This window comes from Staurois parvus, unplaced genomic scaffold (genome assembly GCF_062004578.1).
Source record: "Staurois parvus isolate SC_StPar_1 unplaced genomic scaffold, SC_StPar_1.0 ptg000347l, whole genome shotgun sequence".
NCBI lineage: Eukaryota > Metazoa > Chordata > Amphibia > Anura > Ranidae > Staurois > Staurois parvus.
Window position 1 is genome coordinate 14250097 of NW_028318143.1, and position 144179 is coordinate 14394275.

Here is a 144179-nt window from a genome sequence, read left to right on the forward strand (position 1 = left end):
CCCGTGTCCTTGCCCAAACTCAAAAAAGCCTATAAAAAAGGTACCGGGGCATCTCATGGGGTCCCATACTAAGCCCGGGCCCTCAGGCAGTGCCCGAGTTTCCAAATGGTCAGTCCACCCCTGGCCATGCATCATGCTCGAATTTACAGATCAACTGTTAGTAATAAATCCGAACCCAAAACTGTACAATATTGCAGCTTGCTAGTTATTAGATGTGGTGGCTGCATTAGTTTTATTTTCTTAGGCTTTTTCCCCCTCTATTTTTACCTTGTGCTCTGGCCAGCAACACACCTTCTGCAATAAGGTGCCTCCACTCTGGCTGAAGGAGCACAGGGACAGCATTGTCAGTTTGGGGGAAGGTGAATGTCGGATGTACTAGCAGATCTGGATACACTAACAAACTGAAGCCAAACTCCAGCTCACACTTTGTAAGTAGTTAAAGCAGTTTTTTTTTTCCTTTTGGGATAAAGGTTTTATATAAAAAGCTGTAAGAACCCCTGTCAGTGGTAAATTGTTTATCTCATCCATGTAACTGTTGCATCTGCAGGAGAGCTTGTTCTTTTGAAAAAAAAAAACGGACTTACTTGTTGGATCACCAGGTGAAAATAGAAGAAAGAAAACCTAAAAAGGAAATGAATGCAGTCACCACATCTATGAATTGGTAGGCTGCAATATAATAAATGTCTGCTTTTGGGTTTAATGCCACTTTAATTTCACTTGTCAATATCTCTCAGATCTCTTTTTCTCAGTTCAATTGTATTATGTGGTCCTACTTTTCCCCTCTTATTCTGAAGATTACTTAATAGATCTGTATTTTCTACCACCAAATGCCTTGTTCTCTTCTCTCCTCTGCTCCAGTCCAGTTTGTTTCTCCCCCATCCTTTTTCTTCCCTCGGCCACATATCACTTTCCAGCTGTCATTTCTTTTTCAGGAACATTTTTTTTTTTTTGCATTACGAGAGTCCTATAAAAAGCAGCTTAGTAACCATAACTGTGTTCTATGAAGAGTGACACACAAATAATAGACAAAATTATGTTTATTGTGAACAAACAATAGAAAAATACAGACATTTTCCTCATTAAGAAACATCAGATTTTGATATAAACTATTTCAAATCTTCTACAATGTTCTGAACTATTTTTTTGGCAATATTTCCTCAGATAAAAGCTATTCAGACATTCTCTGAGCCTGCACAGTGGTTCTTACTGCTTGTGATACATTGTATAAGCTGCATTCAGTTTCTAGATAAAGGGAGCTGAAACAGGGACACAACATCTACTGCCATTCATTTCTACCTGTTGTCTCTATGAATGCCATTCTCTTCACTTGGCGCAATGGGAGATCCTCCTATAAAGTCATCAAAAAGGTGAGAAAAATAAAGTTGATAGGTGGCCGTCGACATCTTGTCCCTGTACAGGTTTATTGGCTGCTACTATTCACATGCTGCTGTCAATCCCAGTGGCAGGAATCCGTAGATTCCTGCCACTGGGATTTGCAGCGTGCCAAAATGCCTGTGTGAAAGGGGCTTTATAGCATCCCTCAGCTATTGTTTGGAAATGTTAAACATGGATCTAATGGGGAGTGCTGCCTGCACCGCCTTGTAAACTGCTCCTAATTAACAAAGGAGATGCAAGCTGCTGTGTGATTTTTCTATGCTGTGTCTGTGCCAAACATGGCATAGAGAGCAGGAGGGCTGCTTGAAACAGATTAATCTGCTCTGGTAATCTGGTGCATGCCACTTGCGGCAATTTCCTGCACCATTATCCTGCATGAAATAGATAGATATATATATACACACTGTAAATAATATATGTATATACACACACACAGTGCTCAGCATAAATGAGTACACCCCAACAGATTCATCAGCAAACATTTACTTTACTTTCCTTTCAGAATCAATATTTTCTATGGGACACTATACTACAAAAGGCCATTGATTGCAAACTAGATTTGTTAATTTGCACACACAAAAACGTTTTTTTCCTTACAAATTCATTCAAGACCATATTGCAAAAATGAGTCCACCCCAATGGAAGTCTTAGAAGCAAAGCTAAATTTTAGACAACAAAATCCTAATTAACAAGAATTCAACTACAGGTGAGTCTAATTATTCATTAAACAGGTGTCCAGCAGACAGTTGATTATACAGTTGTGTCCAAAATTATTCAACCCCCACTGAAATTGAGTGTTTTGGCCAGTTTGACATTGCTTTTGATCATTCAGTCATCTTGCTTACATTTACATTAAAGAGGCACTTGTAGGTCAGACAAATATAACATAACAGTTATAATGAAATAACCACAAATGTCTTTTCTGTGCTCACAGCATTATCAGTTTTATTCAACCCCCAAGTGACATTCAATCTTAGTACTTAGTACAGCATCCTTTTACAGTTATAACAGCTTTTAAACGTGAAGCATAGCTTGACACAAGTGTCTTGCAGCGATCTACGGGTATCTTCGCCCATTCTTCATGGGCAAAGGCCTCCAGTTCAGTCACATTCTTAGGCTTGCGCACTGCAACTGCTTTCTTTAAGTCCCACCAGAGGTTCTCAATCGGATTTAAGTCTGGTGACTGCGATGGCCACTCCAAAATGTTCCAGCCTTTCCTCTGCAACCATGCTCTAGTGGACTTGGAGGTATGCTTGGGATCATTGTCCTGTTGAAAGGTCCAACGTCTCCCAAGCCTCAGGTGTGTGACGGACTGCATCACGTTTCCATCCAATATCTCCTGGTACTGAAGAGAATTCATGGTACCTTGCACACGCTGAAGCTTCCCTGTACCTGCAGAAGCAAAACAGCCCCAAAGCATGATTGACCCTCCACCATGCTTCACAGTAGGCAAGGTGTTCTTTTCATCATAGGCCTTGTTCTTCCTCCTCCAAACATAGCGTTGATCCATGGGCCCAAACAGTTCTAATTTTGTTTCATCAGTCCACAGAACACTATCCCACAACTTTTGTGGTTTGTCCACATGGCTTTTGGCATACTGCAGTCGACTCTTCTTATTCTTTGGAGACAGCAAGGGGGTACGCCTGGGAGTTCTGGCACGGAGGCCTTCATTACGCAGTGTGCGTCTTATTGTCTGGGCTGAAACTTCTGTACCCACATCTGACAAATCTTTTCTCAGTTCCTCAGCAGTCACACGGGGACTTCTCTCCACTCTACGCTTCAGGTAGCGCACAGCAGTCGAAGTCAGCATCTTCTTTCTGCCACGACCAGGTAGCGTTTCAACAGTGCCCTTTGCCTTGAATTTGCGAATGATGCTTCCTAAGGTGTCTCTTGGTATGTTTAACATCTTTGCAATCTTCTTATAGCCATTGCCCTTCCTGTGAAGAGAAATCACCTCTTCTCTTGTCTTCCTGGACCATTCTCTTGCCTTCACCATGTTTGTAACCACACCAGTAAATGTCTAGAAGGAGCTGAGTATCACAGTCATTTTAAAGCTGCCTAATTGGTGCTTATTATGCTTGATTGCTGCTCGGTGACATCCACAGGTGTTTTCAATACCTGATGGAAAGCACCTGTATGAACCTCTGTTCTTCAGAGTGGTAGTCTTTAAGGGGTTGAATAATTGTGGCAATGAAGAAACCACATAAGAACCATTTACTACTGTATTACATAAACAATTGATGTCATTTTAGTTGCATTTGGGTAGTTACAACGTCCTTGTAGGATTTGATTCTGAATACAATTCCAAATGTACACTATAGTCCCTAAACCCCTTTACAGCATTGGGGGTTGAATAATTTTGGACACAACTGTAAAAGGGTGTTACTTAACAAAGAAAACCCCTCCCCATTTCATGCAGTCAGCAATGTCACCACATGGAAGAGAAATGTCACAAGGCCTGAGAAAGAAAATAATTTCTTTGCACAAGAAAGGTGAAGGCTACAAGATCGGCAAAGGTTTATTAACTGTCAGAATACTGTAGCAAAAGTGCTGAAAAAATTTAACAAAGATGGAACTGCAACCAATTCACAGAGACGTCCAGGCCATCCACGGATGTTAACACCTCAAAAGGAGCATCCTCTGATGAGAAGGGTTGAAGAAAATCGCCATGCAAGTTCACTGCAGTTAGCTAAAGAAGTAAACTGGAGTGATTGTTTCCTTTGACACAATACGGCATACACTGCAGAGGAATGGCATTCATGGGTGTCGTCCATGAAGGAAGCCTCTCCTAAAGCCCATGCACAAAAAAGCCCCCTTAGAATTTGACAGGGCCCATGCTAAAAAAAGAAGACTACTGGGACTCTGGAGTGATGACACCAAGATAAATGTTTTCGAAACTGATGGCTTCAAAACTGTATGGTGTCGCAAAGGTGAGGAGTACCCAAAAAAAATGCTTGGTGACTACTGTGAAACATGATGGTGTTAGTGTCCTATTGTGGGGCTGCATGAGTGCTGCTGGTGTTAGGGAGCTGCACTTCATTGATGGTATCATGAATTCACAGATGTACTGCTCTATATTGAAAGAGAGGAAGCTATCATCACTCCATGATTCAGTGGCCAAGTATGTCTCCTGATCTGAACCCAATCGAACACCTATAGGGAATTCTGAAGAGACAAGTTGAGCATCACTCTCCATCCAGCATCCAGGCTCTAAAAAAGAGGTCGTTCTTGAAGAATGGAAAAAGATTGATGTTGCAATATGTCGCCAACTTGTTCATTTCATGCCTAGAAGACTTGGTGCTGTCCTTACAAATCATGGAGGTCATACAAAATACTAGATGGAGTTGTTTTTGTTGTGGGGTGTATTCATTTTTGCATCAACTAATTTTAGTAAAACTGAAGATGTTGTAATCGAAGGTATAATCCGATCCATTATGCTCAATCCGCAGATCCAATCTATTTTGCGGGGATCGTTGGCTTGCTTTAAAAAACTTTACTTTTCGTGGAGCTCGTGGAGAGGGTCCAGTGTCACCCAGTGCAATAGGTGTCACCCGGTGTGGCGCACATCCTCCACACCTGCCTAGGTACGCCACTGCCTGTGAGCCTGTGATTAGACCTGAGACACAAGAACCGGTGATGACCAGGGCACCACTAATGCAGAAAGAAGGAAAGGTGTAAAGCTTAGTTTTATTGGACTCAAACCCCTTATGGTCAGCTTCACTTCCTCTCCAACCTCATTGTATCACGTCTGATATAATGATCATACAATGAACACCATTAAGCTGAGCTGTACTTAACCATCACCTGCCACATCAGGACTATAGTCATTAATGAGATCGAAGGCTATAAATCAATTTGCAACGATAAATTGTTAGACTAATGAGCACTTTCTGCGTCATGTCCGGCGTAATTAGAAGCACAGCATTTATTTGTTACAGTGCAATCCATCAGATGCTGACAGATAAATGGGCTGTCTACTACATGCTGAGACAGATACTACATTCACCATCACATCAGAGCAGGTATTGTTCCTGAAATCAATCGATCCCAAACTCTCTGGTCTGGTCATACGGGCTTGTGGTAGCACTAGGAAGCTTCCACCAGTGTGTGGTTTCAGTTCTATGACATGATTCTATAGGTGTCCATCTGCCATCAGGACCTTCATATGTACAATGCTCCCATGTTAACAAATAAAAATCTACTAAGCTCAGACTTTATAGCAATGTCCCGTCAAAGGAAACCATCCCATAGAGGCTCCAGCTGGCCATACACAGATATTTTTTTTTTCATTTCTTATACAGCGCTACTGGACAATTCTCCTACTGAAGCTATTCAGAACTCCCAAACAGCAGCTGCACCTGATTGGATGTAGCCGCTGTTTGGTCGTCAATCTTCTGGCTCCTTCTATTTTTCAAACAAAGTATGTTGGATAGGAGAGCCACCCATGTAGCAAATTTGATTCAGCTCATCAAGTACTGGATAAAATTCACAGTACTTGTGGCCAGCTTTCTTGTTGTCGATCTCCTCCTAAGAATATACACAGCCTGGCTGTCTCTGATTTCAATATTTTGAGTCACTGACCTGGAACAAGCATGCAGATTAGAGTTCTAACTTCCGACCTGCAAATGTGTTCCATGGATGGTCTGAAAAATTATGAGAGCCAGTGGATCAATAGGGCACCCAGGTAATAGACATCTTCAAACAGCAGCATCCATTATATTCTCTCAATATAGGTTCCTTTTAAGTTTTTTTTTTTTTTATAGCCAGGAAACTACTAGTTTTTAAAAAGGGAGCAACAGCAGATTCCAAAGTTCCTCAATACCCCTTACCCTAAAGTGAATCCACAACCAGAATTACAAGGAATTACCAGGATAAAATTGCAGAAGAGGCCATTCCAAGAAAGAAAGTGCAGACTACAGGGCTGTCCTTCTAGGTGAGGCACTGCCCCAGAACAAGCATGTGCATAACACAGGTGAGGGCAGTCATTACAGATGCTGGATTAGGAACATTAGGAGTATAATGGGGTGCAGATAAGGATAACATCCCTTTAAGTTATTTTCTTTGTAAATCTATTGTAAACAGATGGGACGGATCACTGTCTGTTGTCCAAATCCCAGCACTGTGGCAGTGGGAAGATTCTGCTGCCTGCTCCAGCCTGTGTCTTTATTGTAGATCTGGGGTGTCAAACTGGTGGCCCTCCAGCTGTTGCAAAACTACAAGTCCCATCATGCCTCTACCTTTGGGAGTCGTCCTTGTAACTGTCAATCTTGCAATGCCTCATGGGACTGGTAGTTTGCCAACAGCTGGAGGGCCGCCAGTTTGACATCCGTGTTGTAGATGAATAAAGAGGACCTCTGGGGGTGATCTGATGTGACAGCAGCTCTAGGCATGCCACAGCAGAAACACTTGGAGTGCCACAAATCCAACCCTGACTACCTCACTTAGAAATAGGCTCTCTTATTAAAAACACGTACAGAGAGAATTGTGTAGACTGCCATTACTCACCTCCTCCTGAAAATGCTAGTCGCCTGGTTGCTTTTGGCTTCAGTACTTTTTGGGTTAGTAACCCAGACTAAGTATGCAGAAAGTGAAGTCAAATCTCCTGTTCTGCACATTTGTCATAGGCCAGTGACTCAAATTATTGAAGCCGTTGGATCAGCATGGCAGTAAGTATTTAAGCAGGAAAGGTCAGCAACGGTATACAGTATATTCCACCCATATTCTTGTCAGACTAGGTTTCCTGCAATGCAATATATACAGTTGTGCTCAAAAGTTTACATGTCTTTTTCCAAAGCAGCCTGTATTTTTCTTGTGGTTACCTATGGGTTTCCCTTTGTATCCCGAACAATTCTTCTGTCAGTTGTGGCTGCAATCTTTCTTGGTCTACCTGACCTTGGCTTGTTTTCAAGAGATCCCCAAACTTTCCACTTCTTAATAGGTGATTTCACAGTACTGATTGGTATATTCAAGGCTTTGAACATCTTTTTATGTCATTTTCCATCTTTATAAAGTTCCATTACCTTGTTACGCAGGACTTTTGACAGTTCTTTTCTGATCCCCACGGCTCAGTATCTAGTCTAGTCAGTGCTTCCACCTAAGAGCTAACAAACTCATTGACTATTTATACACTGACACTAACTGCAATTTAAAAAGCCACAGATGTGGGACATTAACCTCTAATTGGCATTTTAACCCGTGTGTGTCACCTTGTGTGTCTGTACCAAGGCCAAACATTCCAGGGGAGGGAAACTTTTCATCATGGCCATTTGGGTGATTTCTGTTATCATTATGATTTAAAAAGGAGCCAAACAACTATTTGGTAATAAATATCTTCATATGATCATCATCCTTCAATAAAAGAGCATTTTTTGGCATGATCAGTCATATTTTCAATATCAATGCCAAAATTTCACAATTTCTGCAAGGGTATGTAAACTTTTGAGCACAACTGTAAATATGCAGCTCATATATACCACAAATATATATTATGCGTATTTGTACATATATATTCACCTAAGTTCTTCTTACAGCACAGTAAAACAAAAAATGAAACATGGACACTCTTACGAAGAAGAAGATATTCCAGCCCTGAGTTAAATCTTTGTTCTGTTAAGGAGCTATGGGCACTGGTGCCATCAGATGTGTTCAGGTGTGTGCGGTGTGTATTAGATGTGCTGGGCCCTGGGAATCCTCCTTCTACCTGCAGTGTTCTGTAGTGATGTAGTGGCCAGTGGGAGGAAACACAGTGGCCAGCGGGGGACACATTATCAGACACACTGAAAGCAGTAGTCCCCATAGCGCCATAGGAGAAGAAAGGTTTAACTCATTGTCCACCCTAAACATAAGCCCTTGTTTTTACAGGGTGCTCTTGTTTTTGCTTTAAACACACTGACAGTCATAAATGTCACAGAAGTATTTAAAGCCCAAGCCCAGGCAAAACAAAAATATCTTCTCATGCGGTGGGGCTGTGCCTGCACTGCACGGGTCAACTGCTCATTTTGTCTAGGGGTGAGCAAAAAGCTTATACTCCCCCAGTCCTTCGATCCTCTGGAACACAACACTCCCCCATGGTCTAGTGGTGGACTGTTCCTGGTCTATGGAGCCTGCCCTGGGAGTGATGATGTCAGGACTAGTCCACAACTCAAGACCACTGGAGCACGGGGGTGCCAGACCAGTTATGTGCTGGTAGGATCGGAGGATTGTGTAAGTATATCTCGCCTCTCCAATCCCCTAGAAAAAAAATGAGCAGTCAACCTTGCAGTGCAAGCACAGCCCCAATGCATGGGGAATAAAATGTTGCCTGGAGCTGAGCTTTTAACCATCTTCTACCACAGGGGTGTCAAACTCCATTTCATCACGGGCCGTATCAGCATTATGGTTGCCCTCAAAGGGATGGTTGTATCAGTAAGACTAGCTGTCCAAAGCACCCCCCCATCCTTACATCAGATGTCAAGAATCCCACTCCCTCCCTAACATAATTGTGTACCCCCTTTGGGGGCAGAGATGGAAAGCAGAAAGTGCAGGGTCTGGAGGAGGACCAGAGGAGGAGTGGAGTCAGTTACCAGAGTCTGCTGAATGCTGAGACCAGGGGAGGCAGAGATGAGGGGGTGTTGCAGCTGCACTGGGAGGTGCAGGACTTGACAGAGGAGTTCTATTCTCCTCTCTGCTGCCGATTGCCGAGACAAGGTGGGGGTGGAGACAAGGGTGTACCTGCAGGAGAGGTGCAAGGGCCACGTGAAATGGCCTGGAGGGCCGGATTCAGCCCGTGGGCCTTGTGTTTGACACCTGTGATCTACCAATCCTCCCCCAACTTAGGAAGGACAGTCTCACCCCCTCTAGTGGCTGATCTCCTAACTGACACATGGGTCTGTAATCATTGAGACTTGAGCAGTTGCATTTCTATTGTTTATCAATGAACATCTCTCTCTCCAATTAATTTAATCACTTTTTTTGTGCAATACAATATGCAGCTTTGACCACAGTGCATTCATTATTCTGTTTTTCTCATAACATTGATTATCACCCTCAAATTCATATACAAAATTGTCTGAAGGAAGACCCATTCTTATGTCTCAGAATAACCAATGACTCTCCACTACATACTTCCAGGCTTAGGGTTGTATGGGAGAATGAATGGCAGAATCGAATATTTTCTATAGGGAACACAAACTGTTCTTTCTTCAGGTATCTTTATATGCAATGGTCATGGTTATGGCTAAGGCCTGCATAGGCTCAAACACGTCAACGCGTTTCGTCCTGGAATTTTACCCCTACATCATATTTTTAATACAGAAGATTGGATTGTACCTTTCCGAGTTGCCGGGTCTTGTGCTTACTTATTCATTTTTACATGCAAGGCCTCTATGGCAGCTCCTATAGTTATCTTTACACCTACAGTGCTGATCTTGTTATTTGGACAGTAGACATTTAATGTGCTGAACTAATATGGAATGAATTCATTTGGAAGGTTGAAATGATGTTGCTGAGGTATGAGGCGCTCTATTAATTACTGGTCCAGCTTACAAAATGGCTGCTGAGCCATCATAGACTGAAGCAGCCACCGTACAAGCTTGGCTGCCATGCACTTTACCAGAATCACCTTTCATAAAATAATTTACGTGATCTTGTCTGGGACCCTCAGATTAGCCTTTCTTGGTGTCCCCGACCTGTGCCCACTCCTCAGTTTATGATAAATAAATACTACGAGGGATATTCCCGGGGATGTTTGTCAGCATCCATTGTGAGGAGTAGTTTTGGCTTGCAGCAGAGCGTCCTGAATCCTGAAATGTGTGCGAGACTCCATAGAATAATTCTTGTAGTTGTGTCTGAAAGAGAAATTTTATAATTGTCAGGAGTTTAGCACAAATAAGCCTGACAAGAGAATTGATTTCTGGATAAATGCCATTTTACATAGCAGGCCTGTAATTACACTGAATGTCCCACCAACCAGCTGTTTAAAGCATTACACAGCCTTCGATGACACAGAACACACAGCAATACTGTTTCAGCACAAAGAGAACAGTTCTGATGTGTAAAGTGCCATAAAAGTCATATCACTAGAATACTAAGTCCAGGCAATGTGCTCTATACAATGCATACCATTGCTGTCACCTGCTACTGCCAGTAGTGGGTACCACCATGTACAGTTCAGGGATCGATCATTGAAATTGCAGCTTCTGATCTGAGTAAAGCGAATCCTTAACCACTTAAGCTCTGGAAGGTTTTACCCCCTTAACCAGGCTATTTTCTTTGCTGTACTTCAATACACTACTTGGTAATTGCATGGTCATGCCACGCTGTACCCAAACTAAATTTATGCAATTGTTTCACACAAATTGAGCTTTTTTTTGGTGGTATTTGATCACCACTGGGTTAAAAATAAAAACAGTATTTTTTACTTTCTGCTATAAATCATGTACAACAAAAAAAAACAAAAACACATTTTTTCATTCATTTTGGCCAAAATGTATTGTAGTACATGTCTATAATAAAAAAAATTCCCAATAAGTGTATATTGATTAGTTTTCACAAAAGTTATAGTGCCTACAAACTATGGTATATATACTGGAATTTTTTGTTATACTACTAATGGTGGCAAACAGCAACTTATAATGGGACTGCAGCAGGCAATCTGACACTAACTGTCACTGACATCACCAGTGAAATGAATACAGTGATCAGTGATATTCTTATTATTATTATTATTATACAGGATTTATATAGCGCAGTTTGCTCAGCGCTTTACAATATAACGGGAGACAATACAGTTCAATACAAGAGGGTTAGGAGGGCCCTGCTCCTTGGAGCTTACAATCTAAGAGTAACACTGTACACTGTCACTGTACTAATGACACTGGCTGGGAAGGGGTTAACATCTAGGGTGATCAAGGGGTTAAATATGTGCCTGACTATGTGTAATGTGTAAAGTGTGCTACTTTTACTAAACGATTTCTAAGTTTTCCATCACCTTTGCAGGGATGAGAAACTGACAGATTGCTCCCTCTGTACAGAGCTCTGTGTTGTTTACCAACACAGAGCTCTGGGCTGTGATTGTAGCCGATCAGCAGGATACAGTGGGTGCCGCAGGGAAGAGGGTCACTTTGCATACAGCAGCCGCCTGTCCACATACATTGCTGGCAGGCAGACATAAAGTGGTCAAAGAGACTCATTTAGGACACGTTTCCTTTGAAAGCCCACCCCGTGGCCTGCTGATTCTCACGTTTCCTTCACTCCTCTGTTGCTCTGCCCCTCCATACATAAAGTCCTATAAGCCAGGAGCTGTTCGAGCTTAGACAGGGTTGATGACATCCTTCTCTCTACATGACAGTCATCGGGCCTGGCTATTGACTGATCACTGCAAGCACTGCATCCTGATGTTGGTGGAAATGACTTCCACATTGCCAGGACTGGATTGAAATCCCACCAAGCTAAAAGTGATTTCTCTGTAAGGGAGAAGAAGTCCATCACATTAAGACACTAGAAAAACCCCGAGGGCTTGCAGAGTTACAGTCATAGGAGGATGCCCAGGGGGCATGTCCTTAAAAAGCTTTGTCAGCGTCCAACCATCTGAAATACCAACCTATAACTCAGGGTCTAGGAGTATAAAGCTGTGCTATACAATTAGGAGATTTCTTTTACTTCCTTTGAGCCAGCCAAATCCTTCTTCATTTGTGTTTCACACATTCCTCCTCCTAGACACTGCAGCTCATATCGGGAGGGTTTCACCAGCATAGTCAGCTCTGCCATTCCAGAATACAGTGGGCAGGGCTAGGAGTGGCCAACTGCTGCCTGACAAAGCTACGGGCTTATGAAACCGCAGTGGAAATGCTGACAGCCACTTGCATTAGAGTGTGATGACTCCCCATGCAACATCACATCTCACTCCATTGCAAGTGGCCACAGCCTACACTGCTTCAAATTCCAGAGCAGTGCAGCATTGTTGCCCCTTCACCACTGGAAGCTGCAGCTTTGCAAAGGGACTACGAGAAAACTGCAAGTGCACATGCACTTACAATAAAAGTGGAGGTCCAACCGTTTTTGTATTTTTTAAAAGTTAGCAGCTACAAAAACTGTAGCTTCTGACTTTTCATAAACACATACTTACTTGTCCCGGGGTCCAGTGATGTACTCACCCGTGCCATCCCTTCTCTCCCTCTTCTCTCCCCGGCGCCGGCATCTCAACTGTGGGCACCAGGCTGTGACAGCTTGCGGCTTCACAGCCAGGTGCGCATGCACGAGTCGTGCTGCACATTCTGATTGGTCCAGCAGTCTTCTGGGACTTGTGAAGGTTCTCAGGAGACTGCGGGAGGAAGGAGGGGGCCAAACTTCTGGCTCACTTCGCCACAGTGAACTGAGCCAGAAGTGAGAGAGGGTACCTGTCAAAACCAGGTATCCACTCCCCCCCCCCCCAAAAGGTGCCAAATATGGCAGTGGAGTGGGGGAGGAGGCAAACAAGCGGAGCCTCCACTTTTGGGCGGAATGCCACTTAAAGTGCTGCAGCATGTATTTTTTAATAGGAGGCCATAGTTTTACATTAACAGTAACCTTCACTGAAAACCCCAGAACTCAATAATTTGGAGAGGTGTCTACACACCTGAGGTCATATAGTGTACAGAGAGGCTTCATGAATTTATTAATAGCAGTAACCTGATTGTAAAAAATGGGTACTGCTAGAATGGCAATATTTAAGCAATCAACACCAAAAAACCCTTTCTGAAGATACCGCAGCTGAAAAAAGTAATAATTGGGTACAACCTCCTACAAAGGCCCTATAGTGTAGGAAATCTGCACCTCAACACCTTCCGTACATATATACAAAATTATGCAAGAAATGTATTGAATAACCCAAAACACAATGTTCATCCTACAATGCAGATCACGGTATAGCATCACGGCACAGCCCTCATGGTCCCTTCACCTATAATACAGTAGATAACAAACACATGGATCCCTTGAACTAGAGGATGGCAAAGGGGGGGCATCTGTTAGCATACTGTAACACACAAATCTGCCCGGTATTCCTGATCTCTCCAATGCAATTAATCAGTGAGACAAGATGTTCCAGCAGGAAAACAATGTGCACAATGATACAGCTGCATCAAAAATGTAATAAACGTCCACCCACAGAATTGCCTTCCCATCAGATTTGTAGTATATAATGCATTCCTTTATACAGATCCATTTAATGTTTGAAGTCTATTGTACTAATAAGAGTACTATAAAGGAAAGATGTGTTTGCATACATGAGGGAGCTTCCCCCCTAAAAGCAATACCACATCATGACTTCACAATGTATGCATTATATTACAGACAATGCTTTTAATGCCAAGTGTCCATACAAGATATTCTCCAGTGAGGAGAAAAATTTGTCACAGTTGATATATGTATTGGCAGAGCTTTTTTTTTGCAGTGGGAACATCGGAGAACACAGTTCTGGCACCTGCAGCACTGAATATATGTAATGGCAAGGAGTGCTGGGGTGTGCTGGAGACTCTATTGATGCTTTCTGCTGAGGGATCTATTGTCGCTGGAGGGAATATCTTTTTGGTGGGGGTCCATTATTTCTGGGGAGATCTGTTGTTGCTGGTGGGGGATCTTTTTCTGCTGGGGGGGTAAAATATTGCTGGAGAGGGTCAATTGTTGCTGGTTGGAGATCTATTGTTGCTGGAGGGTTTCAAATGTTGATAGAGAGGGTCATTTGTTGCTAGAAGCGATCTACTGTTGAGCGAGAAATCTATTGATGCTGACTACTGGAGGGTCTATTGATGCTGGCTGCATCTGTTGTTGCTGCTTGGGGTCTATTGTTGCTGGGGTGGCATTTTGTTGCAGGAGGTCCATTGATGCTGTGGGGGGTCTATTGTTGTGGGGGGATCTATTGTTGCTGGGGGTCTATTGTTGCAGGCTGCAGAGGATCTATTTTACTGCTTTTCTTGTTATCATCATATTGCACACAGATTACTTAGCACCACAAAATCATACTTGATATTGTATTCTATAAAATGGGCGGCACTGGGAGGTGGGTAGAGAGTGGAACCAAGGGATGGTGCTCGGAGGTGGGTGGGGAGTGGAACCAAGGGATGGTGCTTAGAGGTGGGTAGTGAGTGAAACCAAGGGATGGTGCTCAGAGGTGGGTGGGGAGTGGAACCAAGGGATGGTGCTCAGAGGTGGGTGAGGAGTGGAATCAAGGGATGGTGCTCGGTGGTGGTTGGGGAGTGGAACCGAGGGATGGTGCTCGGAGGTGGGTGGGGAGTGGGGAATGGAACCAAGGGATGGTGCTCGGAGGTGGGTGGGGAGTGGAACCGAGGGATGGTGCTTGGAGGTGGGTGGGGAGTGGAACCAAGGGATGGTGCTCGGAGGTGGGTGGGGAGTGGAACCGAAAGATGTGCTCAGAGGTGGGTAGGGAGTAGAACCATGGGATGGTGCCCAGAGGTCGGTAGGGAGTGGAACCAAGGGATGGTGAACAGAGGTGGGTGGAGAGTGGAACAAGGGATGGTGCTCAGAGGTGGGTGGGGAGTGGAACCAAGGGATGGTGCTTGGAGGTGGGTACAGAGTGGAATCAAGGAATGGTGCTTGGAGGTGAGTATGGAGAGGAATCAAGGGATGGTGCTTGGAGGTGGGTGGGGAATGGAACCAAGGGATGGTGCTCAGAGAGGTGGGTAGGAGGAAGAGATAAAGGTGACTCAGAAGGGGGAAATTCCTACACCTATTCTGTGAGAAAAAAAGCTCTGTGTATTGGGTTGTACAGAGATGTCAGTACATTAGCTCCAGGTTGTCTGGAGTTAAAACTCCATTACACTGTATCCTGCCCAATCAATCTTTGTTAATAAAAATGTATTTTATAACATTTTCCCAATGGCAGCTGATATAAAATATCATCCTCATTCCTGAGAAAACATTAGCAAAACATTGCGCCTGTGTTTTACAATCCTGTTATCTTCACCCACCATAGCAAGTTAATAATGTTAAAAAGGATAATAAAAGAGTTCATGACGTACCGCATTTGCTATAGAATTCATCATGCTACACCACGCCCCTCTGGATTGTAACTGCATTCAATAGATGATGTGTATTTCCCAGAAGTGTAAAAATGCAGCAATGCGGGCTGGCGGGTGCAAACACTTGACCACTTTCACTGGTATATCCAGCTGCATCAGCAGCAAAACTGGTCAGGTGTGTGCCGTCAGTCCCCGTTGCACATGTTTTTTTTTTTCTTGGAAAATTTTCCATGGGTACAATGCAATAATGTAATATAGTCCTTCCCACTCAAGAATAAGTAAGTATATGGTCAGGTAGTTGATGCTTTTCTTGGACATTATTAACTTGCTATGGTGAGCAAAGATACCAGGATTATAAAGTACATGTGCAAGGATTGCTAATGTTATCTCACGAATGAGGATGGATACAAAGGGGGCTATTAAGTAATTAATTTTAATAAATATCCCCCCCACCCCCGGTGTTTGTGTGTATTACACAATTTTATGTACCTTAGGGGAGAATGATGTAAAATGCATTTTTACTAACAAAGATAGCTCAGGCAGGACACAGTGTAATGGAATTATAATGAAGGACACCCTGAAGCTAATGTACTGATGTCTCTGTACAGCTCAATACATTTATCAGCTGCAACATGTTTTTCCCTTCACTGGCAAAAATGCGTATGGACACCTGGAACTAAAAGCATTGATTATAAAATAATGCATCCATTGTGAAGTCATGGTGTGATGACGCTTTAAGGGGGAAGGCTCCTTCATGTATGCAAACACCTCCAATACAGTGCTATTGTTAGTACAATAGACTTCAAATATTGAATGGATTTGTGTAAAGAAAGGTATTCTATACTACAAACCTAATGGGAGTGTAAGTCAGCGGGTAGACGTTTGGTATATTTTTGATGCAGCTGTATCAGTGCACCATATTTTGCACTCCATTTTCCAGCTGGAACATCTTTTCTCACTAATTACCCAGTATTCCTGATCTTTCCTATACATGTAGAGTCATATTTTAAGGTACACTTGTAGATGCTCCCTACTTGGCTTTTTTGTGCTTTTCATTGTTCAGTTCATTCATAAATTTGTATATACACTCACCGGACACTTTATTAGGTACACCTGTTCAATTGCTTGATAACACAAATTGCTAATCAGCCAATCACATGGTAGAAGCTCAATGCATTTAAGTATCTAGACGTGGTTAAGATAACTTGCTGACATTCAAACCAAACATCAGAATGGGGATTTAAGCGACTTTGAATGTGTCATGGTTGTTGGTGCCAGACAGGCTGGTCTGAGTATTTCAAAAACTGCTGATCTACTGGGATTTTCATGCACAACCATCCCTAGGGTTTACAGAGAATGGTCCAAAAAAGAGAAAATATCCAGTGAACAGCAGTTGTGTGGATGAAAATGCCATGTTGATGTCAGAGGTCAAAGGAGAATAGGCACACTAGTTTGAGATAGAGAGGCAACAGTAACTCCACTCGTTACCACCAAAGTATGCAGAATACCATTTCTAAACACACAACACATCGAACCTTGAATCAGATGGGCTACAGCAACAGAAGACCAGATCAGGTGCCACTCCTATCAGCTAAGGAAAGGAAAGAGGCTACAATTTGCATAGGTTCACCAAAATTGGACAATAGAAGATTGGAAAAACGTTGCCTGGTCTGATGAGTCTTGATTTCAGCTGCGACATTCTGATGGTGGGGTTAGAATTTGGCGGAAACAACATGAAAGCATGGCTCCATCCTGCCTTGTATCAACGGTTCAGACTGGTGGTGTAATGGTGTGGGGGAGATTTTCTTGGCACACTTTGGGTCATAATAATAATATCAACTAAACTTTGTTTAAATGCCACGGCCTACCTGAGTATTGTTGCTGACCATGTCCATCCCTTTATGACTACAGTGTACCCATCTTCTGATGGCTCCTTCCAGCAGGATAATGCACCATGTCACAAAGCTCAAATCATCTCAAACTTTCTTGAACATGACAAGGAGTTCACTATACTCCAATGGCTTCCACAGTCACCAGATCTCAATTCAATAGAGCACCTTTTGGGATGTGGTGGAACGGGAGATTTGCATCATAGATGTACAGCCCACAAATCTGCAGCAACTGCGTGATGCTATCATGTCAATATGGACCAAAATCTCTGAGGAATGTTTCCAACATCTCGTTGAATCTATGCCACGAAGAATTAAGGCAGTTCTGAAGGCAAAAGGGGTCCAACCCGATACTAGCAAGGTGCACCTAATAAAGTGGCCGGTGAGTGTGTGTGTATTTATATATATATATATATATATATATATATATATATATTTGTGTTCAGTTGCAAGTCTGGGTGTAATCTCTGAATTTTGAAGGGGGTACAAAATATAAACCAAAAATTGTAACAAGAGACTTTTAAAAGGCCAAATAATCACTACTGGAGCTCACAGCCTAATCTATGGAGCTTACAAATCTCTATACTTCTCAAGTATGACATGCTGAAGACAAGGAATAACCTTGTGAATGACAAAGGCCACAACATTCTTATAATGGGCAGTAGATTCTAAAATGATGGTTTTGTTATGTTATATGGCCAAATTTCACATATCACTATGCTGTCAGTCTCACTTACTTGGCACTTTCCAGCAGTTTGACAGCTTCCTCCCTTCTGTCCAGCTGCAGATAGAGTAGAGCCAGCTCCAGCAAAGCATTGGGTACCAGGTACTCATCATATTTAATCTTCTTTTCACTGCCAAGCAGAAAAAATGTTTCACAGGTGGTAAGACAGTTAAAAAGTTGTAAAAAAAAGATAAAATATTCCCTGGAGCTTTGTTAAAGAGACACTAAACTTGCTATCAGGTATAGTTTTTGGTACAAGAGACATCAAGGGTATCTTTTGCCATATGCTCCCTTACTTTCCTGCTAGAAAATGCATACAGTCTGCAGCACATGAACAGTGTAGTGTACATTCCCAGCCCACCAATGGAGCTATGTGCTGGGAAGATGTAACCCCCAGTACAAATGCAGAGAAGTTACATCATCAGTGGCATCAAATAAGGAAGATGCAACAGTAGAAAGAGCAACAAATAAGAGAAGGGCACACTAGGGAGAAAAGCTGGCCATACACATAAAGGGCCTGTGGGCTGACTGAAAAAATCCTATGACAAATATCCCATTGCTATTGTTATTTATTTATTTCAGGTACTTATATAGCGCCATCAATTTATGCAGCGCTTTACATATATATTGTACATTCACATCAGTCCCTAACCCTCAAGAGGTGAACAGTCTAAGGTCCCTAACTCACATTCATACATACACATATTAGGGCCAATTTAGACAGGAGCCAATTCACCTACCAGCATATCTTTGGAGTGTGGGAGGAAACCGGGGTACCTGGAGGAAACCCACGCAGGCACAGGGAGAGCATGCAAGCTCTAGGTAGGTGGTGCCGTGGTTGGGATTTGAGCCGGTGATGCTGGTACTGCCAGGCAGACATGCTAACCACTTAGCCACTGTGCCGCCCCACAGCTGGCCCTGCTACCGGTCACAAAACCCAACAGCTCATTGGAAGCAGCTGCTGTTCAGCTGGCAATTTTCCACCCAGTAGATTTGATATTTCAATCAAAGGTTGTCAGGCAGAGGGGGGCCAACATGGGCACCCGCATAGCAAATTCTGGGCTGGTATAGCCAGCTTCAGTCTACTTTAAATAGTTAATGACCCATCAAGACCAAACCAAATACATGCTTTGCAGGTGCAAACGCTTGATCGTACCTTTTTCCCCTTTTCCCTTTTTTTCAGGACGTGTGTTTTTTTTTTCTGGTTTGGTATACTAATTCAAATTGAATTTTTTCAGTTATGCAAAAACATGCTGAGGGTGAAAAGTGAGAAAAAGTATATTTTTTGGGAATGAACATGTTAAAAAAGAAATGCAAATTTAAATCACCATAACATGTTTAATATAGTTAGGTAAAGCAAGCAAATTGCAGATATAATTTTTGAGCCTTTTCCTTAGGCCAGTAGCTGAACAAAAAAAAAACTAATAGATTCCTCCATCCACAGAGGGCAGAGAAATCCTCCCCGCTGAGACATTGTATTCTGAGAGCAGGGACTCTCTGCCATCAGAATACTCTGATGAGTATCTGCAGTCGATGATCGAGAAACATTTTCCAACAAGCCCGTTTAATCGTTAGATCCAGCAGGAATACATACAGTATATCAACATTCAGCTGGCTCTGCTGTACTTGGATCCATCTACAGCAGCGGTTCTCAACCTGGGGGTCGCGACCCCTTTGGGGGTCGAACGACCATTTCCCAGGGGTCGCCTAAGACCATCGGAAAACACATATTTCCGATGGTCTTAGGAACCGAGACACCGCTGCTGTCTCCAGCGATGTGTGGGCGGGATGATATGCTGCCCCTGTCACCGCCTCCTCGCCGCTGATTGGCCACCGGAACTGTAGCTCAGGAGAGGCACACAGGCGGCCAATCACCGGCGAGAAGGTGGAGCTTGGAGAGGAGGAGCCGAGCGGCAGCGCGCGGAGATCGAAGAAGATCGAGGGAGCTGCAGGAGCGAGTGAAGAGAGCGGCCAGAGAAGGAAGACAGCTGACAGGTAAGTGCAAATTTTGCTGCTGCAGCCAGGTATGCAGGCTGTAGATGGGAGAGGGAGAGAGCGAGCCCAGGCTGGAGCAGGAGTCAGCAAGGTAAGTATCATTGGTGTCAGTGGGAGGGATAGTGCCCCATCATTTGTGTCACTAATACCAACGATGGGGCACTATTCCTCCCCCCACTGACACCAACGATGGGGCACTATTCCTCCCCCCACTGACACCAACGATGGGGCACTATTCCTCCCCCCACTGACACCTCCCCCCACTGACACCAACGATGGGGCACTATTCCTCCCCCCACTGACACCAACGATGGGGCACTATTCCTCCCCCCACTGACACCAACGATGGGGCACTATTCCTCCCCCCACTGACACCTCCCCCCACTGACACCAACGATGGGGCACTATTCCTCCCCCCACTGACACCAACGATGGGGCACTATTCCTCCCCCCACTGACACCAACGATGGGGCACTATTCCTCCCCCCACTGACACCAACGATGGGGCACTATTCCTCCCCCCACTGACACCTCCCCCCACTGACACCAACGATGGGGCACTATTCCTCCCCCCACTGACACCAACGATGGGGCACTATTCCTCCCCCCACTGACACCTCCCCCCACTGACACCAACGATGGGGCACTATTCCTCCCCCCACTGACACCAACGATGGGGCACTATTCCTCCCCCCACTGACACCAACGATGGGGCACTATTCCTCCCACCCACTGACACCAACGATGGGGCACTATTCCTCCCCCTAACGCCAACGATGGGGCACTATTCCTCCCACTGATACCAATGATGGGGCACTATTCCTCCCACTGATACCAATGATGGGGCACTATTCCTCCCACTGACACCAATGATGGGGCACTATTCCTCCCACTGACACCAATGATGGGGCACTATTCCTCCCACTGACACCAATGATGGGGCACTATTCCTCCCACTCATACCAATGATGGGGCACTATTCCTCCCACTCATACCAATGATGGGGCACTATTCCCCCCACTGATACCAATGATGGGGCACTATTCCCCCCACTGACACCAATGATGGGACACTATTCCCCCCACTGACACCAATGATGGGACACTATTCCCCCCACTGACACCAATGATGGGACACTATTCCCCCCACTGACACCAATGATGGGCACTATTCCTCCCACTGACACCAATGATGGGGCACTATTCCTCCCACTCATACCAATGATGGGGCACTATTCCTCCCACTCATACCAATGATGGGGCACTATTCCTTCCACTGACACCAATGATGGGGCACTATTCCTCCCACTGATACTAATGATGGGGCACTATTCCTCCTACTCATACCAATGATGGGGCACTATTCCTCCCACTCATACCAATGATGGGGCACTATTCCTTCCACTGACACCAATGATGGGGCACTATTCCTCCAACTGATACTAATGATGGGGCACTATTCCTCCCACTGACACCAATGATGGGGTACTATTCCTCCCACTCATACCAATGATGGGGCACTATTCCTCCCACTCATACCAATGATGGGGCACTATTCCTCCCACTCATACCAATGATGGGGCACTATTCCTCCCACTGATACCAATGATGGGGCAGTATTCCTCCCACTGATGCCAATGATGGGGCACTATTCCCCCCACTGACGCCAATGATGGGACACTATTCCTCCCACTGACGCCAATGATGGGACACTATTCCTCCCACTGACGCCAATGATGGGACACTATTCCTCCCACTGACGCCAATGATGGGACACTATTCCTCCCACTGACGCCAATGATGGGACACTATTCTTCCCACTGACGCCAATGATGAGGCACTATTCCTCCCACTGACGCCAATGATGAGGCACTATTCCTCCCACTGACACCAATGATGGGACACTATTCCTCACACACTGACACTAATGATGGGGCACTATTCCTCACACACTGACGCCAATGATTGGGCACTATTCCTCCCACTGACACCAATGATGGAGCACTATTCCTCCCACTGACACCAATGATGGGGCACTATTCCTCCCACTGACACCAATGATGGGGCACTATTCCTCCCACTGACACCAATGATGGGACACTCTTCCTCCCACTGACACCAATGATGGGGCACTATTCCTCCCATTGATACCAACGATGGGACACTATTCATCCCACTGACATCAGTGATGGGGCGCTAGTCCTCCCACTGCAAAATTACAGTTATGAAGTAGCAACGAAAATAATTTTATGGTTGGGGGTCACCACAACATGAGGAACTGTATTAAGGGGTCGCGGCATTAGAAAGGTTGAGAACCACTGATCTACAGCCAGCTGTATGTAAGTGGATTATAGTTATGTGTATGAACATAACATAACGAGAGCTGCAGCAGTTCAATAATAAAAGCAGCAGTGTCCAACCATTTGACATTCCTGGGCAGAAAAAGTCAGGCAGATCACAAGTTAACGATCACTTATATAGATAATCTGAGTAATAAAACTGCATTTTTGTAATATTTTTTATTATAAAAGTAAAAGAGGGCAACATAAAACTAGTGCAATATCTGACACTGATTTTGACAATCTAACGCATCAATATCTGGTTCAGTGGATGTTATAGAACTTCTTATTGAATTCACAAGGTGCTCATCAGATATTTTGGTTCTAATTGTGCCCTTTGTGTGCTTCATCCTTGAAAATGAGTTGCTCACAAATATAGGTGCTGGGGAAAACTGATGACATGAATAAGGTGTGATTGTGAAGAGTGGGAGATTTTTCTTTGGGAAAATAAAACTTATAAATGTCCAGTAAAGAGACACTGTCAATTTTTTATTTGGTGCAAGTGTTCGCTAAGTGTAAACACATTTTTACAAAAAAATAAAAATAATCAATATTTTTAAGTAAGCTTACAATTTTGTGTTGGGCCGCAAGTTAGACACCCCTGAATTAAAGTATTGCACTATCATTGAATCTGTTAGTGCCGGATGGATGGCGAGTGCAAACATTTAGGAAAGCTGTCTGCAGTAGTGATGACCTTGAACACTGGCTGTGTGTGTGTGTGTGGTGAACAAACAAACGGTAAGGGCATTCAGCAGGATGTTTGCCTGCACGCCCCACAATGCACTGCGCTCTGAGAGTGCATTCTGATTGGCCAAAGCAATGCACCTGAGCATAGGTCAGGTGCAATGCTTTGGCAAATCACAGCACAATTGGGTGGAGCTAGCAGTGACATCACCGCTAGCTCCGCCCAATTGTTTACATCTGACCGGCAAATGTCAGATTGTGGCGAGTGCTTGGCGGGCGTTGGGTCACTTCGGCGAGTCGGTGTCGTTGTGATAATACTGGACACCATGATTGACGATGGATTACAATGATGGAACCATTTTTTTAGCTTTTTTTTTTTTAATAAAGGACTTAAAGTCAAAAACTGTTGTGTTTTATTCACATTTTACACATTTTTTGGTGAATGAGTAGGGGTACTCTGTACTCATTCACAAGGGGGGCAGGATCTAGGGGCCCCCCCGCAGACCCCCACAACCACAACCCAGGGGGCACCATCCCAATGCCGAGGGCATGTGGCCTAGTAAGCTGCAGGGAGGGCAGCTTGGGCCCTCAAGCTGCCAGGCCTGTGCTCAGATCAAGGGTCTGGTAGGAATTTGGGGGGGGGGCATTTTTTGTGGGTGGGGTTCCCCTTAAAAGTTCTACCAGGCCTAAAGAGCCTGGTATGGTTTTTAGGACGAACTACACTCACTTTTTCCACCATTTTTGAGAGGTGGGGTTCCCCTTAATAGTCCTACCAGATCTAAAGGGTCTGGTATGGCATTTAGGGGGAACCCCACACACTTAAAAAAATAAATAAATAAATAAATGTTTTTACTGTGGGGTCCCTTCTAACCTTCCTACCAGACCTAAAGGTCTGTTTTTTTTTTTCTAATAAAAATATCATTTTTTAAACAAAATGCAGCAGGTTGTGTACATTGTTAAGATGTGCAACTTTACAGGTAGTTTAAGGGGACCTCCCAGGTATGATAAAAACTATACTTTTGAAAGTCATGTCCCTTAGGGCAGTACCTGAATCCCCATCCCCCTTTTATGGCCATCAACCTTCAAAATGTGCACTTTTGAATTTACAAGTTCGAGTCCCATAGGCTTTCATTAAGTTTGGGGGGTGTTCAGCCCATCACTAGTCTGCAGTGTCCAGGCACAGACACTAAGGGGTTTATTTACTAAAGCTGGAGAGTCCAAAATCAGACTCCCTTCTGCATAGAAACCAATCAGCTTCTAACCTCAGCTTGTTCAATGAAGCTTTGGCAATGAAACCTGGAAGCTGATTGGTTTCTATGCAGAAGGGAGTCTGATTTTGGACTCTCCAGCTTTAGTAAATAAACCCCTAAGGGTCAGTTCACACTACATGTGTTTCAGTTGTTTTTTTTCTGCATCCAAAATGCACAGAAAATAGGTTATATGGTTGTCAATGTCATAGTTCACATCAGTGTTTCCAGTTCAAGTACGTTCCTCGTGCAGGAAAAAAGCAGAACATGCTGCATTTTTTCTGCACAGAACTGTACTGGAACGCAGAAAAACACATAAAAAAATGCACTGAAATGCACCAAAACACACTGGAATGCACATGTCCCTATTTAAATTGCAGAAAAAGGGGAAAAAATGAACTGGAATGCATCAAAAAAGTACCAGAAAGCACCAAAAACGTGCATGCAAGAATGCATCCGGAAGGCATCTGGACTGCGTTTCTATAGTGTGAACTGGCCCTCAAAGAGAATGCATAATATCGTAATCAGCTTGATGTATAAAGTCTATCAATGTGTGTTAATGTTTCAAAAACCTTGTTAGGATGTATACTTTGTAAAAATATATCCATATCTGCTCATCAAAATAGAGACTCTGCTTTCTGTTTTGCAGAGATGAGCTCAGGCATCCTCCACGCTTTTGTTTTTTAAACTCCAATGAGCTGCGGGCCGGGTCATTCCCTCCACTCTGCCAGCCTCTTTGTGTATGTGAGCAGTAGGGCAGGAATGACCCGGCCCGCAGCTCATTGGAGTTAAAAAAACAAAAAACACAACTTCAGAGTTCAGAGGACGCATGAATTCATTTGTACTGTTTTGCAGCACTGCACAATGTTGTAATTCCCCACCCCTTCTCAATGCAAGTCTATAGGGAAAGATTTATTAAAAAAGTGAATGTAACATTCACCAGATATTCACTGAAGCTGACTCTTCCGGGTGCATACATTTTAAATTACAGTGACTTACTAGTCACCTGTGAATGTTCGGTGAATGTCACCTTTGCTGCTTTATGAAAATTCTCCATAATCTGAGTCGACAAGCTTTCTAAAAACAATGCACTCCATGAATGGGTATGATCTTAGGTGTTAAGCAGTTGGGCACAGTCGTTGTAAGGCTCCGTGCACACGGGGCGTTTTAATAACACTGGTAACGTTAGCTGTATGAAGTCACGTTAAAAAAGTTAAACCGTTTTTCAGCATTTTTTAGTGTTTTTGTATTAGCATTTAGCAGCGATTTGCTGCGCTTTTTTTTTGTAAAAAAAACTGTCCAAAAACGTTGGCTTGCTGTGTTTTACCACGTTTTTACAGCTAAAAATCTCCTCTAGAAACCCACTAGTCCTGGGGGTTTTTTTCAGCCAAAAAACATTGATTACAGTCTGTGTGTGCATAGGATAACATGCTGGGGGGTTTACTGGCTGTAGAAAAAAACGTCAAAAGCCAAAAACAGCCGCTGTAAAACCGTTTAATGTGCATGAGGACTAATAGCTAATCTACCTTGCCTCTAATCTATAAATCACTGCATTGATTACAGTAACAAATATATGGGAGAGAAGGTGAAAATGTGAGCCACCTCTAAAACTAGTTTAAAACAGACCTTGCAGTAAGTTTCTGACAAGATCCCGGGGAATGCTGAGAACCGAACACTCACTCCCGCAGCACAGTGCAGAGGCGTATTCTGGAGGGACGTGGGATGCATCACCCACACCTAGGTGCCACGGCTGCAAGCCAGGTAAAGGGGTAAGTGAATTTTAACTGTTTTTTTTCACACACACCTTGCATTCTTATTGCAATTACAACTGAATAAATGTGCTAACTACAAAATACACTATACTTTCCTTCTCAATGTAGTTTGTGCTATTGAATCTGAGATTCAAATAAAAGGCTGCAAATCCTTCATACTATCTTCTGTCGAATGTTCAGTAACAGTAGCATGACTTTGAAAAGTGATTTCTACATTGTTCCAAAGTGCTGTACAATTGTTGTTATATCAACAGTTCACCGATCATACCAATAATCCATTAGCTGCAGATGTGAAAATTATTTCAGGGGTTCCCTGAGATGTCAAACTTTTTGCTAAGGCTTCCTCCAAGGTAAAAAGGCTGAGAAACCCTGTCCTGTATGTTGTGGTGAGTTGAAGGGTCAGGTGCAGAGTTTACTGTGCCTAAATAAATTTGTGGTTATTTGAAATAATTACGATACCCCCAAAATGCAACCCATGTTACCACCATGCGTTAACACTCATGACAATGCTCATAGATCTGAATCCAACCATATTAAGAAATATAGATTTCTTTGCAGACACGCAGTTGCAGAATGGAGATAAAATAAATAAATATATATATATATATATATATATATATATATATATATATATATATATATATCACACATACATATGTAAAACATGTACATAAAATACATATGTAAGTGTAAATGTGCAGAATATACATCACAAACCCTCTAGCACATACTCACTTTACAGAAATGTATTTAAAGCACTCTTCTGCCTCGTCTATCCTGTCCAGATACTTCAGGCAAAGACCTTTAAGCAACTTCACCAGGCACTGATCATCGGCCAGGAATTCAGAGGCTGACATGGAGTACAAAATAAGTCAGTTTAATTATTTTCAATGGATGGTTACAGCTACAGACTCCAGCTGAGCTATTTCAGTTATTCTGCATTACCTAGGACAAATGGAATTGTACACAGTAAATCACCCCTAGCCTAGTCATGAGTTCACTTTTTGAACAGACCGTAAATGAGCTCTAAATAAGCCACGAATGATCTTTGTAGCTTCGGGTAGTGTGGACCAATTCATCCTCAAAATTCACAGCAGAAGCACGAACATTGTTCAAGTCATTCTCCTAGCAGCTCAGTTCATCTCCGTCAGTAGTGACATAAAAGCTAAGTTCTCCCTGCTACCCCCTCCAGCATATGGTTGCCATTTGTCCCCATTTCCTGAGGACTGCCCCATTTTGAAGGTCTGTCTCTGGGAAACAAACATCCCTAGCATTGTCCCCAGCCTCCAGTGTCAGTATTGCACTGCATAGGTGTCAACTCTTGTGGTGAGCTAGCTTTTAGAATGCAAAAGAAGGAGAAGGAAAGCTATCCTGTGCTATAGGGTACAGAGTCCAACCGCCCCATACTGGGGTCACCAAAACACCTGTGCAATGCAATGGAGATTGCACCGCCAGGGATGAGGACCATTAAGGACTCAATTAGGAATACATTGAAAAGATCAGTTTGATTAACCTTGACCTTCCAGTTACCTTGTCCAGTACAGAATTGGAAAGGAGAAATGTATCCAAGAATGTTTCGACTAACAAGATGAAGGGGGCCTCAAATGTAGTCCCTGATGCATATAATATTTATTACATGTAATGCTACAGAAGACTGTCATAGACTGAAAACTTTTACTAGAGAAAATGGTCAGAGACTGTTCTACATGACTGGTTGGAAAATGAATCATTCTGTAGGGACAGTCAACGACTAGGGACATGTTACAGAAAACTGCTAGAGATAAGGGTTATTAAAGCTCCCTTTGCAAATCAATGCTCCCATTACTGGATCTGTGGGCCACACTTCAAACACCAAAGGGCTGCAGGTTGGGCACTAGGGCCTAAAAAGGATAAATATTAACTTGCTTTGTATAAACTTGAGGCTTTTTGGATAGCAAAAATACTAGCATGCTAGATTCTACTGTCTTGTACTTTCTTATTCACAGTAAATCGCTAAACATATCTAAAAGGTGTATGCATTCACTTATGGTCTGAATGTAGCCTTAGGTGTTCCACCTATTGGAATTACAATTCTGCATAATAATTGCCTATGTATTTTCCTTCTTAAGGCCCTTCAAAATCTGGCTGTCCCTGTTAAAAACTACTTTCTGTCATACTTACTCCTGGCCCCTGCATGCTGTGCATTTTTTACTCCTGGCCCTTGTGCACTCTGCATTACTTACTCCTGACCCCTGCACACTCTGTGTGTTACTTACCCCTGGCCCCTGCACTCTGTGCTTTATTTACTCTTGACTCCTTCACTCTATGTGTTACTTACCCCTGACCTCTGCGCCCTGTGCATTGCTTACCCCTGATCCCTTGTCCTCTATGCATTATGTACTCCTGACATCTGTAATCTGTATGTTACTTACTTCTTGCCCCTGCGCTTCATGTAGTACTCATTCCTGACCCCCTACACTCTTACTTACCCATGACCCCTGCACTCTGTGCATTACATCATCCTGACCACTGAGCTATATACATTACACACCCGTGACCCATAGCAGAGCATACCCAGCTTGTTTTTAGTATGCTCTTAAAGTTCCTCCAACTGTCACTGCAATTTGGCCACACCCACAGTTCACTGCAGCACACTACACTGCATCATTTCCCCATCCATTGTTTCCAAGGCATCTTGTCCTTAAACCTTGAATGTCTGCCGTTTGTTCCAGTAGTCTACAATGCTAAAAATGTGGTGTGATTTTGTGAACGTGGTTTGTGCTTTTATGTGTGTGGTTAAAAGTGAACATGGTCAGTAGGGGTCCCTGGATTCCGTTTTGAACCTTACTTCAGCACTGACTTGGCAGCTCAACTCACCCTGCTTTCCGCACTTCCAGTGACCCATCAGCCTTGTCTCCTTTTAATATTGTAAACACAGAGCAAGAGCACTGGATGGGAAGCTGAGCTAAGAGAACGACTTGAAAACCTTCAGTGCTTCTCCTTTGAACTTTGAGGATAAATTGCTCCATAGCACTAGCAGCTAAAGATGTTAGTAAGGGGTTGCTTTAAACATCATTTTAAAGAATCAGAAAATACTTGAAAGTCCATAGCCTGGCCACATGTTAATTTTAAAGACACAATGACTAATGTTGGTCATACATACATACAAATTTTACCTACTTTCAAACTGCTTTCAAATGCCCAAACCACCAAGAATATGAATGCAACCTGCTACCTACAGTCTCTACCAACAACATAAAATTATTTAAACTGTTGTGATGGGCTCCTTTAATGTATGTAATTGTTTTTGTGGTTGAAAATGGTTAAAATCACCAGCATGGGACCGCAAATTGGAACATATCTTATCCAGAGTAGCAAATGGGGAAATATTTGCTCATCCTTGGGTAAGAATTTCATCGGGCTCTGAATCTCCAAAGACTTTCTCAACAGTAACAGTTGCACACTTGCTGTACTGTGCTCCTTCCCTCTTCTACACAGTGCATAGGGTCAGGCTCAATCACAGGGAAGTTTTCCAATAAATCGGAAATTCTCCCTGTGTAACACAGGCATTCAACCAATATGTGCATTATCACTCCCTAAGAGGTCAGAAACAGCATAACTAATGATGTTCAAAAATGATTACAATTATTGGGCCACTTGTGGTCACCCTTTTGTGACTGCTTGTAACCATGAAGGCCCAACAATGGTTACTTTTGACCAGTGGCTGGAGTTGGTCATCTGGGGAGCCAAGATTGACTCATGATGCACTGTGGGAGGTCTGAAATCATAGGTCGCAATGTGGACTGGAACGTGTGCATGTTTGAGCTCTGTCACAGTACAGAAGACAAGTTACAGACGGCATACAAGCACTCTTTATACATTTTGGAAACACGACACTTATTTATCAAGCACCAAAAGTTTGCCACTACAACCTTTCTGGCAATATGCATTTGGAGACATTAGATGGCATATACAAACAAGCATAAAATGCAGGAACTCAATACATCCTGACCAGGGGCGGACTGACAACTCATGGGGCCCCCGGGCAATAGGGGCTCATGGGGCCCCTGTGTCCTTGCCTACACTCAAAGCACACCCAAAAAACCTATAAAAAAGGTACCAGGGGCATTTCATGGGGCCCCCTACTGACCCCGGGCCCTCGAACAGTGCCCGAGTGCTCGAATGGTCAGTCCGCCCCTGATCCTGACACTACTATTGTACATTTACTGTATGTTAGTACCTTTGATTGTATTTTTATAGACTTCTGAGATTTGGGATTATACATTTACTGAAATCATTGCCATGTGTGACCTTTGACGGTTTTCCCAAGTATCACGAGGCTGGTGTTATAGTGACACCAAGGTAAACTCTTTACTGACCCTAATATTTACTGTGGAAAACATTACTTTTAGTGTTTACATTATTATTTGCCTTATGAGCTACATCTATTGTGATGGCTGTGTATCACAGAGCACTTAGGGAGTTTTCCTGTCTACATCCATCAATCTTTCTCCATTCCTAGACAAGTTTTGGTATTAGCCATGTTTAGGCATACTCCAACTAGGAAGATGAATATAGACATCAGAGAAAGGTGAAACACACGGGCACAATCCAACTATGTTAAGAGGTCTTTAGATCCAGCTTCAGACATGAACATAGGAGCCAGGGTTATCGAAGTATTCATGTTTATGTTACAGAAATGAGAGGTAGAAGGAGTTTCTTCGAAATAAAAACACCACGGGAAACAAAAGCATGTTTTCTAACAGGCCAAGACCTCTGCAAGCATGTCTATAGACATGAGATCATTATCCAGGTTGGTCAATGGTTGTTTCACGTCTATGACTACCTTGAAAGCAAGACACCAGTATCCATTAAATTAGCCCAAATAGGTAAAGTAATGAAAATGATGACATGGCAGATGAATCCAGCAGACATCTGAATGTATCAGCCACTGGTCCCCACATGCAAAAACACCCGAAAAATGAGTGCTTGCCTTAAATTACATGACTTGCTACCTGCAGCTCCTTCCAGAGCTTCCTCTGACTGGTTCAGGGTCTCCAGCATGTCCTCAGTGAGGTCCCTCTGCTTCCCAATGACAGCATAGCCATTCCAGATATACATCATCTCCTGTGAAGGGAAGCACTTACAATTGTATTCCTGATCTCTGCAAATCTAAATCATACAATGTCTAGGATAATCATTATCACTAAGCAAACAGATGTCATACTACCAGGAAATCACTCATGTTAACAGAAATGAGGAATTGTCTTGGGCCACACAAAATACACTAACAAAAAGGAGAGCTGATGAGCAGAAATAAATTGGGCAGATCAGTGTAAAAGTAAAAGAGAGCAACATAAAAGTAGTGCAATATTTGACACTGTTGCAAATATTCAGATAGGTGAAGTGTTGAGATAAACGATCCATTGAAATTATGCTATGGGAGCCATCATCCATATGTGAAAACTAAGACCAATGGGACTTTAATTATGTCTCCAGTGGTGAAAACGACAGCTGATTAAAGCTACTTTTGCTATTTTAATAATACAAAATAATTCCATAAAAAGTCCATAAGGACTAATACATTTTTTTGTATTAATAAAATAGCAAACGTAGCTTTAATCAGCTGTTGTTTTCACCACTGGAGGCATAATTAAAGTCCCATTGGTCTTTGTTTTCACATATGGATGATGCCTCCCATAGTGTAATTTCAATGGGTTATCTACAACACCCCACCTATCTGAGCATTTGCATGAAAGCTTAGTGGGGGTGCAGTCCACCTCAGCACTCCCATGTGGCACTTACTTGGCTAGCAGGAGTCCCTCCATGTGCTGTCAGTATAATAGCAAACATGGCGCTTGGGCTTGTCTGTGCCAGCCACGGCCATGCCTGCTAAGCTAAACACGGTGTCCCCGGCATCCCTCTAGCCCATTTAGTTTACAATTTCCTGTTGGACAATGGGTACACTCATCAGCACCTAGCCAGCAGCAGTGATTGAGTGAACATTTTCCAACAGGCTGGTTGTACAGAAGTCAATCAACAGATCAGCTTCTGTACAACTAGCCTGCCCATAGATGGACTGATATTTGACTGATCCCTGCTGAACCAGCTGAATTTCGATCCATCTATGGACGGTTTTACACTAGCTGCATTAAAAAAATACATTTAATACATGTAATATTGTATGCAGAGTTGCATTCATGTGTGTATGAGTTCCTCCGAGCTCATTGAATGACCCTTTACCTGACATGTAACCAGTGAGTAAACGTAAGAGTCGTACCAATGGAGGGACAGGCAGAGGAGTGTGGATTTGCGCCTGATACCTACGAGATTTCCGGATGGCAAATTTCTCAGTGGGAAGAGATTTTCCGGCTATTTTCACTTTTAAACTCGGTACCTGTCTGTGGAGGCAAACACAATAATAAGATGGGCTATAGACAGGTCCGAGAGCAGCTGCTGTTCTGTGTATGATGGAAAAAAATGGATTACTTCCATGATACTATTTTTATTTGCACTAACATTCAAATTTTCAGTACAAGCTTTAGGGGTATACCACCTTCTTCAGGGTCCAAGCAATGGTAATCCAAGCATTAGTACCGCTTGGACCTTTAAGTTAGTGCGAATAAAAAAAAGTATCACAGACAGTACTCAATTATTTTTGTGCACTAATACGACCACAATCATCTCACATATTATGGAGAATCAATAGATAATCCATTGATTTGTTTATCATTCAATATAGCATGACATAGGCCATATATTTATTACCATATAGTATTTAACTAATTTTTATGACTTCAAACGATGTTTCATTTTATTAAAAACTTTATTTATAAAGGTATGTTTTTACTTTCAGTTTTACATATGGAAGGGTAAGAACCTCTGTTGGTTTTTTATGCTTGGAATGTTCAACGTTAAGGCCTGATGTGCAATGGGCATTTAGCCATGGAAGTACCGCTGAGTGCGCCATCCAGTCCTGCTGCCAACAGCCTGTCAAGCTCTATGAGAGTCTGACAGCTGCTGTGGCTGGACAGGGATGGGAGGTGCACTCAGTGGCAGGGGCGGACTGGCCATTTGGAAACTCGGGCACTGCCCGAGGGCCCGGGGTCAGTAGGGGGCCCCATGAGATGCCCCTGGTACCTTTTTCATAGGCTTTTTTGAGTTTGGGCAAGGACACAGGGGCCCCATGATCCCCTATTGCCTGGGGGCCCCATGAGTTGTCAGTCCGCCCCTGCTCAGTGGTACTAACATTTAGGGCAGTACTCTCCCAGGTACAAATGCTTGGAATGAATGCATTACAGTCATTCATTCCTAGGCATATACTGCCCTAAAGGTACATACCGGTAGAACCACGGCCCAACCCCTGTGCAGATGCAGCAGCTGTAAAGCTCCCATAGAGTGTGATAGGCTACCAGCTGTGGGGCCGTATGGTGCATCTATGCCTTCCACTTGCCTCTAACCACCAGAGCCTCCTGCATCGGGGTTAACTGCCCAGTGTGCATGGAGCCTTACAGTGGTTACTGCAAGTGCCTACTTTGGAAGATACCCTCTGTGTTGGTGACACCTGCATGATAGTACATTTCCCCTCTGACACAGACAACAAAAATCTCACAGAGGTCCTAAGAAAATTTAGAAGAAAGGTTCAGCATAGAGTTCTAATTTAATGATCTTTGGGGAATTTTGTATGTAAAAGACTTTGCATAGAAATGATCACACATCCCTTAAAATATTGCTGGATCCTGACTTGTCAGATTCCATTGTGTATTAGAAGCTACAGAACGTCAGATAAAGCCCTCCCTCTTTTCCTGCCTGGAGGACCTCCCACATCATCTTAATCTTTCCTCCTTAGCCTGATTGCCCTGGACCACCCCTTTCATTCAGTGGATTTTGGTTCTTTCAATCACTGATGCTCAGAAACCCATTTGAGCATTACCCAGGGCAGTCTTCATGCCAATTCAGCCTGCCTAAGAACCCCCACTCCTCCAGCGTGACATCCAGCTATTAAGCCATTTTATTAACTGTATAACTCCTCCCAAAAGTCAGTCCATGGCAGAGGGTTCTGAAAAGGAGTAATGAGACAGAGTGCTGTGAGGTTTTAGAAAGCTTTGTGCAGCATCCTGCTGGCCCCTCCCACCAGCCATGATCTACCTGCATTGCATAAAGAATCACAGAGATGCAGTGATGACCTTACTGGGTCTAAAATAAGGTAGAAGGTAACAAAGGTGGAAACGTTTTACCAAAGAGATTCAGATTAAACTTAGCTTTACGTGCCGGTTCACATATGTGCGGATTGGATGCTGTTTGAACCAATCGAATAACCATTGTGAAATAACATTGCTTCCTATGGTGCCTGTTCACATATGTCCGGTGCACTGGCGGTGCGGATTCAGTGCAGTTTGAATAAGGCTCCATGCACACTGGGCGTTTTAATAACGCTGGTAATATTAGCTGTGTAAAGTCACGTTAAAAATTAGAGTTTCTCAGCGTTTTTAGGATTTTTGCATTAGCGTTTATCCGTGTTTTTTTGTGTTTGCAGTTCCTTTTTGCTCAAGAAAAGGTCCAAAAACGCCAGTTTGCCGCGATTTACCACATTTTGCTGCATTTTTCAGCGTTAGAATGCTTTTACAGCTAAACAAGTCCTCTAGAAACCCACTAGTCCTGGTTTTTTTTTCCAGCCAAAAAACACCCCTGCCAAAAAACGCTGATTACAGTCTATGTGTGCATGGACATATATGATAACATGCTGGGGAGTTTACTGGCTGCAGGATAAAATGTCAAAAGCCAAAAACAACAACTGTAAAAACGTCCAGTGTGCATGAGGACTTATGTATGATTTCTGAGCAGTGCCTTCAGGTTCAGGTGCGGATTACAGGCCATTGACTTCTATGGGAACCATTGCTAAACCGCACGTGTGAACAGGATAAAATCCTGTATCCTGTCCTGAACCTGATGTAAACCTGACATGAACCGCTGATAAACTAATGTATCAATTAGCTGTGAAACCCGAGATTCAATCCGCACCGCACATGTATGAATCAGCTCCAAGGGGGAGTGGTAATTAATTTTGTGCTGGTTACTCCTTAGGACAATACAAATAATCTGGAAAAAGCAAAAAAGGGCGCATTCTCCTCGTGCATTACGTGATAAAAAATTATTTATTGAAAATGACAAAAGTGTATACTCACAAACGTAGAGTCATAAATAAGAGCAAGGAACCAATGTGACAATCCCAGCAAATGGTGGTCTTGTGACAGGGTGTGCTAACACGTTTTGGGAGACGAGCTCCCTTCCTCAGAACTCTGAGGAAGGGAGCTCTTCTCCCGAAACGCCTGTTAAGAGCAAGGAACCAATGTGACAGTCCCAGCAAATGGTGGTCTTGTGACAGGGTGTGCTAACGCCTTTTGGGAGATGAGCTCCCTACCTCAGAGCTCTGAGGAAGGGCACTCATCTCCCAAAACGCCTGTTAAGAGCAAGGAACCAATGTGACAGTCCCAGCAAATGGTGGTCTTGCGACAGGGTGTGCTAACGCATTTTGGGAGACAAGCTCCCTTCCTCAGAGCTCTGAGGAAGGGAGCTCGACTCCCGAAACGCCTGTTAAGAGCAAGGAACCAATGTGACAGTCCCAGCAAATGGTGGTCTTGCGACAGGGTGTGTTAATACATTTTGGGAGACAAGGAAGGGAGCTTGTCTCCCGAACCGCCTTAGCACACCCTGTCGCAAGACCACCATTTGCTGGGACTAACAAAAAATGAATAAATGGTGTAGCGCTAAATAAATACTAATACATATAAATATAATAAAAATAATATTGAATCAATATATAACACAAATAGGTGAAAAAAATCACAAGCCTATAAAGTGAACCCCCAAAAACATCTATATCCCCAATCGGGGGATCAAGTAGAAAGTGAAACAAGTGATTCCCTGTATGGGAACACAACCTATACATAAACACACAAGTGCAAGTGTACCAACATTTCATAAAACACACAATAAGTGATAAATCATAAATGTCCAATCTGTATAAATGTCCACTTGAATACACTCTTTTGTGCACAAACACAAATCGACATAACGTGAATAAATCAACACAACGTGGGGTGAGTTTAGTGCCAAAAACCTTGTGATTAGTATCCTTAAGTGGCCTGAGTGCCCCCTCACCTCCTCACAGTGACCGCAAGGGCCAGCTCGCTTTGTGGATTAACCACGTTCCGCACAGGAACTACCACGTCACAGTAAAAGACCACTCTGGATACTTCAGCAGACTCAATACTCCTCCTGAGCTCTCTCCAATCACCTGGTACCCTTATGTTGCCGTTCACACCAAAGGATCATAACAAAGACAAAAGAGATCCTCCATAGTGTGAATCAGTATTTATTAATAGGAAAAAACATAGTAAAAATGCCTACTCACATTGTATTAGAACTCATCAAGCCTTATTCCCCCATATTATGGGTGTACTGCATGGTTCCTTGTGTCCCAATATGGCACCCACGCCGGAAATGACGTCACCGCTCACTGGAAGTCCTGTCACAGCGTACCGACACGTTGCGTCACGATAACCACATGACTTCTTCAGGGTATTTGTGTTATATATTGATTTAATATTATTTTTATTATATTTATATGTATTAGTATTTATATAGCGCTACACCATTTATTCATTTTTTGTGTCACTTTTTGGTAAAAAGGGGGGTGTGAGCAGCTTAGGTTAGGGATTATCCATTTAAGCGCAGGGGGTTTTCGTAATACATCTGCTGGGACGGTCACACTGGTTCCTTGCTCTTATTTATGACTCTTGGTTTGTGAGTATACACTTTTGTCATTTTCAATAAATACTTTTTTATCACGGTAATGCACGAGGAGAGTGCGCCCTTTTATGCTTTTTTCCAGTATTATCAAGATTCCCCGATCTTTAGAGGGCTGCATCTCAGCGAGTGACTGGTACCGTGTTCCTAGGATGTGTATGGACCTGAGCGCTGGTTTTGCTTTTCTCTCAAATGGAAATAATCTCCTATATCTGATAATACAAACACATGGTTGTAGAGCTCCAAGGTAGCTAGTACAACATTTCAGCTGAAGACGTAAAGGTAAAGTTTCATAAACAATTCTTGAAAAATCAGCTCAAAATCTTATATGATCTAACCCACCGTACACTTATGTTGTAGACAGGCAGCAAGAAATCATACTTTCTTTCCTTCTTACCTGAAAAGTTGTACTTCATCCTCCCCGAAGGGTTTGGAGTCATTTCGACCAAACATGCTGAGATATGCTGCTTTCATATACACATATGTGGCCTGTGAAAGAAGTAACATAACATATACATTTAAAAGGTGAACAAAGCTTTCAAATACAAAGACTGTAAACAGTATACAATTATAAAAGTATAAAATAAATGAATTGTGGATACAGTAAGGTTGTCCCATTGAGGAGACTCTCCTTTACTTCATGTCAAATAGCCAAAACAGGAAGTGAGAAGAAATCCCTCCAAGTGAAGGAATCCCTAGTTGTTACAAGAGTCACCAGGACTAGTGTCCCCATTGAAAGATTTCCCCTCTATTTTTTGTTCTGGTGGCAACCAAAAATATGGAAGTTTCTTTCACTCTTGGTGATAATGGTAAACAAATAGAGGGGGAATCTCCCTAACAAGGGCACAGACAGCAATAAAGACCTGACAGGTGTCATTTTTCTCCACTCTATACTTTAATATGGAGCTCCCAGCAATCCTTTTTTCTAGTTTTGGATAGAGTGGGAAAGAGTCACACCTTCTATCAAGATTTTATTGCTGTCTGTATCCCCCTTGGAGAATTTCATCTTACTTCCTGTACCAAAAACAAAACAGGAAGTGAGAAAGCATCCCCCTTAAAGTCAAAGGAAAATCACAAGTTTACAAATATTACTAAAACAGCCATGGCCATACAGGGGACAACTATGAAATGTTCTCCTCACTTTCTATCCTGGTGACCACCAACTAAAAGAATCACTCTGACATGGACATAGACAATATTAATAATCCCAACAGAAGTTCTAACCCTTTCACACGCTATCCAGAACTAAACAAAATTTGCTTTGGGTTCTACCTTAACATACACCAATCAGCTATACATTTTATGACCTATGACAGGTAAAGTGAACAACAATGATTATGTTGTTGGCGTCTGAAAGTCAGTGGAATGTACAGGGGTTAGACCAAGAAAAGGAAACTCTACATGATTTGCAGGTGTGAACATGACGACACGTTTCGGGTTGAAAGCGGAAGTGATGTAACACTTTTTTGCTTCCGCTGTGTGATGAGACACCTAGCTAACAGTTGGGAAGCTTCACTTTCGTCATACACTCCTAGTAATACGGAGTCATGTCAGAGCTTACTGAGCTTCAAAGAGGGTGAATTTTTGGTGCTGCTCAGCTGGTGACTCTGCGACTGAAGCTGCCAATTTATTTGCCATGTCGCGAGGTACAGTATCAAAGGTTATGATGGCAAATACAGTTTTCAGGAAAACGTCATATGACAAGCATATGCTTGGTCGACACGGTCAACTGACCGAAAGAGACAAAAGGACATTGCGCAGGATTGTGACCCGGAATAAGAAAACAACTGCTACAAAAGTGACTGCAGAGCTCAATCTCAGTCTTCCTATAACCAAGATAATTCACTGTCCCAGAAATAAGACCCTCAAAAGAAAAGAAAACTCATATAGTGCATTATCATTTTTAAATTAAAATGTCCAATACAGCAACACTACACTGTGCAATTCCAAACAAACCAAAACGTGACCTTATCAGTGACAAGTGAACATAGTGAAGCAACCGTGATTGTGCGTCACTCTGTGAATAATAAATCCAAAAAAAAAACTTCCATGTACACTTCTAGCTGTAAGGCATAAATACCCTTAATAAACACGCCTGGTGTAGTATGTAACACTCTTCACATGCAAATCCTTCCAAGCCTGAATCTCACTCTTTAAGATGTCATCAAACACCTTCTCCTAGATGTCATCATGGCTGATTGGGCTGCACTCCATGTTACTCACAGTACCCATATTCCAATCGATATGCGGATGGTATTTAAGAAAATATATACTATAATACCGCATGGGATTATCAAAATATAAAGGGGTGCCACCCCTTATGACTAAGTCCTGGAAGTGACGAAACGCGTCAATGGAAGTGACATCGGAAGCACAGAGAGGAACCGGAAGAGGTGGATTGGCCATCTTGGACACTGGAAAAATACATACCAAACATCTAGGAAGCTACTTGGTGACCAGTGAGGTCTGAGGGCATGGGAACAAGGCAATTTTTATATGGTTTCAATGTAAGCATATAATTAAAGTATATTTTGATAATCCCATTCGGTATTATACTATATATTTTCTTATATACTATCTGCATATCGATTGGAATATGGGTACTGTGAGTAACATGGAGTGCAGCCTAATCAGCCATGATGACATCTAGGAGAAGGTGTTTGATGACATCTTAAAGAGCGAGATTCAGGCTTGGAAGGATTTGCATGTGAAGAGTGTTACATACTACACCAGGCGTGTTTATTGTTGTTTTGGGGTAAGGGTATTTATGCCTTACACCTAGAAGTGTACACGGAAGTTTTTGTTTTTGGATTTATTATTCACAGAGTGACGCACAATCACGGTTGCTTCACTATGTTCACTTGTCACTGATAAGGTCACGTTTTGGTTTGTTTGGAATTGCACAGTGTAGAGTGTTGCTGTATTGGACATTTTAATTAAAAAATGATATTGCACTATATGAGTTTTCTTTTCTTTTGAGGGTCTTATTTCTGGGGGAGCCAATAGGTAGGCTCGCTATCAAAGAACCGGAGATTTTCACATCGGAATTAAAGATTGGAAGAACTTTATTTGTATTTTTATTTTTATATTGGTTTAATCAATTTTTTTGGACATTAGTGACTTATATGATTATTTATTTTGACATAATTCTTTTGTGTGTGCACATTTTTGGGTAGTTGACTTTTTCACAATTTTTTCACAATTTTGGCACATTTGGGTTTTATTAGTTATTTCCACTTTCAAGGGTGAAAGTTAGACCGTTTATACTAAGAGGGTTTAATATATATATTTATATCATTTTCATATTGTGGATACCATAGTTACATATAATATAAGATAATTCACTGGCTTAAACTCATTTAAATACCTTGGACCAGGAGCTTTCCTTGCTCAGAAGGTCAGCATAGAAGTATGCCATCTTCCATTGCTGCTTGTAGGTAAAGCACCACATCAGCTGCCAGTAACACATATGATGGAACTGTTTCCAGGTCTGCTGGGCTTCACAACACTCCTCGAACCTCTGGATGGCCTGCAGAGAATAGGAGCATATGCAATATGTGAGTACTACAGATGTTTTCTGTATGGTAGGGGATTAAAAAGGAGGAACACATTAAATGGGCGACAAGGCTTTAGAAGAAATGTATATAACTAGCACTGACATAAAAATTGCAAGTACTACACAATACGTATTTTTCATCATTACAGTCCCATTCTCGTGGATAACCTAGAGAAAGGAGGACTACCTCTGGTAGGAAGGACATTTATATAAAGGACTGGCTTTTTTCATACAATATTAGGAACTATAAACTGAGGTTGGTGTGCTGCTTGTATGTGTCTTATCAGTCTGGAATACTGTGTGTTCCAATGCAGGCTATATTTGCATGTAGACTGTCCTAGGCAATGCTCCCATGTAATGCTGAATCTCTATAATTGAATGAATGAATGTGGTAAACTAGGCTGAAGAGGAAAGGTCTACATGATGTGGGACATTCTCCAGCTGGGAAATGAGGTGGACTCTACTTTATCTGACTTGCTGCAGCTTCTGATACACACTGTGAAAAGTTCACAGTGTGCAGTGACATCAGAGTAGGCAAACTCAGTGTAGGAGGGGAGCTTGTACAACTGTGCAAGACTGAAGGTAAGCTGAAGTTTAGCATATAGCCAATTTGGTAAAACATGAATAGTACTATTGGAAGGCAACATGTTTTTTTATTTCAGACATTTATGGATTTTTACTGCCTGGTTGTCAAAGAACTATTTGGCCTATTGAATGTTATCTTGGAGTATAAAGAAAAGCAAGTATTTACAACAGGGCGTGTGTAACAAAAGGCTGCATACCGAAATCCTTGTCCTGGGAGTTCACACATACCCCCTAGCAGTGGGGCATGGAGATAAGAGGTCCTCAGCCCAGACTCTCTGGTGCCACGAGTCAGACTCTCTGGTGCCACGAGTATTAAAAGGACAGATTACATGGCTTCTAGCCACAAGGAAGAAGCCAGATGTGATTGACCTGGGTCCGAGCATTGTTGGCAATATAGCAGTGCCCCCTGGTGGAGACAACATACTTCTGGGAGGATGGCTGGGGTAATTCTACACATCCTAATGAAGAGAGAGGACAGCCCCTTATGAGTTATGGATGTTTGCTCATTGGACAGAGGACTACACCAGGCGTGTCATGGGTGTGTGTGTGGGTGGTGTTTAAGAGTGCTTTTAAACACAGTTTTGGCCAGGCTCTTTCTCTTTGACCATTTTTTCCTACCTGAGAACCAGCTAAATGATACTCAGCTTTGAGGACGAACTTACGTATCGTATCATCTTTACTATTATTCCATTATACTCTGTAATATTGGTTTAGATTTCTCTGTTAGTGTAAATTAATAAGACCTTGCTTCTTTGAGCATTGTGTTTGTTATTATAGCTATTATTTCAGTATATTACGTCCTTCAATATTGTCAAAGCTTATATATTTACAAATTAATTATAGGAACCGACAAATAGTACATAATTGTATAATTAATAGGGGGGTTCCAGAAAACCACCCCCTTAACTTTTATTTCAAGTACTAACAAAGATTTGGAAAATGCTGGGCAGAAATCAAATGACAGTTTACATCTGAGGACAATCAAAGTTGCCATGTCTGGATGCCAAGGAGTACTGCACATTGCTCTGTCCCTGGTAAATATATAGGCTTAGTTTTATTTTCTTACAGCATCAATGTTCCCTTTAATTTCTTCTATTCTTCCAGCAAAGAAAAGGAATATGGAACCCTGGAAAGACATATACGAAAAAAAAAAGTTTTAGCTATGAACACACAGTTCTGGAAAAGCCATTGTAAGACAAAGCCATACTATTTGCTTTCTGTTATCAAGTGGTTAAGAGAATAAAGATATAAACAGATCAAGATATCTTTTTTTTTTAGCCCTGATTATAATACATGTGAATGTATACAAAATAATTATACATTATTTTATTATTATTTCCCCATATATTGATATCTAGTATTCAGAAGAAGTCAGGAAACATTAAGGCTTTGTATATAGGGCTACAGCAGTGACACGGAGGATGGAGCAAGGATCTGAGAAGAAGAATCTCCCCACTATGATCCCTCAAGCAACTGAGCTGATCCTGAACCCTAACCTTTGCATATATGCATTAATGAGTGGGACAGACGTATTAATATTTAATAGCAGCTCAGCTGGACACTCCGTGCATTTCAAATAATATGGTAAATGAAACAAACAATACTTCCTATACTGATACTGTCAATGCAAAATAAAGCACTCATACAAGTAAAGTATCTGTATTCCACAATGCCTTTTGTGATTTTCTGAAAAAGTGAAACATAACATACCTCTTGCAACCACTATCTGCGTTTAGGACATTATGTCTGTGCGCATGCACGATGTTACGCAAATAGCAGTGTACAGTCACTTTCAACCATTCATATCTATAAACAGCTGTGTATGCAGCATCAAGGCATCCTGTCCACAAAAATTCACAGCGTGTTTATGTTCTACAAGTGAATGCTCCCATGTGCATGAAGCCTTAAAGCGGAGCTCTACCCAAAAGGGCAAGTTCCGCTTTAAGGACTGCTCCTCCGCTCCCCATTAAGGATTGGCACCTTTGGGGGGGGGGGGGGTGAGCAGGTACCCGAATTTGACAGGTACCCACTCCCACTTACCTAGGCGATTGGAAGCGGAAGGTGTCCTCCCTTCCTGTAGTCTTTTGGGACACGTGACAGGTCCCAGAAGACTACAGGACCATTCATGAAGCGCAGTGCTACTAGTGCATGCGCAGTGGGTACCCAGCTGTGAAGCTCACACTGAAGATGCTGGCCTCCTGGAATATAGGACGGCCAGTGAAACGGGCTGCGGGGGTCACACCGAGGGACAGGTAAGTGGCTGTTTTTTAAAAGTCAGCAGCTACAGTTTTTGTAGCTGCTGACTTTTATTTTTTGACAGGGTGAGTGGAACTCCGCTTTAAGGTATTTTTCCGGGGATCCCTGTTTCCCAGCTACACTTACCAAATATTTCTGCCATGGAAGAATGTCAAGCAAGGATGCATCTTCAGAAATAACAGTTACCACACATGACTTATATCATCTTATTTAGTATGTCAGTGCAAAATGCATGATGTTATTCAAAGTGCAATAACCTATAGCAGACACATAACAGGTTTCTGTGGCCAGATGATTAACAAAATGAAAGCCAATTGATCAAAAAATAGTTGCACCACTCAATCACTTTAAATTTATTTATTTTCCCAGGTACTTATATAGTGCTGTCAATATATATATGTCAGGGCTTTACATATATATTGTACATTCACATCAGTCCCTAACCCTCAAGGGGCATACAATCTAAGGTCCCTAGCTTACATTCATTCATACACATACTAGGACCAATTTGAAAAGGATCTAATTAACCTACCAGCATGTTTTTGGAGTGGGGGAGGAAACTGGAGTACCTAGAGGAAGCCCACGTGGGCACAGGGAGAGCATGCAAACTCCAGGCAGGTAGTGCCGTTGTTGGGATTTGAACCAACAACCCTAGTGCTGCCAGGCGGAAGTGCTAACCATTTAGCCACTGGGCTGCCCACTTTATGCTCCTTATTCAATAAACTTAGTGCCGTCCTTCATATCACAGTCCCCCTTTCCTTTAAATCATTGTTTCCAATACCAACCTTCACACCACAGTCCCCCCTTTATATCACAGTCTGCCATTTACATAAGTGACTTAGCCACCCTCCATATCACAGCCCCCCTCACATCATTGTCCTAGTCCCCCATTTACATCACAATCCCCCCTTTCCATCACAGCCCCATCTTCACATCACAATCTTCCATTTGCATCAGTGTCCTCAACCCCACACCCCTTAATGTAACAGCACCCCCTTCCTATCCCAAATTCCCCATCCCAGTTATATCAGTGCCCTCAGACCTCCATTCACATTACAGCCAAACCCCCCTCCCCCCCAGCATTGTCCTCAATTTCCCTTTCACATCACAGCTCCTCTTTACATCACAGACCCCCTTCACATCACAGTCTCCCCCTTTACATCAGTAGCCTCGGTCCCCCTTTACATCACTGATCACTTTCACTTCCCAGTCGCCTCCTTTCATCGCAGTCTCTCCTTTATATCAGTGTCCCCATTTCCAACTCCTTTCCTTTTACATTACAGTCCCCTTTAAATCTGAGTCCTCAGTCCCTCCCCCCAATTACATCATGGTCCCCCCTCTACATAAGTGTTCTCACTGCCCCTTCACATAACAGTCCTTCCCACCTTTTAAATCACAGCCCCCTTCGTATCAGAGTCACCCCCTTTCCTTACCATTACAGGCCCTTTTTTACATTAGTGTCCTTAGCAGGTCTGGACAGAGGGCGGAAGCTGACCAACTTTTTATATTAACTAACAGCTGACCGATTGCTAAGAGTGCCCTCTGAGAGTTTAATTTTCCATTAGGTCCTCCTGCCTTGTGATTCAAAATAGATGGCAGTGGCCAAACACCATAGTCGCCCTTCAGTTCCCCTTGATGGGGAACTAGTCTCAGAGTTCCCCCCCAGACATCACCCACCCTACAACAAAATGTCATGGTTGCTCTGCCCGTCTGATGGACACAGTGGCTGGCTGAGGTTTTATCAGGCTCAGTGTCAGTAAACTGCACTGAAGTGGAGTGTTTGGTATGGATGCTCTGGCCTTAGTACCAGCTGCCTGTCCAAAAAGGTACATATATTTGACCCAAGCGCCATCATTTGTAGTGGGATGATATAAGGAGTGTCTATGACAGATAGATAGATAGATAGATAGATAGATAGATAGATAGATAGATAGATAGATAGATAGATAGATAGAACTGAACCTCTAAGTCTAGGTTATTATTCTGGAAAATCTGGTGAACTTCCCTTACCTTGGGATAGCGTTTGAGATATGGGTGTAGCAGATTCTCTGCTTCCTCAACATTTCCTTTTCCAGTACCTGGATGTAGATAACAGAATTATTATTATTATTATTATATTATAATACAGGACTTATATAGCACCGACAGTTTGCTCAGCGCTTTACATTATGGAGGGAGACAGTACAGTAACAATACAGTTCAATATTAGAGGGCCCTGCTCCTTGGAGCTTACAATCTGGGAGGGAGGGGATAGTGGTACAAGAGGTAATTAGCTGTGGGGGATGGAGTGGTTGGGGGAGTAGGGCATTCCAGTAGTTAGCCGGGGTCAGGGTAGGCTTCCCTGAAGAGATGAGTTTTCAGAGTGCGCCTAAAAGTGAGCAGGGTAGGCGATAGCCTCATAGCTTGAGGTAGGCAGTTCCAGAGGATGGGTGAAGCCCATGGGAAATCCTGGAGACGAGCATGGGAGGAGGAGAAAAGGGAGCTAGAGAGTAGGAGGTCTTGCGAGGAGCGGAGAGTACGGTTTGGGAGGTATTTAGAGACAAGGTCGGTGATATAGTTAGGGGCAGTGTTATGAACGGCTTTGTACATCAGTGTTAGTGTTTTGAATTTTATCTGCTGGGCAATAGGAAGCCAGTGGAGGAATTGGCAGAGAGGGGTGGCAGATACAGAGCAGTTAGTAAGGTGAATGAGTCTGGCAGCAGCATTCATGATGGACTGGAGTGGGGATAGCCTTCGATAAGGTAGGCCAGTGAGGAGGGAGTTACAGTAGTCAAGGCGTGATATAATAAGGGAGTGGATGAGTTTCTTAGTGGTTTCCGAGGTTAGGAACGGTCGTATCTTGGAGATGTTGCGGAGGTGAAGTCTACATGAGTTTGTCAGTGATTGGACCTGGGGCTGAAAGGACAGATTGGAGTCTAAGATTACACCTAGTACCCTTGCGTGAGGGGTGGGACTGATGGTTGTGTTGTTGGTCTTGATGGAGAAGTCGGGGGGGGGGGGGGGGCTGGGCTAGAAGCTCAGTTTTGGAAAGGTTGAGTTTGAGGAAGTGGAGTGACATCCAGTCCGATATGTCACTTAGTAGGCTGGTGATCCGATCTGAGAATGAGGGGGTGAGGTGAGGGGTAGAGAGATAGATTTGTGTGTCGTTGTAATAGAGATGAAGCCATGTGAGTTTATCAATTGGCCAAGGAAGGAGGTGTCGATGGAGAAGAGGAGGACAGAGCCTTGAGGGACCCCGACAGAGAGAGGGAGTGAAGGGGAGGTGGCAGCGTTATAGGTAACACTGAAGGAGCGCTGCGATAGATAGGAGGAGAAACAGGAGAGAGCGGAGTCTCTGAGGCCAAGACAGTGCAGTTTTTTGAGGAGGGGGTGGTCAACCGTGTCAAAAGCCGCAGAGAGGTCAAGTAGTAGGAGTATAGTATAGTGGCCATTGGTTTTGGCGGTTAGTAGGTCATTGGTGAGTTTGAGTAGGGCAGTTTCGGTGTAGTGTAGGGCACGGAAGCCGGACTGTAAAGGGTCGAGAAGGTTGTTGTCGGTGAGATGGGAGCTTAGGTGATTGTAGACTAAGCGTTCTAGGAGTTTAGAGGTAAATGGCAGTAGGGAGATCGGTCTTAGGTTGTTCAGGTCGATAGGGTCCAGGGAGGGTTTCTTAAGTATGGGGGTGATGTGCGCGTGCTTTAGAGGGGAGGGGAAGGTACCGGTGGAGAGGGAAAGATTGAAGATGTGAGTGAGGGAGCATAGGATGGAAGAGGAGGGGGACCGAAGGAGTTGTGAGGGGACAGGGTCCAGGGGGCAGGTGGTGAGGTGGGCTTCAGAGAAAATCTTAGTGACCTCTTTGGTGGTAGTGAGGTCAAGGGAGCAAAGTGTTGAGGGGGTTATTGTGTGAGGAGTGCTAAGTGGGATGGGTGTCTGAGCAGTGGCAAAGTCCGTACGAATTGTGTCAATCTTGTTTTTGAAATGTTTGGCAATCTCATGGGTGGTAAGTGAGGTACTGGGCAGAGGTGGAGGCGCAGAAAGGAGGGAGTTAAAAGTGGAGAAGAGCCGGCGAGGATTGGAGGAGAAGGTATTGATGAGGGTAATAAAATAGGCCTGTTTGGCAGCGTGAAGGGAGGAAGTGTACGTTAAGAAGGCAGATTTGTAGCGGGTGAACGCTTGTTGGGATTTGGTTTTACGTCATAGTCGCTCCAGCGCACGACTATGTCGTTTGAGGTTTCTGGTGTGGTCAGTCTGCCAGGGTTGTAGCGGTCGGGGCCTAATGCTTCATGTTGTTGGGGGTGCGAGTGAGTCTAGAGCAGCTGCAAGCGAGTTGTTGTAGGCAGTAGTGGCTAGGTCAGGGCAGGACAGGGGATGGATGGTGTTGTAGAGTTGGTCAGTTGCAGAGTGGAAGGGAGCAGGGTTCCAATTCCGGAGGTTTCTGCTGGTAATTATTTGGCGTTTGGAGGGATAGGTGTTTGAGGATGAGGAGACGGAGAAGGTGATGAGGTTGTGATCGGAGAGAGGAAAGGGGGTGTTTGTGAGGTTGCAGGGAGTGCAAAGGTCAAGAGTGTTCCCGTCAGAGTGAGTGGAGGACTGTATGCACTGAGTTAGTGCAAAAGAAGAGGTTAAGTGGAAGAGTTGGGATGTAGCCGGGTTATTGATGTTGATAGGGATGTTGAAGTCTCCAAGAATGATAGTGGGTAGCTTAGAGGAGAGAAAGAAGGGTAGCCAGGCGGCAAAGTCATCAAGAAAGCGGGACACAGGTCCAGGAGGCCGATAGATCACTGCAATCCTCAGAGAGATTGCAGAGAATAGCCGGATGTAGTGGGTCTCGAAGGAGGAGAAGGATAGAGAGGGAGGGTTAGGGAGGACTTGGAAGGTGCTCAGTGGTGATAGGAGCAAACCAACCCCACCACCTTTCCGACCACTGGGTCTGGGGGAATGGGTCCAGATGAGACCTCCATAGGAGAGTGCTGCGGGGGAGGCAGAGTCTGTTGCTTGGACCCAGGTTTACATAAAATACATTGTAGTATATATTGGAATACACAGAAATACATTGTAGTATAGAGGAAATGCATACATAGGAACCAGTCTCAACTGACAACCAAGCAAACCTAGCATTTGCCAGAGGTGCTGGGTTGCCTGTAAGAACCAATGAGGTGGTATAAGTTGCTATAAAACCAGCACTGACTATCTTACTGATCTACTGATTCCTGAACTTCAGGCTGTGGAGCACCTATGTATCTTACCCTTGCCTTCCACAATGCAATGCCAGTGCCTCAAAGACCCTATGCTCGAGCTCTCTAACCTGGGGACCGTAACTTTCAGAAAGTTGATAGTAGCTTAACAAAGTTTAGGGGCTGTGGTTGAGGATCACTGAGGTGGGCAAGGTGCAAGCACTCTATGGTTTCTGCTGTACACTTTAATAAAGTGAACCTGAACTTTGCCAACATAGAACAAAGAAACATTTTCACTTGAAAGCCAACCCCACAGCATGTTATATTGACCATTTTTAGTTCCTTTGTTGCTCTGTTCCCCGCTGGAGAAAAAGTCCTGTGTAAATTCAAAATCAATCCAAGTCATAGATTACATAGGGCTGAGGACCCTCTACCGCCTCCATGTGTCAAAATGCATCATCACTGTCAAGTAATAGTCACATTAACCCATACCCAGGAATACTGGGAATTCCTCTTCACTCCTAAGGTGAATGGTTTGGTGAGGGTGGGAAGAAAAATTGAGCATATGCAGAAGGAGGCTGGGCATTATTGCTATTGGGCTGCATGAACAAAGCACAGCTTCATGTTTACATCATTTTAGCACTGGGTATATTACTGGATCACTTTACATAGCTTCTGCCTAAACTCGCTTGAGAACAAGTATGCGTACTTCTGCTGGAAGCCTGGGTAAGTGTAGGGTATACGTATATTCTGTAAAGTGCCTTGTAATATACTGGCAATAAACAAAATACGTTATTTATGAAGTGCACTCACCTAATACAAAGCTCAGGAAGGTGTGATAGCATAGAAGCAGAAGGGTGCAGAGCAAGGCCCGGAAACTGTGATCCGCTGCCCCCTCCTGAAGCTGCATCAGCCCGTAATCCTGCGGGAATACAAATATCATTAGGCATTAATAACAATGTTTCAGGCATTGCCTGGGAGCAGGAAATATCAAATCAAATGAACTATTCAATCAAGCTTGAAAGTTAAGCTTTGCAGAGCACACAGGGAACTCAATTTAATTTAAAATCCAATTAAAAGTCTATCGATAAATAAATATGGCACCTGAAAGAATGGGTACACACATGAGTATACAACAGTACCTCTGTTTTAGACAGAAAAATATTTGTATATGCATAAGTCATCAAACATAGTTCTTTGCCTGTTCTGAAGTGTTCTGTGCTGGACTAAGTGCTTGTCTCCACTGGCGACACATGAGATAGATTTAAAGGAGAAGTACGGCCAAAGCTCATTTGGCTGTACTTCTCCTATGGATCAAAGGAGTGCAGTTCGTTCTGCACCCCTGTGACCCATTTTCATCTGACAGCAGGCTAAAGCCCGCTGTCGGTTGACTTCACAGAGCCGGTCCACTCAGCAAGCCGCCTCCACAGCCCAGCGCTATAGTGAGTGCTGGGGGCAGATTAGAGAGCGGTGACTAACAGTCACCGCTCTCTGCTCAGAGCAGCAAGGGTGTTTGACCACTCATTTCTCACCCTTTAAGCCATCAGATCGATGCTGCATCCACATAGGTAAGTATGATTTAAAAAAAATAAAAAGCCATACTTCTCTTTTAATGTGTTTTTCCCCCCAATATGTAGGTATTCTGCATTTCAGACATTTGTTCCTGAACATATAAGGCCCTACACATGAGTACGACAGGGTACAGTGTTCAGTCTCATCCACCATATTGACTTTTACAGGGTGCAAGCAGTGGGGTTGGACTCTGCACCTGTACCTCCCAGGCGCACTGAAATGCTGGGATTGCATGCACAGAACCTATATACCCCATGTGCAACCTACCAGATTTGGTGAATGTTTTACTGGAACATTGTAAAAGTTTGTTTGTTCATCATTCAATTAAAATTCACATACTCAAAAGAAGAAATTAATTAAAAAAGATTCAGTGACTTCTATGTGAAATGTCACTTCTCAGCATATGGGTATGTTACTAAAAGTATTTTACAAATGTCTATTAAGCATAAGGTGAATTGTCTGGTTTTGGCTAGAGTCCCTCTTTAAAGGACATCTAAACCCAAGAACCAAAAAATTTAATATATTGCAGCATCACCAGCTTTAGCTGTGGAGGCTGCATTTGTTTTCATTTTTCAGGCTTCGAACATCTTCAAAAATAAATCCAACAAGAGCACACTGACCTAGTGTAATAAATTACTTTAATCAGATTAAAATCAATGGAGTGCAGAGGTTCAGCTTAAGTAATGCATGAAGCGTAGAAGCCAGGAGTAACTAACACAGGAAGAGCAGGAGTAAGTACATGGAAAGCAGAGATTAGGGGTAAGTAATGCACACACAGCAAAGGTGCAAGGTAAGTAATACATTGAAAGCAGATATCAGGATCAAGTATCTCAGAGACAGCACAGGTCAGGAGAAAGTAATGCAGAGTGCAAGGGGTCAGGAGTAAGTAACGCAGAGAGAGCAGAGGTCAGGTCAGAAGTAAGAAACAGAGAGCAGAGGTCAGGAGTAAGTAACACAAGGAGTGTAGAGATCAGAAGTAAGTAAAACAAGGAGTGTAGAGGTCAGGAGTAAGTAACACAAGGAGTGTAGAGATCAGAAGTAAGTAACACAAGGAGTGTAGAGGTCAGAAGTAAGTAACACAAGGAGTGTAGAGGTCAGGAGTAAGTAACAGAAGGAGTGTAGAGATCAGGAGTAAGTAACACAAGGAGTGTAGAGGTCAGGAGTAAGTAACACAAGGAGTGTAGAGGTCCGGAGTAATGTAGATGTTGAGCTCTAGATACAACGAGAAGGAAGGAGATAATGCTGGAAATATCTTACCTTGTTACCAGAAAAGCCAACAAACTCTAAAAGTCGCAATATTCTGGTAGGCAGCATCGATAGAGTCTATGAGGAGATCAAAGAAACATCAATATATTAGCAACACAGTACTAAAAAGCTTTAACAAATACATTTTGGATAGCGTACGGGAGGTTAAAATTGTTGTCAGGTTCTGTTAGATGTATGTGCCCTTTTGGGCAGATTTCCTTTCACCTCCTGTCCTGGGAACACAACAGGACGTAAACTGAATTTTCACCAAAATCAGGGAAACTTTTTTTTGCCATCTGTGCCTCATTAATAAGATTTTCCTTCACTTTCTGTCCTGTAGACTCAATAGAAAGTGAGGATATATGTGAGTGAAATCCCATCTCAAGCAAGTCTAGTCCGAGCTGCCGAGCAAGTCCGAGCTGCCATTCAGCCCATGTATACAGGGGCTGGTCCAACAGACCGGGGCAGGGGCATGATTCAGAAAGGTCTGGCAATTGGCTCCCAATCAGCTGACCGGAGTGTTCAGGTGGAGGCACCACCTGCACCCCCCCCTCCCCCCTCAAAACACAATAACACAGTAGGGGAGATTGGATAGTAAGCACAGCGGCTCCTCCTGAGCTGTCAGTTTGTTTTTCGTTCAGCCTGCTGGGTTGAACAGAAAAAAAAAAACTAGTCATGTGTACTGAAGTCAATCTCCCCAACGCGTCGTTAGCCCCTGGCTATCATGTACTAGGCTTTAGACAGTTGTCACAAGAGCAAATGTCCCCATTAGATTTCTGCTATATCCCTGTTTCTGGTGGCAACTGAAAATTTTTGGATTTATCCGCACTTTCATTGGTGATGACAATAGTGATCAGGACAATTAGAGAGAGCTAATCTCCCTAATGAGGACAAAAATATACTATATATACTGTATATCTCAGCAGTCAGTAGTGGGAGAATTGATTTGCAAAGGGGTCCTTAGTAACAGAAATCTTTAGCAGTTTCATGTAACATGTCCTTACTCACTGACTTTCTCTACAGCATGGTTTAATTGACTCACAATTCCACCATCCCTGTGTTACCCCTGGTTCACATATATGCGTCCGTGCGGGCCGTGTTTTTCATGCGCACGAGAGCCATTAATTTGAATGGACTCCTGTGCCCCGTGACACGCAGGGAAAAAGTCCCTGCTCTTCTTCTGAAAACGCAGCCCGCATGGGAACCTCGGTTCCCAGTACGGTTGCGTATTCCTGCCCGCGGGTCCGCATTCCTCTGTACGGGTGGTGCGGCTGCACGGATTTTCGTGCGGATCCATTGCGGCACCACCTGCACATATGTGAACCAAGCCTTAGTGAGCAGCTGCTGCAGGGGAGAGGAGGGAGCACCAACAAGGGCTGAGCCATGGGGGCCTATGGGTGATGTCACAGCTCTCCTTTACACAGGGGAGCCAGAGTTCCTGGGATGTATGATGACATTTTGCCCTAAGTCAGAAACCAGGACGCGACCAAAGAAATGTAAAAGGTTTAAAACAAGCAAATATAATGTACTTTCTATCTACAGTATTTATAAATGTTAGTAACATAAAGATTAAAAATTGTTAATGTTGACTGAGAGAGTTTAGTTCCACTTTAGGTCTCAGAGATCAGCACTATAATGTTGGGAGTGACTGTTATAGCTTTAGGCCATCTCAAGTTGTCCAACAGGAAACGATCTGAAGTTCTTAATACAGTGCCAAGATCAAAGGCTGCACACTACAATAACAATTGAATCCTTGATGGGTAATTAATCCCATGTTTCATCACAGCATGGTTTGATTACCAGCACATTCATAACTACACAATATAAACTGGGCTTCATTACTAGTCCGTCAGGTGATCATATGCAAATATTCCTAATGAAATGGAGGGCACCTCTCCCGGTGTCAACTGACAATGAAGAGATTTGCCCTCACTTTGGAGAGATCTCCTCTCCCTCACTTCCTGCTGTTTCTTCCAGATAGGAAGCAAAGGGAAATCTCTCCATAAAGCCACTGACAAAGAACAAAATAGCAAAGGTATTAACCACTTCTTATGCTATCCAACACTGAGAAAAGTTTTGGAAACAGATACATATTAAATTGGACCTAGATATACAGTTTTTGCTCAAGCTAAGATAATGCCTTCTATGGTGCCTGGTCCATTTGGAAGAAGGTTGTGTACTTTCTAGACACTGATCATCTGATGGGCATACAAAGGACCCTTTAGGACAAGTTCTGTCAGTCAGTTCCATCTCTAAAATGTGCAGTGTACAGCTACAGCAGTGTATGGGGCACTCACACTTTATATGATGGTGGTGCATGAGTAACCAAAGTTTTGGAAAAATAAGGTATGTTCATATGTAAAGAAGGCTGAGCATGCACCAGATGAAAACAAAATAGGATGTTGCCTATTTAATATGACATCTTGTTTTTAAATGACACCTGTCACAAGTGAAGCCATTACTGGCCTCCCCCTTTGGATGTCATGTTAGTCCTCTGACTTCAGTACTGTAAAGGAGATCTGAACTAATGTAACACAGAAGTGACTGATCTCCTACAAGTGGCAGTTACCTGTCATGCTGATCCAATGGTTTCACTGTATTCTGAGTGACAACCCAGAACAGATATGCAGACCATAAGTTCTGGCTTTGTTATTATTATTATACAGGATTTATATAGCGCCAACAGTTTGCTCAGCACTTTACAATATAAAGGGAGACAATACAGTTCAATACAAGAGGGTTAAGAGGGCCTGCTCCTTGGAGCTTACAATCTAAAAGGGAGGGGCTGGTGGTACAAAAGGTAATAAATGTGGGGGATGGACTGGTAGGAGGAATAGAAGATTCCGTTATTAGCTGAAGGCAGGATAAGCTTCCCTGAAGAGATAGGTTTTCAGAGATCACCTAAAAGTGGGCAGAGTAGGCAATAGTCAGATAGATTGGGGTAGAGAGTTCCAGAGGATGGGGGAGGCTCTGAATACGTTCTGGAGATGAGCATGGGAGGAGGAGACAAGGCAGCTAGAGAGTAGGAGGTCATGCGAGGAGCGGAGCGGACAGTTTGGGTGATATTTGGAGACAAGATTGGCTTTATATGTTATTGTTAATGTTTTGAATTTTATTTGTTGGGCAATGGGAAACCAGTGGAGGGATTGGCAGGGAGGGATGGCAGATATGGAACGGTTGGTAAGGTGGATGACAAGATTGCTGGTGTAATTGGGGGTACTTCTCCAACATTAGTGACTACAAAGGTACTGAAGCCAAATAATCAGTATAACCTACCTAGAAGGAGCTTCTGTGTTTCTCTCATGACAGGTTTACTAATGTTCCAGAATAAACCAACCATGTGATCTGTGTAAATACTATATGGATGTAACAGCGTCAATACATTTTACACGCTGGTCTAACCATCATTGAACTACCTTGTGTGTAGTTGGGATTGCAAACCATGCTATTTACGAATTATTACCATGCATGCAAAACTTGAGTTATAAGTTATATCCCTTGTCTGCCAGAGGATGCTATCATAGATGAGTTATTGGATGCCATCTTCATCAAAATGAACTACAGTATAACACAGGGGCTTAGATGCAGAACTCACACAGCTATAGCAGAGTAGGGAGTACTCAGACCGCATAGACTGATGGTGGTACAGGAGCAACCAAAGCTTTGGAAACAGAAATTATGTTCATCTGTGGAGAGACAACTATAACAACCAATTTAGCTTCTCTGGATTACTTTTGAAAGCCTCGAGGGTGAGGTAGCTTGGAATTCAGAAAATTACTGGACCCAGGACAGATATGGCTTCCTTACTGAGCAATACCAACATCAATCTATACCATACATCTTCTGGAGAACTGAGAAAACTTTGTTTCTGGGAGGAAGGAAATCCGAAGACTCAGGATAGATTCTAAATATGATCTTGACATTGAAAAATGATTTATCTCCACTGATTATCCCAACCAGAAAGAAGAGCACATTCATCAGATCCAGTTGTTCTGTTGGAGCTTTGGTAGCATCTGCAGGCACCAAAATATTGAACAAATAATGGATAATACAGTGAAGGAAATAAGTATTTGATCCCCTGCTGATTTTGAATGTTTGCCCACTCACAAAGAAATGATCAGTCTAAAAATCAAACGGTAGGTGTATTGTAACACTGAGACAGAATAGCAACAAAAAATGCAAAATAAATGCATTTCTAACAAATTATACACTGATTTGCATGTTCATGAGAGAAATAAGTATCTGATCCCCTTCACAAAACATGACTTAGTACTTGGTGGCAAATCCCTTGTTGGCAATCACAGAGGTCAGACGTTTCCTGTAGTTGGCACCAGGTTTGCACACATCTCAGGAAGGATTTTGGCCCACTCCTCTTGGCAAATCCCCTCCAAGTCATTAATGTTTGGTGGCTGATGTTTGGCAACTCGAACTTTCAGCTCTCTCCACAGATTTTCAATCGGATTAAGGTCTAGAGACTGGCTAGGCCACTCCAGGACCTTAATGTGCTTCTTCTTGAGCCACTCCTTTGTTGCCTTGGCCCTGTGTTTTGGGTCATTGTCATGCTGGAACACCCTTCCACGACCCATTTTCAATGCCCTGGCTGAGGGAAGAAGGTTCTCACCCAAGATTTGACGGTACATTACCTCGTCCATCGTCCCTTTGATGCGGTGCAGTTGTCCTGTCCCCTTAGCAGAAAAACACCCCAAAGGAGAATGTTTCCACCACCATGTTTGACAGTTGGGATGGTGTTCTTGGGGTCATAGGCAGCATTCCTCCACTTCCAAACACGGCGAGTTGAGTTGATGCCAAAGAGCTCGATTCTGGTCTCATCTGACCACAACACTTTCAATCAGTCCTACTCTGCATCATTCAGATGTTCAGTGGCAAACTTCAAATGGACTTGGACATGTGCTTTCTTGAGCAGAGGGACCTTATGGGCACTGCAGGATTTCAATCCTTGTCAGCGTAGTGTGCTACCAATTATTTTCTTGGTGACTGTGGTCCCAGTTGCCTGGAGATCATTGACAAGATCCTCACGTGTAGTTCTGGGATGATTCCTCACTGTGCTCATGATCACTGACACTCCACGAGGTGAGATCTTGCATGGTACTCCAGACCTAGGGAGACTGACAGTTCTTTTGTGTTTCTTTCATTTGCAAATGATTGCACCAACTGTTGTCACCTTCTCACCAAGCTGCTTGGCGATAGTTTGGTAGCCCAGTCCAGCCTTGTGTAGGTCTACAATCTTGCCCCTGACATCCTTGGACAGCTTTTTGGTCTTTGCCATGGTGGAGAGTTTGGAATCTGATTGTTTAATTGCTCCTGTGGACAGGTGTCTTTTATACAGGTAACAAAATGAGATTAGCAGCACTCCATTTAAGAGACTGCTTCTAATCTCAGCTTGTTACCTGTATGAAAGACACCTGGTAGCCAGAAATCCTGCTGAATGATAGGGGATCAAATACTTATTTCCCTCATAAACATGCAAATCAGTCCTAATTTGTTAGACATGCATTTCTTTTGAAATTTCTGTTGCTATTTTGCCTTTCAGTGTTACAATACACCTACCGTTCGATTTTTAGACTGATCATTTCTTGAGTGGGCAAACATTCAAAACCAGCAAGGGATCAAATACTTATTTCCGTCACTGTACATATTTTTCTTCCTTAGGGCTGTTGCACCCTTCAGTATCTATATCTTTGAGGATCTGGCAGAATAGATAGACTCATTATGCTCCTGGCACACATGTAGTCTACCAGATACAATGATGGACTAAGTTCAGAAGATGTGACCTAGCAGTACACCATTAGGAGCTAGATAAGTCACCAGTGAAGAGAACAAGCATCAGTAGCCCCAAGACCCCTGGCATATGTTGCTTTACAAAAGTCTGCCAGAGGTCTTCACACCTAGTACATTAGGAGTCTGGAAACCCAGCACATAGAGGAGCAACCTTTCATGGCACTCACTTAAGACAGCCTTTCCACTGGGCCATACCATGCTGCTAATGTCACTTATCCCATCCCTTAAAAACCGCAGGGACCACAAACACCGGTATGGGTGAGCAGGGATATTAAAACATATCCATGTTCCTCTACTCAAGCATAACCTTGGAATATTATAATGGTGGATAACGGATGAAACCAAGCTTGATATTACAGTTTTTTGTAGGTGCTTGGAAATTAACCCATTGGTGGGATATCTGTGCTTGAGTTCCTGGGTCTGTACATCTTCTGTGCCAAATAAAAGCAAGTCTCAGTTTCGTTATAGCATTGTGTTGGAACACACAAAGTTACATCTAAAACTCACAAATAGACAGAACAGTGTAAGGAATTATGGCAGAATGTTTCCACAATTGGAGTATGGAAGCCATATAGGAAGCTACAGACTTCTCATATGCCCACCAAGTTTTACTTGTGGACTGACCCTTCAAGTACATCAAGCTGCAAGGACTTAAGAAATGATTACTGGATTACTGGATTGGACTATTGTATTATTTTTCTATGACCTGCTAATGTTTAAAAGTTATAAAAGTCACTAATTTCTACCTTCCAAAAAAAGTCACTCACAGACTGCCAACACCACAATGTAGTATCTTTCTAAGGAATGAAGACAGAACACATTCCCTACTTGAGTCCCCCCCCCCCCACCCATGAAACAGCGTGCAGGCAAAATGTATTTCGAATCAGTGACAGATTCTTCCATTGAATGATGTACAAGTAAACTAGAAACACATTTTTGGATGATGACATTAAAAAAAATGTTATAAGAACACTCCTATGTCATTATATTTAATATTTTTATTCTAGAGCCGAAAGCAATGGATGTGACATTTGCCCCAATCAGTGAGTCATACATTACTCATAAATGATGTGTATATAACTTCATACCAGATTGAATGCTCCAACACCCAGCTTCACTCCACCTTCAAAGTGACAATGGCTGTCTCCTTTCAGGTAATTAGCACACTTCTGTAGATTATCCAGCTCCCTTAAAAAAAAAAAAAAAAAGTTAAAGAAGTCCACTTTTAAAACCTTAGCTCCTTTAATATTTTCAAGCAAGTCAAGCAAGAATACAATCTTAATTGTTAACAATTTGTCTTTCTCCCAGCTGTCTTTTGAAAATTCTACTGGGAATTTTACTGGGTCCAACCAGCTGAAATTTCCTAATAAAGTAATCTGCAGCTGTTAAGCTCCCTGCACATGAATTTACATCAGAGAAGGCCTCTTCAGCATCCATTTATTGGTACATGCTCCCCAAGATCACACTCATCTGACAGGCAGGGATCAGTAAGGAGCATGTACATTTAAAGGGTTGATAAGGATATCCTCTATATAATGTCTGGAAAGATTTTCTGCTTGTCTCAATCCCATTACCATCAGTACATTTCCTTTAATGCCTGCTTCTACACAAGTCATTAACGGCATAATGATGAGAAGGAACAAAACAGTTGTTTTTACCAAAAAAAGCTGCACATATGACTTAAATTAAACCTTGACAGTGTAATAAAACAGAATAAGCCATCAACACTGTCAAAGTGCAGGCAATGAAGTGTGACAGGCTCCACTATCCAGGAGTGGAATATACACAAACGCCAGTATAATTCACCCAGAGACACAGGGACTATAAATACCGTCCTAATGACAAGAGCATATCTAAGTGTTGTGTGGAGTTTATTTATTTATTTCAGGTACTTATATAGCACCGTCAATGTACACAGCGCTTTACATATATATTGTACATTCACATCAGTCCCTAACCCTCAAGGGGCGTAAAATCTAAGGTCCCCAACTCACATTCATACTTACACACACTAGGGCCAATTTAGACAGGATCAGGGGTGGACTGACAACTCATTGGGGCCCCCAGGCAATATGGCATCATGGGGCCCCTGTGTCCTTGCCCACACTCAAAGCACACCCAAAAAAGCCTATACAAAGCATCAGGGGCATTTCATGGGGCCCCCTACTGACCCCAGGCCCTCGGGCAGTGCCCAAGTGCTCGAATAGTCAGTCCGCCCCTGGACAGGATCCAATTCACCTAGCAGCATGTCTTTGGAGTGTGGGAGGAAACTGGAGTACCTGGAGGAAACCTACGCAGGCACAGGGAGAACATGCAAACTCCAGGCAGGTGGTGCCATGGTTGGGATTTGAACCGACGACCCTAGTGCTGCCAGGCGGCAGTGCTAACCATTTAGCCACTGTGCTGCCCTAGTTAAAAACCTTTTATTTTTGTTTTGGACAGAGTGGAGATGGATTAGAATCCCTCTCAGGTTTAATTGCCGTTAGCAATAATAGCATGAAAAATTTGACAGTTTGGTTGTACCCACAACGTACAACAAATCATGCTATAGATGGTTCGAATCTTCGCTGGCCCTGCTGAACCTGCCGATATCCTAATCACCTATGGTTGGCTTTAACTTGTGAGTAGCTTGGAAATACAGTATAGGGTAGTAAGCTACTAACTAAATAATTGCATTAAATTTACCTTTATTAAGACAAAAAGGGGTATATACAGTATATATATATATTAGGAAGGGTGAGCCGCACATATGTGTGTCTAGTTCTGGTTCAGGGTGCAAACAGCTAGCAGATTCCACTCTGTGATCAGACATATAATTACAAAAGCAATGTATGCTTTATTTACTTTGCAGCAAAACGTTTTAGTATAACCACATGTCATTTATATGGAAATGTGGCAGCACCCAAATATTGTAGAGTTCCCCTTAAGTTTTAACATTTCTAACAGCATCTGTTTGAAAAGTAAAGTTATCAGCTCAATTCCCCCTTCCCTTATTTCCTGTGTAACAATGTGTTCTAGTCTGCACCTGGTACCCTTATTTTCAGCTGAAGAGAGTTTATCTATCTATCTGTGAAAACACAAGGTCATATTCTGCACTGTTTAGAAAGTATTTTGAATGTACAGAAAATGAAAGAGGAAACATATGCATTGTGACGTAATTGTTGATATGTACACCCTGTGACACGCTTTTCAAGGCACTTAGCTGGCAGACATGAGTCCTTACTAAGTCTCTAGCAGCGCTGGTTAATAAAAAGTTTGTTTTTCCTCAAGTTCGTGTCCGGAGTTTCACCTGGTATTCCCAAAGTTGCCATTACAGAAACATACTGAATGACTGTTTCATGTGTCCCCACTCTTTATCAGGATCAAAACTTTTCAGGCTTCTGAATCTGAAAAGGATAGGTGAGGATGCCTGAAAATGGTCATTCAGTGCATTCCTATGTACCTGATAAATGTTGTTGCACAATAAAACTTTGCAGCAAAGAAAAGAAGGTGTGTAGCATTTTTTGAAGATATATATATATATATATATATATATATATAAAAAAATATATATGATAGTGACAAAACAGCAACATGTCACGGTGTAGAGAGAATTTGGTGTCCCCCAGGGTTGTCATCAATGCAGATTGAGGGGTTCCAGGATATGTGTCTCATTAGGAGAAAACTGGTCTTTCAGATTTTCCAGGATTGGCAAATCCTGTATTGGGACCTGGAGTTCAGGGGCTTTGCAGGTTGAGTAGGATGAAGCCTCCAACCCTGGGTCCACGGTTTGATGGTGACCAACCCTGGGTCCCAGTTTTGACAACTTATTGTACAGAAGCTGAGCAAAGTTCAGGACTCCACCCTCAGGAGAAGACTGTTGTGCTGCCGGACTGCAACAGATACAGGACCACACTAGAGGTGGGGTGTCTGCTTGCACTGACCATGCCAACACCTGCCGATACAGTTGCTGCAGGTCCAGTGTGTAAAGACCATCATGTTCTGGACTGACAGACTGCATTCTATTAGGCTGAGAGACAAACACACAGTATATATGATTATCTTAAAGTAAACCAATACTGAGGGAAGCATGTAGGCTGCCACTGCTGACCTCCTTGTGAGAGTTCCAGTTACCTGTCTATTTCTGTAAAATTTTGTGCCAGTGACCAGCAACAAACAAAGCAAGTGAAACCAGTGCAAAAAGTCATAACTCTGCATTCTTGTTGAAGGCCAGTATCTCAAAAATACTGGAATGAATTAGCATGGAAGCCAAAGAATGGATCAGCGTGGAAGCCAGGCAACTAGCATTTTAATAAGGATAGCGCAGCAATGGAATTGGTTTCCTTCATAGTGGGACTCCAGCCAATGATACATGAGGTTCCTCCTGTTTGCAAAAGTGAAAGAACACATCCCCAGGCACCCTTTTAATTTCCATGTTCCAGAAAGGGAGCTGGCTTTTGAATGGTGTAGTCTTTAGCTATGCAGCCTGCCCAACAGTAACTTGATTACATACTATCAGACCTGCTTTTGGAATAGTAATCAAGAAACTATGCTGCACAGCACAGCTAAATTCTGTACCATTCATTGGCCAGCAGGGTGGAGCATGCTCCTGGAAAGGGTTGCCAGGGATGCGTTCTTTAACTTGGATTTATCAATCCTTATCACTTTCACTTTCTGATCTCAGTGCATTTGAATAGGTGGCCAGAAAGGAGGATATTGAGAGAGCGAGATGAACTGCAGACACAGGCATAAAGGAAACTAATATAGATATGGATCTCTGGAATGATTCTAAAGTATTTGTGGGGACTAAATGTACACAGAATTTTAAAGAAACAGGATGAAACAATCGAAACGTAAAGCATATGTGTAATTTTTTTTTTTTTTTCAATTTAGTTTAGATACAAATTTTTTTTTTTTTTATAATAGCCCCCTAACTGTTCTGATAGGAAGTTTAGGAAAATGGGGAGGGGGAAAAAGATAATGCATCAGGCAGAAGATCTAACTCTTCCCCACTCTGACTAAATTAAATCAAGCTTTGGCTGGAGTTCCACTGAAATAACATCATCTACTTGTGTAACGTTTTACTTTGTCCCAGAGCAGGGTAATACTCACTTGTACTTGTCCCAGAGCAGGGTAATACTCACTTGTACGTCTGGTAGCTGTTCCTGACCTTGATTCCACCCTTGATAAAACTGACCATGTTCTCATCCTGCAGTAATTAGAAAAAAATAATTATTCTGCAGCATTAATTGTAATTTTCTATTTTGATTACATAAATTTACTGGGGAATTTCTTAATCAGCAATTAAAGTCACTGAACTTAAATACTCCAAAACTAATACTGAAGGAAATATGTAGGCTGCCACTGCTGATTTCAAAATTTGGATTGCCTGGCTGTAGTGTTGGTCCTATGGCTTCCAAACTTTGAGTCACGAACCTGGAACAAATATGCAGGGAGTGAAGCTAGAGCAAAGTCAGGATTCCTGATCTAGAAATTTGATCTGGATCAGGCAAAACAAAAACATAGAAGCCCTTGTCTTAGCTTGGCAGCCAGACAACTAGCATTTTCAGAAGGTGAGCAGAGGTTGCCCACATATTTCTCTCATTTAAGTATTTTTACAATAGGTCAAAACAGATGAATTCTGCAGACTGTAGTTTGTTATAACCAAACGGAGCTGATATCTGACTGGCTGCAGTGCTAGTAGGTTGCTATGCCCCACTGCATACTGTCATATGAATATTCCCCGGAGGCAGGTGGTGGCCTGTTGGCTTGTACAGCAGGGGTGTATTGCCCAGTGCAGGGTATGGAAGAAAGAAGCAATAAAGGATCATGAACCTTCTGCAAGCTGGTCACATGACTGCTTCCTCTTATGGTAACATGTGACATACTTGTTTATTACCCAGTGACCATGTCATTCTGTATATTCTTACTACATATAGTGGTCATGCAGCATTGGATTGATTAAAGCTGAACTCCAGCATACAGTAAAGGAAATAAGTATTTGATCCCCTGCTGATTTTGAATGTTTGCCCACTCACATAGAAATGATCAGTCTGTAAATCGAATGGTAGGTGTATTGTAACACTGAGAGACAGAATAGCAACAAAAAATTCAAAAGAAATGCATGTCTAACAAATGATGCACTGATTTGCATGTTCATGGGGGAAATAAGTATTTGATCCCCTTCACAAAACATGACTTAGCACTTGGTGGCAAATCCCTTGTTGGCAATCACAGAGGTCAAACGTTTCCTGTAGTTGGTCACCAGGTTTGCACACATCTCAGGAGGGATTTTGGCCCATTCCTCCTGGCAGATCCTCTCCAAGTCATTAAGGTTTGGTGGCTGATGTTTGGCAACTCGAACTTTCAGCTCCCTCCACAGATTTTCAATCAGATTAAGGTCTGGAAACTGGCTAGGCCACTCCAGGACCTCAATGTGCTTCTTCTTGATCCACTCCTTTGTTGCCTTGGCCATGTGTTTTGAGTCATTGTCATGCTGGAACACCCATCCACGACCCATCTCCAATCCCCTGGCTGAGGGAAGAAGGTTCTCACCCAAGATTTGATGGTACATTGCCCCGTCCATCGTCCCTTTGATGCGGTGCAGTTGTCCTGTCCCCTTAGCAGAAAAACACCCCCAAAGCAGAATGTTTCCACCACCATGTTTGACAGTTGGGATGGTGTTCTTGGGGTCATAGACAGCATTCCTCCTCCAAACACAGCGAGTCGAGTTGATGCTCGATTTTGGTCTCATCTGACCACAACACTTTCAAGCAGTCCTCCTCTGCATCATTCAGATGTTCAGTGGCAAACTTCAGACGGGCCTGGTCATGTGCTTTCTTGAGCAGAGGGACCTTGTGAGCACTGCAGGATTTCATTCCTTGTCGCGTAGTGTGTTACCAATTGTTTTCTTGGTGACTGTGGCCCCAGCTGCCTGGAGATCATTGACAAGATCCTCACGTGTAGTTCTGGGATGATTCCTCACTGTTCCCATGATCATTGACACTCCACAAGGTGAGATCTTGCATGGTGCACCAGACCTAGGGAGACTGACAGTTGTTTTGTGTTTCTTCCATTTGTGAATGATTTCACCAACTGTTGTCATCTTCTCACCAAGCTGCTTGGCGATAGTTTGGTAGCCCAGTCCAGCCTTGTGTATGTCTACAATCTTGTCTCTGAAATCCTTGGCAGCTCTTTGGTCTTTGCCATGGTGGAGAGTTTGGAATCTGATTGTTTGATTGCGCATGTGGACAGGTGTCTTTTATACAGGTAACAAAATGAGATTAGCAGCACTCCCTTTAAGAGACTGCTTCTAATCTCAGCTTGTTACCTGTATGAAAGATACCTGGTAGCCAGAAATCCTGCTGAATGATAGGGGATCAAATATTTATTTCCCTCATGAACATGCAAATCAATGCATAATTTGTTAGACATGCATTTCTTGTGAATTTTTTGTTGCTATTCTGTCTCTCAGTGCTACAATACACCTACCATTCGATTTTTAGACTTATCATTTCTTTATGAGTGGGCAAACATTCAAAATCAACAGGGGATCAAATACATATTTCCGTCACTGTAGGTAAATATTGTATAGATACAACAGGCCTGTGTATTCTTATTTCAGTCTTGTGTATTTCCTCCAAATCCATACACGGATAGCCATACGGTACATGGTTTGATTTTCTTTCGTTTAGATTGAGACAAAATCAATCAATCCCCACACCTACCTAGGGTGACCAATCTTGTATCTGCCCCCTTCTGTAGTTTTTTGCAGATGGCCTGTAGTAACCAGGGTCCCTCCCACAAATATGCCTTTTGTACAAAATTATGTCACTGCTACATTTACAAGGTAATATCTGGGTTTGCAAAGGCATTGGATACAAAGTGGATTTACAGCCTTTTGATTATTGAGGAAAATATATAAATTAAAGTTTTTTTTCCAACATTCCCGTTTGCCACAGCCTTACCAATATCAACACCATTTATTGGCATTAGTTGATGTGATGAGTACCAGTGGAACCCACTAGCACTAAGGACATTCAAGAATTATTACTGGGATCTAGCCTCTCTTTATTCAAATGACTATTAGTGTAAGGTGTAAGGGAAGACCTTGCTCCATATGACCAGCTGGCCTATCCTGGTTCTCTTCTGACGGCTCACATTTTCATTTGAAACCTCTCTGCAGAAACACAGCCTATGCAGGTGATACATTCACCATGTGATTTAAAGATTCCCAGGTATAGATATATTATACAGCGTGGACCAGTGTAACTATGTATAAAATATCCATACCAGGTCCTCATGGTAAAGTATATCTAAACCTAACACCAAAAATGTAATATATTGCAGCCTACCAGCCCTTAGATGTGGTAGCTGCATTAGTTTGTTTTTTTAGGCTAAGCAACATTTCTGTATGTACAGGAAATACTTGTTAGTCCTGCCAGAAATCTTCAGTCCTTGTAGCTTTCTGTGTAGTAGACTGAAAGCTCAAGCAGTGTTACCTGCCTTCTCAGCTATCTTCTGTGACCAACATTTGCTCCAAAGACATGCTGGTAGGTGAACTGGCTCCTGTCGAAATTGGCCCTAGTATGTGTATGTATGAATGGGAGTTAGGGACCATAGATTGTACGCCCCTTGAGGGTTAGGGACTGATGTGAATGTACAATATATATGTAAAGCGCTGCGTAAATTGATGGCGCTATATACGTACCTGAAATAAAATAAATAAAAAATAAACATTTCCCCCTTCCTCTCAATGTAATGGAAATTAGGGGAAGGAGGTATTTGTAGCCCAAATCAGAAGAGCAGGCTAGTGTGACAACTTCAGAGATACAGTACGGTGAGTGAGAGTTGTCACCCAGCAACAGGGTACTATTGGATGAATCGCTGGGTGAGAATAAAGGATAATATTTAAAAAAAAAATGAACACAGCAACGATAGCTAATGCAGGCCATACATAGGTCGAATTCTAAAGGAATTTTCTCTAGGAATTTGGAAATTTCATGCATTTTGTAATCCAATGGTGCCACCATTGGTTTCGAAATTTAACCAACCAAGCCTTTAATTTCAAAAGAAATTTTGTGGCCAAGACTAATTATCTTTTCTTTGCTGGTCACATTACATTTCTCGCACGATTCTCCCATCATTGATTAGAAATTTGTTCGTTTTTCAAAAAATTTCCAACATGCCCTATCACTCAAATTCGATGGTCGCTCGAAACTCGGCCATTGTTGTGGCCCACTAATGGCTCTAAATTCGAACAAAAATTCTTAGAAGAGATTTTAAAAAGAAAAATATGTTTTGGAATTCGACCCGTGTATGGCCGACTTAAGGGCTGGTAAGCTGAAATATATTACATTTTTGGTTTTTTGGCCTATTAACACTTTAATTTGACACATTGCTCTTTGCTTGGAGTTTAACATGGTTTGAAATGCTGAAGGCTTTTTACCTACATTCTATGCATGAAAGTAAAAACCTTCAGTGTGCAGGTTCCCCCCTCAGCCCCTCCCCCCCCAATACTTACCTAAGCCCGATCCACAAAAGCAGCAGCTCTCCCGGGTCTCTCCCTCTCCTCATTAGCTGAGACAACAGCGGGAGCCATTGGCTTCCGCTGCTGTCAATCACAGTCAGTGAGGAGGGAGTGGGAGCCTCATAGACTCACAGAGGCGGCTCAGGGAGAAAGCACACACGAGTGCCCCTTGAGAAAGAGGGAGGAGCCAGGAGTGCCGGAGTGGGAGACCTGAAAAAAGGAGGCCCGGGGATTCTCTTTACAAAACCATTGCGCAGAGCAGGTAACTATGACATGTTTGTTATGTCAAAGAAAAAAATAAAACAGCCTTTAGAACCACTTTAACTAAGTTAAGATGTGCCGATTCCATTCATTTATTAATTCCATATCATGTATATGTTTATTTATTCTATTCAATAATTCTTTAACAACAAGTTTCCTGGCATTGTAACTAAAACCATAAAAAGATGTAACAACTAATGTGTAACACTGACATGTCAGACCTGCAGGAAGGTGAGGGCAGCGCGCAGCAGAAGACACTCGGCGTAGCACACCTCTGCGTGGATCTCCTCTTCAACACAACAGCAATAAATACAACAAGAATGACAAGATTTAATTACAGTATATGGCAAGATTTAAAACTTAAAGTGGACTGTTTATTAACTTGACAAGTCTGCATTAATAAATTCCTGACATATCACGGCAACAGCACTTTTTAACCTGAATGAATCCACCTGATGCTAGGTGCACGTATACAGCGTATGTACAGTATATATACATCCCGGGCGAGAAGTGGTTATATCAGGATCATGGCTGCAGCTGCATGATCCTGGTATCAGGTACAAGTGATCGGAGCAGCTATATGGCTGCCCAATCGCTTTTACAGAGCTCAAAAGGGCCCCCCACTGCTACCCCCAGGATCACTGGAAGCAGTCAGGTGGACTTAGCACAGAGGAGAAGGAACATCTGCCCCCCCCCCCCCCCACCGTGACAAATGAAGCTGGAACGATGGAGATTTAGCCACTTCCAGTTTCAGTTCATTGCTTACCTGGCCATCAAACCGATCTGTATTTCAACGGTTGCCTTGGAAGGCAGAGGAGGGATCAGGGGTCTTTTAGACCCCTGATTTCTCAATAAAGATTACCTGTCGCTGCCCAAGATACACGGAATGTTGCTCAATAATGTTCAATTACAAAAAGTGTAAAGAAAAATAATATTAAATAAAATAAATAATAAAATTACGGTGCCCCCTGTCCCCTTCCCCCGTGCAAATGCAGTTACAGTCTGATAACATCTGGGGTAAATATTCTATATTTCCTGGGACAGTGTGTTTTACAAACAGAGAGTGATCTATAGAAACTAAACATGAGGAAAAGAGAAGTGAACATAACTGAGAATTTTGGCCCTATTCCCGCAATATGAAACATCACAAATCTGTATATACCTTCCGTGAATTGATCCAGACTTTGTCCATGGACTAAATTGCTGAAGGAGTCCGCGACTGTGGATCTTTTCCGAAACCTATGTACAGGGGGATGGAATACACAGCTGTCACACTGATATGTGAAGTGTACACACTGGAGATATTCCCACACAAAATACACAAGACACCCGCAGAGGAAAGACAAACAGGATTCTAACCAGGACAGGGGAAGAGGAGAGAGGGGGGACAGGGTACTGCACAAATGTGTATCTCCAACAGCATCAGTCGTATGTAACATTTATACATAATTTGTTGCAGTAAAGGTAAAGTAATATTAAAGCTTCCTTTTTTTCAATCAAAATATCCAGCATGTTATACTTACCTGCTTTATGTAATAGCTTTGCACAGAACATCCCCAATCCTCCTCTTCTTGGGTCCCCCGATGGCGCTCCTCCCTGCTGAGGGCCCCCATAGAAAGCCGTTTCCTATGGGAGTACACTTGCAAGCATGCTCCCAAGCATTGCATCTTTTCACACAGACAGCGGGGATCGGCCCTGCCCCCCCACCTACTCCATCGTCTTAGAATTTGATTGACAGGAGCAGAAGCCAATGGTTCCTGCTGTTATCAATCTGCCCAATGAGGAGGGACAGAGCAGGGAGAGCAGCTGCTTTTATGCACAGCACTGGTTCAACATCGGGCTCAGGTAATTATAAGGGGGGGGGGGGGCTGGAGGGGATCCTCTGCAACAGAAGGTTTTTTACCTTATTACATAGGATGCATTAAGGTAAATTTATTTATTTCAGGTACTTATATAGCGCCGTCAATTCACGCAGCGCTTTACATATATATATTGTACATTCACATCAGTCCCCGCCCTCGAGGGGCCTACAATCTAAGGTAAATCACTTATAACAATAAAGATGTGTGTTCACCTCCTTGCAAGTCTAACAGATAGGCTTAATAGTCCTTGACCTCTGATTTGTTTGTAGCCCAAATCAGAAGAGCAGGCTAGTGTGACAACTTCAGAGATACAGTACGGTGAGTGAGAGTTGTCACCCAGAATCACACACCTACTGAGCGACATAGACTGGATGTCACTCCACTTCCTTAAACTGAACCTCTCCAAAACCGAGTTTGTCTTCCCCCCCAGCCTGGACACCACTCCCCATTGACTTCTCCATCATGTCCAACAACGCCACCATCAAACCCGCCCCGCAGGCCAGAGTACTTGGTGTCATTCTGGACTCCAACCTATCCTTCCAGCCCAAAAGTCCAATCTTTAACAAGCTCATGCAGACTCCACCTCCGCAACATCGCCAAAATCCGCACGTTCCTAACCCCAGAAACCACTAAACAGCTCATCCACTCCCTCATCATATCACGACCCGACTACTGCAACTCCCTCCTTACTGGCCTGCCTCGCCGCTGGCTATCCCTGCTTCAGTCGATCCTGAATACAGCTGCCAGACTCATTCACCTTTCCAACCGCTCCGTCTCCGCCACCCCCCTCTACCAATCCCTCCACTGGCTTCCGATTGCGCAACGGATCAAATTCAAAATCCTAACACTGACGTACAAAGCTGTCCACCATACTGCCCCGAACTACATCACCGACCTAATATCCAAGTACCACCCAGCACGCACACTCCGCTCCTCACAAGACCTCCTTCTCTCTAGTTCCCTGGTCTCCTCCTCCCATGCCCGCCTCCAGGACTTCTCCAGGGTGTCACCCATCCTCTGGAACTCCCTTCCCCAACCCATCAGATTATCACCTACTCTCCTCTCCTTTAGGCTCACCCTGAAAACCCATCTCTTCAGGGAAGCCTACCCCACCCCCTGCTAACTTGCCGACCTCCTCCACTCTTCCTACCACTCCATCCCCCACAGCTATCTCCTCCTGTGCCACTATCCCCTCCTCCTAGATTGTAAACTCGAAAGAGCAGGGCCCTCAATCCCCTCATGTTTTGCATTGTATTGGTATTGTTCTGTCACATGTTCTTTCCCCCTTTGTAATGTACAGCGCTGAGCAAACTATTGGCGCTTTATAAATACTGTATAATAATAATAATACACTTTTTTGTTCACATAAATAGAACCTGCTATAATTTGCTGCAGCATAGAATGGATGTTGGGTGTCTCCTATGTACTCCATAGTGCTTCTCTCCTTAAATACTCGTTATCCCTGCAGGGATCTCTCCCTCCTTCAGCTGCTCGGAATCACCTCCTCAATCCTCTTAGTTGTTCCTCAGTGGAGCAAAAAGAAATATGGACATAGTGCTTTATCCTTATAAAACATTCCTTTATTTAAAATGCCCAAATAATGCACTCACATTGTATATAACCAAAAAGCATTTGTATTAAAGATCTCTGCCTGTGTGTGCCGCTCAGCGTGTATACTCGCCGTTACCCTCTGGTGCCGAGTGACGTCGTAGCCCCACCCCTGAAGGGCAGCTGAAGGAGGGAGGATCACGTCATCACATCAATCTTTGGACTATTATTTGATTAATGGGACGTTTTTTGTTTGATTTATGTCACATATATTAATTTGGGATTATTATTAGTTTCACATTTTTTTGCATTTTATATATAATTGTTGTTTGTGGATATATAATTTTGAGCTATTATTATATAGTTTGTAGGAGATTGGGAGCGCAACATTTTGGTGATATTGATTTCTATATACACAGTCAGAGTATGTGATTTATGTTAGCGATCCAGAGGAGTATTATATTAGTGGCTCACAAATTACACATATATTCTACTAAGGTAAGTCACGTTTTTTGGAACAACTTTAAAGCTTACATTTAGTTAATTTTTTTTTATCACAAGGGATGGTTCTTATTTCATAAGCGCTCATCAAGAGTTGCAATTAAACCCACCCTTTCAGCTCCCCTGTACTACATGTTCCAGCAATTAAAAAAAACATTATTTTTCATATATTTTATTATAATTTATTATTATTATTACACAGGATTTATTGTAGAGATTCCCATCATCTAATGAATTCTACCCTCTATGGAGTTTGTAACATTTCCAACACAAGCCTATTTTGTTTAAAGGTATAACTGACATAAGATTTTCCATACCAGCGCTGTATATATCTGTTCCATGACTGTAATCCAGTGATAATTACATACATCAGTTCCGAGCCGTGTTATTATTTGTCACAGCTATGTAATATGTCACACGTCCCCTGAGGATGAGTAACCTCTCCCTGCGTGTACAGACCTCTGACACACGGCCTGGGCTTCTTTCATGGTGTTCCCAGCATTCACTATGTCCTGCGGGTCGAAGGTCATCATGGCTTGCATTTCCAGCATGGTGGCGTAGGTCAAAGCATGGTACATACTGTCTTTGGACCTGTGCATATAAAACAGAATGAAGCAGATTGGATTAGTAAACTCCCCACCTCAGTGGTGTATTTTGGTTTTGTGCTGCCCTAGGCAACACAAAAATCATCTGCCCCCATGGACAGCGACCAACACAACACCCTCTTCCCCCTGCCGCGGAGAGAGAATGACACTGACCAACAACACCCCTGCCTCCCACCCGGGAGAGCCTTCCACTACCCCTCACCCTCCGGCGATAGAGAGACACTCATCTTCACAGCTCCAGACATCCCCGGGAACGAGAGCCAGGCTCTACATACACCATCAAGCAGTCCCTCTCGGATCCCACCTGGTTCCCATGGTGCGTGTGTCCCTTCTTTCCTCCCTTCTTCTGGAGGGAGGTGCTGCCCACTGAAAAATGCCACCCTAGGCAAGTGCCTTGTTTGCCTTGTGGTAAATATGCCCCTGCCCCACCTACATGTCATGAGATTGGGCTGCTACTGTGATTCCTCTCTAAAAATGCTAGTTGCCTGGATGTAGTGTTTGTCCTCCGGTATAATTACTTTTTGAGTCACTGATCCAAAATAAACATGTAGAATGAAGCCCCGAACTACTGATTTGAATGCTGGTTCCAGGTCAGTGGCTCAAAGCATGGAAGACAGGGGATTAGCATGATAGCCAAGAACTAGAATTTACAGAACGAGGTCAGAGATGGCAGTCCCAGAATTTTATTATGATTGATTTCCGTGAAAATGTAACTCAAGCCAAAACTTTAGTGTGGGGAAGGGTTGGGTCATCTGTCGGGTTTTTACTACTGTCCAAGAAATTTATTATCAGGTCAGTAAATTTTGAGGGAAATCTCCCAACAGAATCCCATCCTGCCAATAAAAACCTGATATAGGTTCTGTTAACAATTTATTCAAAATGCACTCTAATGTGTATGTATTAAAACTAAACTACGTGCAGAAAAACTTCATTTAAATATATTCCTCAATGGCCACAAATGTTGTAAATCCAATTTGTGTGCACCAAAATCCTTAAAAACCTGGATTATGTTTTAAAATTAGCAGTGACATCATGACTGTGCTGTACATAGCCTGTGCAGAGAGCTGAGCGGTGGGAGGGACCCAGCAGAGTCCACCCACTACAGGCTGCCTGGAGAAAACTACAGAAGGGGGCGGAGACAGGACCAGTCACTCTGCACAAGGAGAGGGAGCAGCAGTGACCGGTCTTTATTACCGGAAGTTCCTGCACAGAGGAAATGTTTAATGCTGGATTACTGCACAGGCCTGGAAGAAATACACAACACACACCAAAATTAAGTACTTAGCTCTTGTATTTAGACAGTATACTGTATGCTTAACCCTGCGTTCAGCCCTAAGAGATCTGAAGATGAACTATCTGGAAATGTGCAAATCACAATGAATAATCATGTTTATTTATTTCTCATGGAATTAAACAAAAAGGTGAAAAGTAATTCAAAACCTGACACTTTTACAGTCTGTGCCCGACCCCTCCATTACAACATGCTAATTCCTGGTACAGATTATACATGCTGACCAGGAATAGTTCTATCGGCATCAAGGAAATGGAGCCCTTTTCCTCGCTTCTGATTTCCTCAGATATGACATGCAGAGGGCTGGCCATACACAGGAACAAGCATCTAAGGCACGTTACACATTCCTAAAAGTTAAAGATGTGGTACCATTAAAAGGCTGTAGCTTTTTTCATTCTAAAATGATGAGTTTAGGCCGTAAGTATTGGGGCATACTCAGGACTGCTTAAAGCTAAACCCAAAATCAAAAATGTAATATACTGCAGCTTACCCATAATTAGATATATTGGCTACATTAGTTTTCATTATTAGGCTTTTTTCCCTCTGTTTCCACTTGTTGATCTGGCCAATAACACTCCTGTATTAGAATAACCCCACTCTGGATAAAGGAACACATGGGAACCTTTGGAGAGCAGCATTGTCAGTCTGCGGGGAGGGGAGTGGTAGATGTAGTAGCAGATTTAGATACACTGACAAATTGAGGCCAAACTCCAGCTCCCACTTTATAAGCAGTTACAGCAAACAGTTTTTTTCCTTTTGGGATAAGGGTTTTACATGAATAAATAAAACCTGATAATTTTAAGCACTCCTGTCAGTGTTCAATGGTTTGTCTCATCTCTCTAACTGCTAAACAGCTTGTTCTTTCGAAAAACAACAGACTTATTGGCCAGATCGCCGGATGAAAATAGAAGAAAGAAAGTCCAAAAAGGAAACTGAATGCAGCCATCACATCTAAGAATTGGTAATCTGCAATATAAAAAAATGTTTGCTTTTGGATTTAATACAGCTTTAATTCACCATCCAGGGCTATTATCCCATGGTAGACCCATATTTATTTTCCCTATTAACAAAAACAAATGTGAAAGAGTTAAAGATGATTTCCAGCATAGTATACTTTTGCATAATTTCATTGGTCCAGATTGGTGGGTATATACCATATCTGGTCAATGCCCCTGAAAACTGAAAATCACTGCAGGAGACATCACTACTCTAGTGATCTCGACTAGGTACCGTGTCCTGTGCAGAGTGGCAGCCCTGCTGCATTGTGAACACATGAGGTCAACCACTCGGCATAGGCACCATTCAGAGAATGCTTTACATTTTCTGAATGAAAACGAAGTGTTCCCTGATTGGAGGTGGGGCCGTGATGGCACGATCTCCACCTCATCCAATGAGAGAATGCTTTGCAAAGCATTTACAAAGCATTATTTGAATGGTGCCTGTGCTGAGCTATCCACCTCCTGTGTTCACAATGTATACAATCGGGCGGACTGACCATTTGGAAACTCAGGCACTGCCCGAGGTCCCGGGGTCAGTAGGGGGCCTCATGAGATGCCCCTGGTACCTTTTTCATAGGCTTTTTTGAGTTTGGGCAAGGACACAGGGGCCCCATGATCCCCTATTGACCGGGGGCCCCATGAGTTGCCAGTCCGCCCCTGTATACAATATAATAAAAATGCGCACAACTTGTACACAGACAACCATAACCCCCTATTACATTGGGGTCTAAGGGAAATATCCAATGGATGGACCCCTAATCTTTTGACTCACTCAATTCTCCCCCTTTCCCCGGCCAGTACAAAGTCAGACAGGATCCAAGCCTCCTCCAAGTTACTAGACTTGTTTCATGAGATCACTAAACAAAATATAGAAACACAGTAATAATACTACTGTATACAAATTAATACTGTATTTGTATATAGAAAAGGCTTTGTAGTGACCAGTTTTGATATCAGTCAGTTTTGATTTCCATCATCCAGTTAACTAAAATAATAAAGTTACATAGTTAGTCTGGCCAAAAAATTGCAAAAGTCCATCCAGTTCAACCATTAAAAAAAAAAAAGAAGTTAAAATCCTATACCCACAGTTGATCCAGAGGAAGGCAAAAAAACCCAGCAAAGCACGATCCAATTTGCTCCTGCAGGGAAAAAAAATTCCTTCCTGATCCCCCGAGAGGCAATCGGATATTCCCTGGATCAACTTTACTTATAAATGTTAGTATCCAGTTATATTCTGTGTGTCTAGGAAAGAATCCAGGACTTTTTTAAAGCAATCCAAGTTCCATTGGTAAGTAGAGCTGCAATCAGATGTGACAATTTCTTGGATCAGATTCTGCTCATATGCAGATAAAGAGATGAATTTGATCATTTTGATATCCACAATGAGTAAATTTCACAAGAGGATGCCGGGAGGACCAGCAGTACATTCCTGAGGTGGACAAACATCTGACAATGCTGGGTGTTAATGTGGTCAATGAGTCATGGAATCACACAGCTTTATGTGGTTGCACAAGAAGTAAGAACATACAATGTGTGTCTGCCCGTAATGGTGACATTACACTATATGGAAACTTGTGACAGCAGAAATCCAGATTTTTTACACTAAATCAATCATGAATGCCAATAAACCTGATAAAATCACAAAGACTATCTGCTGAATCATCCATGACTGGTATTTAAAGCAGATTATGGCCTTCACACTCATTCAAGATTTTTACATTAGGAAATGTATCGTAAGAGGAAAGTACTTTAGTACAGGAAGTTTTCTTTAAGAGAGAAATTAGCAGATAAAAGCAAAGAGGATTTGGGATCCCTACCAGAGGGATCCATTCACGCCACTGTGCATTGCAGTACAGCATGCTCCACAACATGCTTTATCATGCATTGTTGTGTACTGCATTATCACAGCCTATTTACTTTTATAGGGCCCTAACACTGGAGAAATTGCTCTTGCCGTATGCTTGTGCTTTGTAGTATGTTGTGTAGGGCAATGGTACTCTGTAAATGCACTAGTGTACCCAGGGGCGGACTGACAACTCATGAGGCCCCCAGGCAATAGGGGATCATGGGGCCCCTGTGCCCTCACCAACACTCAAAACCACACCCAAAAAAGCCTATGAAAGATACTAGGGGCATCTCATGGAGCCCCCTACTTACCCTGGGCCCTCGAACAGTGACAGTCCTCCCCTAAGTGTACCATTAAAAAAAGGCACCCCAATCGCATCATATTTTGCCTGTTGCATCACAGCAGTGTTTCTCAACTCCAGTCCTCATGGACCCCCAACAGGTCATGTTTTCAGGATTTCCCTCAGATGAAACAGCTGTGGTAATTACCAAGGCAGTGAAACTGATCAAATCACCTGTGCAAAATAATGGAAATCCTGAAAACATGACCTGTTGGGGGTCCATGAGGACTGGAGTTGAGAAACACTGCATTACAGTAACACATGCACTGCAGTAGTGTGATCAGGCTCATGTAGTTGTCCTGGATGTGTATGGTTGAACTGGGTGAAGCTGTGTTAATGATTTAAATGCAAACGCATATTTAGGGGTCCACATGGTGGGTGTGTGAACCAATTTCACATCCTCAACTGCTTCACTCTCGGAATACTGAAACAAGCAGTATAACATTGTGTTCGGTGGGTGATGGTCCAATATGACTGCCCTAGTTGACTGCAACTAGCTTGATTGTGGTTCAGCAAGGAATTAGCTCTGCACACACCATCCACTTTGGTTTGGGGGCTTGTGCAGCCCAAGGTGAGCGGACATTCCACCACGGCCACCATCGGTCCTTTGATACTGCTATTACTGGATAACAATATTGTTCTTTTACTGGAATAAATCAATATCTTTTATTGGAGAATATTGCTTGGTCATTACAACAACAGAACCATTGTCCATGAGCACGGTTTCTTTGAACTTAACCTAGGGCACAAAGATTTTAGTGAATGGTAGAACCTTGGCCATTTGTTGCGTATATATGAACACTCAGCCTTGCCAAGTCCATGCAGAGGAGAAAAAGAAGTGCAGGCAGATTCTGCCAGTGTTCCTTATGTCAGAGAAATAAATAATGTTCTCAGTGCACCTTTTATCCCAGCCTTTCTCGTGCTTATCAACACAGAGGAACCCTTGAAATAACTTTCGGTCTTGTGGAACACCTGTTAAAATTGACTACAGTTGTGTCCAAAATTATTCAACCCCCAATGCTGTAAAGGGGTTTAGGGACTATAGTGTACATTTGGAATTGTATTCAGAATCAAATCCTACAAGGACGTTGTAACTACCCAAATGCAACTAAAATGACATCAATTGTTTATGTAATACAGTAGTAAATGGTTCTTATGTGGTTTCTTCATTGCCACAATTATTCAACCCCTTAAAGACTACCACTCTGAAGAACAGAGGTTCATACAGGTGCTTTCCATCAGGTATTGAAAACACCTGTGGATGTCACCGAGCAGCAATCAAGCATAATAAGCACCAATTAGGCAGCTTTAAAATGACTGTGATACTCAGCTCCTTCTAGACATTTACTGGTGTGGTTACAAACATGGTGAAGGCAAGAGAATGGTCCAGGAAGACAAGAGAAGAGGTGATTTCTCTTCACAGGAAGGGCAATGGCTATAAGAAGATTGCAAAGATGTTAAACATACCAAGAGACACCTTAGGAAGCATCATTCGCAAATTCAAGGCAAAGGGCACTGTTGAAACGCTACCTGGTCGTGGCAGAAAGAAGATGCTGACTTCGACTGCTGTGCGCTACCTGAAGCGTAGAGTGGAGAGAAGTCCCCGTGTGACTGCTGAGGAACTGAGAAAAGATTTGTCAGATGTGGGTACAGAAGTTTCAGCCCAGACAATAAGACGCACACTGCGTAATGAAGGCCTCCGTGCCAGAACTCCCAGGCGTACCCCCTTGCTGTCTCCAAAGAATAAGAAGAGTCGACTGCAGTATGCCAAAAGCCATGTGGACAAACCACAAAAGTTGTGGGATAGTGTTCTGTGGACTGATGAAACAAAATTAGAACTGTTTGGGCCCATGGATCAACGCTATGTTTGGAGGAGGAAGAACAAGGCCTATGATGAAAAGAACACCTTGCCTACTGTGAAGCATGGTGGAGGGTCAATCATGCTTTGGGGCTGTTTTGCTTCTGCAGGTACAGGGAAGCTTCAGCGTGTGCAAGGTACCATGAATTCTCTTCAGTACCAGGAGATATTGGATGGAAACGTGATGCAGTCCGTCACACACCTGAGGCTTGGGAGACGTTGGACCTTTCAACAGGACAATGATCCCAAGCATACCTCCAAGTCCACTAGAGCATGGTTGCAGAGGAAAGGCTGGAACATTTTGGAGTGGCCATCGCAGTCACCAGACTTAAATCCGATTGAGAACCTCTGGTGGGACTTAAAGAAAGCAGTTGCAGTGCGCAAGCCTAAGAATGTGACTGAACTGGAGGCCTTTGCCCATGAAGAATGGGCGAAGATACCCGTAGATCGCTGCAAGACACTTGTGTCAAGCTATGCTTCACGTTTAAAAGCTGTTATAACTGTAAAAGGATGCTGTACTAAGTACTAAGATTGAATGTCACTTGGGGGTTGAATAAAACTGATAATGCTGTGAGCACAGAAAAGACATTTGTGGTTATTTCATTATAACTGTTATGTTATATTTGTCTGACCTACAAGTGCCTCTTTAATGTAAATGTAAGCAAGATGACTGAATGATCAAAAGCAATGTCAAACTGGCCAAAACACTCAATTTCAGTGGGGGTTGAATAATTTTGGACACAACTGTATATCTACAACTCATGATACATTAGTGTGATGATCGGTGGGAAGAATGCTCCTTACACTTGTGGTCACTGGGAAGAAATACTCTATTACAGATAGCTAAAAAGATCAACGGTGTCAGTGGGAACGTATCTGAGAAGCAGAAATTGCTCATTGCTCAAGGAACCTCTAGCACAGAGGTCTCCAAACTATGGCCCTCCAGCTGTTGAAGTACTACAAGTCCCATCATGCCTCTGCCTCTGGGAGTCTTGCCTGTGGTTGTTAGTGTCTTGCAAGGCCTCATGGGACTTGCAGTTCCTCAACACCTGGAGGACCGTAGTTTGGAGACCCCTGCTCTAGCACCCTCTGGAGAAACCCTAGTGTTCCATGAAACTCTGGTTTAGGAACCCTGATGTAGATGTAGCACCTCCCTATGTAGGTTCTAGGACTGGATAGATAGAATTAGTTAAGCTTTGATAGGCACTCTGTAGTCAGAGTGGCTGTAAATATTGTTAAGGGAAAGCATGGTTAGCTCACTATACTGAGTGAGCTGTGATCATTTAGTGAGGGCTGCTCTGTGTGCCCAAGTGTTGCTAGTCTGCCTAGCTTCCTCTGTTATCCAGGAGACTGGGTACAAAGATTCAGGAGACAAATACAAAGCTTCACTTTCATCCCTTCAACTCACAGAATAAAGTAGACTTAAACATGACGGTGCTTGTGATGGAGCACTGTGTGGTATACATTGCTGCAGTACAAAGAAGAGAAATCCTACTTGGCCTGAAGGTAGCTAAGAGCCTCTTGGAAGTTGTTGTTCAAGAACATGTCCAGCGCCTCCATGCATTCTGATAAAGAAGTCTTCAAGTCCAAGTCTAGTTGTCTGAAACAGATAAAAGACACATCAGCCTAGCAAGGTCACTTTGTATTCACAGAGTATATCCACACTAAGTTCTGAAAGTATAAGAAGCCCAGATGACCTGAATAATAACAAAATACATCTCTTGCTAAAAATTCCATGAATGACCATGGAAAAAGGAATGCCACATTTGTCGAAAACACAATAAAGTAGAACTATATGCAATATTTTATATTCATTTTGAATAGAGTAAGGGGGGGGGTATAACTCCTGAAAGTTTTTTGCCATCTGTGTCCCATTGAGGAGTTTTATTTTCACTTCCTGTAACATAGACAAAACAGGAAGTGATAGGAAATTCCTGCAAATTAAGGGAATCCATTGGCCCCCCCAGGTTACCTTTCAGCACGTGACTGAGAGCTGGAGCCAGCTGTGCTCCCCTCCTCTCCAGGCCAGCATACCAGTAAGCACTGAAGCAGCAAAATGTAGAGTGGTGATATATCGATCCACTTCAGTACAACCAGTCTGTCAGGTTTTTTTCATGTGATAATTGTATTCTGTTGGCGGGGAAACCTCCCGCCATCAGAATATAATAGCACAGCAGAAGGGATTCCCCCATCACCATTGACTGTGTTGATGGAGGAATCAAGCATGTTTCTGCCCCTCAACCCCTGGTTGAAGGAAAGAAAATTGCATAATTCAGGTCAGCCTTCACTTACCTAATGCTATGCAACCTGGGCAGATGGCGCTCCGCCGTGCTCCAACAGTGGACTGTCCCTTGGCATCCTCATGTTCAAAGGAGGGAGCGTGGGGGAGAAGACACTACGGGGACCAGTTTAGTATCATGGAGGAGCAGAGGATTTGGTTATTAACCGCTTCCTGACTGCCCTGTAGCAGAAATACTGCTACAGGGTGGCATGGGTGCGCAAAATCATGTATATATATGTAATTTTGCATTTCCAGGAAGGGGGCTCGCACATCCTACCTGCCCCACCGTTTGCAGCAGCAGCTGTCAGTCCCGATAGGTGAAAACCTCCTCCGACGGGGAGGAGGACTGTTTTGTTTACTAACAGTTCTCCTGCCTATCAGCTCGGGCACACTGCTTTGGATGGCTGTGCCTACAGTGAAGCACACTGACACAGCCCACTACACACAGTTAACCCTTTGATCGCTCCTCATTTTAACCCCTTCCTGCTCAGTGCAATTAGTGCAGTGTCAGTGCTTTTAGCACTGATCACTTTATTGGTGTCACTGGGGATGTCAATGACACCAAGTCAGTTCCGCTCCAGTGTCAGAATGTCCACCGCAGTCCTGCTATAAGTTGCTGATCGCCACCATTATTAGTAAAAAAAAAATAAAAAAAAAAACCCTATAATTTCTAAAGGCTGTAACTTTTACGTAAACCAATGAATTTACACTTATTGGGATTTTTTTTTAGCAAAGACAAAAGTGCAGAATACATTTTGGCCGAAATTTGATTTTTTAAATTTTTTTACTGGACATGTTTTATAGCAAAAAGTCAAAAATATAGTTTTTTTCTCAAAATTGTCGTTTGCTTATTTTTACAGCACAAATAAAAAACACACAGGTGATCAAATACCACCAAAAGAAAGCTCTATTCAAGGGAAAAAAAGGATGTAAATTTAATTTGGGTGCAGTGTTGCATGACCGTGCAACTGTCAGTTAAAGTGACGCAGCGCCGAAACTCAAAAAATGTCCTGGTCAGGAAGGGGGGGGTAAATCCTCAGGAGGGCAAGTGGTTAAACCTATTTTTCCATGTCCCTGGACCTCAACAAACAGTTAAAAACATGCAGTGCATGATAGATAGGCAGACAGACAGACAGACGATAGATAGATAGATAGATAGATAGAAAAAATAATTAATAAAAAATAAGCTCCAAAAGTAGCCTATATCCTGCACTAAATGTGAAATAAAATCATATCCTATCCTTCCAGCCCCAAATCCAATCTTTAACAAACCCGTGCAGACTCCACCTCCGCATCACCACCAAAATCCAAATGTTCCTAACCCCAGAAACCACTAAACAGCTCATCCACTCCCTCATCATATCACGACTCGACTACTGCAACTCCCTCCTCACTGGCCTGCCTTGCCTCTGGCTATCCCCGCTTCAGACAATCCTGAATACGACTGCCAGACTCATTCACCTTTCCAACAGCTCCATCTCCGCCACCCCCCTCTGCCAATCCCTCCACTGGATTCCGATTGCACAACGGATCAAATTCAAAATCCTAACACTGATGTACAAAGCTGTCCACCATACTGCCCCGAACTACATCACTGACCTAATATCCAAGTACTGCCCAGCACACACGCTCCGCTCCTCACAAGACCTCCTTCTCTCTAGTTCCCTGGTCTCCTCCTCCCATGCCCGCCTCCAGGACTTCTCCAGGGTGTCACCCATCCTCTGGAACTCCCTGCCCCAACCCATCAGATTATCACCTACTCTCCTCTCCTTTAGGCGCACCCTGAAAACCCATCTCTTCAGGGAAGCCTACCCCACCCCCTGCTAACCTGCCGACCTCCTCCACTCTTCCTATCACTCCATCCCCCACAGCTATCTCCTCCTGTGCCACCATCCCCTCCCTCCTAGATTGTAAACTCGAAAGAGCAGGGCCCTCAATCCCCTCATGTTTTGCATTGTATTGGTATTGTTCTGTCACATGTTCTGTCCCCCTTTGTAATGTACAGCGCTGAGCGAACCATTGGCGCTTTATAAATACTGTATATTAATAATAATAATAATATCAATAATATAAATCAAACCGTGACTGGAGCTGCTATTTTAAATAAAATACAATAAAAAACATAAACATTAGTGCAATAACACGATAAACAGTGCTCACTGATGAAATACAATTCAATCCCCAAAATTATGTCAAAAAAATACACATAAATAAATTATATATAAATGAATAAATGCCCCCAAACCCCTCGTGTATCACATTGTATTGTTATTGTACTGTCGCATGTATTGTCTCCCATTGTAATGTACAGCGCTGTGCAAACTGTTGGCGCTTTATAAATACTGTATAATAATAATAAATAAATTACATTGAAAATAACACTTCCACCAAAAGAGTGCATAAATACACAAAAATCAGTTCATATCATAAACAAAAAGTACAAATCTTCACTTCAAAAAGATAGATAGATAGATAGATAGATAGATAGATAGATAGATAGATAGATAGATCGATCTGCTAGAGTCCCTTCTACCAACCACTTACCTTAATATTTAAAGCAAAACTAAAACTGCAAATACTCACCTCCTCACCAACAACCTGACTTCGGAGAAGTCCCTCACCACCACTGGCATCTTCTCTCTGCTTTTTTCCGGGCGCTGGGTCTTCGGCTGCTTTTATAGACCATGTGGGATGACGTAATGCAGGAATTCATTTATACTGACACACAGACACTGTGCCAAAAATGTACCGTGATCTGCACATGCACAGGTCGGTGTACTTTGTAAACAACACTGCTAACAGACAGGTAGATTTATTTTATCGCAGAAGTGACAATGCATGTGATGAATAGTTTGCTTCTTTCCATTTGTCATGTTATACCTTTAGTTGGGGTTTATGCTGACAGTACAGGTAAAGCGCAGATCATATCTATACAAAACAAACAAGAAGCCTTTTAAACTATAAGACTTAAAGTAAAAGTAAAGGCAACACTTTCTTTTTCATTTGGGACAGATTGAGGGAGGGTTATAACCTCTGTCAGTTTCAAGTTTGCCATCTGTTTCCCATTAAAGCAAGTTCCCTTCAAGTCCCGCTCCATAGCTAAAACAAAAAGTAAAGGAAATCCTTCCAATGTGAAGAAATCCTCAGTTGTCACAACAACCCATGTTCCCATTGGTAGATTTACCCTCGTTTCCTGTTCTGGTGACAACCCAACATTTTGGATTATCTTTTACATTCACTCTTGGGACACACAGCATAGATTTCCCTATTGGGGGGCACAGCCAGCAATAAAATCCTAACTCAAGAACAAACAGGGTGCTGGATTCAGATTTTCTAAAGGTGGGAATACACGATTAGAAAATCGACCGATCGGTCATCCGACGACTGAGAGGCGTTCATTCATTGGTCGAAATCAAGGCCTACATTAACAATCTAAAAAAATCGTTCGTCGGGCAATATATAGTGTTGACATCTTCTATACAAATGGAAGTGATGCGGTGTGCGTATGACCATGTAGCCACGCCCCTCCGGCCAGAACAAGCGATATACACAACAATTACCAGCAATGAGTATAATATAGTTTATTACATGACCTATATACATAAATAGTGATACATAAAATATAATCTGCACAATTCTGGTTTCATTATCTCATTAGGCCAATCTACTTTTAACATTTGGATTTTTCATTCATGTTTACGAAGATTCCTTGGACATAAACATCCGGGTCATCTTCTGTTTCCGCTCATGCGTGATAGCGCTTGATAGATTTTTTCGCACGACTGTCATACCACCGCATAGAAAATCGGTCGTTCATATGCAAAACTACAACATTTTTCACTGTTGTTCAACCGGATTTTTTCGTTCACAATATCATTATTGGTTAAAACATCCTGCTCATCAACCAAGAGAAAATCGTTCGATCAGAGTTTCCGCAAAATGTTTCGGACAATTTTCTTATCGTGTGTACGGGGCATTACGGTCGCTGAAACTGTGGCTCCGGTTCAGGAGTACTCCACAAAACAGGGACTCCCCTCAGGAACAGGGAAAAGACCCAGAGTTGAGAATCCTCATACAGAGAATCCAATGAGAGAGCCAAAGAAATGTCCAAGAGTCCAGGATTTTTAAAAATAAAACTGATTCATAGCAGAAAACAAAATCTAACGTGTTTCTGGGGCCAAACATCATGGAACTGTGTTGGAATATTTCTGCTCTGGATCAGTTTACAGCCCTCTTCAGACGAGGTGTAGATACCACCATGGAGGGCCGTGTTTATTGCTTCCCCATGCAGGCGGCCCAATTATTGGGGCAGCACAGTGGCTGAATGGTTAGCACCTCCACCTGGCAGTACTCAGGTCATTGGTTCAAATCCCAACCACAGCACCACCTGCCTGGAGTTTGCATGTTCTCCCTGTGCCTGCGTGGGCTTCCGCTGGGCACTCCTGCTTCCTCCCACACTCCAAAGACATGCTGGTAGGTTAATTGGCTCCTTTCTAAATTGGCCCTAGTATGTGTATGTATGAATGTAGGGACCTTAGATGGTACACCCTTTGAGGGCAGGGACTGATGTGAATGTACAATATATATGTAAAGCGCTGCGCAAATTGATGGCGTTATATAAGTACCCGTAATAAATAAATAACTGTTGGGATGCAGCAGATGCACAGACACAGATACCGCTCCCAATCATGCTCAGACAGTGTGAGTTCAGGGACATGATATCAGATTGGGAGCAGAAAAATCCAATGCGTCTCAGGGGGTGTTTAGCCCTGGAAACATGTTGGATTTTCTCTGCTAGGAATCAATTTGATCATTAGAAACCTTGAGCCCTTTGTTTGGCGCTCTCATTGGACAGTATGTAAGCCATAAAAACCTGACAGGTGACCTAATCCCTCTGTAGTTATACTTTAAACTGCATTGTCCCTTTAAAGGTCCTCTGGAATGTCTATAAACAGTGAGCAGGCAGAAATCTGAAATCTGAGTTCTCCATCTGTTCTGCTCTACCTTCTCTGTCTTCCCGGCATGTCATAGAGGTGGCTGTGAATACTCAGAGGAGGGTGTGTGTGTGTGTGTGTGAAAAAGGGCAGCTGCACCCTGCGTCACATGAGATAGGACAATGCCACCTGAACTGTCACCTCCTACGCCTCCCCGGCCTACGTAATGCTTTGGTCTATAATTGGCGCACTCAGCGCTCCACAGTATCCATGCGATTTACCTCCCAGTGGTACTGCCGCCTGCCCCTCCTCCTGCAGGCAAGGTGTGTATACAACTTCTTAGTCCCGTTCTGCTCTATTACCCGAAAATAAAGTTCAGATTGGAAACCAGTCTGTCCAGTTAGATGGTGAAGTGTGGTCAAGCCGTGTCTGGATCTTGATAGCACAGGGAACAGGGTAATGTCACTCTATAGCTGTCATACAGTGTGGAGAAGTATTCCTGCCCTTGGTAAACACAGGTCAGAGGAGGAAGGATCCATCTCCCAGATCTGCGAAACAATGATGTAATCACACCCTATTGCTCCTCCGATATTATTTTCATCCCGCCAATTTGTGTACAATAGGCTTCAGTCATCCACTCATAACTGCATCAAAGAAACCCTGGCAACAACTTAAAGGGGAGCTCCACCCAAAAGGGGAAGTTCCACTTTAAGGACTGGTCTCCAACTTTAACCACTTCCAGTCCTGACACTTTTACCCCCTTCCTGTCCAGGCCAATTTTCAGATTTCAGTGCTATCACACTTTGAATGACAATCGCGTGGTCATGCAACACTGTACCCATATGCATTTTTTAGCATTTTTTTGGAGACAGATAAAGCTTTATTTTGGTGGTATTTATTCACCACTGGGATTTTTATTTTTTTTTGCTATGTAAATTAAAAAGTCCAAAAATTTAGAAAAAAGTGTTTTTCTTAGAAAATTTTGCAAATAAAATAGTATTTCATCATAAATCTTGGCCAAAATGTATTCCATTATATTTTTAGTAAAAAAAAAAAAAAAAACCCAAATTAGTTTATAGCCAAAAATTATAATTTTTAAACTTTTTTTTACATTTTTTAAATTTTTTTTATACTATTTTTTATATATTAATTATTATTTTTTTGCATACTGTCACCCTAGCAGTACAGTGTCACCATGGTGACACTGTACTACTTGTGGGGGGTGATGAAGATGTTTTTATTTTTTTTACACGGATTGCTTTTACACCCATAAAGGATGTAAAAGCAACCATTTCTCCTTCTCTCTAGCTGCATTCTTGCAGCCATTGAGAACTACTGAGTGAACTGTGATTGGTCACAGCTTGTCACATGGTACAAGGCAGTTGTGAATAGCCTTGTACCATGTGACCTCTGTGATCATTCACAGATTTCACACGTAGTAAGCAATGATGTCACAAGTGACATCTTGCTTACTACTCTGCATGTGATCACTGATTGACCAATCAGCGATCACATGATCAGGACCTCGCACAGAGGTCCTGTCCGACGATCGGTGTTCCACTGTGTCCGGAGGACACAGCGGGCACCGGATCGTGGTGCTGCGCGCTCCCAGGGAGCGTGCAGAAGCAGGGTGCGGGGAGGCCGTTTATAAACGGCCACCCGACCCTGCACTGCCACCTTCCGGCCGTTTATATACAACAGATGGACGGGAGGTGGTTAAGGACTAGTCCCCCACTCCCCGAAATTGACATGTACCCGCTCCCACTTCCGCTGCGATTGCCTAGGCGATTGGAAGCGGAGGTTGTCCTCCCCCCTCCCTCCCCGTAGTCTTCTGGGACACATGACAGGTCCCAGAAGGCTACGGGGCCATTCACAATGCGCAGCGCTTCTCGCACATACGCAGTGGGCCGCAAGCTGTCACAGCCGGATGCCCACACTGAAGATGCTGGAGCCACAGGACAGCCAGTGGGGGGGGGGGGGATGACACACTGCAGGAATCGAGAAATGGGTAAATGTCCATTTTTTGAAAGTCAGCAGCTACAGTTTTTGTAGCTGCTGACTTTTAAATTTTTTTATTTTCACTGGAACTCTGCTTTAAAGAAATTGCAGGTAAAAGCAAAGGAGAAACAATATTTTAGATGCTTGCTTGCAGTGTTTTTCCTTATTCACTTTCAATATGCCTCTGAACTTACTAGAAAAGTTGACTACTCCAGAAAGAGTCAATTCTCTAGCACCGCCCAATCACTCCTTGCATGTCACAGCCCACTCCTCTTTTGGGAGTTTCTAATTACTGTCTGTGCTGTCCCAGCTCCTCTGTCCCACCCCTCCCCACATAACCTGTTTTGTAGCTGCTGCGGGAGGAGCGAAGATTAATTGTTTAGAGCGGGGTTTCTCAACCAGGGATCCTCCAAACATTGCTAGGGGTTCCTTGAGCAATGAGCAATTTCTGCCTCTAAGTTTCCACTGACACCAATGATCTTTTTAACTATCTGTATGGGGGTAATCCTTCCCACTGATCATCAAACTAATGCAGTGTTTCTCAAGCCTTTTGCCTTTGAGGAACCTCTGGCAAAAAGTCTGAGATCTCTGGGAACCCCTGAAATAATTTTCAGATCGACAGCTCATTGAACCTTGGTGTGATCAGCGAGCTGTTGATATAACAGGGATTATTTTTAGGAATAGCATTAATAGAATAAATATTAAATCTTACTTTCTTACTGTGACATTTGGGCTGGCTTTTTTTTTCTGCACAGATGCTCAATTTTGGGATCTCTTGTTTGCTGTATTGTTGGGTCAGTAGCCAGACCTGAACCTTGTAGCTCTCCACATTGTGTCTTTTCCCCTATGCTAGCAATGTGTCCACAGTAGCATTTGCGTGAGCAGAGTAGGACTGGCCATAGAGGGATTACTTTGACGCAGTTGGCCAGTTTAAGCATGTATTGCAATATGTGTGAACTAAATATCCCTATTCTTTGCATAGTCTGCTTGTAAGGGTATATTCCAGTGTGCAGAGGGTCCTTCAGAATTTCTAAAATTGGGATATGCACACATGAATTTCAACTGAAACTAAACAGGGGTGTCACCAGGTCAGAGCACAGGATGGTCACTAGGTCAGAGGACAGGATGGTCACTAGGTCAGAGGACAGGATGGTCACCAGGGCAGAGCACAGGAGGGTCACCATGGGAGAGAACAGGAGGGTCACCAGGTCAGATCACAGGAGGGTCTCCAGGGCAGAGCACAGGAGGGTCACCAGGGCAGAGCACAGGAGGGTCACCAGGGCAGAGAACAGGAGGGTCACCAGGTCAGAGCACAGGAGGGTCACCAGGTCAGAGCACAGGAGGGTCACCAGGGCAGAGCACAGGAGGGTCACCAGGGCAGAGCACAGCAGGGCCACCAGGGCAGAGCACAGGAGGGTCACCAGGGCAGAGCACAGGAGGGTCACCAGGGCAGAGCACAGGAGGGTCACCAGGGCAGAGCACAGGGATGTCACCAGGGCAGAGCACAGGAGGGTCACTATGGGAAAGCACAGGAGGGTCACCAGGGCAGAGCACAGGAAGGTCACCAGGGCAGAGCACAGGAAGGTCACCAGGGCAGAGCACAGGAGGGTCACCAGGGCAGAGCACAGGAGAGTCACCAGGGCAGAGCACAGGAGGGTCACCAGGGCAGAGCACAGGAAGGTCACCAGGGCAGAGCACAGGAAGGTCACCAGGGCAGAGCACAGGAGGGTCACCAGGGCAGAGGGTCACACAGGTCAGGGCAGAGCACAGGAGGGTCACCAGGGCAGAGCACAGGAGGGTCACCAGGTCAGGGCAGATGGGTGTCACTAGTGACTAATATATCATGAGTTGCAGCAATAGTCATTTTTATCAGGGGTTCCCTAACACCAGAAAGTTATTTCAAGGGTTCCTCAGTGTTGCAAAGGTTGAGAAAGGCTGATTTAGAGAGTCACTTGAGTGCCAGCCCTGAATCTGCTGGGGCAGCTGACATCACATATAAGGTGGCAGTGTCTGGCAGCAGTCTCAAGGCTTTTGTATGTTCACACAAGGAAGGCTTTTACATGAAATGAACACGTATAACATACATTAAATGCATATATAATATTATGGGGAAATTTCTGTTGAAATAAATGGTCTGGCTGCAAGACATAGCTGCCAACTGTCCCCAATTTTGAGGTCCCTCTTTGGAAATCCAGATCCATCTGTCCCTGCAAAGCTGTCCTTCTTTTGATGCGAACACAAAAATAGAAAAATTCACCTAACTGCAAACTTACATTGGTCCAGCATGTAAGTAGCCATGTCTGACATCTGGAAGGCTAATGGGGATGCTGTAACTATAGTAGTCTGTTCTACATACAGTAATAGCTGTGATCTTCCAGGTGCTGCTCTAGTGGCTTCCCTTCTGCACATTGACCATAGGTGGGTTGGCACCACTGCCATTCAGAGTATGCCTTGTATTTTTTTTTTTTCAATTAATACAAGGGGGTTCTCGTATTGGATGAGGTGGAGAGGAGGGATGGATGTTGTGACAATCTCCTCCTTGTCTAAAAAGCGATGGCCTTGTATTCACTGATAAAAAAACAAGACAGTTTCTAAATGGGCAAAGTAGAGAGGAGGGGAGGAAGATGTCACAATTTCGACCTTGTCCAATCAGAGAATGCCTTATATTCATTGAAAAAAAATGCAAGGCTTTCTCTGAATGGATGAGGTACAGAGGAGGGGAGGATGATGCCAAAATTTCCATTTTGTCCAATCACATTATGCCTTATGTTCATTGAAAAAATGCAAGGCATTCTCTGAATGGATGAGGTAGAGAGGAGGGGGGGGGGGTGACGTCACAATTTCCACTGTGTCCAATCAGAGAATGGCCCCAGTTTAGAAGCTGTCGTATGTATAATGGTGATGCATAGTATTGGTTACCATGTTGCTTCATCCTTTTTTTTGGTTCAATGTCCAAGATGGCTGTTAATGATGGTCCATTCGAACCTGAACACTATGTCATTTCATGCTGCTGTTTCTTGATGCATACTACTAAATAAAGATTTATTTTTTTTAAAGTTCTATGTTGGTCATGTGATCATATTTGCTATTTCCCTTGCAGCAGGTCCCAGGAGTAGGTGGAGCTAAACCACAAGGAGTCACATGTCCTGTGATGTAGCTTTAGTCAAGCACCTGATCCACCTAGCCCATATCTGACGCCATACTCCATTCTGATTGGCCTGGGAGAGCATGTAATAGCTGAAACACCGTCACATGACAAGTGATGCGCTTGTTTTACCTCTACCTCCATCCTGGGCCGTGCTGCGGGGATGGGAAGAGCCATCACATGGTCTAGTAGGCAAGCGGTGTATAGTCATTCATTGTTTACCTACTAGGCTAGAAGGAGAGCATGTGCACTGCAGTGTGGAACAATCTACAGCCTGTATGAGCCATCGGGAAGGAAAGATATATATTGAAAACTAACAGCAAAGATAGGTAAAACAATTATTTAGGGAGGTATATATATATATACACATACATACATACATACACACACACTGCTCAAAAAATGAAAGGAACACTTTGAAAACACATCAGATCTCAATGGAGACAATTCTCATGCTGGACATCTATACTGATATGGATGGGTAATGTGTTAGGAATGAAAGGACGCCCCATCGTTTGATAGAAATAAAAATTATCAACCTACAAAGGACTGAATTCAAAGGCACCCTGAAAATCAAAGTGAAAAAATGATGCAGCAGACTAGTCCATTTTGCTGAAATTTAATTGCAGCAACTCAGAATGGTCCTCAGTAGTTTGTATGGCCCCCATGTGCTTGTATGAATGCCTGACAACACCGGGTCATGCTCCTAATGAGACAACGGATGGTGTCCTGGGGTATTTCCTCCCAGATCTGGGCCAGGGCATCACTGAGCTCCTGGACAGTTTGAGGTGCAACCTGATGGTGTTGGATGGACCGAAAAAATGATATCCCAGAGGTGTTCTATTGGATTTAGGTCAGGCGAGCATGGGGGCCATTCAGTGGTATCAATTTCTTCATCCTCCAGGAACTGCCTGCATACTCCCGCCTGAGGCCGGGCATTGTCGTACACCAAGAGGAACCCAGGACCCCCTGCACCAACATAGGGTCTGACAATGGGTCCAAGGATTTCATCCTGATACCTAATGGCAGTCAGGGTGCCATTGTCTAGCCTGTAGAGGTCTGTGCGTCCCTCCATGGATATGCCTCCCCAGACCATCACTGACCCACCACCAAAACAGTCATGCTGAACCATTTCACAGGCAGCATAATGTTCTCCATGGCTTCTGCAGACCCTTTCACGTCTGTCACATGTGCTCAGGGTGAACCTGCTCTCATCTGTGAAAAGCACAGGGTGCCAGTGGCGGACCTGCCAATTCTGTTGTTCAATGGCAACTGCCAATCGAGCTCTATGGTGCCAGGCAGTGAGCACAGGGCCCACTAGAGGACGTCGGGCCCTCAGGCCACCCTCATGAAGTCTGTTTCTGATTGTTTCGTCAGTGACATTCACATCAGTGGCCTGCTGAAGGTCATTTTGTAGGGCTCTGGCAGTGCTCATCCTGTTCCTCCTTGAACAAAGGAGCAGATACCGGTCCTGCTGATGGGTTAAGGACCTTCTACGGCCCTGTCCAGCTCTCCTAGAGTAACTGCCTGTCTCCTGGAACCTCCTCCATGCTCTTGAGACTGTGCTGGGAGACGCAGCAAACCTTCTGGCAATGGCAAGTATTGATGTGTCATCCTGGAGGAGTTGAACTGCCTGTGCAACATCTGTACGGTCCAGGTATTGCCTCATGCTAGAACTACAGGAAACGTTTGACCTCTGTAATTGCAAACAAAGGTTTCTGTACCAAATATTAACACTGATTTTCTCAGGTGTTCAAATACTTATGTTTAGCAGCACAAGACAAATAAATTCTTTAAAAATCATACAATGTGATTTCCTGAATTTTTTTTTTAATTCTGTCTCTCACAGTGGGAATGCACCTACAATGTGAATTTCAGACCCCTCCATGATTTCTAAGTGGGAGAACTTGCAAAATCGTAGGGTGTTCAAATACTTCTGTTCCTCACTGTATATATATATATATATATATATATATATAATGTTTGGGGGTTTTTTTTGGGTGGGGTAAGAAACACTTTAACAGTGGACAGTGCAGTCTGGAGTTAGCTTGGAGAAGGAGGAAAGAACAGGGGAGTGCCTTGCCATCCTAGGCTGTTGGGCTGTGTGTTTCTATTGATGTACGCAGTGTAGAGGGATACAACTCTAGTCCCTGCATGCAAGGGAGACCCCGTAAGACGCTGCAAGAGAAACAAGCCACTCTGAAACAGGAAACCTAGGCAGCAGTCATGGCATCAGCTTAAACTAGAACATAGAGAAGGATTACGGCCGGTATCATGTTTAACATGAATGTCATATGCCTTTAAATGTTTTCTATATTTTGTCTCTGCTCCTCCCTTTCCTCTGGTTTAGTTAATGCTGTATAGATAGCCAACCCTTTTTCCCAGAAATGCATTTCAGCTTTTAGCCTCATGTCATGAAGCGATCACATTATGATCTTTTGACCTATCAGATGTTCATTGTTGTAAGATTCTCTCAGTTTATGGCATAAACTTCACAAGATCTACAAGGTGTCATCCAATTGGGTCACTGCTTGTGGTATTCAACTAAGATTGGAGTTATCGCTATCTCATCATAACTGTAAGTTACAGAGATCACACTTTCAATGCTTAGATTGGAGCGACAGAACAGCCGGGTTCACTATGATGCGGTGTGGTACTCGCATGTGATTCACACAAGAACTGCACCGCATTCCTGTGCAAATCACATGCGATTTCTGTGCGGTGCAAATTGAGCCATACATTTTGTATGGCTCAAATCGTACCGCATCCGCACCAAGAAAGTGCAGGACCCTTTTTTTGTCTGCACCAGAAACGGATTGCATGGATGCTCAGACCCATGTGGACTGATTCTGCACATCGCACTGTGTTTTGCGAACTGATTTCAGGGTGTTATTAACTTAAAATACACACCCGCAACAGTTTGCATGAACATGGTGCGATTATGATGCAGTGCGGAAATTGCACAGAAACCGGTGCGAATTCCACACTGCATCAGTATGAACCCGGGCTGAAAGATAAAGAAGCTGCCTACTCAGTAAGTGATCAGCTGCTTACAAAAACTGAGGGTTTAATATCACTTTAAGTCCTGGAATCCCACTTGAATTATATTCTTTAAAGGATAACTTTACTTTGCAACAATTTTATGCCCAAAGGCCCAACAAAGCACCAAAACTACTGAGAAATTCATAGCTACTGGCAAAAGAGATTTGTTTGGGTCTACCTGACCTACTTGGATGAATTACTCTGTTAAGATGTTAAATAATGTGCCTCAATTAAATACAGGAGGTTTAAGGATACACCATGATCTATAAAGCAGATCACTGAAAATGTTCACAAATGTAATCTAGGTTAACATATTTTATAACTTTCTCACAGAATGTTTTCTAAAAGGGGCCGTTCAAGGTATACTATGAAATCAATGTGTCCCTGTTCTCTTTAGCTACAGGAAGGCGGGTATGAGACTGTCTTGCCCTAGACTACTATGCAGGGGAAATTATGCAGAAAATCCCTTTAAGCAATCCAACATTTTTCACAAACCAACTGTCAAGAGTAGAATCATCGCATAACACAAGGCAACAAACAAGGTGATCCAGATTGAGGCAAGAAATAATTACTCAACACGTGCTGTAGATACAAATAGAAAGCTGCTCAGAAGGGCATTTTTCAGCCACAGAGCAGTGTACATGCACAGAGAAGTGTTCACGCACTGCACAAAGTACAGGCACCAGGCAGAGTACACGGGGCAGAGTACAGGTACCGGGCAGAGTACACGGGGCAGAGCACAGGCACCGGGCAGAGTACACTGGGCAGAGTACAGGCACCGGGCAGAGTACACTGGGCAGAGCACAGGCACCGGGCAGAGTACACGGGGCAGAGCACAGGCACCGGGCAGGGTACACTGGGCAGAGTACAGGCACCGGGTAGGGTACACTGGGCAGAGTACAGGCACCGGGCAGGGTACACTGGGCAGAGTACAGGCACCGGGCAGAGTACACTGGGCAGAGTACAGGCACCGGGCAGAGTACAGGCACTAGGCAGGGTACACTGGGCAGAGTACAGGCACCGGGCAGGGTACACTGGGCAGAGTACAGGCACCGGGCAGGGTACACTGGGCAGAGTACAGGCACCAGGCAGGGTACACTGGGCAGAGTACAGGCACCGGGCAGAGTACAGGCACCGGGCAGAGTACAGGCACTAGGCAGGGTACACTGGGCAGAGTAAAGGGCACATGGCAGAGTACACTGGGCAGAGTACACCGGGTAGAGTACAGGTACCAGGCAGAGTACAGGCACAGGGTGCATAAAGGAACTTGATAGTGTCCAGGCATAGGGCAGTATTTAGGAACAAATTAGTGTTCAGGTACAATATATAGTCCAGGTACAGGGTAGTGTTTAGGAACAGGGCAGAGTACAGGCACCATGCAGAATACATTGGGCAGAATACAGGCACTGGGCAGAGTACAGGCACCAGGCAGGGTACACCGGGCAGAGTAAAGGGCACCTGGCAGAGTACACTGGGCAGAGTACAGGCACCAGGCAGAGTACACCGGGCAGAGTACAGGCACAGGGTGCATAAAGGAACATGATATTGTCCAGGCATAGGGCAGTATTTAGGAACAGGTTCTTGTCCAGGTACAGGTTAGTGTTCAGGTACAATATAGAGTTCAGGTACAGGGTAGTGTTTAGGAACAGGGCACAATACAGTCACCAGGCAGAGAACACTGGCCAGAGTACAGGAACCAGGCAGAGTACACTGGGCAGAGTACAGGAAACAAGCAGTGTACACTGGGCAGAGTACAGGAACCAGGCAGAGTACACTGGGCAGAGTACAGGAACCAGGCAGAGTACACTGGGCAAAGTACAGGAAACAAGCAGAGTACACTGGGCAGAGTACAGTCACCAGGTGGAGTACACTGGGCAGAGTACAGTCACCAGGTGGAGTACAGGCACCTGGCAGAGTACACTGGGCAGAGTACAGGCGCCAGGCAGAGTACACAGGGCAGAGTACAGTCACCAGGTGGAGTACAGGCACCTGGCAGAGTACACTGGGCAGAGTACAGGCGCCAGGCAGAGTACAGGCGCAGGGTACATAATGGAACTCAATAGTGTCCAGGCATAAGGCAGTATTTAAGAACAGGTTAGTTTCCATGTACAATATAGAGTCCAGGTACAGGGTAGTGTTTAGGAACAGGGGAGTGTTCAGGCATAGAATGGTGTTCATTAACAGGTTAACATCTAGGTACAGGATAGTGTTGAGGCACAGAGTATTGTTCAGGCACAGGGTAGTGTTCAGGTACAATATAGAGTCCAGGTACAGGGTAGTGTTCAGGTACAATATAGAGTCCAGGTACAGGGTAGTGTTAGGGTACAATATAGAATCCAGGTACAGGGTAGTGTTCAGGTACAATATAGAATCCAGGTACAGGGTGGTGTTCAGGTACAATATAGAGTCAAAGTACAATATAGAGTCCAGGTACAAGGTAGTGTCCCGGTACAATATAGAGTCCAGATACAGGGTAGTGTTCAGGTACAATATAGAGTCCAGGTACAAGGTAGTGTCCCGGTACAATATAGAGTCCAGGTACACGGTAGTGTTCAGGTACAATATTGAGTCCAGGTACAGGGTAGTGTTCAGGTACAATATAGAGTCCAGGTACACGGTAGTGTTCAGGTACAATATTGAGTCCAGGTACAGGGTAGTGTTCAGGTACAATATAGAGTCCAGGTACACGGTAGTGTTCAGGTACAATATAGAGTCCAGGTACAGGGTAGTGTTCAGGTACAATATAGAGTCCAGGTACAGGGTAGTGTTCAGGTACAATATAGAGTCCAGGTACAGGGTAGTGTTCAGGTACAATATAGAGTCCAGGTACAGGGTAGTGTTCAGGTACAATATAGAGTCCAGGTACAGGGTGGTGTTCAGGTACAATATAGAGTCAAAGTACAATATAGAGTCCAGGTACAAGGTAGTGTCCCGGTACAATATAGAGTCCAGATACAGGGTAGTGTTCAGGTACAATATAGAGTCCAGGTACAAGGTAGTGTCCCGGTACAATATAGAGTCCAGGTACACGGTAGTGTTCAGGTACAATATTGAGTCCAGGTACAGGGTAGTGTTCAGGTACAATATAGAGTCCAGGTACACGGTAGTGTTCAGGTACAATATAGAGTCCAGGTACAGGGTAGTGTTCAGGTACAATATAGAGTCCAGGTACAGGGTAGTGTTCAGGTACAATATAGAGTCCAGGTACAGGGTAGTGTTCAGGTACAATATAGAGTCCAGGTACAGGGTAGTGTTCAGGTACAATATAGAGTCCAGGTACAGGGTAGTGTTCAGGTACAATATAGAGTCCAGGTACAGGGTGGTGTTCAGGTACAATATAGAGTCAAAGTACAATATAGAGTCCAGGTACAAGGTAGTGTCCCGGTACAATATAGAGTCCAGATACAGGGTAGTGTTCAGGTACAATATAGAGTCCAGGTACAAGGTAGTGTCCCGGTACAATATAGAGTCCAGGTACACGGTAGTGTTCAGGTACAATATTGAGTCCAGGTACAGGGTAGTGTTCAGGTACAATATAGAGTCCAGGTACACGGTAGTGTTCAGGTACAATATAGAGTCCAGGTACAGGGTAGTGTTCAGGTACAATATAGAGTCCAGGTACAGGGTAGTGTTCAGGTACAATATAGAGTCCAGGTACAGGGTAGTGTTCAGGTACAATATAGAGTCTAGGTACAGGGTAGTGTTCAGGTACAAAATAGAGTCCAGGTACAGGGTAGTGTTCAGGTACAATATAGAGTCTAGGTACAGGGTAGTGTTTAGGAACAGGTTAGTGTCCAGGTACAGGGTAGTTTTAAGGAGAAAAGTAGTGTTCATGATACCGGTCCTGCTGATGTGTTAAGGACCTTCTACGGTCCTGTCCAGCTCTCCTAGAGTAACTGCCTGTCTCCTGGAATCACCTCCATGCTCTTGAGACTGTGCTGGGAGATAGCAAACCTTTTGGCAAAGGCATGTATTGATGTGCCATCCTGGAGGAGTGGGACTGCCTGTGCAACCTCTGTAGAAAATCCCTTTAAGCAATATGTAGGGTCTAGGTATGGCCTCATGCTACCAGTAGTGACAATGACCCTAGCCAAATGCAAAACTAGTGAAAAACAGTCAGAAAAGATGAGTAGATAAAGAAATGTCAGTGGGCCCTACCTGTGACACCCCGGTCACATCAGCCCGACTTTGATATCATGCGACCTACAGTGAAGTTTCAAAGTTGGGGACATGCTGATTTCATGTGTGATTTGCAAGACATGCAAGAAGTGCACTTGGTATCACTCTGCCCATAACAGAGTTGTAATTCCTACACCGTTCACCTGATTTGGATGTAAATACCCTCAAATTAAAGCTGAAAGTCTGCAGTTAAAGCACATCGTGTTCATTTCATTTTAAATCCATTGTGGTGGTGTATAGAGCCAAAAATGTTAGAATTGTGTCAATGTCCCAATATTTATGGACCTGACTGTACTTCATCTGCTGCCAGCGTGATGCACTTTGATGCTCCAGGATGGTGGGTTGGAAAGCCCATATTGCGATCAATGGGTTGCCTACCCAGGACTTGTGCTTCCCTGGTTTTTAGGTTGAGGGCCACATCAGAGGGCTCTGCGGGCCATGGGTTGAGCATACTGCTCTATAAGAAGAAGATTCCTTAAAAATGTTTTCCATACAAAGTTCATTTTTAAACCAGTTGTAAATCCATGCTATGCTTCTGAAAGTCATGTAGAGCAATGGAATTCTGAAGCATTAATTACAGAACCTTTTGCAGTATGCAACATACATCCACTACAGGGTACTTGGTGCTTATTTCCCAAAAATATATTATATGGCCAATAGTTTATGGACAACTGACTATCACACCTATACTGTATGAGTTGTTGGACATTCCATATCAAAACCATGGGTAATAATAAGGAGTTAACCCATACCCACCTTTCGGAGGTATAACAGACTCCACTCTTCTTGGAAGGTTTTCTGCATGATTCAGAATTAGAAAATTTATAACAATCATAAAATGAAACACAGTTGCAGCCCCCTCACATAAAAAAAGGAATTTCATGTTAAAACACTGGATTCTGGAGTATATCTTTGGGAGTTTTCTTTCGGCCAGAAAAGCACTTGTGGAAATACAGTGAAGGAAATAAGTATTTGATCCCCTGCTGATTTTGAATGTTTGCCCACTCACAAAGAAATGATCAGTCTAAAAATCGAATGGTAGGTGTATTGTAACACAGAGACAGAATAGCAACAAAAAATTCAAAAGAAATGCATGTCTAACAAATTATGATTTGCATGTTCATGAGGGAAATAAGTATTTGATCCTCTTCACAAAACATGACTTAGTACTTGGTGGCAAATCCCTTGTTGGCAATCACAGAGGTCAGACGTTTCCTGTAGTTGGCCACCAGGTTTGCACACATCTCAGGAGGGATTTTGGCCCACTCCTCTTGTCAGATCCTCTCCAAAGTCATTAAGGTTTGGTGGCTGACGTTTGGAAACTCGAACTTTCAGCTCCCTCCACAGATTTTCAATCGGATTAAGGTCTGGAGACTGGCTAGGCTACTCCAGAACCTTAATCTGCTTCTTCTTGAGTCACTCCTTTATTGCCTTGGCTGTGTGTTTTGGGTCATTGTCATGCTGGAACACCCATCCACGACCCATTTTCAATGTCCTGACTGAGGGAAGAAGGTTGTCACCCAAGATTTGATGGTACATTGCCCCATCCATCGTCCCTTTGATGCGGTGCAGTTGTCCTGTCCCCTTAGCAGAAAAACACCCCTAAAGCAGAATGTTTCCACCACCATGTTTGACAGTTGGGATGCTGTTCTTGGGGTCATAGACAGCATTCCTCCTCCTCCAAACATGGCGAGTTGAGTTGATGTCAAAGAGCTTGATTTTGGTCTCATCTGATCACGACACTTTCAACCAGTCCTCCTCTGCATCATTCAGATGTTCAGTGGCAAACTTCAGATGGCCTGGACATGTGCTTTCTTGAGCAGAGGGACCCTGCAGGCACTACAGGATTTCAATCCTTGTCAGTGTAGTGTGTTACTTGGTGACTGTGGTCCTAGTTGCCTGGAGATAAATTGACAAGATCCTCATGTGTAGTTCTGGGATGATTCCTCACTGTTCTCATGATCATTGACGCTCCACGAGGTGAGATCTTGCATGGTGCACCAGACCTAGGGAGACTGATAGTTGTTTTGTGTTTCTTCCATTTGCGAATGATTGCACCAACTGTTGTCACCTTCTCACCAAGCTGCTTGGCGATAGTTTGGTAGCCCAGTCCAGCCTTGTGTAGGTCTACAATCTTGTCCCAGACATCCTTGGACAGCTCTTTGGTCTTTGCAATGGTGGAGAGTTTGGAATCTCATTTTTGATTGCTCCTGTGGACAGGTGTCTTTTATACAGGTAACAAAATGAGATTAGCAGCACTCCCTTTAAGAGACTGCTTCTAATCTTAGCTTGTTACCTGTATGAAAGACACCTGGTAGCCAGAAATCATTATGAATGACTTATTTCCCTCATGAACATGCAAATCAGTGCATCATTTGTTAGACATGCATTTCTTTTGAATTTTGTGTTGCTATTCTGTCTCAGTGTTACAATACACCGAACATTCGATTTTTAGACTGATCATTTCTTTGTGAGTGAGCAAACATTCAAAATCAGCAGGGGATCAAATACTTATCTCCTTCACTGTATGTACTGATGTTGGACAAAAAGACCTGGCTCACAATCGGCATGGCAATTCATCCAGGTCAGAGCCTCTCGAATTGCTGAACACCAGACACAGCAAATCATGCCTTTATGAAGCGGCCTTTGTGAACAACCATGCTGGAGCAGACAAGGAGCTCCCCCACACTGGTGCCACAATGTTGCATGCATATTATTGTGTAAAATGTCTTTGTATTCTGTAACCTTCACCATGCTATTTACTGGAAACACCTGAATTTAGTAATTTGAAGAGGTGTCCACACCCTTTTGGTTATATAACGTATTGTGTATCAGAACGTTTTTCCGGTATCCAATATACAGCTGAGATAAAATATCAACCACACAGACAGCACTTTATATATAACAGTCAGACCTGAATGCCAAACTTGCACTGAGAAAAGGAGAGGTGAAGTCTCTGAGTAGCACTACCAAGCAGGAATCAAAGCCCACATATGGAATATACTTGAACCAGGGGTGGACTGACAGCTCATGGGGCCCCCGGGCAATAGGGGATCATGGGGCCCCTGTGTTCTTGCCCAAACTCAAAAAAGCCTATGAAAAAGGTACAAGGGGCATCTCATGGGGCCCCCTACTGACCCCGGGCCCTCGGGCAGTGCCCAAGTTTCCAAATGGTCAGTCCGCCCTTGACTTGAACTATACATAGAATTTTTAACAAATGAATGCAATGCTCACCTTACCTAAAGTGGAACTATACCCACTGATTTAACAGTTTCCCAGAACAGTTACATTCAACGCAACTATCACAGTTGCTTACGCTCTCAGCTGAACTGTCAAGCCATCAAATGGCTCGTGTTAGAACTGATGACATGAGTAGCACCATGGCAACTGCAGATCAAACAAAGTTAGGCAAAGACGGAAGCTTGTAAAAGATAGAATGATTTAGTTTCACTTTCAATGAAAGCAAACCTCCTTTATAGGGAGCACATAAAAAATATGAATAAAATCGGGCTATGCTTTAGTTAAACCTCACCTCAAAACAATGCATCTAAAGTTATAGGAAAATTATCTCATAATGTTAAGCTTTACCATGACCTATGGCACCATTGTATTCACAACCTTGGTCCTTTAGGCTCCATTCACAGGTGAGCGTTTTTCATCTTGACACTTGATGCTCAGAAATGCTCAACAAGCAAAATCCCATTCATTTCTATGGCCCCTGTTCCTATATGAGCGTTTCGTCGTCTGTTGCTCAAAAAAGTACTTGCATGACTTTTCAGGCAGATCTGAGCGTTGTTGCCTCAATAGACTTCAATGGAAAACACCTGAACAGCGAGAATGATCGTTGTTGAGCGTTTTTTCAGGTGTTTTCAGCTCAACAGCAGATCCCCTCCCCTTTTCTAGCATCATTGCACACATTATAAACACACATCTGATGAACAAAAAATGGAGGAGAGTTTGCTTGTTGAAGCAGAGAGACATTCATTACCCTAGTGAAGGGGTCTACAAACTGTGGCCCGCGGGCTGGATGTGGCCCTTTGCTTGCCTTTATCTGGCCCTTGGGGTACTATTCCTTCCACTGACACCAAAGAAAGGGCTCTATTCCTCCCACTGACACCAATGATGTAAGTTTTTTTACTCCCAGCAACTACCAAGCCTATGACATTGTTTATTCCCACCAATGCCAGAGCATTTTCTATTCCCACTGGCCACAGTCCAGCCCCCGTAAAGTTTGAAGGCCAGTAAAATTGCCCTTTGTTTCAAAAGTCTGGAGACCCCTGCCCTAGTGTAATGGGCAGCCTCAGAACCAATTAAAAGGTTCAGGAACTGCAAGGGGACAGATCCAAGTGCACCTCTTTTGTGGGAAGAGTCAAGATCTCCATATAGTTTTGAGGGTTTTTTTGCATTTACTACTGGACACAAGCTAAGATTCAGCACTCCATATGTGTCATGTTAGGACCAAGTTGGGTTTTTTTTTTTACTAAAAAGATAACTGAGTAAATTTTGGCCATGATTTATGAAGAAAGATTATTTATTTGCAAAACTGTATAAGAAAAACACTTTTTTTCAAACTTTTTGGACTTTTTCATTTATATGGCAAAAAAAAAAAAAAATTCCAGTGGTGAATATTTATCTGTCTCAAAAAATGCTAAAAAATTCATATGGGTACAGTGTTGCATAACCGCGCAATTGTCATTCAAAGTGTGATAGCACTGAAAGCTGAAAATTGGCCTGGGCTGGAAGGGGGTTAAAGTGTCCGGACTGGAAGTGGTTAACCTCTTGCCGACCGCGCATAGCCGAATGACGGCTTCACCGCGGCCGGCCAGTTCTGGGTGGACATCATATGACGTCCTCCCAGAACGTGCTCTCCTGCGCGCTCCTACGGACACAGCTGATCACGTGATGTGGTAAAAGGCCAATCACAGCGACCTTTTACCACGTGATCAGCGGTGTCCAATGACACGCTGATCACAGGGAAATGCAAGTGCCGGTTCTCGGCTGCACTTTCCTCACGCTGTCAGATCGTGAGGAAAGTACTGCCGAGAACCGGCAGTTGTCAGAGCGGGGATCGGCACCGATCATCAGGGCACTGATGATCAGTGCCCTGATGATCGATGCCCAGCAGCGACACCCGCAAGTTCCGCCCAGCAGTGCGCCCACTAGCTGCGCCCACCCGTGCCCAGCAGTGCCCCCACCTGTGCCCAGCAGTGCACCCACCTGTGCCACTCTGCAGTGCCACCTACCTGTGCCCAGAAGTGCCACCTACATGTGCCCAGCAGTGCCACCCACCTGTGCCCACCCACCTGTGCCCACCAGTGCCACCCACCTGTGCCCACCAGTGCCACCCACCTGTGCCCACCCACCAGTGCTGCCCACCAGTGCCACCCACCAGTGCAGCTCAGCAGTGCTGCCAGTCAGTGCCACCAGTCAGTGCCCAGGGGTTGTGCCAGTCAGTGCCGCCAGTCAGTGCCCAGCAGTGATGCCAGTCAGTGCCGTCTATCAGTACCCATAATCAGTGTCACCTATCAGTGCCGCCTATCAGTGCTGCACATCAGTGCCGCCTATCAGTGCTGCATATCAGTGCCGCCTATCCGTGACCCCTAATTAGTGCTGTCTATCAGTGCCGCCTATCCGTGCCACCTCATTAGTACTGCCTATCAGTGCCCCTTAGTGCTGCCTATCAGTGCCCATCAGTGCCGCCTATCAGTGCCCATCAGTGCTGCCTCATCAACGCACATCAGTGAAGGAGAAAAAATGCCTGTTTGAAAAATTTTATAAAAGAAACAAATAAACTTTTTTTTTTTTTTCAAATTTTTTGCACTTTTTTTATTTATAGCATAAAAAGTAAAGAGCCCAGCGGCGATTAAATACCACCAAAAGAAGGCTCTATTTGTGAGAAAAAAATTATCAAAATTTCATATGGGTACAATGTTGCATGACCGCGCAATTGTCAATCAAAGTGCGGCAGCGCTGAAAGCTGAAAATTGGCCTGGTAAGGAAGGGGGTATAAGTGCCTGGTAGGCAAGTGGTTAAGGAAGGATGAGCTCCTCCAGGCACACCTGTCCTTAACCAATCCATTTATACATGTGCTTCTACTATGGAGGCTTTGAAAATATTAGTTAGGTCCGCAGTATAAAGAGGACCCTTGACGTGGGACTGCGGCTTATACATGTATTTGCAAATATGTGCAAACAAAACCTTCTGTTTTTAATGCAAACTGTTAGACAAGGTTAAATTAGTTGTTTTGCAGGCTGGCTGGTAAGAGATGCTGGGACATCCTTTTTTTTTTGTCTGTGATGCCTATGCTATAGGTCACATGGGGCAGCGCACAAACTCTTTTTATCAATGGCAAGAAAAGTACTTTTTACTTAAAATACCAATATGACCTGGTAATGCTGACATGTTTTCTACTATTTCATGGAAAGCTTGGATTGAATGATAAGTCCACTTGAAGCATTATTTAGAAATAACTATTTTTTTTTTACTGTTATCTTTTGAGATGAAAGTAGCAAATGACCTCAGTGTGCTTTTATCATGAGATGTACTTCTACCCTTATTACTCCTCTGAGCGCCCACGTACACCCACTATACAGCACAGGGATATTAGCTGTTACCAGGACAGCAACAAGCATATGTTATTAATGAGCCAGAGATAAAGGACATTATCAGTGCTCATTTATGCCATGTACTCCATCAAAACAGAATACTGGAGTTTATAATGGAACCGCACTGGAACGGCTCTGCTTAATCAAAGAAAATATACTGTCAGTTTCAATGATCAGCTAAAACAAAGGGAGGTGGCAGAGAGATAATAAAACATTTTCCATGAAAATACTGATATAATTATCCTGACCTCAGGCAGACAGATTTTGCAGGCTGATAATATTTTAAGAGCAATTTCCATTAACAAGCAATTGTTCATGAAACAATCTTCTTGATCCAGGTTTTATAGAAATCGTTACAAGATGACTTTAAGGCAGGCTATAGACGGTGCAGATTTCTTTCCTGCATTAACGATTCCCCCATCAACACTTAGGCTACGTTCACTCTAGCGTTGTGTGCGGGCGGCAGAGAGGCGTTTGGGAAGCGTTTTTACCGCTTCCCAAAATCCTCTGCCAATTCTGCACATTACATCACATGGTGCTGTTCTAACGGGAGCGTTTGCATCGCGGCAAAACGAACGCCTCTGGTCAAGTCAGGAGGCTATAAAGCCTCCTATTCTCGTCTATGGTGCCGCTCCGCAAACGCCCGGCTGGCGTTTGTGGTGCGGTTGCGACGCGGTTGCGGGGTGTTTGCAGAGCGGTAGCACCACTCAAACTGCATTATAGGCATTTGGGGGGCGTTATTAACGCTCGGCAAACGCCTAGCAACCGTCACTAAACTGCGCATGCGGCGTTTGCCGAGCGTTTGCCGAGCGTTAAAAAAACGCTCCGCAAACGCCGGACCAACGCTTGCCAAACGCTATAGGGGCGTTTGGCAAGCGTTGGTAAAACAGCCAAGTGTGAACGAGCCCTAAGAGTGCTGACAGAGGAATCCCCCTCACCAAGTCAGCCCACTGGGAGAAGACAGTGATTATTGCTAGTGGCTAGAACAGCTGCTAGTGATAATCGCGTGTAAAATCAGGCAGGCTGGTTGTACCCAAATCAGTCAACTTGGGTACATTCAAATCGACCCAAATCGGTCGATCGATCGGTCAACTTGGGTACATTCAGCCTGCCCATACATGGTTAGAATCTCAGCCAGTTCCTGCTGAACCAGCTGAGATTCAAAGCTTCTATGGCCGGAGTTCCAGCCGTTTTTGTGTTTATCAAAATCTACAAAAACTATAGCTGCTGACTTTTAATAAACACACACTCACCTGTCTCGGGGTCCAGTGACGTGCTCACCAGCACCATCTCTTCTCTCCCTCTTCTCCGCCCTACGCCGGCATCTTAAATGTTGGCACCAGGCTGTGACAGCTTGTGGCTTCGCTGTCGGGTGCCCATTGCGCATGTGCAAATCACACTGCGCATTCAGATTGGTCTAGCAGTCTTCTGGGACCTGTGAAGGTTCACAGGAGACTGCAGGAGGAAAGAGGGGGGGCAAACTTCCAGCTCACTTCGCCACCGTGAACTGGGACGGAAGTGGAAACGGGTACCTGTCAAAACCAGGAATCTGCCCCCACCCCCAAAAGGTGCCAAACATGGCAGTGGAGGGGGGAGGAGGCAAACAGGCAGAGCTTCCACTTTTGGGTAGAACTTCACTTTAAGTATAACTAAACGCTAAACCAAAACTTCTTGCCTAGTGGCAAAATAGTTGTTGAGGAGTTGTTATATAACGTAGCACCCTCCTAGACAGGTGCTAAGCTAGGTAAATGTACAGAGGTTCTTGGCTCTCCTGTAAATCAGGTGCCTGTAATTACTTTAGCCTTCTCTGAGTTTCACAGGCTGTAAGATGAATGCATCCCCCTGTCTTCTGGATGGTTCTGTAAGAAAGTGGGCTAGGAGAGTCAGATTCACAGTATAAATATTCATGTGGTCCCAACATATCCCTGGGAGAGGGCACAGAAGGTGGCTAGGAGGGAGCATAAATATCTTGAAGCCTAGAGCAAAGAAGTTCTTCTTGTCCACAAGAAGGAGATCCCAGCCTGAAGGGTTTCTACTGCTCATCAAGGTCCTAGCTATGCTAGCAGGGGGGCCTATTCTGTTAAAATGTGTTGGAGCTGACTTAGGGACTTCTTCTTGGGGATCTGGACTGCGGAATTCACTGGAGACGTGTCTGGAAGATATTAGGATGCATCCGATTATCCAAGGACATTAGTGAGTACAGACCGGTGTGCCGGATCCCAACAACTATGTGCTGCTGCATTCCCTCTTGCCTTAGAGTCAATGAAGGTGAACATTGTTCATAGTGCCCCAGTGTAGCTCAGCCCATCATTTGCTACTGCAAGGACTGAGCTCAAAATCGTTAGGAGGAAGATAGTTCTCCTAAAATTTCTGCTTGCCTCTGGCATCCGATCCTGTGTGCTAAAAATTGCTGGAGTATCCCACAGGTACCTTGTACCCATCCAAGTTTCAAGTTCTGCAATAAATCATCAGAAAAGAATATCGCTAGACTGATCATTGAGCCTGAAGAATGACTGTGGCAGTGTGCCTAGCTGCTAGTGTACCTATGAGGAAAGAATCTTGGGACCTAAACAGAAGGCACTTCTGGGGTAGAGAGTTACACTTCCCTTTTCATACTTTGAAGTCCATGTTATTCTTCTCCTGCCCTGTGGTAGCTTTACTGTCATGCAACCTAATGATGATGTGATATGCCTGTTGGTACAGACTGAACATTGAAGTGTTGGCACATTAGTCAGTGGTTCAAAATGGGAGCAATGAGCTCAGGGGTTTCAACTTTGCTCCTCTGTTGATGCACAGAAAGCAATCTTTGTCCCTCTAGGAAAGGTAGTAGCTACTAGCAGAATCACCATATAAAAATGAAGAAATAAATACATGAAAAAATAATACAGCCATCCAATCTAAGCATTAGTAAAGGTGCATTGTATGATATTTTGGGTTTACATACACTTTTCCATAGCATTTTCACAGGACTTATGGATCATACTGAGGCTTCCTGTCATGGGATTCTGTCAAGCCTGTCATAGGCTTGGATTTTGGGGGTATTCAGAGAATTACAGAGCCAACCATAAGGTTTACAGCAGCCATTCTAAACCAAGGTTCAGTGAAACCCTAGGGCTTTGTCAGGTTGCTAAGGATTACTTCAGCTGTGGTCGGTTGGCCTCCCAACTAATGGTGCTCGCATGGCTCTGGGGCCACCACCACTTGGCAGAGTCAGCTGCATGATACCAATGCTCTTTGTAGATGTCTAAAGGTGGCATTCTGATTACTACTGTAAGGGAGGCTTTCTTCCCACTGTCCACCAATGTAAGCAGCATTTTTTCCACTGACCTCCAGTAAACTGATTTCTGCCACAATTCCCTGAGACCTGAAAATTATTTCAAAGGTTCCTCTGGGGTAATTACAGGTCAAAGCAAAGGAACTTATTAATTTTGAATGGGCTCAAATCACACTACATCTCACCAAAGACATGCATGTACCATGTGATCCAGTATAGGGAAACGCACTGCGTTTGCAACCTGTGTTTGGCCTGTCACTAGGATTGCATTGATACCTGCAGCAGATCACAAGGGCAGTGCAATTGGAATGCAGCGCGGGAAACGTATATATGGATCAAGGCATTTCCCAGACCGCATTAGTGTTAACCTAGTATCTATATATACAGTGGGGCAAAAAAAGTATTTAGTCAGCCACCAATTGTGCAAGTTCTCCCACTAAAAAGATGAGAGAGGCCTGTAATTGGTATCATAGGTAGACCTCAACTATGAGAGGCAAAATGAGAAAAAAAATCCAGACAATCACATTGGCTGGTTTGGAAAGAATTTATTTGCAAATTATGGTGGAAAATAAGTATTTGGTCACCTACAAACAAGCAAGATTTCTGGCTCTCACAAACCTGTACCTTCTTCTTTAAGAGGCTCCTCTGTCCTGCACTCATTACCTGTATCAATGGCACCTGTTTGAGGTTGTGGACAGGTGTCTTTTATACTGATAACAAGTTCAAACAGTCACACTCCAAACTCCACTATTGTGAAGACCAAAGAGCTGTCGAAGGACACCAGAAACAAAATTGTAGACCTGCACTAGGCTGGGAAAACTGAATCTGCAATAGGCAAGCAGCTTGGTGTGAACAAATCAACTGTGGGAGCAATAATTAGAAAATGGAAGACATACAAGACCACTGATAATCTCCCTCGATCTGGGGCTCCACGCAAGATCTCACCCCGTGGGGTCAAAATGATCACAAGAACGGTGAGCAAAAATCCCAGGACCACACGGGGGGACCTAGTGAATGACCTGCAGAGAGCTGGGACCAACGTAACAAAGGCTACCATCAGTAACACACTACGCCGTCAGGGACTCAGATCCTGCAGTGCCAGACGTGTCCCCCTGCTTAAGCCAGTACATGTCTGGGCCCGTCTGAAGTTTGCTAGAGAGCATTTGGATGATCCAGAAGAGGATTGGGAGAATGTCATATGGTCAGATGAAACCAAAATAGAACTGTTTGGTAGAAACACAACTCGTCGTGTCTGGAGGAGAGAGAATGCTGAGTTGCATCCAAAGAACACCATACCTACTGTGAAGCATGGGGGTGGCAACATCATGCTTTGGGGCTGTTTCTCCACAAAGGGACCAGGACGACTGATCCATGTACAGGACAGAATGAATGGGGCCATGTATCGTGAGATTTTGAGTGCAAACCTCCTTCCATCAGCAAGGGCATTGAAGATGAAACGTGGCTGGGTCTTCCAACATGACAATGATCCCAAACATACCGCCCGGGCAACGAAGGAGTGGCTTCGTAAGAAGCATTTCAAGGTCCTAGAGTGGCCTAGCCAGTCTCCAGATCTCAACCCCATAGAAAACCTTTGGAGGGAGTTGAAAGTCCGTGTTGCCCAGCGACAGCCCCAAAACATCACTGCTCTAGAGGAGATCTGCATGGAGGAATGGGCCAACATACCAGCAACAGTGTGTGCCAACCTTGTGAAGACTTACAGGAAACGTTTGACCTCTGTCATTGCCAACAAAGGATATACAACAAAGTAGAGATGAACTTTTGATATTGACCAAATACTTATTTTCCACCATAATTTGCAAATAAATTCTTTCCAAATCAGCCAATGTGATTGTCTGGATTTTTTTTCTCATTTTGTCTCTCATAGTTGAGGTCTACCTATGATGCCAATTACAGGCCTCTCTCATCTTTATAAGTGGGAAAACTTGCACAATTGGTGGCTGACTAAATACTTTTTTGCCCCACTGTATGCCTGAGGAAAAAAAAATAAAAAAATGTATTTTTACATAGCAAAAGTTTGTAGCTTTAGTAAAAATGTCTTCCAGTATGTTGGTCCAAAAATTGGAGAATAGTGAAAGTGTATATGGTAATCATCCACCTTCAAAAACTACATGCAGCCTTTTTGGTTGTGAGTCACACAGAAAAATAAAGGAAGATCTTCATTCATTCTTGTGTTGTGTCACAGCAGCTCTACAGACCAGGAAAACAAATTTTTTCTCTTACAAGGATCTCAAGATATGTAGTTGTGCTCAAATGTTTGCATACCCTGGCAGAAATGGTGACATTTTGGCATTTATATTGACAATATGACTGATCATGCCAAAAAACTGTCTTTTATTAAGTGTTCTTGCATGGCAAGACCACTTACTGTTATCTCACATATATATTGTTATTATAGCCAAATTTACCACCCTAACTCCTCCCACAGTTTTTACACTACATAGACAGTAATATACCGAAACGTGCGGATTGTTCCCGATTGGAGTGCTGTTACTTTGTCGAACGTTTTGCCAAATGGTTCACGAAATATCGGCGTTTTTGTGGTGAAATTGGTCCCATAGGAATGAATGGCGGAATGTTCAAAATTAGAGCGGGAGCTGACAAAAGCTAGAGTGTGAGCTGAAAAATCAGGACATGATTTCTAAACTGCCATCACTCCCTCATTTTCAAGCCCACCTACACAAATCTTATATCAAAACGTTCAGCTATCCCTGCTGCCACTAAAAATGTCCACGGCTAAGCCATAGTCCTGACAGTTTTCACAATATGACCATTTGTTTGTCACTCCGCCCATTGACATTCATTGAAACTGCACTCTAGCCACCTCAAATTTGAAGGGCAATTTCTAAACTGCGACCACTCCAGTTGTAGACTACTGGTGGAGGCAAGAACACGTCACACAATTTCCCCAGAAATTGTAGCTTTTCTAGTTTAAAGATAGTGACCATATGAAGCCATTTATTATCGCATAAAATAGTCCTCTGGCTCCTTTTTAAATCATAATAATAACAGAAATCACCAAAATAGTCCTTATCAAAGTTTCCCCCCGGAATGTCTGGCCTTGGTACAGACACAAAAGGTGACAAACACAGGTAAAAATGGAAAAATAAAGGTTAATTTCACTCATCTGTGGCTTTCTAAATTGCAATTAGTGTCTGTGTATAAATAGTGAGTTTATTAGCTTAGTGGATGCGCTGAACAGGCTAGATACTGAGCCATGGGGAGCAGAAAAAAACTGTCAATAGACCTGCATAAAAAGGTACTGGAACTTTATAAAGATGTAAAAGGATATAAAAAGATATCCGAAGCCTTGAATATGCCAGTCAGTACTGTTCAAACACTCATTAAGAAGTTGGAAGTTCAGGGATCTCTTGATACCAAGCCAAGTTCAGGAAGACCAAGAAAGGTTGCAGCCACAACTGCCAGAAGAATTGTTCGGAATACAAAGAAAAACTCACAGGTAACCTCAAGAAAAAATACAGGCTGCTTTGGAAAAATATGGGGTGTTTTTTTTTGTAAGGAGCACAATACTACAATACTTGAACAAAAATTACCTGCATGGTCGAGTTGCCAGAAAGAAGCCTTTACTGCACCAATACTACAAAAAACCCCAGTTAGAATATGTCTGATAACACCTTGACGTGCCACACCGGGCTTTTTTGTGGCCCTTCCATTTAAAACTAAATGTCCATCCATGACAACTTTGTCCACGGGGTGACAACATTGCCATGTTTTTCACCACAGAACAAATATTGCCACTCTGTTACAGGAAATGAAAAAATACTGGATCTACTGCCAGGATGAACAGGCAATAGTAAATGCCTGCGTTAAGTTATACATTATGAAAATTGTGCTAGACTACAGCATAGATGTCATTTTGCTCATAGTTCCACTATGAATTAAAAAAAAAAAAAAACAAATAACGTAAATTATTGTCAGCTGCTTGACAGATTAAAAAAAACTAGGACATTTCCAGAGGAAAAACAAGGACACAGCTTCAAAGCTAGGGACTGTCCCTGGATACCAAGGACAGCTGACAACTGAGAACTCAGGCCATCAAGCATAGTTCAAATCTAGTTCTCCAATCTTAGAGTGTTTAATAAAAGGACTTCTTAAAAAGTAATTGCAGTTTCCAATAAAAACCTTTATTCAACTTACCCCTGTGTTCCTCATTGAATTGTAAAATAGGATTAGACAGTGAATGTTCGAGGTGCTCATAGGCACTGGATGGACCTTCCTTTGATTAAACAAAATTGTAAGGAGTACTAGCAAAGACCCTAAGCCAAAGCTTAATGGGGGGAAAAATGAACTGCAGGGAATGGAAAACTTTGTCAGATTGATTTCTTTTCCCTGGATAAGTTGGTGATGGAGGTGTCTGTAACATGGTCCTCTATAAATGCTAAAAATGATCATATAATGCAACCTCTTCTGTCTGGAGGCACACTGAAAGATTCAGATGCCTGAGGGCACTAAGACCTTACCTGTGAATCTGAACCCTTGCAATGTCTAACTTTTAATCCAGCAGTCAGCGACGGGACAAGGTTTATTAGCACCAAAGGCAATAAAAGATCAAAATGCTCCTTCCGTGAGCTATGAACTACTTCTGAAACATTGGGTAACTTTGTCCTTCCTCTTCCCCCTCCTTTGTGCCAAAGGCAGCTGACTCCTCTGCCTACCCCTTGTCCTTGCCCTGCCTGCGATGCCCCCATAAATCCTCTGAAAAGCCATGTATAGAAAACATTACTGTTCCAGTACAGTACATAGGATGACATATGTAACTTGTACATTCAGTGTGATTTTGCGGGAAGACTCTGCAGGATGTAAATGCTGTCCTGTCCAGGGCAAGATATTACAGTGAGAATCAGGGGCAGACTGACCATTTGGAAACTCGGGCACTGCCCGAGGGCCCGGGGTCAGTAGGGGGCCCCATGAGATGCCCCTGGTACCTTTTTCATAGGCTTTTTTGTGTTTGGGCAAGGACACAGGGGCCCCATGATCCCCTATTGCCCGGGGGCCCCATGAGTTGTCAGTCCACCCCTGGTGAGAATCAATGATGGCTGAACCTGAGGCCTCCGTCCTCCTATTTCACAATCTGATGAAGAAGGTGATGAGGTTTTATGTTTGCAGCTGTAGTTACTCTTTAATCCCTCTCGTCTCATTTTAAGATTTCCACTCATTATGTCAGTTGGCATCATCTTTAGGAAAATAGCGATTACAATAGAAACAACAAAGTAGTTACCACAATGTTTTGTAGATTTACTCACTTTATTTAAAGTAGAATTCAATGTGTAAGAAAGATGTTTATTCTTACCTATTTCAGCCCTTTCTAATCCGGTCATGCGATCCCGTGTCAGCCAGAGAGAGGAGATAGCACTTGACAACAGCTGGGAATGGCTGGGGCGGTGACGTCACCTATAGGCTCTTATGGTCCATCCATTGTCAACATTCCCTCCTTTCCCTTGCAGCCACCATTGACTAACACAGGGAGAGCTGAAACACGTGACTGGACTGGAGTGTGCTAAAATAGGTAAGGGTGTCCAAAAAGTTGCCATACATGGGGAAAATGGGAAATTGTAGCTAAATGTACCTTTATCTACAAATTATTCATTACAAAAGATTTACAAAATATTATGTATGTGTTGGCCACCTCTTTCTACACAAAGTTTTCTTCCCTACTCATAATATGAGTCTGTGAATTTTTCTCACATATGAAGACTTTTAGGACACCCTGTATATCTTTCTTATACACATCAGTCATAATCGGTGTTAGAAAGGGGAGGGGGGGGTAGCATTTCTAGGACCAGTTAGGTTTAGCCTGGAATTTTACGAATGTTACTTTAAACCATGCCCCTATATCAGAAATAACACTAGGGAATAATTTCCTAGAAAGTCACAAAATTAGGCCATAGGAAACTAGGGATCTTTTCCAGCATACCTGGGTACAGTGATACTCTTGTCTGTTATTCACATACAAACCGGTATCACAAGCCAACATTTCAGGACCTTACATGATCCCTTTTTCAAGGCAGAGTGATGCATCATTTGTCCATGAAAAAGGTATCTGGCAAGGTCCCAAAAATGTTGGCTTGTGATACCTATTACTTTATGTGAAACTATACCAAAATGTGCTGCTGAAGATCCTTATTTTTCTATGACTGTATGGTGGCACCATCCAACAATTTACTACAGCATCCTGCATGAACTGTGAGCAACCTGGTATGGTGTGAAATGGATGTACTACAACTTCTCATTAAAGGTGGCCATATACATTACATCCTGACTGTGCAACCTCCTTTACGCATTACTATGCAGAACCTTCCCAAAAACACATTCAATTCATATCCAATAGACCAGCTTTTCTCAATCTCTTTACTAGAGGAACCCTGGAAATAACTTTCAGGTCTCAGGCAAGACCTGCTAAAATGTGCTATGTTATAGGTAGCAGTACATTAGTATGATCAGTAAGATGAAGATTTAACAATTAATAATAAATAAAGCAAATGGAGCACCTTAAATATTTGACACCCAATGTGGATCATTTAAGCCCCTCCCCCCCGCTAAATACAACAAAAGGCTCCACTGGTGTCAATCCTTTGGCCTAAGTGACATTGGCCATGGGACTATGCAGGCACCTTGTAGGAAGCCAATCCATTACTGCTTGATGCTCCAGGAACCTCTTGAGGAATTCTTGGTTCCATAGATCTAGGTTGAGAATGACTGCCGTAGACACTCACATAGCATGAGCGAACTATTGGCGCTTTATAAATACTGTATAATAATATAATAATAATCCAAGCAAGATTGTTTAATTAGAAGGTAACATGTATATTCAGCTTCTGCATCTATTTATCTTTATAATTTAACTCTGGACAAAGGCATTTTTTATTCAAGACTAATAACTTCAGCCTTGCAGCACTGGGGTCCTCAGTTCGAACAGCAACCATCATACTAGCTGCATGGAGTTTGCATGTTCTCCCTGTGCTTGCATGGGGTTTCTCCAAGTTTCCTCCTACACTCCAAAGACATGCTGGTAAGGTTAAAAAAGAAGTTTGGGTAAAAAAAAAAAAAATAGTCACTTGGGTGGTTGCAGCATCTGTCCGATGCAGCAGATGTCTCGCGCCGCCTCTAAGACCCATAACTGAGTGATCATAGACTGCTGATAACTCAGTTCTAGGTTTTCAGTAAGAAGAGAGCCAGTGGCTGTCAGTCACCGACTCTCTGCTCTGCCCCTCCAGCACTCACTGGAGTGCCGGGCTGGGAGTGGGTGGCTCAAGCCTCTCAGCAGCTCACTGAGAAGCTGAGCCAGCTGCTGGTCAGGATCTTTCCAGAGCCTGGACCAGCTGAGTGATGTCAGCTGACAGCTGCCTTTAGCCCTCTGTTGGCTCAAAATGGAACTAAGTGCACTCCTGTGATCCAAAGGAGAAGTAGGACCAAAAGAGCTGTGGCCCTACTTCTCCTTTAAGTGGTTCCAGTCTAAATTGACCTTAGTATATGAATGTATGCATGTGAGGTAGGGACCTTTAATTGTAAGCGCTTACTTGAGGGCAGGTATTGATGTGGACGTACAATATATATGTAAAGTACTACATGAATTGTCAGTGCCATATAAATACCTGCAATAAATAATAAAAAATAAAACAGTGAACAGCATAGTGCCAGCAAAATCAGACAACGGCAATAGATTTTGCGTATTAGGACTGGGCCAAGTCACATCCGCTGACAACTAATATGCATCTTATTCCAATTATATCCTGATGGCTTCTCACACATATTTTATATTCAGGTAATTGGGGACATTTCTGGTTCCCTAACATCTGCATATTCCAGACACAAGCAATAAGATAAAAGAGTTTTCTGTTCCATCCCTTCAGGGTTTATCCGCACGCAGGCTAAGTTTTAAGTGCGATTTGTCTGCCTCAGCCTAATTCAGTGTCCTGCAGACGCCACGAAGGGTTAACTCACATGCTAAATACCGATCACACATGTGCAGACGAGCCGGCACAGCAAAATGCATACCGACTTGGGAAATAACGCAGCGATGGTTGATCGCACACCAGGTTTTGCGACTGGGGTTCCATTTAGCTGTTTTAATTGACGTATCAAAGCCATGAATTTTGCCAGCATGAATTACTTTCCATGGATGAAATATTTAAAGTGATTGATTCACACTCATTTGCTCCATACACCAGAAGGCAAGGTTTGCATTTTAACGTTGGCTTCTTCGGGTGTTTCTGAAGCTTCTCCTTTATGTGCATTTTTACACATATTTTTTTACATATTTTCAGACATAAGCGTTTTACTGTGAGGAGGAGACTGGCTGCCAACATCCAAACGTGTGTTACGCACATTTTTCAGGTGTTCCCTCGCTTTACATTTATGGGGTTAAAAATGCGCCATCCTGCCCCAAAGAAGAGTTTCTACAGTGCAACAAGTGACAGCACATCGCTCGGATGTGAATGAGCCCCACATGAAAACATAGAAATTCTGACGCACTTCTGACAAATCGCTCGGTTGGTAAGCAGAATTTCACAACTCGACCGACCGTCATCTTTAAATTTGATCATGCAAAAGGGATCAGTACGGTGGAAAAAAAAATGATCAAGGATTGCTGGCTCTGATCAGAAACAAGCAACTGGCATGCTTTCAATACAGACAATTCTACCTGTAACACAGTGCAAGAAATACAACTCTGATTAACCCCTTCAGTGGCAGCAGGTGTTGGCAGCACACAGTCCCATTGGTCAGGACTGGAGATGATCAGGTCCCCCCCTATGGGAAGTCATAAATCAGAGTGTAGGTGTCATACTCACCCTCCACCTGTGTCTCTGGACATGCTGCAGCTGGCAGTCAGCACAAATCTCCCCAGACCTCCGGAGCTCACAGACACACACACAGCAGCAGCAGCTCGGGGACAAGTGACAGTCACACAGGCTCTGGGCAGGGCTGGCTCTGCCCTCTCCTAGCTCTCTGATTGGCAGATACCTTCAGCTACCCGATCCCGCAGACAGCCTTCCAGACCTGACAACGTCAGCTGTGTGCTGCAGAGTGCAAGCTCCTGGGATCAGAGAAGATAACTGCCCGCCTAATGATACCCAGACATCACCAGCACTGGAAGGACTGGAGTCACTTCTCCTCCAGGGAGAGGACTGATCTCTGCACTGATGACTGTCTGTAGCAGAGAATGCTCAGTGCTGGAACTCCTCCTGCAACAAGTGATCAGGCTGAGCATATACCAGATTAGAGCAGCAGGACACACAGATCACACTGGGGGAAAATGATTTACTAAGGGAGGGGGCAGGCTGAGCACTTACAAGCAATGGAGACCCTGGGGAGGAGTTACTAAAGGAGTACAGGCTGTGCACTTTGTAAAGTGAATGTTAGTAAATAATATGAACCTGTGTTCACTTGGCATACCCAGTCATCTGCATACCCAATCATCTGCATACCCAGTCATCTGCATGCTTGCCCAATCATCTGCATACCCAGTCATCTGCATGCTTGCCCAATCATCTGCATACCCAATCATCTGCATACCCAGTCATCTGCATGCTTGCCCAATCATCTGCATACCCAGTCATCTGCATACCTGCCCAATCATCTGCATACCCAATCATCTGCATACCCAGTCATCTGCATGCCCAATCATCTGCATGCCCAATCATCTGCATGCTTGCCCAATCATCTGCATGCCCAATCATCTGCATGCCCAATCATCTGCATGCTTGCCCAATCATCTGCATGCCCAATCATCTGCATACCCAATCATCTGCATGCTTTTTTGCTAGAAACCTTATGCACAAAGCTCAGGGAGCATTCACTTTATTTAAAGTCATAATTCACTACTGAGACCATGTTTCATGTTATACTCATATTTAGGGTGGAACATGAAACATGGTCGAATTCCTCAATTTACACTGGTCATACACATGGCCCTGTGGACTGAACAACAAAAAACGAACAGATTCCCCATTCCACACTATACAGCACTCCCAATCAGTGCCGGGACAAGGTGATCCAGTGCCCAGAGTGAAAAGGCCAAAATGCAAACCCCCCCCTACCAATACCAGTGGGCACAATAATAACCTCATGAGTTTGCACAAAACTAACCCCCCAGCATTGGCGCTTGTTTCCACAATAATAACCCATTTCTGCAGTGATACTCTCTAGCATTGCCCTGAGTTTAAACAATATTAAAAGAGAAGTATGGGGTCTGTTTTTTTTCCCCCAAATTATACTTACCTAGGTGGATGCAGTATTGGTTCGATGCTGAATCTGTCCCCCCGCCAGCTTTAAGTGTGAGACATGACCGCTGATCGCTGAGTTCTCACAGCTGGCTCAGGATCTCAGAGGATCGCTGAGAGGCTGACCCAGGTGCCGCTCCAGACTCTAGGGTGGATCCCAACTTTAAAGTTGGGATCTTTCCCAAGCCTGGACCGGCTGAGTGACATCTGCCAACCGCGGGCTTCAGCCCACTGTCAGCTGAAAAGGGGTCAGAGGAGTGCAGAACGAACTACACTTCTGTGATGCACAGAATAAGTACAGCCAAAAGAACTTTAACCCACAGCATTGGTGCCAGTTCAAACAATTATAACCCCCAGCATTGGTGCCAGTTTACATAATAACCCTGAGCATTGGTGCCAGTTTACATAATAATAACCCTGAGCATTGGTGCCAGTTTACATAATAATAACCCTGAGCATTGGTGCCATTTTAAATAATAATCCTTAGCATTGCTGCACTTTACACAATAATAACCCCCAGGATTGTTGCCAGTTCAGACAATTATAACCCCCAGCATTGATGCCAGTTTACACAATAATAATCCCCAGCATTGGTGCCAGTTTACACAATAATAATCCCCAGAGGCCTCTTCTGCCCACCCCTTGTCCCAACCCTGCTCCTACTGCAGCTATTTTACTGGTCTCAGCCACTCTGCACGGGACCTGGAAGTTAGCAGAGATCACTGGAGTAGCAGTACCTACCACAGTGATTTCCAGCTTCCAAGGGGATCCCAAAAATATGGCACATACAGTGCCTTGAAAAAGTATTCATACCCCTTGAAATTTTCCACATTTTGTCATGTTACAACCAAAAACATAAATGTATTTTAGGATTTTATGTGATACAGTTGCAAGAAAAAGTATGTGAACCCCTTGGGATTACGTGGAGTTTTGCATGAATTGGGCATAAAATGTGCTCTGAACGTCATCTAAGTCACAACAATAGAAGAACACAGTCTGCTGAACATAATACTACACAAACATTAGATGTTGCCATGGTTTAATTGCACATAACATGTAAAGATTCACAGTGCAGAGAGGAAAAAGTATGTGAGGCCCTAGCTTAATGACTTCTCCCAGAGCTAATTGGAGCCAGGAGTGAGCCAACCTTGACTCCAATCAGTGTGATGATATTGGATGTGTTGCTGACAGCTGTCCTGACCTTAAAAAACACACACCTGTTTTGGGTTTACTGGTTTCAAGAAGCACTGTCTGATGTGAACCATGCCTCGCAGAAAAGAGCTCTCAAAAGACCTACGATCAAGAATTGTTGACTTGCATGAAGCTGGAAAGGGTTACAAAAGTATCTCCAAAAGGCTTGATGTTCATGTATCCATGGTAAGACAGACTGTCTACAAATGGAGAAAGTTTAGCACTGTTGCTACTCTCCCTAGGCGAGGTCGTCCTGTAAAAATGACTGCAAGAGCACAGCGCAGAATGCTGCATGAGGTAAAGAAGAATCCCAGAGTGTCAGCTAAAGACCTACAGAAATCTCTGGCACACGCTAACATTTTTGTTGACACATCTACAATAAGGAAAACATTAAACAAGAATGGAGTACATGGGAGGACACCACAGAGGAAGCCATTGCTGTCCAAAAAGAATATTGCAGCACGTTTGAAGTTTGCAAAAGAGCACCTGGATGTTCCACAGCACTACTGGCAAAATATACTGTGGACAGATGAAACCAAGATTGAGTTGTTTGGGAAGAACACACAACACTATGTGTGGAGAAAAAAAGGCACAGCACACCAACATCAAAACCTCATCCCCACTGTAAAACATGGCGGAGGGAGCATCATGGTTTGGGGCTGCTTTGCTGCCTCAGGGCCTGGACGGATTGTTGTCATTGATGGGAAAATGAATTCCAGAGTTTATCAAGACATTTTGCAGGAAAACGTACGACCATCTGTCCGCCAACTGAAGCTCCGCAGAGGATGGGTGATGCAACAGGACAATGACCCAAAGCATACAAGTAATTCAACTAAACAATGGCTGCAACAGCACAGAATACGCCTTCTGGAGTGGCCCAGTCAGAGTCCTGACCTCAACTCGATTGAAATGCTGTGGCACAGTCGTGGGGGGGAGGAGCCTAAACATGGCGGCGTCGGAGAGCACGATGTGAGTGCTCTCCGATAACCCACGAGGAGACCACCACCACGAGAGCATTTTAATGCCCGAAGCCCTACCTGAGCGAGGAGGTCCCCAGGGGGAGAGGGTGCCGGCGTGCTGAGGGGAGAAGACGGCGAGTGTGGATGCGGAGCTCCGGGCGGTGTTTGTATCGCGGAGACCTGGGATCAGCTGTCGGGTTGCCGGGGAGACGGAGCAGAGCGGCGTGACCACGCTGGTTAGCCGCAAAGCCGCAAAGGAGCACTGGGAAGCAGAGGCGCCGGCCGGTTCCCTGACAAACGCCGGCTCCCTGACAGGAGAACAGAGATGCCGGCTGTAAATCTATAAAATCAGCAGCACAGGAGTGGAAGGCGACAGAGCACACAAACCTACAGAAGACCCTGCAGGAATCCCCCAGAGATATTGGCTGAATGCGGTGAGTGGACGGCTGGAGATCTGAGTCGACTCACTGGGTGAGGGAACAAGTGAAGGAGGGTGAGTCCATATGTATGATCCCACATGTAATTGTGTAACTGTGTTGAACTGTGGGAAGGACTGCTAACCACCAACAAAGAGAGAAGGGGGATTCCCAGGGGATTGGAAAAGTGAAAACAGAATTGAAAAGGGAAAGAGAAATTACTAAGTGGCTACAGAAGAGACCTGGGAAAAGAAATAAGAAAATGAAGTGTTAAAGTGGCAGAGACTGTTTAATATTAATACCCCAATATACTGCCTAAAGCCTCCTGCTGTTTAAAGAGCTATACTAAGTGCAGAAGATATGAAGAATAAAAGCGCTAAAGGAAGTGGGCTTAAAGGGTCCCAGACGGGCTCAACTAAAAAATTTACTTCCCAGGGTAATGCGACTCCAGAAAGGGCCTATAGTGGAAATGAAAAGGGGGAAATGGAAACTACCTTGGAGAATAGCCCTAGATTGTCAATAGGCCTGGATAGTAGTAGCCAACAGTGGACAGAAAACTTAGCAAGGAAAGATCTTGAAAAAGATTTGCAAGTGCCGAACAAAAGAGAGATGACTGTAATGTTCAAGGACTTGGAAAAAACTATTAAGCAAGAAATGACAAATATACGTCAGGATCTAGGGCATCTGCTAAAGAGAATGGAAGAAATAGAGGGAAATATCAAAAAACATACCCATATCATTTCAGACTTAGAAAAAAGGTCCGCTTTGATGAAGAATATGCAGAAACAACTGCAGTATAAAATAGAAGTACAGGAGAACAGGTCTAGGAGAAACAACTTGAGGATAAGAGGAATCCCTGATATCCTGAAAGGGGGAGAACTGCAAGAAAAAGTCTGTAAAATGTTAAACTATATTATGGATATACCTGAAACAGAGGTAATTAAACTGGATGGAGTCTTTAGATCAGGAAAGCCCCAACAAGGTAACGGGAAGGAAAAATCAAGAGATGTGATTGTTCAGCTGCAAAATTATGGAGATAAGCAAGAGATTTGGAGAAGGATTAAAGGAAGAACTTCTATTAATTATGGAGATATAAATATCCAGATTTTTGCGGATCTATCGTACGAGAATTTGTGGAGAAGAAGAGCTTTGAGGCCCCTATTAGAGCAGATGAGATCAAGAAATGCCCATTATAGATGGGGTAACCCAGAGTGTCTGATCGGATGGAAGAACGGTGTTACAGCATACATGAGATTTCCCGAGGACTTAAGAGACTTCTGTGACAGACTGGAATTGCAGAGAATGAGGATTAGTGGGTGGGAAACAGAGATTGAAATAGGCATTGGGGGAAAAGAAGTATGGCAGGAAGTAGGTAGGGGGGAGGTAGTGAGGAGTTAGTTGGGATAGAGTGAGTTTTTTTTTTTTTTTTTTTCTCTTATCCCCTAACTTTCTCCCCAAAGTGTACCGTTAAGGTTAAAAAATTTAAAGCAAGCGAGGGAATCGGTGGTGGTTGGAGGGTGGGTAAGTCGTACATGGGAGGAGTTCAACCCCAAGGTTTAAACAAAAAATCAAAGGTGGTATCTTCACCACAAATGATTGATAGGCAGGTAGAAGGCCTAAAAAGGGGTGGGGTGGGGGGGTGGCCTGGGAGGGAGGGGGGAGGGGATGGGATTTGGGTGGGAGGGAGGGGAGGAGGTATTGGGTTAATACTCTGCAGGACAGAAGGGATAAAGAGGAAGAGGCAATCTGGAAGAGAGATGGAATTAATTGGGAATGATGGAAGAAATACAGTTTATAACTTATAATGTGAATGGGCTGAGTTGTCCAGGGAAGAGATTTAGGTTGTTTAATGAGTTACATCATAGGGCGACGTCAGTGGTATTTTTACAGGAGACGCATTTTGAGATAGAGGCAAACGTGAAATTGAAATCCAAACACTACCCAATATGGTACTATGCAGATTCTCCAATTAAAAGAGCAAAAGGGGTCGCAATAGGTCTGGCAAAGAATATGAGATTTGAGCTGGAGGATAGAAGAACCGACCCGGAGGGGAGGTTTTTATTCTTAAAAGGTAGACTTCAGGGGATTGAGTGCACTTTAGCCAATATATACTGCCCTAATAAAAACCCGGAGATGTATATGAAGGGCCTGTTGAAAAAATTAATGGAATTTAAAAAAGGGCGTTTGATAGTAGCTGGAGACCTAAATTTCTGTATGGACCCACAAAAGGATAATACCTCTTCTGTGCAAAGAGAGGGGAGTAGATCTCTGAGAGCTTTGAAAAAAGTGATGCATGAATATCAACTAGTGGACACCTGGAGAATAACGCATATGAAAGACAGAGACTATACTTTCTTCTCTAATGCACACGAGATATACTCGAGATTAGATTACATCTTAATTGACCACCAACTTATAGATCATCTGGTTAAAATTGACATAGAGACAAGGACGTTCTCGGATCATGCTCCGGTCGTAATGAAAATGGGATGGGGAAGAAGGTGGACTGGAGGATTAGGGTGGAGATTAAATGAGGCTCTTCTTCTGGATGAGGATGTAGTTCAGAAAATTGAGAAAGAGATTAAGGCATACTTTAAGGAGAACGAAACAGAGGAAGTATCGATAGCTACAGTCTGGGAAAGCCATAAGGTATTCATAAGAGGAATCCTGATTGCGACAGGAGCAAGGAAGAAAAAGGAAAGAAGAGAGAGGGTCAGTGGGCTATTAAAAGAAATATTGGACTTGGAGCAGATCCATAAGAAGAAAATAACAAAAGATACGAGACAGAAGTTATTGGATAAAAAAGATGAGCTAGAGAGGTTGATGGATGAGGAGAAGAGAAGAGTATACAACAGGGTTTTGAACGAGAGATATAGATGGGGAGACAGACCAGGAAGATATCTAATGAGAGCTTTGAATAAAAAGAAAAATAGGAACTATATAGAAAAGATAAAAAGTTCAAAGGGGCAGTTGGTCCATTCAAATAAAGAGATTATTAAAGTGTTTACGGAGTATTACAAAAAGTTATATAATATTAGCCCCCAAGACCCCCTAAAAGAAGCTCAAGAGGGAATTAATGAAAAAAAGATGACATACTTAAAAAATGCGGGATTACCAAAACTAAGTGAAGCACAGCTGAACTCCCTAGACGCAGAAATTTCCCAGGAAGAAATTAAAATAGCATTAAAAAGCACAGGGGGAGGAAAAAGCCCAGGCCCGGGTGGCTATACAGTTAAGTACTATAAGAAATTTAGTGAAGTACTGTTATCCAAGCTGGAGAAATATATGAATGCTCTGGGAGGTGAGATGGAAGTGAGGAGAGAATCCCTACAGGCCCATGTGGTACTTATTCACAAGGAGGGAAAGGATCCATCTCAGTGCTCCAGCTATAGACCTATCTCATTATTGAATACTGACACTAAACTATATGCAAAGGTGTTAGCAAACAGGTTGAGGGATCTGATGCCTGAATGGATCCATGGAGACCAGGTGGGCTTTGTACCGGGGAGAGAAGGTAGAGATAACGGCTTGAGAACCCTGATGCTTATTCATAAAAGTAGAAAAGGCAAAGCCCCGGTGGTGCTCTTGTCAATTGATGCAGAGAAGGCATTTGATAGAGTGGACTGGGGCTTTATGATGGACAACTTAAAAGTGCTGGGGATAGGTGATAGAATGCGGGAATGGATAAGTAAATTATATAGAGAGCCTACTACAATCATCACGGTAAATGGGGAGAGATCAGAACCCATTGGAATGTCTAATGGTACAAGACAAGGCTGCCCACTGTCCCCTCTGCTATATGTATTATCACTCGAACCCCTGTTGTCAATAATAAGAAATAGTGGATCGGAAAAGGGAATTCAGATAGAATCCATAGAACATAGAGTAGCGGCCTTTGCAGACGACTTATTGTTCTATGTGGGGAATCCCCGAATAACTCTCCCAAATATAATGAAGATTCTGAAGGAGTACGGTGAACTATCAAATTTAAAAATTAATCCATCGAAAACAGAGATCCTGAATATTAATATACCAAAGAGTGAAAAAGAAAAATTACAAAAAGAATTCCCCTTTATATGGAAAGAAAAAGAGATAAAATACTTAGGAATAAAACTCACTGGCTCATCTAAGCATTTGTATAGATTAAACTATATCTCTTTGATAAATGAGATCAGGGAAGACTTAAAAAGACTAGAAGGAGGAAATCCATCTTGGATAGGACGTATAAACCTAGTCAAAATGGTAATTATGCCTAAAATACTGTATAGATTTCAAATGGTACCAATTAAAATTCCAGAAGCCTTCTTTAAGATAATGAAAAAAATGTTAACATGATACATATGGAAGAATAAAAAACCTAGAATAGCATATGAAACATTGAGTAGGACTAAAGAGAAAGGGGGATTGGGTCTACCAGATGTCAAGAGATACTATAAAGCAGTGGTTTTAGCAAGAATATATGACTGGACATTTAACCATAAGGGGAAAAGTTGGGTAACAATTGAAAATGATCTTAGTGGCATTAGACTGAGTCAGATGATATGGGTTCCACCACAGTTCAGGGGAATTAAAGAAAGCACAAGTACCTACACTTTAAATGTTTTTAGGGTATGGGACAATTTACACAAAAATATGAAATGGGAATTTAATTCTATATTAATGCCTCTCACAAATACTGAGTACTTTCCCCCGGGAAAGAATAAGATATCAGGGAGATGGTTTAGAAAGGAGGACACCCAACTGAGAGATGTTTTGGTGGAGGGGGAATTGAGACCACTTAAAGATTTAATAGAGAAGAAGGGAGATATTTTTATTAGAATAGACGAGTGGAAATATCATCAATTGAAATGTTTTATTGGAAATCTACCGAAACCCCTGAGAATAAAACAGGAGTGGAATATGTTTGAAAGGTTGTTAGAGACACGTAGGGATGGGAAGCACGGTATTTCTAAAGTGTATAGAATACTCACAGAATTAGACACAAACACAAAGTTAATTTTTATCACAAAATGGGAAAGGGATATGGGAGTTGGGTTTGATGAAGATAGACAGAGAAAGATGTTTAGATTGATACACGATAATGTTAGTATGAGAGAGGTTGAGGTTAATTATAAGTGTGTCACACGATGGCACATTACACCAAGTGTAGAGCACAAGATGAATGGGGAAAATTTAAATATGTGTTGGAGAGGATGCGGAGAGATGGGCACGATGTTTCACATATGGTGGGAATGTCCGAAAATCCAGGTTTTTTGGAAGATAATAGTCAAATTGATTAAAGAAATAACTGAAATTGACATAGGGTTAGACCCAACGACGTGCCTCCTACACAATGTGGAGACATCTGTAAATAAATATAAAGATTCAGGTATTTGGTACTTCTTGAATGCGGCGAAAGGGTTGATACCCAAGTTTTGGCGGAAAGCTGAGGTACCGAAGGAGGAAGACTGGATCAATAGAGTAAACCAGATAGGTAGAATGGAAAGATCATACCATATGCAGGAAGATAGGATGAGAGTTTATTTTAGGAGATGGGAAAAGTGGGAAAGAGCAGGATTGAAAGAGAAATATAGGAAAATATGAACTAGGATGTTAGCAAAGAAATTAACAAGCCTCAAGAGATTAGAATGGGTTAGAGTCTGCAGAGGGGGAGGAGGGTGGATGAGGGGTGGGAAAGGGGGGTAGTGGGATGGGAAAGAAAAGAGTTTTTAGTAAGGGAAAGGTAGAAATGTTATAAATGTTTATTTGTATGAGAATTATTTCCCTTTCTGGGTTTTTGTATTAACGTGAAAAATTTATTAAATGATTAAGTTAAAAAAAAAAAGAAAAAAAAAAAGAAATGCTGTGGTATGACCTTAAGAGAGCGATAAACCATGGCAACATCTAATGTTTGTGTAGTATTATGTTCCGCAGACTGTGTTCTTCTATTGTTGTGACTTAGATGACGTTCAGAGCACATTTTATGCCCAATTCATGCAAAACTCCACGTAATCCCAAGGAGTTTACATACTTTTTCTTGCAACTGTAGACCAACACAAAGTGGCACATAATTATGAAGTGGAAGGAAAATGATAAATGGTTTTCAACATTTTTTACAAATATCTGAAAAGTGTGGCGTGCATTTGTATTCAGCCCCCCGGAGTCAATACTTTGTAGGACCCCCTTTCGCTGCAATTACAGCTGCAAGTCTTTTTGGGGATGTCTCTACCAGCTTTTCACATCTAGAGAGGAACATTTTTGCCCATTCTTCTTTGCAAAATAGCTCAAGCTCTGTCAGATTGCATGGAGAGGGTCTGTGAACAGCAATTTTCACGTCTTGCAACAGATTCTCAATTGGATTTAGGTCTGGACTTTGCCTGAACTATTCTAACACATGAATATTCTTTGATCTAAACCTTCCATTGTAGCTCTGGCTGTATGTTTTGGGTCATTGTCCTGCTAGAAGGTGAACCTCTGCCCCAGTCTCAAGTCTTTTGTAGATTCTAACAGGTTTTCTTTTAAGATTGCCCTCTGGGAGCTTCACAGAACAGTTGTATTTATAGAGATTAAATTGCACACAGGTGGACTCTATTTACTAATTAGGTGACTTCTGAAGGCAATTGGTTCCACTAGATTTTAGTTAGAGATATCAGAGTAACGGGGGCTAAATACAAATGCACGCCACACTTTTCAGATATTTATTTGTAAAAAATTTTGAAAACCATTTACCACTTTCCTTCCACTTCACAATTATGTGCCACTTTGTGTTGGTCTACCACATAAAATCCCAATAATATACATTTACGTTTTTGGTTGTAACATGACAAAATGTGGAAAATTTCAAGGGGTATGAATATTTTCTAAGGCACTGTACACACTTTTATTGGTTCCAAGCTGGAGCAATGTAAGTATGTAAAAATTGCCATATCTAAACTTCAACTTTAACTGCTTCAGCTCTGCCACATAGCGGAAATACTGCTACAGGGCGGCAGCTGTGCGCACAATCACGTATACACACATGATGTTGCAATTCCGGGTAGGGGGTGTGCGCACCCTACCCGCGCCGCCATTCACAGTCACGGCTATCAATCACCAGGTCCCGTCTGGTGATTACTCACTGGCGCCCTGTGATTGCAAAGAATCTCCGATGGGGGGGAGAACTGTTAGTAAACAAAACAGTTCTCCTCCCTGTCAGCTCCTACACACTGGTTTGCATGGCTGTGCACAGCACATCCATGCAAAGTAGTGTGCTTACAGTGAAGCACTAACACAGGACACAAAGTAAAAAGGCACACAGCACACAGTTAACCTTTTGATCGCCCCCTCATGTTAACCCCTTCCTGCCCAGTGCCATTAGTACAGTGTCATTGCTTTTGATTAGCACTGATCACTGTATTGGTGTCACTGGAGATGTCAGTGATACCTAGTCAATTCCCCCCAGTGTCAGAATGTCTGCCAGTCTCACAGTCCCGATATAAGTCACCGATCGCCACCATTACTAGTAAAATTAAAATAAAAAAAAAGCCCAGTATAAATACTGCCATTTGTAAACGCTATAACTTGCACGTAAACCAATTAATTTACATGTATTGGGATTTTTTTCAGCAAAGACATGGAGCAGAATACATTTTGGCCTAAATTTATGAGGAAATTAGATTTTTTTAAATTTTTTTACTTGAGATGTTTAATAGCAAAAAGTCAAAAATATTTTTTTTTCAAAATTGTCGGTCTTTTTTTTTTTTTTAGAACGCAAAAAAATAAAAAACATACAGGTGATTAAATACCACCAAAAAAAAGCTCTATTTGTGGGAAAAAATTTCATTTGGTTGCCACGTTGCATGACTGCGCCATTGTCAGTTAAAGTAATGCAGCACCGTAACGCAAAAAATGGCCTGGTCAGGAAGGGGGGTAAATCTTTTGGAGGGCAAGTGGTCAAAAAATACAGTTGCTGTTTCTATTAATTGCCCAGGCATTTCTGACCTGTTCATTACGTCATCTTGACTGAATGAAGAAGTGCATTTTAGAACAGCCTCCCCATCCACAGATGTATTTTTACCTTGATCTGATGGTCGCAGTCTCTGGCTTTTATTCACATCCTGCACATTACAATCCTATAGACTCCTATGGTCCTGTGTCCTGGTATCTTCTTCTGCCTCTGGCCCCGGGACACTGACCCATAGACGTCTATAAACACCAGAGGCTGCAGCCTTTGACTAGAGGTAAGTGTACATCTGTGAAGAGGGGGGGGGGGGGAGTCTCTGAAAGTGACCTGCAGTGGATCACTTTTCAGAGGATGGTTGACCAATAGCTGAGAAGTGATATGTTGCCTCCTCACCTCCTGTTTTAACCCTCAAACCATGGTGGCATGCGGTTGCAGTGTGGGTGCACTGCAGCCTCGCATTGAATGGGTAGCATGCAGTGGTGTATTTAGGTTTTGTGCTGCCCTAGGCAACAAAAAGGGACACCCCCCCCCCATGGAGAGAGCCTAACACCAACCAACACCACCCCCCTCTCCTCCTCTGCCCACCCAAGAGAGCCTTCCACTACCACCACCCTCCATATGCTGGCCACCCACCCCCAACGAGAGAGAAAGTCACTCACCTTCACAGCTCCAGACATCCCCTGGAATGAGAGTCAGGCTCTGCATACACCGTCAAGCAGCCTTCAGCCTCTCTTGGATTCCACCTGGCCCCCATGCTGCGTGTGTCCCTTTTTCTGTCCTTTCTTCCGGGGAGCAGTGCTGCCCCCCTGAAAAATGCCGCCCTAGGCAAATGCCTTGTGGTAAATACACCCCTTGTAGCATTAGGTAGCTGTACTGCCCACTGAATGCGATAGGGGGCAGCATATGTACAGCTCTGATTGGCTGTATGTCCTTGCTCAGGTGGGTAGTTTGGGGGGCAGCTCAACCCCCTACTTGGCCACAATTCTCAACGAGCCCTAAGAGTCTTTGTTGTTCATAGCAATTAATGACATTTAGATTGTAATCCTTTCAAACAAATCAGAACATGAATGTAGAAATCTGATTGGTTGACGTAAGCTCCATGTTTCAGAATTTAACATTAGAGATCCATCGTTCCCATTACATATAAAAGTAACTGCCATTTTTTTTTTCTTATTTGCTGTGTAATTTTGGTAAATGAATTCTGAGTGACTTTGTGAAAGAACTGCCGACTTGCATTAATACAGAGGAAGTGAAAGGGGAATCTTGAAGCAAGAGGGAGACGTGGATCGCCGGCAGAACCTAATCTGTGACACATGACAGAGAGGCTTGTGGTGCAGAGCTAATTACAAACCTGAGGGAATATTTGGATGCAAAGCTATTAGGGGCCACAATGTGCATTCAGCGGCCAGGAAACAGGCACTTCACATATACACTGAGGCTGTGAGAGATGTCTGTATGACCTCCCCGATGCATGAGCGCTGATTATTTCACACACATTAGACATGCATTTCATCCCATCAAGACACTAGCTTCTTTTTTTTTTTTTTTTTTTCCTGTAATGTCGCTCCGCATCAAGGCTGACAATGGGGCACATTTATAAAACTCATCTACTGTTCTCCAAGCAAAGCTATCACATACAAAGCAAGATCCAAGTGTACCGGGAGAGATCCGCACAATGCAGAAAAATCTTTTACTTGTCACAATTTATGCTGCTGTCACGAAGCAATCTGCGGTGAAAAAACAGATATACGCCACCAGGGGCGGACTGACCATTTGGAAACTCAGGCACTGCCCGAGGGCCTCGGGTCATCAGTAGGGGGCCCCATGAGATGCCCCTGGTACCTTTTTCATAGGATTTTTTGAGTTTGGGCAAGGACACAGGGGCCCCATGATCCCCTATTGCCTGGGAGCCCCATGAGTTGTCAGTCCGCCCCTGTACGCCACTTTTTATTGCAAGGGTATTTTTCAACTAAAGTAACAATAAAAATTACATATGTGTTTCAAGTTTCACCTATCAATCATTTCCACCAGTTTATTTCAAATTCTGTGTACATGTTGTCACCATAAATACCTTAGAATCATTCCAGAGATCCCTATCTGCATTCATTTCCTTTATTCCTGCGTTTCCCATTCATTACGTTCTTTCAATACCTTTCTTTATGCAGGCCATAGATGGGTCGTTTATCGGCCGAATTTTCGCCCGCACTAAAAATCGGCCGATATTCACGCCCTTAGTGGGGCCAGCCCATCGGCCGTTTTTTGCGGATCTTCTCGTGGGCAGCACAGTGGCTAAATGGTTAGCACTTCCGCCTGGCAGTACTAGGGTTGCTGGTTCGAATCCCAACCCCGGCACCACCTGCCTGGAGTTTGCATGTTCTCCCTGTGACTGCGTGGGTTTCCCTCGGGTACTCCAGTTTCCTCCCACACTCCAAAGACATGCTGGAAGGTTAATTGGCTCCTGTCTAAATTGGCCCTAGTATGAATGTGAGTTAGGGACAGGGGCGGACTGACCATTTGGAAACTCGGGCACTGCCCGAGGGCCCGGGGTCAGTAGGGGACCCCAAGAGATGCCCCTGGTACCTTTTACATAGGCTTTTTTGAGTTTGGGCAAGGACACAGGGGCCCCATGATCCCCTATTGCCCGGAGGCCCCATGAGTTGTCAGTCCACCCCTGGTTAGGGATTTTAGATTGTACGCTCCTTGAGGGTTAGGGACTGATGTGAATGTACAATATATATATATGTAAAGCGCTGCGTAAATTGACGGCACTATATAAGTACCTAAAATAAATAAATAGAAAATACATTTTTATCGGTCATGCTGGAAAATCCACGAAAAACGACATTGGTGGCAGCATAGGCAACGGCACCGACCGATTTTTTGTTTATCAGCCGACAATTCAGCCGATAAACGGCCCGTCTTTGGCCAGCCTTAGTCCTCATTGTAGCCATGCAATACTCTATTGAGCCGGCATCTTTAGTCCTCATGTACACGGGACGTTTTTACAACGGCTGTTTTTGGCTTTTGACGTTTTTTTTCTACAGCCAGTAAACTCCCCAGCATGTTATCCTATGTGTCCATGTACACATAGACTGTAATCAACGTTTTTTGGCTGGGATGTTTTTTGGCTGGAAAAAAAACCCAGAAGCAGTGCGTTTCTAGAGCAGTTTAGCTGTAAAAATGCTCGAATGCTGAAAAACATGGCAAAACGCAGTAAACCGCTGCAAACCGGTGTTTTTGGATTTTTTTTGACAAAAAAATTTTTTGGGGGTAAAAGAAATGCTAAAAAATGTAAATGCAGGAAAACGCCACTAAACACTAATGCAAAAACGCTAAAAAAAGCTGAAAAGCTCACATTTTTAACATGACTTTACACAGCTAATGTTACCAACGTTATCAAAATGCCCCGTGTGCATGGAGCCTTAGAGCCACCAATTTAGATGCACTGAGAGTAGAAAGGGTAAGTGATGAGGAGTGATATGCATGAGTGATAGAGTACATTCCCAGCAACCCTTTAGACAGGCATGTTCCTCCCTGCTGGTTGTTGGATGGTGCAGACTGTGCCGTGCCCATCAGTTGCTTGATTACTGTTCCAGAAGCAGGTCTGAAAGAACAAATCAAGCAACTGATGAGAAGAGTGCATAGCTGAAGTCTACACCATCTGGAGGCCAGCTCCTCCCCTGAAATATGAAAGTCTAAAGGGCACCAAAGATGTGTTCCATCACTATTGCAATCAGCAAGAAGCTGATGCATCACTACCCCCTCCCCCTTTCACCATGCTGGCTGTTATGAAGAACCAGAAATACTAAATAAACAGCAGCTGCAGCTCCACGGAAGGACTGAGGCTATGTACATACTGAACATTCAAAGTAAAAAGAAATATTTTGCATGTCAATGGTTTTTATAAATTTATAAACATTTCACGAAGACGTTAGCAACAAGACATGCAAGGTCTATTATTTGCACATAAAAAGTAAAAAAAACAGTGCTCTAACACCAACAGAGCAAAATGTGCAGCCATGCGGGGGATGTCAATGGCACATAGATTACAAAAACAGCGATATAATACTGACAGTAGCTCAAACCAAAGGCAGCTATCCATCGCCTCACAAAAGACAATCAAAAATAGAAAGGAAAGAAGAGTAGAAAAGGAAGAAGACAAGACCAGGAGCAGGGGTCCAGGAACGCCAATACCGAACATCACAACCCCTACACTAGCCAGGGGGAGCATGAGGAAAGCATATGTCAACCACGGCTCCTGTATTTTCAAAAATTTCCATTGGGAGTCGTTACATTTACTCGACATCTGTTCATGGAGCATCAGAGTGGTCATACGGTCCTGCACCCCCTGAAGAGGGACAGATGGGCTCTTCCAGGCCTGAGCAATTGTTCTAGTGGCCAACAAGAACAAATAGGAAGCCAACTTCTGCTGGTGAGCCAACAGGCCCAGTATGGGACAATGAAGCAAAGCATAACGAGCATCCCGGCGTATGGAGAGATGGAACAAGGTGAAAAGGAGGCCAAACACACCAGACCAAAAACCAATCAGTTTTGAGCATGACCACCATATATGCAACACATCTCCACGATGGCCACAACCCGAAAGCATCGATCTCTGCAGGCAGGATTCACCTGGGCCAAACGAGCTGGGAAAGAAGAAATATTTTGACAATACTAATACAGCATGGCAGAGTCACTGATTAATGCTCTCTATTAATAATTCATGTCCGGAATGTGACTTTAGTACTCCTTTAACTTTGGTGGCTAGCTAGTTAGCTCCCTTGCTTTGCAGATCAAAGGTTTTGGAATAAAAATTCTACGTGGTATGCTATCTACATGGAGTATGTATGTTTTTTTCCATGTCTGTGTGCTTGCGTTTCCTCCAACAATCCAAAATCATACTAGTAAATAAGTTTTTTTCCAAAATTGCCTGTAGTGTGTGTATGAGTAAATTGTAAACTCCCTTGGGAGGCAAGGACTGATAATCTGTGTACTCTGTGCATTTAAGTTTGTTTTTTTGGGGGGTTTTTTATGGGGAGTGGGTACATTTTTTGACAGGTTCCTGCCACCACTTCCTCAATTCTTGCCTAGGCAAGAATGACAACGCTTGTCCCATCCCCCCCAAACAGACTCCAAGGACACAACACATATCCCAGGAAGCTGCAGGACCAGTCTCACAATCTCATGCATGCACAGTGGGGAGCTGGCTGTAATTAATTGAAAAGCATTTGTAGCTGCGGGTTTTTAATTTTTAAAAAATGGCTTCCCCCCATCGACAGTACATATACTGCAGGCGGGTGGCAGCTACAGGCTAAGCAGTGTAACCATACGTGGCTTAACACGTGTGCTGGTGTACCACTCCCACAACGGGACACAGGGAATTGCTGATCACGGTAACCAGCCACTATGAGCGGCCAGGATGTTGCGTGATTCCCTTGGGATCACATGATCTCATTGTCAACACAACTGATATGAATGGGTTTCATTCATAACAGTTGTGCTTAGTATTGTTATGCTGTGATTGGCCCACAGCTATCACGTGGCACCTGGGTCAATCACAGCACCTGTACCATGTGATAGCTGTGGGCCAATCACAGATCACAATAGTAATCACAGCTGTTATGATTGAAACTCAGTCACATGACAGTTCAAAACATTACTGCTACTGTGATCATCACTGTAACAGCAATCAAAGTGTAAAAAATTAAAAAACACACCTGATAACCCCCCCCCCCCCCAGTGTAGTACAGTGTCACTACACCAAACTACTCTGATTATAGGATATAAAAAAAAATTTAAAAAAGTTGAATTTTTTTTTTTTTTTTTAATTTTAAACACACTGTCAGTCAGTATCCCTGATCACTGCCACAACAGTCACATGATGACACTGTCCTGCACTTGTGACAGTATGTAAAAAAAAAAAGGGAAAAAAAAGTTTTAATTTCTTCCCTTTCCAAAAAAATTACAACTTCAAAAAACTTGTCATACCTCTTACTAAATACCTCAGACTAATTTCCAAAAATAGGTCATTGCAGTTACAGTAGCACAGAGCTGAATTGCAAAAACTAACCTGGTCACTAAGCACGTAAAACAGTGATAAAGAGGTCAAGTAATTATATACTACCCTAAATACGCTCCCCCCTACCGAAAAAAAAAAAGAATTTTTTTTTCCAAGCAAATTTTGCCTAAGCAGCGTAAGGAGGGAAATATACTGTATAGTTTCTGCAAAATGTCAAAAAAGGGAAAACCGGGTATCGGGTATTGTCATTCGCTGCAGAAATGATTTTTACCTATTAGATTAAGCTGATAAAACAAGTATTACATTTATTAGGCAATCAGATACAGTCATGGCCGAAATTGTTGGCACCCTTGATATTTTTCCTGAAAATCAAGTATTTCACACAAAAAAGGTATTGCATTAACACATGTTTTGCTATACACATGTTTATTCCCTTTGTATGTATTGGAACAAATATAAAACAGAGGCAGAAAAGCAAATATGACATAATGTCACACAAAACCCCAAAAATGGGCTGGACAAAATTATTGGCACCCTTAACTTAATATTTGGTTGCACACCCTTTGGAAAACATAACTGAAATCAGTCGCTTCCTATAACCATCAATAAGCTTCTGACACCTCTCACCCGGAATTTTGGACCACTCTTCCTTTGCAAACAGCTCCAGGTCTCTCTTATTGGAAGGACACCTTTTCCCAACAGCAATTTTAAGATCTCTCCACAGGTGTTCAATGGGATTTAGATCTGGGCTCATTGCTGGCCACTTCAGAACTCTCCAGCGCTTCTTTGCCATCCATTTCTGAGTGCTTTTTGACGTATGTTTGGGGTCATTGTCCTGCTGGAAGACCCAGGATCTTGGACGCAAACCCAGCTTTCTGACACTGGGCCCTACAGTGCGACCCAAAATCCTTTGGTAATCCTCAGATTTCATGATGCCTTGCACACAGTCAAGGCACCCAGTGCCAGAGGCAGCAAAACAACCCCAAAACATCATTGAACCTCCACCATATTTTACCGTAGGTACTGTGTTTTGTTCTTTGTAGGCCTCATTCCGTTTTCGGTAAACAGTAGAATGATGTGCTTTACCGAAAAGCTCTATCTTGGTCTCATCTGTCCACAAGACGTTTTCCCAGAAGGCTTTTGGCTTACTCAAGTACATTTTGGCAAACTGTAGTCTTGCTTTTTTATGTCTCTGTGTCAGCAGTGGGGTCCTCCTGGGTCTCCTGCCATAGCGTTTCATTTCATTTAAATGTCGACGGATAGTTCGCGCTGACACTGATGCTCCCTGAGCCTGCAGGACAGCTTGAATGTCTTTGGAACATGTTTGGGGCTGCTTATCCACCATCCGGACTATTCTGCGTTGCAATCTTTCATCAATTTTCCTCATCCGTCCACGACCAGGGAGATTAGCTACAGTGCCATGGGTTGCAAACTTCTTGATAATGTTGCGCACTGTGGACAAAGGCAAATCTAGTTCTCTGGAGATGGACTTGTAACCTTGAGATTGTTGATATTTTGCCACAATTTTGGTTCTCAGGTCCTCAGACAGTTCTCGTCTCCTCTTTCTGTTGTCCATGCTTAGTGTGGCACAGACAGACACACAATGCAAAGGTTAAGTGAACGTCTCTCCTTTTTATCTGCTTTCAGGTGTGATTTCTATATTGCCCACACCTGTTACTTGCCCCAGGTGAGTTTACAGGAGCATCACATGCTTGTAACATTCTTATTTATCCGCAGTTGTGAAAGGGTGCCAATACTTTTGTCCAGCCCATTTTTGGAGGTTTGTGTGACATTATGTCGAATTTGCTTTCTTTCCTCCCTTTTTTTGTTTTGTCCCAATACACACAAAGGGAATAAACATGTGTATAGCAAAACATGTGTTAATGCAATACGTTTCGTGAGAAATACATGATTTCCTGGAGAAATATCAAGGGTGCCAACAATTTCGGCCATGACTGTATGTAATTGCAGGGGCGCCCTTACATGAACATCTCTCATATTTTCTAGTTTGGAAGAGTTAGGCTGGCCATACATTATACAATTTTCTGTTCAATTTCTGCCCAATTTCCTTTAGATTTACCTTTGATTATGTAGTGCAAGGGTCTGCCTGATTGGATGCAACTGAAAGTGTTGTTTAGGTTTGACCTCATACCAGGGGCGGATTGACCATTTGGAAACTCGGGCACTGCCCGAGGGCCCGGGGTCAGTAGGGGGCCCCATGAGATGCCCCTGGTACCTTTTTCATAGGCTTTTTTGAGTTTGGGCAAGGACACAGGGGCCCCATGATCCCCTATTGCCTGGGGGCCCCATGAGTTGTCAGTCCGCCCCTGGTTGGGGCCCTATATAAGTAAATAGGCTGTGATAATGCAGTACACAACAATGCATGATAAAGCATGTTGTGGAGCATGCTGTACTGCAATGCACAGTGGTGTGAATGGATCCCTCTGGTAGGGATCCCAAATCCTCTTTGCTTTTATCTGCCTCATATTATATGGTTTTTGGTAAATCTAAAGCAAAATTCTCAAGAAAATTCTATAATGTATGGCCAGCCTTAGGCTGGTTCACACCAGATGCAGTCCAGTGTGTTTTTAATCTGCATCAAAAACGCATGCACAGTCTTTTCCATGTATTCCAATAGCTCTAGTTTACACTAGTGCAGTGCATTCCTGCGCCGTCAACAAATGAGAATATGCTGCATTCTCTGTATAGAAAGCAACTGGAACGAGCAAAAACAAATCAAAAACACACCGGAACACATAAAATATGCACATGTCAGAACTGAGATGAAGAAAAAAAGAGGGGAAAAAACACACCAGAACACATCAAAAACATCAAAAACATAAAAAATTGCACCAGAACACATCAAAAATACACATTCAGAAACTAACTTGGAACACAGAATTGATGGTGTGAACCAGCCCTCAGTCTCAATTCATATTAGCGCGTCTCCAAAGTTGTGTGATTTCCAGTGCGACTTAGGAACATGACATTGATCCAACTTTACATTCTCTGGACTAAAGTTGCATTAAAAGTTGCACCAAAGTAGTGCAGGCATCTTTTCAAAGTCGCTGCGACTTTAGGTTGCACCAATTTGAATGGGTGCCATTGAAAAGAATGGGGTGTGACTTGTCATGTCCAAAGTTGCATGAAAGTAGCACAACTGTGAATGGAGCCTTAAAGAGCAACTCCACTTTTGTTGAGGAAAAAAATAGTCCCTTCTGGATGGTCAATGTACATTGCAGGGATTTGAACAAACTTTGTAGCAGATTCCTATCTTTTGTTGCTGTGAAGAGTTCTGTTTGAACAGAATGACATGTACTCATTCTGAATGGGAGGGTCTAATTCATTATAATCAACTGGTGCACTGTTACAAATCGCAACTGAAATCGGAGGGTTCCCCCGACTTTGAAATTGTGCAACTTCACTTTAAGTCGCACAATTTCAAAGTCGGGCTTGATGTGACCGGGGTGTTAGTGTTTTGAGGAAAGCTGCAGTGTCTGCATCCTTTTAGAATGATTAACCCTTGGGGTTACTTACATTTGTATTGCAAAAAGATGCCTAAGACCTTGTTCACACTGATGCGGTTTTGCCACGCTAAAATACACTTTTCCAACATGACAAAAGTGCATGAGAACTAGTCCCCTTGTAATCCTATGTAACTGCTCACATTACTGCACTGCTGGTGTGCTGAATTTTAAAATGTCCTGTATGCTGCATCTTTGGTGCAATTTTTCAAAAGTGCCCCAAAGAAGAGCATTCCATTGTAAGTCAACAGGAATGCATCAAAGGCGCATCTAAAACGCACAGCATCTGCGTTTTTGGTGCATTGCTTCAAAAGTGCCCTAAAAAAGAACATTGCATTATAAGTCAACAGGAATGCATCAAAGGCGCATCTAAAATGCACAGCAACTGCATTTTTGGTGCATTGTTTCAAAAATGTTCCAAAAAAGAACATTCCATTGTAAGTCAACAGGAATGCATCAAAGGCGCATCTGGAACGCACAACATCTGTGTTTTTGGTGCATTGTTTCAAAAGTGCCCCAAAAAAGAACATTGCATTGTATGTCAACAGGAATGCATCAAACATGCATCTAAAATGCACAGCAATTGCATTTTTGGTGCATTGTTTCAAAAGTGCCCCAAAAAACAAATTCCATTGTATGTCAACAGGAATGCATCAAAGGAGCATCTAAAACGCAGAGCATTTGCATTTTTGGTGCATTGTTTCAAAAGTGCCCCAAAAAAGAACACTCCATTGTATGTCAACAGGAATGCATCAATGGCGCATCTAAAACGCACAGCATCTGCGTTGTTGGTGCATTTTTGAGTCGCATGCTGGGAATTGGGAAACCATAAAATGCACCAAAATCACATTTAAAATACAATAAAAAACGAAATGCATTTTTAAGTGCACCCGTGAGAACAAAGCCTACAATCTGACTTGTATGTTAGTGCAGACTTCTGGGAGAATCAGTGAACCAATCAGGCGATGACATTTCTGGGGAAGTTCTGTACACCATCTGTGCACAGAAGACCTCCAGGTTGCCATATTGCTTTTTACAGAAAATGACAATGGCTGCAGACTGACAAGGAAAGGACATTTTTAATAAAATAAAATCATAACATGGCTTGTGTAGCAATTGTATGTTATATTATATTTAATTCCACAAAAGTGGATTTACCCTTTAAGTTGCTGTGAGGATATGCTGGTACTAGTAGTTCCACAGACTGTCTTTCTCTGATACATTGTCACAATTTCACAGATCTATTCATAATAATGTCTGAAGGAAGAACAGTTCCTGTTGCTTTTAACAGTCCAACCGGTTTGTCATGTTTATTTCCTCCTGACGTTCTCAGAGATGTCAGTCTGGTAGGAGAGTTTATAGGGTGATAAAGATGTAAAGCATTGCCGCATAACCTGGGTGCAGCTTATAACACGCAGATTTAGATTTCACCCAGTAAAATGATGTTGAGCAGGACATCATACAGTCCTTTTGTTTTTGTTTTCAGGTACAGATAAAGTGGTGGTGGGGGGTTACAATTTTGTCAAGTGATATTTCTCTCTGTGACTCCATTGGCCAAATTTTCCCTGAGTGCCTGCTCCTGTGACACCAGGACAAGATCTAATGGCAGCACTTGTCACAGGCAGCATAAAAAGATTGTCAGGAAATTTAACCCTTCAGTACTTTATTAAAAATGAATTTTAGTTTGTGTCCCTGATGGGAAAATTACCTCATACTCCGATAGGGACAAAGATGGCAATAAAATGTGATAGAGGCTCTCACCGTTCCCCACTCTATAAAAAGTTCAACATTTTTGGCTGGAAATTGGCCTGAATGACAGGAATCCAGGTAGATGTAAACTTCTGGGATTTGATAAGGCTGATTTTTTTTGCAAAGAAAACAATACAGACGAGTACCGTCTGTGATACCCAGTACCGAGTACCGTCTGTGATACCCAGTACCGAGTACCGTCTGTGATACCCAGTACCGAGTTCCGCCTGTGATACCCAGTACCGAGTACCGTCTGTGATACCCAGTACCGAGTACCGTCTGTGATACCTAGTACCGAGTACCGTCTGTGATGCCTAGTACCGAGTACCGTCTGTGATGCCCAGTACCGAGTACCGTCTGTGATACCCAGTACCGAGTACCGTCTGTGATACCCAGTACCGAGTACCGTCTGTGATACCCAGTACCGAGTACCGTCTGTGATACTCAGTAGTGAGTACCGTCTGTGATACCTAGTAGTGAGTACCGTCTGTGATACCTAGTACCGAGTACCGTCTGTGGTACCTAGTACCGAATACCGTCTGTAATACCTAATACCGAATACTGCCTGTGATACCTAGTACCGAGCACTGTCTGTGATACCGAATACTGTCTATGATACCTAGTAGTGAGCACTGTCTGTGATACTTAATACCGAGTACTGTCTGTGATACCTAGTACTGAGTACCCTCTGTGATACCTAGTACTGAGTACCGTCTGTGATACCTAGTACTGAGTACCGTCTGTGATACCCAGTACAGAATACTGTCTGTGATACCCAGTACCGAGTACCGTCTGTGATACCTAGTAGTGAGTACCGTCTGTGATACCTAGTACTGAGTACCGTCTGTGATACCTAGTACTGAGTACCGTCTGTGATACCTAGTACCGAATACCGTCTGTGATACCTAATACCGAATACTGTCTGTGATACCTAGTACTGAATACTGTCTGTGATACCTAGTACCGAGCACTGTCTGTGATACCTAGTAGTGAGCACTGTCTGTGATACTTAATACCGAGTACTGTCTGTGATATCTAGTACCGAGTACTGTGTGTGATACCTAGTACTGAATACTGTCTGTGATACCTAGTACCGAGCACTGTCTGTGATACCTAATACCGAATACTGTCTGTGATACCTAGTACCGAATACTGTCTGTAATACCTAGTACCGAGTACTGTCTGTGATACCTAGTACCGAGTACTGTCTGTGATACCTAATACCGAGTACCAGGGGTGGACTGACAATTCATGGGGCCCCCGGGCAATAGGGGATCATGGGGCCCCTGTGTCCTCACCAACACTCAAAGCACACCCAAAAAAACCTATAAAAAAGGTGCCAGGGGCATTTCATGGGGCCCACTACTGACCCCGGGCCCTCGGGCACCGCACAAGTGCTTGAATGGTCAGTCCGCCCCTGCCGAGTACTCTCTGTGATACCTAGTACCGAGTACTGTCTGTGATACCTAGTACCGAGCACTGTCTGTGATACCTAGTACCGAGCACTGTCTGTGATGCCTAGTACCGAGCACTGTCTGTGATACCTAGTACCGAGCACTGTCTGTGATACCTAGTACCGAGCACTGTCTGTGATGCCTAGTACCGAGCACTGTCTGTGATACCTAGTACCGAGCACTGTCTGTGATACCTAGTACCGAGCACTGTCTGTGATACCTAGTACCGAGCACTGTCTGTGATACCTAATACCCAATACAACGATCACCTTTTATTTATGTAAAACCTTTATCCTAAAAGAAAAAACAGTTTTCTGTGACTACTAATAAAGTGTTTGTGGAGTTTGGCTTCAGTTTGTAAGGCCTCTTTCACACGGGCGGTTGTTCTGCCCCTTGTAAATGTAGGTTTTTTATTTTGAAATTCCAACACTCCTGGCACAGAGATCACTTGCGTTTGTACATTGTGTTTATCTGCGTTTATGTACGTTTACATGCAGCTGTGTTTAGCTGCGGTAGTAAATTCTTGCCGTTTCTAATACAACTATTTACTGATTTGTTCTTTGTACTGCGATTACCTGCGTTTATGTACAGATAGCTGCGGTATATCATTCCTGGACGCAGTCAGCTTTATTTTTCCTAAACGCATAAAACTGTATATTGTGAAAACGTTGCTAAACGCAGTGTGTGAATGGATCCATAGGGATGAATCGTCTGCACTTAGCTGCAGTAAGTTCCTCTAACCGCAGCTAAAAGCTGAAATCTAACCGCCCGTGTGAAAGGGGCCTTAGTGTATCTAAATCTGATAGTACATCTAATGCTCCCCTCCTCCCAGGATGGCAATGCTGCCCCTCTGCTCCTTCATCCAGTATGGGGCACTGTAATACAATTGGTGTGTTACTGGCCAGATCACTGGGTGAAAACAGAAGAGAAAAGCCTATAAAAGAAAAGTAATGCAGCCGCCAAATCTAATGAATGGTAAGCTGCAATATATTACATTTTTGGTTTTGGATTTAACACTGCTTTAATTGGAAGGTGAAAAAGTAATGAAGCAATTTCAAAGGGGAGCAGGAGCCTTGTTTTGACAGATACCCGCTCCTCACTTCTGCCTGGATCACGTAGGCGATCCAAGGGAAAGTTAGGGTATGACTTAGCAGACGAAGGCAATGCACCTGTGTTGTAGCGCTTCACAATGCATGAGACTGTGTTGTGGTGCATTACAGAAAAGGGTCGTGTCTGATTTTCGGCACATTGAGGTGCACTGGCTGCTCATTATATTCAATGGGATGCCTTAACCTTCCTGGCGGTAATCCCAAGTGTGGCTCGGGGTTCATTTTCAGTATCAAAATCAGTAACCCCGAGCCACACTCGGGATTACACTGTAGTGTAAGTTACCTTGTCCTGCGATCCCCCGATGTCCTTCCGCTGTGTCCTCCGGCCGATGCCGGCATCCGTCTTCCGGGTTCCCTCCCCTGCGAGCGTCACAACGCAGGGGGCGTAACCGGCGGGAGATTCAAAAAAGTAAAAACATGACACACAATACATTGTAATCTGTTAGGATTACATTGCTGTATCAAACCATTTCACCTCAGATTTGTCCTGAGTGCTTTGTCCTGTGCCCTGCCTACACTTTTACCGTTCTTACCTGGAAACTTGAGAACGTCCATGGCATCAAAAAAGTGTCCCTTTAGCTCCCGGTCACATCAGGAGCGATTTGGCATGCGATTTGCATACAGGCGATAGGGGTTATAACCCTCCCTTACTCTATCCAACATGAAAAAAAAAAGTTTTGCTTATAGGTCTACTTTAATGAAATGCAATATAACATTGTCACATGTTAACTCACGGTAAAGAAGTAAATGGGCCCTGAATCGTATGCCAAGTCGCACCCTATTGTCTACAATTACACGGTCAAATCAGTGCGGTTCTGACTTGGTCGGAGTCGCCCCGATTTCTAAAGTAGCACATGCACTACTTTTCGTGCGATTTGCATAGACATCTGTGTCAGATGTCTTGCAAATCGCAAGGAAATCGGCAGGTCACTCGATTTTGAAATCATGAGACTTCACTGTAAGCCGCACGATTTCAAAATTGGCTTTGATGTGACCAGGGGCTTAGGTCAAAAGCGGTTTTAGGCTCCGTTCACATCAAATCCGATTTTTAAATCGTACGACTTACAGTGAAGTCTCATGATTTCAAAATCGAGTGACCTGCCAATTTCCTTTCGATTTGCAAGACATCTGACACAGATGTCTATGAAAATCGCAACAAAAGTAGTACATGTACTACTTTTGAAATCAGTGCGGCTCTGACCAAGTCAGAACCGCACCGATATGATCGCTCGGATAGCGGACAATAGGGTGCGACTTGGCATGCGATTTGCAAGTCGCAGGGCATGCAAGTCGCCTCCAGTGTGAACTAGCCCTTAGAGCAGCTAGAAAACAGCTAATTAGAATCACTTGCAGAATTGAGCGATAATGATTTGTGGGGAAATTTGTCATCAGACACTGAAAGTGAAGACAGCGACGATTCTGCGACTGAGCTTATTTATTATATTATAAATTATAATTTTGTGTTTCAAACTTTATCATACCCGGGATGTTTACTAGACTCTTGTTTGGACAGATTTAAGTGAGTTATTCCTAAGAATTACAGGCCTACAATATAAAACAACAAATTTCCATGCAAAACAATGTACTGCTTTGACATTCAAAAATATTGACGTAATCAGACCGCCAGGGAGGTTAAAGTATAACTAAAAGAACATTTTTTTTTTCTTTTTAAGTTTTGGATAGAGTGGAGAGGGAATAGAACACCTATTAGGATTTATTGCTGAGCCCCCGTTAGGGAGATTCACCCTCTCTATCTGTCCTGTTTACCATTATCATTGAAAGTAAAAGAAAATTCAAAATGTAAGGTTGTCCCCAGAAAAGTAAAAGAGAGGGAATCTTCCACACTTGTTCTGATGACCTGGGGGGCCCCCAAAGGATTCCCTTCATTTGCAGAGATTTCCTCTCACTTTCTGTTTGGCTATGGGACATGAAGTGGAGGGAAATCTCCCCAATGGGATACAGATGGCAAAAAAGGGGGAAAAAAACCTGACAGGGGTTGTAACCCTCCCTTACTGTATCCAACATGAAAAAAAAAGTTTTGCTTATAGGTCTATTTTAATGCAATGCAATATAACATTGTCACACGTTAGCACATGGCAAAGAAGTAAGTGGGCCCCCAAGAATCTTTTTGTGTGTATGACACTTTTTAATAGGTTGATGTGTCTGCACAGTTCGCAGCATTTATTGTTGCAAGGTTTTGTTCCCTTTTTTTGCATTCCTGTAGTCAGAATGATGTTTTTTTTAATTATTTATTTATTTATTTCAGGTACTTATATAGCACCATCAATTTACGCAGCGCTTTTATATATATTGTACATTTATATCAGTCTTTAACCCTCAATCAAAGGTCCCTGACTCACATTCATACATACACATACTAGGGCCAATTTAGACAGGAACCAATTCACCTACCAGCATGTCTTTGGAGAGTGGGAGGAAACCGGAGTACCTGGAGGAAACCCATGCAGGCACAGGGAGAACATGCAAACTCCAGGCAGGTGGTGCTGTGA

General features: G+C 43.3%; 1 protein-coding gene across 4 annotated transcripts; it reads right to left on the bottom strand.

Annotated features, from left to right (window-relative positions):
- Window positions 1-1019: 1019 nt before the first annotated feature.
- TTC39A (tetratricopeptide repeat domain 39A) lies at window positions 1020-116276 on the bottom strand. Of its 4 annotated transcripts, none has more exons than XM_089684462.1 (18): window positions 115897-116276; window positions 79106-79210; window positions 71132-71263; window positions 67924-68000; window positions 66983-67050; window positions 62116-62180; window positions 58081-58180; window positions 51206-51271; window positions 49190-49298; window positions 45234-45301; window positions 42034-42093; window positions 40194-40355; window positions 37224-37315; window positions 32298-32418; window positions 31033-31144; window positions 26774-26888; window positions 18016-18132; window positions 1020-10220 (listed from the first exon to the last, which is right to left on the bottom strand). In XM_089684462.1, the coding sequence occupies exons 1-18, from the start codon at window positions 115917-115919 to the stop codon at window positions 10124-10126; spliced, it is 1689 nt and encodes a 562-aa protein (XP_089540588.1). In that variant the 5' UTR covers window positions 115920-116276; the 3' UTR covers window positions 1020-10123. The 4 variants fall into 4 exon arrangements, with proteins under 4 accessions (XP_089540588.1, XP_089540587.1, XP_089540589.1 ...); XM_089684461.1 differs by lacking the exon at window positions 115897-116276 and adding an exon at window positions 82475-82570; XM_089684463.1 differs by lacking the exon at window positions 115897-116276 and having other exon boundaries at window positions 79019-79150.
- Between the last annotated feature and the right edge of the window lie 27903 nt (window positions 116277-144179).

Bases quoted from the DNA above. Each gene is read 5' to 3' on its own strand.
- TTC39A (XM_089684461.1), bottom strand. From the start codon at position 82,524: ATGCCAGTGGTGGTGAGGGACTTCTCCGAAGTCAGGTTGTTGGTGAGG. The intron at 58,181-62,115 runs GTGAGTATTACC...TTTTTTTTTAAG, and splicing joins AACAGCTACCAGACGTACAA to GGAGCTGGATAATCTACAGA. The intron at 26,889-31,032 runs GTAGCAAGTCAT...ACTCCATGTCAG, and splicing joins AGCTCTGGAAGGAGCTGCAG to CCTCTGAATTCCTGGCCGAT.